We start from the raw sequence: 144,179 nt of genomic DNA on the forward strand, positions 1-144,179 counted from the left end.
GGGATGGCTCTGGACAGCAAGCGTCTTCTATCATTGTTGATCACTATGCATTTTTCTTCAAAATGCTGTGAACACAGGAAACTGTGCTTTGTCGGAAACCATTTATCACGTTTCATATTTATTACCCATTGTTTCGTGAGTTCTTTATCTTTCAGAGGGATCCTACAAGAGAAAAGCATAGATTGATTTATACAAACACTGACAACGAGGAAACAGACTCTGCTAACGACCAAAAATTGCATTCTTTACTAAAAAAAACTTACCTGAAATATGATATATCCTTTGAGCTGCCTCTACGGAACGTGCGGTTGATTGCTGCACATATAGGTGGCATAATTTATGCAGTTAATTTATCTGATTCAGTGCAATAAACCACGAAAAGAACACACTATAACCAGAAAAAACCGTAAAACACGGGCTGATATAATATGGCGTCGCTATTTTGCCTTGGCACTGCCTAGAGCGCTGTAGCAGACGTGTTAGCCACTCTATATTCCTCTTTCTAGCTCGTTGGGTCTTCGTCTTCTAACATGCTGTATGCTTGCATGAACGACCCGTTCAAATAAAATAATAATAATAATAATAATAATAATAATAATAATAATAATAATAATAATAATAATAATAATAATAATAATAATAATAATAATAATAATAATAATAATAATAATATTTAATACAGTTAATGGCCATATTATAATACAGTTATAGCCATAGTGGTCAATGTATAGTTCTATAGTTTATATAGCACTTAACTATTACAGATCTATGTCAGCGTGATTTGTCTGTTTTTGCATTTTATCACATGGTATTGTTGGGAGATCAGAAGAATGCACAAGCCCGGAGAGGCACGGGGCGAAGGGGTTTCCACCAGCAGAGCCAGTGACGCAATGGTTACCATAGCAACTCAGCTACTACACAGGCGACTTTTAACTTCTTCTACTGGCAGCTCTTCGCTCTTGTCTGTTGTAATCCAGCAAACTGCAAAGTGTGATTCAATGTTTTCGTGTAGCAGATAAGAGCAGATAAGAGCCGATCTGTCTGGGCAGAACAGGAAGTTCGTGCTTGTAGGCCACATTCCTCATTCTTGTATTCTTCTCATCTCTACACAGTATCTATCACATAGATCGCCACAGAGTTTACGCTGGCACAGTTCACTGGTACATGGTAGGTATCCCTCTTGCAGATTTTTTAGTGGAAATCATGGACCGCAAAGCGAGTCATGGTGTGCCTCAGTTCATAGTTAGCCGTTATCCATTCCCTGTTGATCATCGCGTCTGTGGAGAAGAAATCTAGCCATATATCTTCCCTTTAATAGGCTCTGATATGCTCCTGACGTGGGCAATGCTAATTCAAGCCTTAGATCTTCTATATAGAAGGGTTCTCTGGCAAGCAGGTAGACCAAGCGTGATGGGACAAACTTGGAGACTCCCAATGATTTTTTCATAAATCTAGCTTTTACCTTTCCAATTTCTTTGATGTCTTTCTTTTGCAGTTGTTCCCAGATTAGTGTCAGGCCGTAGGTTAATATCGGTGAGATCTCTCGCTTAAACACTTTCAACGCAGTTTCCAATGAAATTTTGTGTATATTCTGGATGTTATTCATGACAGATATGGCAGTTGCCACTTTTTCCTTGATGTGGTAGCTGAACGTGTTTCCGTTTGTCTGTACTGTTAATCCAAGATACTTAAACTGTGATACAACTGTTAGTGGTTCTCATCTGTGATATATTACCGGTATATCACTGGCTGCTGTCTTGCCACCTTTCCTGAAAGTCATTGTCACTGTTTTCTTCTCATTTAATTGCAATCCATTGTGTGTAACCCATGATGTAAGTTTATGGAATGCTTCTTGAATGTTTTTTATTTCACGAGACACCAGTACCATGTCGTCTGCGAATGCATATATTTTCTCATTTCCTGAAGCAATGGTCCTGTAAATATCCGCAGTCGCAATATTGAAGAGCAAGGGTCTAATTGGATCTCCTTTTAATACTCCAATCTTCTGCTCTAGTGGGTCTGACACGTCCACAATCAATCAATCAATCATACTGATCTGCATTTAGGGCAGTCGCCCAGGTGGCAGATTCCCTATCTGTTGTTCCCTAGCCTTTTCCGAAATGATTTCAAAGAAATTGGAAATTTATTGAACATCTCCCTTGGTAAGTTATTCTAAACCCTAACTCCCCTTCCTATAAATGAATATTTGCCCCAGTTTGTCCTCTTGAATTCCAACTTTATCTTCATATTGTGATCTTTCCTACTTTTATAGACGCCATTCAAACTTATTCGTCTACTAATGTCATTCCACGCCATCTCTCCGCTGACAGCTCGGAACATACCACTTAGTCGCGCAGCTTTTCTTCTTTCTCTCAATTCTTCTCAACCCAAACATTGCAACATTTTTGTAACGCTACTCTTTTGTCGGAAATCACCCAGAACAAATCGAGCTGCTTTTCTTTGGATTTTTCCAGTTCTTGAATCAGGTAATCCTGGTGAGGGTCCCATACACTGGAACCATACTCTAGTTGGGGTCTTACCAGAGACTTATATGCACTCTCCTTTACATCCTTGCTACAACCCCTAAACACCCTCATAACTATGTGCAGAGATCTGTACCCTTTATTTACAATCCCATTTATGTGATTACCCCAGTGAAGATCTTTCCTTATGTTAACACCTAGATACTTACAATGATCCCCAAAAGGAACTTTCACCCCATCAACGCAGTAATTAAAACTGAGAGGACTTTTCCTATTTGTGAAACTCACAACCTGACTTTTAGCCCCGTTTATCAACATACCATTGTCTGCTGTCCATCTCACAACATTTTCGAGGTCACGTTGCAGTTGCTCACAATCTTGTAACTTAATTATCACTCTATAGAGAATAACATCATCCGCAAAAAGCCTTACCTCCGATTCCACTCCTTTACTCATATCATTTATATATATATAAGAAAACATAAAGGTCCGATAACACTGCCCTGAGGAACTCCCCTCTCAACTGTTACAGGGTCAGACAAAGCTTCACCTACTCTAACTCTCTGAGATCTATTTTCTAGAAATATAGCAACCCATTCAGTCACTCTTTTGTCTAGTCCAATTGCACTCACTTTTGCCAGTAGTCTCCCATGATCCACCCTATCAAATGCTTTAGACATGTCAATCGCGATACAGTCCATTTGACCTCCAGAATCCAAGGTATCTGCTATATCTTGCTGGAATCCTACAAGATGAGCTTCAGTGGAATAACCTTTCCTAAAACCGAATTGCCTTCTATCGAATCATGTTATTAATTTCACAAACATGTCTAATATAATCAGAAAGAATGCCTTCCCAAAGCTTACATACAATGCATGTCAAACTTACTGGCCTGTAATTTTCAGCTTTATGTCTAACACCCTTTCCTTTATACACAGGGGCTACTATAGCAACTCTCCATTCATCTGGTATAGCTCCTTCGACCAAACAATAATCAAATAAGTACTTCAGATATGGTACTATATCCCAACCCACTGTCTTTCGTATATCCCCAGAAATATGATCAATTCCAGCCGCTTTTCTAGTTTTCAACTTTTGTATCTTATTGTAAATGTCATTGTTATCATATGTAAATTTTATTACTTCTTCGGCCTTAGTCTCTTCCTCTATCTCGACATTATCCTTGTAACCAACAATCTTTACATACTGCTGACTGAATACTTCTGCCTTTTGAAGATCCTCACATATACACTCACCTTGTACATTAATTATTCCTGGAATGTCCTTCTTGGAACCTGTTTCTGCCTTAAAATACCTATACATACCCTTCCATTTTTCACTAAAATTTGTATGACTGCCAATTATGCTTGCCATCATCTTATCCTTAGCTGCCTTCTTTGCTAGATTCAATTTTCTAGTAAGTTCCTTCAATTTCTCCTTACTTCCACAGCCATTTCTAACTCTATTTCTTTCCAGTCTGCACCTCCTTCTTAGTCTCTTTATTTCTCTATTATAATAAGCTGGGTCTTTACCATTCCTTACCTCCCTTAAAGGTACAAACCTGTTTTCGCATTCCTCAACAATTTCTTTAAAGCCATCCCAGAGTCTGTTTACATTTTTATTTACCGTTTTCCACCGATCATAGTTACTTTTTAGAAACTGCCTCATACCTGCTTTGTCAGCCATATGGTACTGCCTAACAGTCCTACTTTTAAGACCTTCCTTTCTATCACATTTATTTTTAACTACGACAGAAACAGCTTCATGATCACTAATACCATCTATTACTTCAGTTTCCCTATAGAGTTCATCTGGTTTTATCAGCACCACATCCAGGATAATTTCCCTCTGGTTGGTTCCATCACTTTCTGAATCAGCTGTCCTTCCCACATTAACTTATTTGCTATTTGTTGGTCATGCTTCCTGTCGTTCGCATTTCCTTCCCAATTCACATCTGGCAAATTCAGATCTCCCGCTACAATCACATTTCTTTCCATGTCGTTTCCCACATAGCTGACTATCCTATCAAATAATTCCGAATCCGCATCAGTGCTACCCTTTCCCGATCTGTACACTCCAAATATATCAAATTGCCTATTATCTTTAGAAATGAGCCTTACACCTAGAATTTCATGTGTCTCATCTTTAACTTTTTCGTAGCTTACAAATTCTTCTTTCACCAGAATGAAAACTCCCCCTCCCACCTTTCCTATTCTATCTCTACCATACACACTCCAGTGCCGTGAGAAAATTTCTGCATCCATTATATCATTTCTCAGCCATGATTCAACTCCTATTACAATATCTGGTAAATATATATCTATTAAATTACTTAATTCTATTCCTTTCTTTACAATACTTCTACAGTTCAACACTAACAATTTTATGTCATCCCTACTTGGTTTCCAGTTCCCTGTTCCCTTATCACCGCTCCCTAGGCCATCCCGTTTCCCTGAATGTACCTCCCTATTACCCTCCCAAACAAATTTCCTAACTTATACGTACCACTGCGGTTTAAATGAAGGCCATCCGAGCGCAGATCCCTATCTCCTACCCACCCATTAGGATCTAGAAATTTCACTCCCAGTTTCCCACATACCCACTCCATAGTCTCATTTAAATCCCCAATCACCCTCCCGTCAGTATCTGTCCTACACAGTATTCCACTAATAACAATCTCCGTTTTCTTAAACTTCACCCGTGCTGCATTTACCAGATCCCACACATCTCCAACTATGTTGGTACTTATATCAGCTTGCCTTACGTTGTTGGTACCAACGTGAAACACTACCACCTTCTCCTTCCCCTCCTCCCTCTCTTCTACTTTCCTCAACATCTGCCTCAACCTAATTCCTGGATAACTTTCTACCCTGGTTCCCTTTCCTTCACACACTTTCCCCACGTGTCTAACGATGGAATCCCCCATGACCAGAGCCTCAACCCTACCCACCTCATTTGATCCCCTGCCCTCCTGGTCAGCCCTATCTTTCCTGATAGCTGCAGAAGCTACTTCCTCCTCCCTTTTCTCCTTCCCATGACCTTGTTCCACCTGTCTTTTCCTATCCTCTACTCTACATTTCCCTTTCCTACCTTTTCCCTTCCTCCTACTTCCACGCATCTCAGCAACAGTTCCCTGTCCCTCATCTTCCCTCTGTTGTTCTACCTGGAGTGACTCGTACCGATTTCGCACAGACACCTGTCCTGAATTCTGATCCTGAATAGAGCCCTTGGCCTGCAATCTCCTTCCCCTTAGAACATTAGACCACCTGTCTTCTACAACTCCTCCCTTTCCTTCCCCTCCCTCTTGTACACCTACTGTAACCTGTACATTGTTTGAGGGAGTCCTATCTTCCTTCCTGTCTTCTGTGAGAATCCTAATTATCTCCCTCAAACTTTCCAACTCCTCCCTCATACCCCTCAATGCCTCACCACACCCACAATAAGTACACTCGCGCTCCTTAGCCATTCTTTACGGGGGGAAAATTTTAAATTAAAAAATAAAATAACTTATTTGCAAAAAAATAAATGAACGGAGGGATATATTATTTGGGATAGTACAGAACAATAAGCTAAATAATATACGACTACACTACAATACTACTTAGTCATGCTCTATTTTTTTGTCCTACAACCCCTAACAGGATAAAAACTGCTGTTAATTACTGAATATCGAAAGTAATACGCAAGAACTACACAATTCCCAACTGCAATTAAGCCTATCCTAATTTCAACAATATTTTAGTAAGAGTTTCTACGGATACCTCTACTACACCAGTACTACACAAATATTTTACAATAATAAAATAAGCACACTAAATTCTAGTAGGATATTACTCGTATACTACTGTACAGTACACTACAGTAATTTTTAAACTACTTTCAGACGTATCCTAATTACGATACCGGTACCGTACCGTATGTCACTACTAAGCACAACAGAAATGAAATTTGCAAGAACTACTGTACTCAAAGATTACCAACGAAGCTAAATGCTTAGACAAATTATTATTGGTATTACGGTCTAATAGATATACACGAAAGATAACACACGAATATAGCAGGCAAGATACGGCACTATCTAAATGTACTGTATCTATACTACAATGTTTCTACACTACACTGCGTTTGGTTAAATGCTTAAGTATAAAAAGGATTGCCGTACACGAAGAAATACACGAATATAACTGGCAAGATACTATCTAATATATTATACCTTATCTTCAGTACAATTCTACTGAAATGTGGTTATGTGATTATTACAGCTGGTGGATTACTATTATTTTCCCTACTCCACGGGACGGAGAAAAAAAAAAGTGTCCTTAATTAGGCCTACTGAAAAATACGAGGTTGTCTACAATCATTTCTCAAATATTTCTATCAAAACTACTACTACTACTACTCCAGGGACTTGAACTGCAATTACTGGGATATATGAACTTTATTATTATTAGCTGACCACTCATAAATACTGAAAGATCGAGGGAGCGAAATATAAATTTCGGATACTAACTACCTACTCAGAAGTAGAAATGAATGGAATACAAGGTCAGCTGATTTTTATTTATATTTATTTGACTACACACACCCTTTGTTCACGTCTGTAGCCAACAATGCAGGCAGGCCTTCGAGTAGTCAATAACAGTAATGTACATATTACCACGTATCTCGCCGATTACACTAGGGATGTCTTCCAAGGGATTTTCGGTTGCCATCAAGGTCAGTGTCCTGGCTTTGGTACCGTTGTGTGTTGGGGCGGGAGAATAACATCCACATTGTCATCTATCTGTATCATGTTGTTACTCAGAATATTCCTCAAAATTTTTGTGATGTGGTGTTTACCAGTAATTGCTTCTAGTTTCTCAATGATCATAGTCCTGTCATAGTCAAATAAAAGAGTCGTTCAAATGAACTAGTTAGTTCATGAACTAGTGGTGTTAAATTTGTTCAATGCTGCAGGTGCATGGTCATACTGCATTTGTCATCGGCCTTTGCATTGTAACCAACATTCTAAACGAAACACTTCAGCTCAGTCTTTATGCATACCCTATTAAATACTCTTGCGATGTACTTTAATGCGTGGAATTTTTGAAGTATTTACAGTCCATTTCCTAATGTTTCTTTGATTAGATCTACTCTGTCAACACCGCTAGCCCAACATATCCTGCAAGTGTAGTCATTGTTTCTTTTTGTACGTGTTGTCATACGGAATTATTTATCTCTCAATAACATTTCAAGAGGAATGACATTTGATGCAAAATTGTCAAGTGATTAATTTACGTTTGCTTATAAATGCTCAAGTGATTAGTTAATCTGTTATAAAGTATATTGCTGGAGTGAGTAATAGGTAAGGTAATGCATTTTTACCGTACTGTGGTAGTAGTGATTCGAAATTTAATTTATTACAATATGCATTGTCATGCGATGTAGATGGGAAATTAAGGTTATTTCGAAATTATTTTTTTCTTTACATATGTTGTTTTTCTGAATCTCGTGCATTTTAAAAAAAAGTATTTATATTTAATGACGTTTTTGAACTAATGCGTGTAGAAGTCTAAATTACATCTTTATCTCCTTGGTCACGTCATGCGTAAAAACATCAAACAACAGTGAACTTACAGGGTCTCCTTGTAATATCCCATTAGTTCGACTTACCCATTTTGACTTGCTGAAGTTGTCACATATTTGCACATAGTTTTTGGCCAGTATGTTACCGATAAGTCTCTTCAGCTACGTGCACCCAACGAGTCCCTTCAGTTTATATATAGCAACTTGACCTCTTTACCGTGTGGCAGGCCTTCGAGTAGTCAATAACAATAATGTACATATTACCACGTATTTCGCCGGTTACACTAGGGATGTCTTCCAAGGGATTTTCGGTTGCCATCAAAGTCAGTGTCCTGGCTTTGGTACCGTTGTGTGTTGGGGCGGGAGAATAACATCCCCCTCTTGTAAAATGCTACTAAAAGGGCCCCACAGGCTCCTAACGTGGGAGCGTCGGTTGCGACCAGAGAGCCCTTAGCTGAGTCCTGGCATTGCTTCCACTTATGTCCAGGCTCCTCATTTCATCTTTGCTACATAACCTCCCTTGGTCTAATCTTGTTCTTTTCCGACCCCGACGTTATTAGGTCTTCTGTCATCTTTTTATCAAATTCAGCATAAACTACTCTCTTCCAGTTCTTGAACAGTCCTCTCACCATAACAGTTTGCAATTGTGAACTGGGGCCTATAATTTCATCCTTAAGGGAGGGTTGTATTCAAAAGCATTTTTGACATGCATTTTGTCAAACTGGAGGACTGCAATTTTCTCGTCGTCTTTATATAAGACAACATATTCATATGTAAAATATCTTCCAGGATTCCACTTCCGTTTAATGTGTCAGTTTTGGAAAAGGTTAATGCAGATTTTGTCACATATAAATGGAAGGTTTCTTCCCTAGACACCCTAAAGTGGATGCCGCCGATATGTTTTCTTCAGTTCAGTACACGCATTTTTGCTGGTTTGTATATTTTGATTTTCAGTAAGAATTCCTTTCATACCATTCGCCAGTTTTGTGTGGATACTCTGAACAGTATGTTTTAAATTCCTATTTTAATTAACTCATTATGCAAATTACACATGGATATGCGGCTTTGCCTCCCCTGCGAACCATGTGACCATGCTGCAGTGGGAAGGCTTGCCTGTCTCAGTGAAGCAGATAGCCGAGCCGCAGGTGCAACCATATCGGATGGGTATCTGTTGAGAGACCAGACTAACGAATGGGTCATCGAAAGGGGGCTAGCAGCCTTTTGGAAGTTGCAATTACGACTGTCTAGATGATTGACTGATAAGGCCTTGTAATAGTACTCAACATGAATAAGCTGTGTTGATACTGCTACAAGGCCTGAAAGCTACAGGAAAATACAGCCTTAACTAACTCCCAAGGACATGCAGCTCTCTCTGTATGAATGATGTACTGATGATGGCTCCCTCCTGGGTAAAATATTCCAGAGGTAATATAGTCCCCCATTCGGATCTCCGGGTGGGACTACACAAGAGGAGGGGGGGGAATCGACAAGAAGATGGGATACTGACATTCTGCAAGTTGGAGCATGGAATGTTAGAAGTTTGAATCGTTGTGGTAGGTTAGAGAATCTGAAGAGGGAGATTAATAGACTAAAGTGATATGTAATTGGTATAAGTAAAGTATGTTGGCAGGAAGAGCAGGATTTTTGGTCAGGCGACTACAGAATTATCAACACAAAATTAAACAGGGCAAATACAGGAGATGGTTTAATATATATATATATAAAATAAGAGTTTTATCTGTACATTGATAAGAATTGATGAAGAATGGTATTTCTGTATTGGCCGTGGCCATAGTAACAAGGAAATGCACTTTTTAATTTTCCGTAATTTCTGTCTGTATGTAGGGTCAGTCAGGGTAAATATGAGACATTTTCTACAACTTTGTTCATAAATTATAAACTACAACAGTGACAGTTATACAAATAATCATAATAAGTTGTGACTGGTGTTACAAAAAAAACTGGAAACAACAGATTACTATATATTCATTAACTTTTCAAAAATAAATATAAATGTGTGTCTCATTTTTAACCTGCAAAAGGGGGAATTATGCGACAACCCAGAGGAAAATTGAGACAGTATTGTAGCAGACTGTAAAATCATATTGGATAGTTAATAGGGTAATTGTGAGACAGCTTGGGGTCAAAGGAAGACAGGAAAAAATCTGGGTGTAATAGTTTACAACACTTTCCTCAGTTTTATTATAGGAACAAAATGGCCATGTTTTGATACCACCGAATTTAGGCTTGAAATACATTTTTATACTTATTTCTGACAAAAATTACTTTGTATAGATTGTTGACATTATACCATCTAATTAAATGGTACTTGAGCTTTATGTCTGAATTTATGTTACATTTTAATTAGGCCTATACTGTAAACAGAATGGTGAAAAAATGAGACATATCACTTGGTTAAAATTGTAGTAGTTCTAGTTTTTTTTTTTCAAAAACATCAACTGTTCCTGGGAATGCAAATGTTATGCCTCTACCTTTCCCTGTTATTATTGGAACAGGCAATTTCCCTAGTAATGTTAACTTTTCCACAGCGGATACATCATTTTCATTAAGCCTGAACACAGTTTTATTATTTTCCACACAATTGAGAGACATAATTTGCATGTGTCCACCTTCCAGAACTTTCTGAACAGTGGCAACATATTTATATTGAAAAGAATGCCGCTTTCCAGAACTTTCAAAAAGTACAAGTACAAAGTCACCCGGATTTACTTCATCTGCCACGGTCATTTCCACAGCATCTTTGTCGAGCAGATCAACTTCATCAAGACTGTCACCGCTACCTTGCTAATCTTCATCTTCGCTTGTAGCTGAGTCAGAAGAATGAACTTCTGCTCTTTTCTTAAATGGAAGTTTAACTATTGGAACTGTTGCCTTTTGAATACCTGTACCCTTTCTATCCTTCTTATGAAGTGGTTTCTGCTTTTCCCTCACAAGCTGGGAATACTCTTCAGATGTTATCACCTTTGCTGTTGGGTCCACTCTTCTTCGCTTCAGCATTGGTTTTGTCAGTGTGTTTGATTTTTGAAAGTAGGATATTCTCAAAAGAATTTTCAGGAAGTGTATCAGGAAAAGAGTCCGTAGGAATGACAAACATAAGTATTTAGGTACAGAAACAAGTGTACCAAGTGTCTCATTTTTCCCCTAAAAGTGTCTCACTTTTACCCTAATGATGTCTCATATTTACCCCCTTTTTTTAAAATGAATTTTCTTCTCAAATCAAAAAATTAAAAATTGTGTTTTCAAGCTGAAAACGAAGATTCTCCCTTACACTACCAAATAAAACCAGAAACACTTTCCTGGATATTTGGGTTGAACCAGAGTAACAAAATACAAAGTTCAATGCATGAAAGTTTTTTGGTTAGAAAAAACACCACTCAGGAAAAACTTGTCTACTGCTAGATATATAGTTCGGACACTTTCCAATTATTTTACCATAATGGATATAAGACTAATATATAATATCATTCATGCAAAGTGTTGAGATTATTAATCAGAGCAGAAAAAACTGAGTGTCTCACTTTTTCCCTTTTTTTTTTTTTTTGTCTGTCTCATAATTACCCTGACTGACCCTACACGCATCGCAAGAAAACGGCTGAAGAGAATTTAATGAAAATCGGTATATAAAGTCGGGGAATAAGTCGTTACAATCTAGGCCATAAATAATTTTATTCACGCTGAGTGAAATGGTACCGTAGTTTAGGGGAAGGCCTAAAATTTATTTATCAAATATTTATGTTATTAGTGGTCCCATCGATAAACACTATCATTTATGTCTTATAAGTTTTTACCATACCTGCTATGATAAGAAATATTTATGAATTTGTATTTTTGTTGCTACGTCCATATTAGCGCCGAGCCACGAGGAAACAGAAATTAATAAAAATCGATATGTAAATTTGGGGAATAAGGAACTACAGTCTGTTATAAATAATTATATTTACCCTGGTTGAAATGGTAGTTTAGGGGAAGGTGCCTAAAAAATAATGTTTAATTGATCATATAAAAAAGTACTACATAACAAAAGTTATAGAGAATACAGTCTCTGATCATTTATGTCTTGTTCAGTTTTACCGTACCGACTATGATACGATTGGCGGTGATTTATTTATTTATTTATTTATTTATTTGTTTGTTTGTTTGTTTGTTTGTTTGTTTGTTATGAAGGAACAATCGCTTGAATAATAACACAAGAGGGAGTCATGAAAGAAAGGAGGAAACACTTTACATTAGATGCCCTAACATCACAGAGTCAGAAGAAGACTGTGAAGGTCTGCAATATAGAAAGCTCATAAAACTGATCAACATTAACATTACATTGACCATTGTTTGTTGTGATGTGCTTTGTGTCTTCTGCTGCCATTCATCTCCAATAGATAGGATTACTGCTGTGTACCAATTATAACAGCTTGCCTGAATATTGGTGGGAAGTAACTGGGGAGTTAGATCTCTCTCTTCTTTAGCATGCCATTCAACTTAAATTTTCTGATATACTGCTATGTAACACTGGTTCATCATAGTTCCAGCTATTAGATTCCTACTCTGAGGTACTGATTGGAATGAGCAGTGTGCACACTTAACGGAATAATGGCCGAGGAGTGTTCGCAGCTGACTGCGGCCTGGTCATTCCAGCTCTGGAACTTCGGACTGTTAGATCGGCAGCGTGGTACTGTTATAAGAAATAAATTGACAAGAGGTTTCAGCTTTTCTATACAATATGAAAATCCACAGCTTGTTTCCAGTCATTCGACCGGGTCAGGAATGGAATGAATGAAGCCCCCATCTACCGGCGAGGATTGGAATTGTGCCGGCCGCCAAAGCCTGTCACTCCCGTGGGACAATGATTAATGAATGACAAATGAAATGATATTGGAGAGTGTTGCTGGAATGAATGATGACAGGGAAAACTGGAGTACCCAGAGAAAAACCTGTCCCACCTCCACTTTGTGCAGCACAAACCTCACATGGAGTGTCCGGGATTTGAACGATGGAACCCAACAGTGAGAGGCCGGCGCGCTGCCGCCTGAGCCACAGAGGCTCTTTTCAATACAATATATCAAGTAAATAATATTACATTAGTCATGGGACTAGTTTCAGCCACTTAATGGCCATCTTCAGCCAAAATAAAAATTAAACAGATCATGTGATAACTAAAACATATGTATATAAGATAAAGACAATGTTGCAGGAATAATTATAACATTAAAATGCATATAACAACAAAAGATGGTTGTGATCTTTTTGTTATAATACAATGACATCACGGAACAAAAGTGAAATGTATAGCTTATAAGCATAGTACTGTTCGTTAAAAGTGAGGAAATGTGTGGTTTTTCATTTGGTCGAGTATTTCATACGATAGCATTGCTTTTAATCGCGACATTCCTACTGACGTCATTGTAATGATCTACGTTGACTTCAGTTGAGAAAACCACAGAGACAGTCTTTCTGAGAATTCCGTAGCGAAGCTTAGGTACATCAGCTAGTAATGAATAAGAAAATAGGGAAGCTGGTAAGCTACTACAACCAGCATAGTGAAAGGATTAGTGTATTGTTGTTGAGATACACAGCAAACCAATGCCCACCACAATAGCGCATGTCTATATGCCTAACAGTTCAGCAGATGACAAAGAAATCAAAAGAATATCTGAAGAGATAGAAGATTTAATACAATGTGTAAAAGGTGACAAGAATCTTATCGTGATGGGAGACTGGAATGCAGTGGCAGGCCAAGGAGAGAAGGTAATACAGAAGGAGAATTCAGATTGGGACAAAATAATGAAAGAGGAAGTCGGGTGGTTAAATCTTGCATGGATCATAATTTATTCCTTGCTAAAACTTTGTTCAAACACCACAAAAGATGGCTGTAAATGCAGGTGAGATCTGGAGACACTGGAAGGTGTCAAGTAGATTTCATTATGATTAGGAAGAGATTCAGAAACCAGGTGTAGGATTGCCAAACTTTCCCAGGAGCAGATGTGGACTCTGACCACAACTTGCTGGTCATGAAATGTCATCTTAAGTTGAAGAAATTGAAGAAAGGAAGGAATGCGAGATGGGATCTAGACAAGTTGAAAGAAAAGAGTGTGAGGGATTGTGTCATGGAACATGTTGCACAAGGACTAAATGAAAAGGCTGAAGGAAACACAATAGACAGTTGTAAGGAATGCAATCAGTAGGGCTGTTAACACATTGACTGCCAGACACTTAAGTGGCCATTCAACTCCCTAGGCCAGCCATTTTTCACTCCTGCAGGTAAATTATCGTCCCTAAAATGAAATGTCTACAACTTGGAAACTAGTGGTACTAAACGAATGAAACTTGAAAAATAGGCTACCTTTAATACACTTACCGGGCGAGTTGGCCGTGCGCGTAGAGGCGCGCGGCTGTGAGCTTGCATCCGGGAGATAGTAGGTTCGAATCCCACTATCGGCAGCCCTGAAGATGGTTTTCCGTGGTTTCCCATTTTCACACCAGGCAAATGCTGGGGCTGTACCTTAATTAAGGCCACGGCCGATTCCTTCCAACTCCTAGGCCTTTTCCATCCCATCATCGCCATAAGACCTATCTGTGTCGGTGCGACGTAAAGCCCCTAGCAAAAAAAAAAAAATTAATACACTTAAAGGCGTAGTATCTGGAGTAACTGTCTCTGGGATGTAGAACTACCTTGCAGCCTGAACTGTAGAATGTGGTTCCACTCGTGATTTTGTTCTTGGCACACGCTACACTGCCTGATACAGGACTTCTTTTCACTACCATGTAGTTTAACCAACTTGCGGCCCGACATTTTCCCATACAGTCTAGACGCAGTCTTTCCTTGGCGCCCTCTTGAGATAGTCATCACACTTTCCCGATGGTCCTGCTACAGGCGATGTAGTGACTTCTATTGTTCCAGATTCATTACTGTCTGTTGTTTTTCTCTTCTTCTGGTGCAGTTGAATCAAGAAGTTGTTCTATCACATTCTGAATAAAATCAATGAGTTTGGTTCTAGGATTCTGAAGTTTATGTAATGCATTTGCATTACAAATTGTGCACATTAAATACATGAAAACTTTTTTGGGCCATTTCTTTGATTTCCTAATGAACAGGTAGTAAGCCATGTGTTGGTCAGCATTATCCACCACATGCGTATGACATTATTATAATCAATTGTTTCTGGTTTCATCACCATCTTGCTGCTCGTGATTATGGTTTCTGACATGTGTTCTGTGTGAAGTGTTGAAATCATGTTCGCAACACGCTTGTCTTACCGTGACTGCACGAGGATGTCATTATGCCACTTGAACATTTCTCCTTGTTTTAGTGTTTTGGAAACTTCAACTAGTTCCTTTGGCAATCCACAGTTTTGCCTAACGGTGCCAATGACACTGAACTTCTTTTGTAACAATACCAGGGTTAGTTTGACACTGTTATAAATATTATAGATGTAGTATCCCTTCTCCTATGGTTCCAAAAGTGAAGTGACAGTGTTCTGTAGTGGTACAGACTTTCCATCATAAATTTGAAAGGAACAAATATATCCAGTTGCACTTTCACACAACAACCGAACTATTATACTGTACCTAGTTAGTTTGCCTCGATTGTATACCCAAATGACAAACTTCCACACCATGCCAACATTCCTTCATCAAAAGCTAATTTCCGCCTTGGGGTGTATACAGTCCTAAAGAGATTGAGAAAATGGTTCAAGAGTAACTTAACTTCATATAGCCTGTCAGGGCTATTGTCTTGTGTTGCATTATTATTATTATTATTGAAATGAAGGAATTTAGAAATCAGTTCAGATCTGTTCCTTCACATTGTATCATTGAAAATTGGGGTGGCAGTAATCTGTCGAGTTGACCAATACATAGATAATTGCGTTTTTTTACAATACCAGTGAGCATCCACAGTCTCCTAAAAACTTATTCATTTCATCAGGTACTACTGGTTTCCATTGTTGAAATTGAGCATGCTTTGTCATTGGCCTAGGAGTGTTGCTTTGTACACAAAGCATTGAAATAAAGTCATCTGTAATGAAAGCCTTGAAATACTCCATGCATGAAGATGTGTTTGAAAATAGGTATTTTATTCCATTATCTCCTGTAAATTGTATGTAGTTAGGCCTACCGTCAACATCTGATCAGTCATATTCTTGTATTGCAGCTGGTACATGTGTGAAGCACGTGGCTACTCCAATATCGTCACTGTTGTGCTTAACTACACTTAACACTTCTTCAACCCACTATTGCTTGCTAATTCATCTTATTCTGAATCACCATCGGCATAAATTTCACCTTAAAATATAATTTTCTGTCAAAACTTTCACACTGAAAGCTGCCATTGCAGCATACTGTGTGACAACTCAAATTCAAACATAAAATACTTGCAAAATTCTGAATATATTGCAATGACCGAGCTCGATAGTTGCAGTTGTTTAAGTACGGCCAGTATCCAATATTAGGGAGATAGTAGGTTCGAACCCCACTGTTGGCAGCCCTGAAGATGGTTTTCTGTGGTTTCCTCATTTTCACACCAGGTAAATGCTGGGGTTGTACCTTAATTAAGGCCATGGACACTTCCTTCCCACTCCTAGCCCTTTCCCATCCCATCGTCGCTGTGTCGGTGCGACGTATAAGCAACTTGTAATAATAATATATTGCAATGAACAAGACATGAATTGATTTGCCAAAGAATAAATAACAGCCTGTGAACAGTATTTGTTTATCTGTTGATGAAATAGTGAAATATTTCAACCCGTGCACCAACACGACCTACAGTAGGTCACGTTTGGTTCTCTGGAAGGATTTTGTGTACACGATGCGTTTGGCAGCCAGTGACTTAAAAAAAAGTTAGGAAAGGAAAGAACAGCTAAGAAACAATGCATATCTCAGGAGATACTGTACCTGATTGATGAATGATAAAAATACAAGAATGCAAAAAATGAGGAGGTCAGAAAAGAATACAGGTGATTAAAGAATGAGGTAAATAGAATGTGCAAGTCAGCTAAGGGAGAATAGCTAAAGGAGAAGTCCAAGGATGTTGAAGGATGTATGGTCCTTGGAAAGGTAGATACTGCATACAGGAAAATAATGTAAACCTTGGGAGAAAGGAAAACTGTGTGTTTGAATATTAAGAGCTCAGGTGGAAAACCACTTCTAGGGAAAGAAGACAAGGCAGAAAGATGGCAGAAACATATCCAACAGTTGTATCAAGGTAAAGAAGTAGATGATATGGATCTGGAACAAGAAGAGCCTGTTGATGTTGAAATGGGAGACCCCATTTTGAAATCAGAATTTGACAGAGCTTCTTCGAGAGACCTAAATAGGAAGAAGGAACTTGGAATAGATGACATTCCCTCTGAATTACTGACTGTCCTAGGAGAAACCAGCATGATGAGGTTATTCCATTTAGTTTGTTAGATGTATGATTCAGAAGAAATACAGAATGTTGTTATTCCTATTCCCAAGAAATCTGGTGCTGATACGTGTGAAAATTACTGCACTATTAGTTTAGTATCTGGCCTGCTAAATTTTAGCACGCATCATTTACAGAAGAATGGAAAGACAAGTTGAAACTTAGTTGGGAGAAGATCAATTTGGCTTCAGAAGAAATGTAGGAACACATGAAAAGAACAGGTGGTAAAGAAAATTCAAAGAGGAATTTGGAAAGCGAAGAAATCAAAACCTGGAGATTTGCTGATGATATTGTTGTTTTATCTGAGTCTGCAGAAGTTCTAGAAAAATTGCTGAATAGTGTGGACAGAATCTTGGGGAAGGAGTACAAGATGAAAAAAAATAAGTCCAAAACAAAAGTAGCCTAATGGAGTGCAGTCAGACGGTCAGGTGATGCAGGAAATATTAGATTAGTAAATGAAGTCTTAAAGGAAGTATACATATATTGTTACTAACAATGATAGAATTAAGGACATAAAATGCGGACTAGCACAAGCAAGGAAGGTCTTTCTTAAGAAAAGAAATTTGCTCACTTTGAACATACCAGGAACATTGATATATGGAAGTGAAACATGGACGATAACTAACTCAGAAAGAAAGAAAGAAAGGTGTTTCACAGTTTGAGCAGGCACTTCGCAGATAAGACATTGAAACCCATGACAAGCAGAAACTATGTCAGATCCAACCGCGTCCTCCACCCACCTTTAGATGTGACCTGAGTGGCTGCATGTTTCATGTGAAGATTGGCTTGATCCGTCATCAGCGACATCTCCACAGAGCCAACAGACTTTACGAAGAATTACAGGAGAAAAACGTATTCTCGGAAATAGGTAGCGGCCGACAAATTAAAAGAGGTTTTGTGCACCCATTTTTGCCGTAGAATTTCTGTCTCTCTCTTTGGTAGATTATACTCCACATGTCTGTTTCTACTACCAGAGCATGTTCTGAATAAGTAGTGTTCATTGTATATATCACAACACACCACCTGGAGAACATAACCGGGGTTAGCAAACTTACAAGCACCATGTTTTTGTAACTTTTTCAGCATTTCAAAGTTTGCATGCATTATGCATTTGCATGTATTCCTGTCATGAGCATTAACGTCTGGCTCCGTGGCTAAACGGTTAGCATACTTGCCTTTCGTCCCAGGGGTCCCAGGTTTGATTCCTGGCAGAGTCTGGAATTTTAACCGTAATTGGTTAATTCCGCTGGTACGGGGGCTGGGTGTATGTGTTGTGTTCATCATCATTTCATCCTCATCACGACGCGCAGGTCGCCTACAGGCATCAAATCAAAAGACCTGCATCTGGCGAGCCGAACTTGTCCTCGGACACTCCCGACACTAAAAGCCATACGCCATTTCATCAACATTAGCTTCAAGTATCCAGAATGGCTCGGCACGACAGAAACTGGGATAACTTAACTTGTATGGAACAGTAGTCCAGAATTTCTCGTGTAAGTTCTGAAGACTGCTGTTCAAGTATCGCTTCTGCTTTTTTCTTTTCTTTTTTGTTATGCATTCCTTTTTACCAGGACACATTCTTCTTGTGTTCTCGTTCCTTTCTAAGAAAGTAATTACATCCTTCATTTGTTCTGTAATGAATTTTTCTTTAGGTTTCTTAATTTCATAAAGCGGTTGATTAATGTTACTTTGAAACCTCTATTTGATAAGACATCCTTGAAGATGCAGAGAGCAATCTATATTTCTTTAAGATTTGTCCTCTCAGTGATCTATAATACAACTGTTTCTGTCTATGGCTGTTACCTAACGAAAGAAAACTCTCTTTCAATTGGGCAGATAGTACTTCTCCAAACAGAAGTTCCTCTCTTATGGCTGGTGATACTTATCATTTCCTATTAATGTAGAGACTTTGTTATGGGGCAAGTCCACTGGTCACTTGCTGTCACGGTTTTTTCAATCTCTTTTAACCTGTAAAGCCTTTTTCTGTACTTTTCAGTCTCAGCCCTAGAATGTTTGAATTGTACTTCAATTTTCCTCATTTTCTTGCACATCTTGCTTCTGTCTTTTCTAATTTGTTTGCAACCTACTGATTTTTTTGCCAGTACTAATGCATGGTGTGTCAGAAGACATATTATCATTGAATGAAGAAGAATTTAGAACAGAGTTATTGACTAAATAAGTTTCTAATATTTTCTTTAATTCTTGCAATAATTTTTAGAATTTTCTTTTCATTGTTTTCTCTTTTGTATATGTTCTCTTGCATTCATTTCAATACGGATTTCACATGCCCCATTTCTTTTTTCTTCAAATATTTTAACTACTCCTTCAACCTCTTCTCTTCCAACTTTTTTGAGTCCTCCTCCTTAATTCTGCATGCATCCTATCATATCCTCTCTTCCTTAATTTAGCGTCACTCTTGGGTAATATCCCCATATTAACTAAAGAACTGAAAAAAAGAAAGGATGAAAGAATGAGTGAAATGAAGAACAAACCTAACTTTGTCAACGTAGTGAACATTTAGGCCTTATGACAGCTATATTTTAATTTTCACCAGGAAAGAACACATAATTCATTCATTCGTTATTACCCCACTCATAATTCCCTCCTGGTGAGGGAATGATATTTTAAAACTTGTTAATACTACATACTGCAGTACATGTATTTCAAGGTTATGAAACATGTAGGTTAAACTGCTTCCTACAGGTGAGTTAACAGTATATAGTTCATATTTTTAGGTGTAATGATAAATTAATGACATTCAGGGAGGTAAAAACACAACTTACAAAATATTTGCTGTAATGTTCTTTCAGAAGTAAACAAACTTTTGCCTCCAGCAGTTCTCCTGTGTATCAAAATGGTTGCCACGAAATTATAGAAACACACTTGCACTTGAAGGTGCTACTTCCAGCTGGAAATTTTCCATATTAACAATCTATGTGAGGGAATGACGTCATATCAGAGGGATGAACTTTACGGCATTATAGAAAATTAATGTTCATTTAAAAAAATTACAAACTTGTTTTAACAATCCCTTAATGTCTACTTACCATATTCTGTAACTTAATGGTCCATATGTTTGTTTCAAGAACTTGTCATTAAGTAACGTTTCTTGCAAAGTAGCTTTACACACTAAATGAAAGTGCTCCTTTAGCAATGTATGGAACCATGATAAATTGGCGTGGCCTCTGGAAATTACTGTTACCAGTAAACAGCAGTTACTATCATGCTAGACACTGTTGATTAGTTATATCCATTGAACTGTAGGTAGTATTGGAATGACGGCTGTATGGGAACGAAGTGCGGTTTCCGGTGAGACTAGCTGTATGGCGGATGGTCTCTTGCAAACTTCGCATGATGTCAAATCAAATCAAAATCTCTTTATTTGCAAATGAGGTGTCTACCTCGGTGGCAAATGGTACACTAAAATACATTATTGTCAAGCACTAAATTTTAAATTAACAAGAGACGAAGAAAATTTTCCTAGAATACAATATTATACAATTTACGCTAATAATTTGTTCTATTAAACACACACATATCATCCTTAATAAATTTATATTGTTTACAAAATTCTACTTATAATATCTTACAAACATAGTCAACTCATATACAGTATGTGGAATTACTTCTAATAATAATATACAACTGGTATAAGATTAAAATTAACATTGAATTTATTTACATATTTATATTTTACCCATTTTGGAACCTAAGTAGCATAACGACCTGCTGCGTCTTAACCAGAGCCCCTTTTGCCACCACTTTTCAGAGTTCCTAAAGGGCCTTCACAGCTACCGTAGCGGTCCCAGGGCCCTCGAAGTCCCCACTGTACTTCACTCCTACAGGCAGTCCCCTACTTGGGCTGTCCAAACTCCATAGACCAGGGGATGGCATTAATTTATTCACACACATTTTTTATTTACAATATCCTGCACTGGTCGAATGCCCTCTAACATTTCATTTATTTTCTCTGTTGTTGTTTATTCTCTTCTTGAATATCTGTACAGATTTTGGAAAAGGATCAAACACTATCCCTGGTAAACTGTTCCACTCCTTCACGCCCTTCCCAATGAATGAAAATTTACCCCAATCGCTTCTGCTAAAATTCCTTCTAATTTTGTACTTGTGGTCAGTTCTACCAATATAATTATTTTCCAACTGAAGCCTCTCACGGATATCTCTCCATGCTGCTTCTCCTGTATAGGCTCTATATAATCCTATAAGTCTAGTTTTCTCCCTTCTCTTACTTAAAGTTTCCCAACCAAGTTCCTTTAACATTTCTGATACACTACTCTTTCTCCTGAAATCCCCTGTTACAAACCTTGCTGCTTTCCTCTGCACACCATCTAGTTCTTTTATTAGGTATTCTTGGTGAGGATCCCAAACACTGTTTGCATATTCCAATAATGGACGAACCATACTTAAGTAACTTTTTTCTTTTAATTCTTTGTTGCATCCTTTAAGTAGCCTCATTATGACATGTAACGATCTGTATGCTTTCCCAACAATGTCATCAACATGACCCTTCCAATGCAAATTACTTTCAAATCTCACACCTAAGTATTTGCACTTGCCATCTTTAGGGATAACTACCTCATCCAAAGTATATTCAAATTCAGTTTTAAAGCTCCTGTTTGTAAATGTTGTAACAGTTGATTTGCCTCCATTAATCTTCATATTATTTTCTTCAACCCACTGTTGGATACTCTCAAGGTCCCTTTGTAATTCTGAGCAATCCTCAATGTTATTTATTTCCCTATAAACAGTTATGTCATCTGCATACAGTCTTATTTTCGATGTTATATTGTTCCCTAAATCATTTGCGTATATTAAGAAAAGTAACGGACCGATTATACTACCCTGTGCAATTCCCTTCAAAACTTTCTCTTCCTGTGATATATTATTTCCTACTTTGACTTTCTGAACCCTTGAATTTAGAAATGTTCTTATCCAACGTATAACCCTTACATCCAATCCTATTCCCTCCAATTTCTTTAATAATATTACATGTTCCACTCTATCAAAGGCTTTGGAAAGATCTATGGCTATGCAATCTAACTGGCCTCCTGAATCCAACTGATCTGATATGTCCTGCTGAAATCCAACCAGTTGTGCCTCGCAAGAAAATTTCTTTCTAAATCCATACTGGCTCCTCATGAACCAATTTTTATCATCACATATCCCTCTGATATACTTTGCTATTAAACTCTCCAGTATTTTACAAACTATACTGGTCAGGCTGATTGGTCTGTAGTTCTCTGGTTTCCTTTTATCACCCTTTCCTTTATAAATTGGTATTATTATAGATTCCTTCCATTCCTTTGGTATTACACTATTATTTATGACATAGTCAAAGAGAAATTTTAAATAAGGCACTATATACCACCCCATTGGAGGTGGTGGTATACAATTTCTAATCACTAGATTGCGTGCCAAAAGCCTGGATTAAATTCCAAACCTCTCCGCAGTGCTCATATGGAGTGAGGGCATATGACGCTGTTGATGGTGATTCGTCCGTCGGATGGGGACGTTAAGCCTTGAGCAGACCCCTTGGTGCTATTCGACAGGAGTAGGCTATGTGCCGGCACCGGGTTTCACCCTCTCCATACTATCATATATCACGTCATTCATTTCATCTCTCATTAACTCCTCTGATGAGGTTGACGGCAGGAAGGGCATCCGGTCATAAAAAACCGCCACGACAAATTCATCTCACCTCATACCCGACCCCGTAGGGAAACGGGACAAGGGTTGGACAAACATTATATACCACCCCATTGTCTTTAATACCTCCCCAGTAATTTGATCACTTCCTGCTGCTTTTCCTTGCTGAAGCAGTTGGATTTCTCTGAAAATATCTTCATTTGTGAATGAGAAGCTTCTTGTTTCCCTATGTGTCTCTCCCTCTCTATCTTCTGTTATGGTTTCCAACTCCTGACAATCTTCTACTGAATCTCTGAATTTCCTACTGAAGAGGTTTGCTTTCTCAGTATTTGTTAAATAGTGTTCACCCCCTTCTCCCACCATTGTAGGAATTTGGATTCCTTTTCCTTTTTGATTCCTAATATATGAATACAGCTTTTTCCATTTCCCTTTGTGGTCATTACCCTCTTGAAGAATGCCATTCATATAATTCTCTTTTGCTTCCTTTTTCATTCTATTCAGTTCCCTCATTAGCTGTTTTCTAGTTTCTCTATTCTCCCTACCCTCTTTGATTTTCCTGTTTACTATTCTACATTTTCTTTTTAATTTTCTTATTTCCCTTGTATAATAAACAGGGTCTGAGGTCATTTTACCCTTCTTAACAGGTACAAATCTCTTCTCTCCTTCCCAAATGATTCCTTTAAATTTAGCCCAAAGTGTATCCACATTACTCCCTTCACTTATCCAACAACTGAATTGTGATTTAAGGTAAGTCCCAAATTCATCAACTTTAGTTTTTCTGTATAATTTCTTGTCTTATGTGACCCTCTTAAGCCTTTTTGGTACCAGTCCTACATCCATTATTACAGCCTTATGGTCACCTATTCCTTCAATTACCTCAGTTTTATCAACAATTTCCCATGCTTTAACCAAGAATACATCTAGTAAGTTATTGAGACGAGTCGGTTCTTGTACTACTTGTGTAAATCCTCCCTCCCAAATTAACTTATTTGCCAGTTTCTGTTCATGGGCTTCACTTGCAGCTCCATTCCATTCAACTTCAGGCAAGTTTAGATCTCCCCCAATTATTACCATATCATTATTATTGTTTTTATGAGTATAATATTTTCTCAAATATTTCCATGTCTCTTTCCTCTCTTCCAGGCCTGTATGTTCCTATAATTCCCACCTCCTTCATATTATGACAAACTAATTTTATCCCTAATATTTCATCCCTTTCATCGGTAAACCGTTCATGTGAACAATAAGTTTCCTTCACCAGAATAAACACCCCCCCCCCTCCCTTTTTATCTCCTCGGTCTCTACGATAGACTGTGTACCCTTCTGGAAATACTTCTCTATTACCCACCCCTTCTCTCAACCATGATTCTACTCCTATCACCACATCAGTCTCATAAGATTCCATCAATGTACCGAATTTTAATTGTTTATTTACTACACTCTGACAGTTTACCAAGAGCAATCTCGGACCTCCTTCCTCCCTAAAACTTGACTGTTGCAATTGGGTAACGTTTGACTCGTGAGTTGAGAACGTCCCTGGAACCCAGATCCTTGTACATAGATCTTGATTTAAGGGTCTGGGTTTTCTGGCAAGTTTCCCTGTATGTGCCAGTTTAGTGGTATGGGTTTTCTTAAGTACAGATTAGTTTGCAAATCTCTGTTGATAATTGTAGCAATTTTTCTACAGAGATTTGCTTTTCCATTACCATTCAGATGTAACCCATGCCTAGTGAACATTTGCCTGCCAAGACCTAAAGTATCTACTACATAGACATTTCTAAAACTCTTACATAATCTCTTGATTTTTATATTTACATCATGTACAGCTTTGTTCACACATGAGTCCTATAAAAGGTCATACCTGTGTGGCACGTTAACTACAATTACTTTTGAGTCAGGTAGTTTAGAAATCTTACCTCTGAGAGTCGTAATTAGTTCCTCACCTTCATTTGCAGCAATGTCATTTGTACCACTCACAATTACCACATAATTGTCCTTCTCTAACACAGGATCACAACTTGAAAGGGCGTCTTCAGTTTTGGCACCTGGTTTTATTAGTCCTAAAACCTCAGTTTCTGGATTCTGCAGCTCATCCTTGATGCCTTCTGCCATACCCCGCCCTTGACTGTCTGCGTAGAGATGAATCTTCGGCGATCTTGACTTTCGGTTGGTTTTCTTCTTCTGCAGGTTACCTCCACTGGATTTAAAATTATTTGGAAAACTTGGTTTGCCTTCTTCTGGAACTTGCTGAAGTAACTGAAATCTATTTTGGCACTGCAAAGAGTTTTTACCCGATTTTAAGTTGTACGTAGTTTCTCCCATATGTTTAACATTAGGCCTAAAATGGCTACGCGTCACTTCCGTCCACGGCGATCTTTCTTCTCCAATGTCTTCTTTATCTTCCAGTTTCTGTATTCTGTCCTTTAAGCTTTCATTTTCATGTTTCAGAGTGCATAAGTCTTCTTGTAGCACTCCTAAAATCTTAATTATAGTTTCGTATGTCTCTCTTTCTTGTTGTTCTGCCTCACTATCGGTTTGTTTACACTCGGGACACAGCCACTCACTTTCTTCAATATCAGTCCTATTTACAATATTTGCACAACGAAAATGGTACCATTCATCACACTTACGACACAGAATCCCATTTTTAACTACTCTTCTGCATTTGCCACATTTTTCACTGCATCTTACACCATTATCTACTACGGATATCACAGACTCACACACAGTAGTCGCCAGAACCTTCTGAGAGGGGTAGCCATGGTGATGGATATTGTTACCGTGTTTCTATGGATCACAGAGGTGAAAGAAGGTGCAGGCATGAATGGGTCTATCTACAACAATCAAAAGATTAATTAAAAGCTTTAAAATCAAGGTTATATTTCTTTTGGCTGGTTTTTTTTTTTTTTTCAAATGCCATATTTTAACAAAACATGTCGCTCAGCGACAGAACAAGATTTCAGGTACAGAACTAGCTCGTTAGCTTAGATACAAAGTAGGAGAAATAAGAAAATCAATAAAATTTGTCAGTTAATCATCTGAGCGTAAAGCTCCCAATTTTACCAATGTTGCTTGAGCACTATGTCTCCATCCACTCAATAGTCAAGGAGACAGGTCTCCCAATTTCATTTACAGAGTATACTAATACCTCTACAAAAATAGAAAGAGCATCTGTGCTCTATGAATTTATCTTAGGAGACTGTGCTGCGAACCTTATACCCTTATTGCCTTCTCAAAGCAACCTTCAACTTTTACATGTACAACCAGAGCATCTTTGTTCACTAAAATTTACATTTTCCAGGCCTCTCGAGGTGCAACCTATATTTTACAATTCAAACAGTATTCACTGTCTTAACCTCTTAACATAAATGATTGAATTTTACAGGAGTATCTAATAGCCATTCTATCAGGCCTTTGTGACAGGGAAAAAAAAAAAAAAACAGGTTACGGTTACTGGCCCAAAAATCAAAATGATGCAGAGGCAAAAATTGGCACTCCTTGAAATTTGCACAAAAAAATTAAAACCCTATTTGGACTTATGGCCCAACGTTACAGAGGCTGATCCTATGCTACAAAAGCTACAGACAGGAAACAGTTACAAAATCATAGTCGTCTCAAAGTCAAGTTGATAGGGAACTCACTGAGCTCGATAGCCGCAGTCACTTAAGTGCGGCCAGTATCCAATATTTGGGAGATAGTAGGTTCGAACCCTACTGTCGGCAGCCCTGAAGATGGTTTTCCGTGGTTTCCCATTTTCACACCAGGCAAATGCTGGGGCTGTGCCTTAATTAAGGCCACGGCGCTTCCTTCCCAGTCCTAGCCCTTTCCTGTCCCATCGTCGCCAAAAGACATATCTGTGTCGGTGCGACGTAAAGCCAATAGTAGATAGGGAACTCGAGAGGGTGTCACACTCTCTATTCCCTAATTTTAGCTAAGTGCTATTCGGCTTGTTTGAAATTTACATTAGAAGTAGAAATTTACATTTTAGAAGATAGGAAACTGAAGGTTACATTATTAACAATAGGAAACCTTCCCCTTGAGCTAGCTTTCAGAGACTATCACATAGTTAACTTCTTGCACTAGTTGTTGCAATCCTTATCTTGAAGATGGCATTCTTCAAGATGCTTCATTCAAATGAATGAGGCAGATGTACCTTGCGATACAGACCTCCCCCCCCCCCCCTTAAAGTCTCTCCTCACAATTAAACTTTGAAATTTGCGTATTAGAGAGAAAAATGTTACTTGTACAGATAGAAATTTTCTGTAAAAAGTTTATCTTTAAGAACTTACATTGAAAACAAGTCTTGAAGTCTTCTTGCAGCCATAGCAGTACAGGCTATACAGTTCAGGTTTTGACGGCAAGAGCAGCCGCTGCAGCCGATACCCTTGTGGGGTCGCCCGGACCCCCCAAGTACCCTCAGATACATCTCTCCCGCTACCTTGAGAGGGGTAGCCATGGTGATGGTTGCCACATACCAGATATAGAGATACTGCTCCAAGATGTGTAGGGGGTTGAGTTACCGCACCACAGCCCTCGCGGGATAGGAAGGTATTCCAGTACGCCGTTTGCAGGAGACTGGGCCAGAGCAGAGTGGGCCCTTACCCCACGCTGGCATCCCTCGCCATATGTTGAGATTGTGGAGATTGAGAGTTGTGTATTTTTATAAGCTGCGGGTTCAGATGAGGCGGGCTGCATTGAGGATGAGTGTGTGATTTGCAGACGTGGTTTTTGGAGGTGGGAGATAAGGTAATAGCAACCAGGTGATGGAACGTAAGCCTCATTAGAGGGGAAGGTTGATGCACAGGTGGAACAATAAGAGGTGAAATACATGATCTATCAGTGGGGCAGAAGGCCTCCATATTATATTTTACCTAATTAGTTTTTAGATTCAAGACTGTTTAAAAAAAGAAATAACTTTTTCTTATTGCCATGACTTAATGGCCTATACTGCAAAGCAAAAGATTATACCGGTTTAATCTGCAAAATGTGTACTCTGAATATTCTCTCAGTGGCTGGGTTGCTAACCAGAAGAGTGACAGGAGTTAAGAAGTCTAAAATAATACATGGCCCATGAAATCTGGGGGCAAGCTTGCCTGCAGGTACGAAATTCTTAACCATAATCTGGTCTCCAACCTTTAAATTGGTGGGCGTCCGTCCACAATCATATCTCTCTCTAACGTTTTCATGAGAAGCTTTAAAGTTACTTCTAGCCTTCTTGCACAGGTCTCTAATATTATCAGGATCTATTGTCTCTGATAATATGTCATTGAGTGACCAAAGATTAGACAGCAGCATGTTGGCAACAAATTTGAACATGAGAGAGGCAGGAGTGAACTTGTAGGACTCATGAACAACCGAATTTAAATCAAAAGATAACCAATGCAGAGAAGTATCCCACCTGGAATGATCTTCATGATGAAAAGCGATCAATGCAGATCGAAGATTATGATTGACCCACTCAGCCAGATATGGTTGAGGGTAATAAGCGAAGTTGTTACATGGGCTATGGACAGATCAAAACAGAAGTTTTGGAATAAGTTAGATGTGAAAGCCTTAATATTCTCCAGTCACCATATTACAGATCCTGTTCCTATTGATTATATGCTTGCAGTTAAGCTTTACACTTAGGCCTACCAGTAATAATGCTTGCTGAGTTGCTTCAGTCACATCTCCATCCCGCATGCACCGTATTGCAGACACCGATTATGTGGAAAATCTACATGGGTACAATATTAACCCTTTGACTACCAGCCTCATACGTGGTGTGTAAATTGGATGGGCATTTTTTTGTTTTGAAGGTAATGCTTCGGTCATTTTATTGATGTAAATTAATGCACCTTTATTTTATAAATTTTTATTTTATGAAGTGATAATTCAAATAAATATTTTCTTTCTTTGAAAAAAAGTATTTCATGATCAAAAATGTTCAAAAAAATTTTTACTATCAAAAACTTCATTATTTTATAGTTTCGTTTTTATGAGTTTCGACTTGGCAGTTAGCCGGAAGTCAGACGGTGGTGCCAAATTGCTACGAATACAAACAACTGATTTACTATACACAACACAATCAGAAGCGTAAATACTGGAATATTAAGTCCATAATCAGTTATTCTTTGTAGCAACATACATGATTCACATAAGATCAATAATACAAAACATATTTAGGATAAGGCTACAAGAAAAAAATACGTCAATGCTTGAACAGATAAAACGTGAGAAAATTAAATTAAATTTCTACTCACCATGTAGAAGATCTCGCATTGCTGTTAGATTCAGTTTCCCGTAACAAAGGAAATAATCCTACAAAGCAAATATACGACTCATTTCTGAGTCACTATCAGCATTGTCATCGTCTGTTGAGGTTTCGCTCTCGTTTGACCCTAAAGAGATAAGTCTTCAACATAATCATCTGTGAGACTTTCTTTCTCCCAAGCTTCAGTCATCTCGGATTTCGTGTGTCTCACAATGTTGCTCCAGTCCTCCGCACTTATACAGCCTATGGCTTCGAAAATAAGTCTTTCAACTTCCGAAACTGTGAAGAGTCAGTTATTCTCAGCTACATAATCCTCCACTTGGGTCCAAATCAGTTCTATGGTGTTAAAATGGCAATGGTATAGTGGAAGGTGAACTACTTTATGCCCGTTCCTTCTGGCTATCCACCACATAAACTGGGCACTGGGCCTTGTTTTATTTTAAGAGATGCATAAGATCCCCCTTCCCTATGTCATCGCGAACCGAAATATTGTGCTCCTTCAACCACTTAATAAACTCATTTTCTAGCCGCCATTGTTGGTGCTTTATCAAGAATGACACCCTAACATTACAAACAATTTCCCGAGCCTGACTCCTTAGTGGAGTACCGCGTCCGAAGGGCTTTCTTCTCTTGGGAGCTTCATCCTTAGATGTAGGCGTTGACATGACAGAATATCAAATTCACACACGGGCCTAAAATTAACCTACTATAACTACCGAATGAAATATTAAACTAAGCATGCCTGACTCTTACCTGGAGGCCCCGGGTTCGATTCCCGGCCAGGTCAGGGATTTTTATCTGGACCTGAGGGCTGGTTCGAGGTCCACTCAGCCTACATGATTAGAATTGAGAAGCTATCTGACGGTGAGATAGCGGCCCCGGTATAGGAAGCCAAGAATAACGGCCAAGAGGATTCGTCATGCTGACAACACGACACCTCGTAATCTGCAGGCCTCCGGGCTGAGCAGCGGTCACTTGGTAGGCCAAGGCCCTTCAAGGGATGTAGTGCCATGGTGTTTGGTTTTTTTTACTGTATAAAATAGATCACTTGTTACACACTATTCACTACAATATAACGCACTATACTATTAAAATACTAAACAATACATTTATAAACTCTACACTATGAAATATAAACGAACAACAACCTAGCACAAAGACCGCAAAAAGAACTAAGCACAATACAACACACAACTGATAGCACGTGGTTACAGTAAACAACAGATCGACAACACTGCTAACCGGAACTGGAGTCTAACGCGCTCTATCGGAGCGATCAGCTGCCTACGATTGGCTGTTGATTAATTCACTTACCCTCCGCCAAAAGGCAGCATTCAAACGTCAAGTCGAAACTCATAATAACTGAACTATAGACAGGTGGTGTTTCCTATACCACATATTAAGAAAAACAAGTTTATGATGTGTTCTAGCAAATGTGCTTAGGGAGGCAGAAAGGGTGTACACCCTTCTTACACTGTTAACAAATTTATCTGGTCTTTTTCCATCACCGCCTTGACTAGTACTAATCTTTCTGCCAGCCTCTGGAACAGACGGTCCCCATCGTGTTTCAGCCAGCCATATCGCTGTTGATGCCTTCAGAAAAGACTTGGATCAGTCCTTTTGTCTCCATCCTGACGTAGAAAAGTGATGTATTTTCCGTCGCCGCTTCCGCTTCTGGATGTCATCTAAAACATCCCCTCGTACATGCTGTAGGAAACTGGGTCCTAGCATACTACAGCCAGGGTAATTCCCACTGACTGTGAAACCAGTTCCCATTCAGTCGCAGAACAGCTTCTCTTATCTAATCCCGCAACTAGGTAAAATATTTCCCATTTAAATGCTGGACTGGAAATTACTGAATTTGATGTCCTCGTAAAATCTGTTTACACCGGCAAGCTACTAAACATTGAATGACTAACTGGAAACTGTTCTTCCCTCTGGAAATTGAAAAATAAATGCCATTCTCAAAGTTTAAAATCTTGAATAATTGAAATGTTAGACTGAGCGTCTTAAACCAAAGTTCAAGTCCCCACACAATCAAGAAACATAAGTTCTGGCCTGCACTTGCGTAAATAATACTTCTTTCAATGTTACCTGCACAGAATCTTGCCGAATAATAGGGTAGCTAGCCCACGCTCACATCGCTTTTATCAATTCATCCTCTAAGATGCCATTGTACCCTCGATCGGGGCCATCACTCGCATAGACCAATGCCTAGCCAAATTGACTGTGGCTCTGTCATTTCATTGGCTCAACACATCGCGTACCCGACGCTTACTTCAAACATATATTTGCAGCTCCTCTAGTCTCTTGCCAGGCCTCCAAAATGTTGTCCATTGGTCTGCCCGTTAGAATTCTATTGTTACCTTGTTCTGCTTTGTGTACGTCCTGTCGAAATTCCTCCTTCTAAACTTAGCTAGCGAGCAAACAAACCCAAGCTCTAAGCTCCCTGCAGAAATTGCGACATATACTGCCAAATGTAGATGTTTTCTGCCATCACTGAGACTTGATAAAAATGAAATATTCTCTGTACATTTGAATAAATGACTGATTGATTAAATGAGCACTTCAATAAGGGCTCAGTATGTCTATGGGAGCATGTAAAAGACATACAGTTAAAAACAATGACAGGGAATAAAAGTAACCTTGAATTGAAATTAAATAAAAACAGAGTTAATGGAGACTTGATCCTGAGCTCCTCCCAATACAGAACAAGCCCTTGACCACTGTACTACACATGACCTTACATGACAACTTCGGAAGATTCAAGTGTTAAAATCTCAAGATTTTAAGCCCATGTAGATACTGATTTTGAACCATATACTGTAGATTAATCTCACAAATTATTCTGGACAAAATTGATGCCCATAACACTACAGGCTCCCACTGTTAGCTTTGTTGGTAATATAATTTAATGTGGCTGTTACTAGCCAGGTGCAGCCCTTGCAAGGCAGACCCTCCGACATAGGTGGGAAGATAGTGTTGTGTGTGATGTATGTGCTGTATGAGTTGCATGGATGTTGGGGGCAGCACAAACAACTTATACCCAAGCCAAGGGAATTAACTACTTCAGACTAAATCTGCTACCTGGCTGGGAATTGAATCAGGGCCCTCGGAACCAAAGGCCACTACGCTGACCATTCTGCCAAGGAGCAGGGCAGACATGATGGTAATAGGTGATGCATTTACTGTAAATAAGATGATCAAAATGAGCTTCATATATTTGATGATAGATAGCATCTCAGTTAAAAGTGAGAAATTGCTGAAATCAGTCTAGCCAATGTGGTATATCAGTGTCTAGCTCAGGGTAGCTACCTAGCACTTACACGGAGGTGATAGTATACCAGCAACTTGCCCATGTAGATTACCTCCTGCGTAGCTGCCATCTAGTTTACCAGCAATTTGTTGAATCAGCTTTGAACCATACATGGTGATGTGTAGATCCAGTCTTTATCCTTTCCATCTGGTGAAGTTCCACAAATTATTAAGCTGGAAGTGTCTCATCCACTTCTGCCTTGCAGTTAAGTGGCTGCTATCCTTGCAGAAAGTATCTGAAACTTGTACAAAAGTTTTAGAATGCTGCTCCAAGTGTTTTTAATCACATCTGCTGTCCTTGCAATATTAGTCTTCACTTGGTGATCTCAACAGTAAATGTCGCTACACAGGTATCTATGTAAGAAAAGGCAGCACTTATCTCAGTAACCACAAAATTAATTCTGAGGCATTGCAACACAAAAGTACCGAGCGAGTTGGCCAAGCGGTTAGCGCCACAGAGCTGTAATCCTGCAGAAAACCCCAGAAAATGATTTCCCTTGGTTTCCCATTTTCACACCATGCATATGCTGGGGCTGTACCTTAATTAAGGCCATGACCGCTTCCTTCCTACTCCTAGCCCTTTTTTTATCCCATTGACGCCATAAGACCTACCTGTGTCGGTGTGATGTAAATCAACTTGAAAAAAGTAACACAAGAATGTGCTATTTATAATTTTATTATTGGGGCACTGCACTACAATAAATTGTAACACACAAAGTATTTGTAATGATCAATATTTCAAGGAAGCCAGACTGGGCGCACCGATATATAATTTCACTCCACAATTACACGTCACATAGAGTAATTGAAATGACACTATTAAATAATAAAACGATCGAGAACTGAATGCAGATTTCCTCTCTTCTGCATTTATAAAAATGGAAGATGAAGTGAGGCACCTAAATGGATTCAGTAACATGTTTAGGAGATATTTAGCATTTAAAATTGCAGATGTATAATTTTTGGAAGCAAGTTAATAGAATATAGTATTTTGGAACAAACGTCTAGCATATGTCGAGTTTTGGAGCAAAACATTGGATTTTGCTTAACAAGAATGATCTTACCCACATAATGTTGTTATGCATTTCTAATTTAAGAAACTTCATCGCCATAAAACCTATCTGTGTCGGTATGACGTAAAGCCACTAGCAAAAAAAAAAGAATTTAAGAAACACAAAATTTACAGTCTTAAACACATTTTGTAGAAAATTGGATGAAAAATAGTATGCAGTAACATAACAAAACACAAGGAGCAGTAAGTCACATGGATTAGGTTCTCAAGTCGTCGTCCTCTGGTGTTTGGGGTTTGCTAATGAGGTTGACTGCCATTTTTTTCTGGATCTATGACATTGTAATATCAAAGGTCTTCATTGTATTTCCACTCTTCCCTGAAAGTAAAACATCACCAGTTCATTAATCTTTGACCGTTACTCCAGCAGCAATCTGAATTTTCTTGAAAGTTACTGTTTTTCACTTTTTAGTTATCCCTTTGAAATCAATTAAGTTACTCCTATAATTCTACTTTCGGAGACGGAGGATTTTCCTCTTTTAAATACGAATCTCTTGCCGGACTGAATTCTGAAATGTCTCGTCCCTGGACAGTCAACACCTAACATGTGCACTGTACCAAACTGCACAAAAATTTGAGTGTAGTTGCTGGTTTTACAGTAGTGTCTCACACTTTAAACTCCTTTTCAGTTCTGTCGAAGACTCGGTCTGAGTATGAAGGAGTGGCATGAACAGGGAATATTATTTCCACTTCTTCAACTTGTACAGGGAAAATGTTATACAGCCAATAGAAGACTATTTTAATCATAATACTACTTTTATTTTGACGTCTGTTTCCGTCAGAAAACTGATTAACTTTTGTGACACTTGTAAGATCAAGATGATTAGGTCTGTGATATACACAGGAAGCTATCTCGTTAGATCCTTTTGGACGAGAAGATTCCAGCCGCTGCAGTATAAAAGTGTTTTCTATAGTTTGATGTTTGTGCGATGTTTTTACAGAGACTGTAAAATTGTACATGTACAATAGTCTGGAATATATGTGGGATTGGTCTAGTAATTTTGGTTGGGTTAAAACTTAGTATCAGTTCATTATTTTCTTGATTACTTGGAATGAAGTTAATTAGCATGAACACTGTTATGTACTATAATATCAGAAGTATGCAGGAAAATTGCCTGGAAATAATGCGATGTGAATGTTGAGTTTTGGACCACACCTGGGAAGTTACATGAACTTTCTTACAGAAAATGTCAGATTATGGGCATAACTTAATGAAGCAGATGTAAAGTTTTGGAATTTAAGTCAGACATTAATATTGTCTTTTACTGAGTGAGTTGGCCGCAAAGTTAGGTGTATGGAACTGTAAGCTTGTATTTGGGAGATAGTGGGTTCACCCCCTGTGGTTGGGGGACACAGACAAAGAATATACCCATGGTATCCCCTGCTTGTTGTAAGAGGCTACTAAAAGGGGCGATTTAGGTGCAGAAATGGATTGTGGCTTTGCTACCATGTGTTGTACCCCCTGCGAAAGGGAAAGGCTGAATACATCCATAGGTAATCCCTGCTTGTCATAAAGGGCAACTAAAAGGGGCATGTGGGCCTCAGTCCACTCTTTATTTTTTCTTGAGGGTTAGTTGTAGACTGAATCAAAATTTTGATGTGTGTGCTGCTCGGGGATGGGCCTCTTACATATGTGACTACGCTCGAAAGCCAGACGGTAATCCCAAGACTCCAGTCAGGTGGGAGGGTCATGTACTCAGCAGGTCCCTGCACAGCCGAATGCCAGGAGGACATATTATTATTAATTATTTTTCAATATTTTATCTATACTTATTACTCTGGATACGCTGTGGAATACATGCTGTTGCGGGTGATTTGAGGAAGGAAGTCCTAGTGCTCATTGCCTCAGCCCATGTTAGGCATCATCCAACATCGGACCCCAGGCAATACCTGCTATGTCCAGGACCTGCTATGACCAGGTGGGTATTACCTTGGCAGCCTAGTTTGGCTACAGAGATCCCTGATCAGAGTGGGTAGCGTTTGAGGAGGATGTTTCCAGGCATGGCTGGAAACAAACATGTACAGTCTGCCCAGTGTGGTCCCACACCCAAGTCTTTAACTTTTGATTCTGTGAGGGAAGCAACCCTTTGGGAATAAGTGCAGCATGAAGGTATGATATCCAGTTTCCCTAGGTTCCTGGTTGCAACCAGAACCAATGGGCAATATTTCAAGCTGGTGAAGTCTATTTTGTTTAGTAGACACAGAGAAGGTGTCTGCAGTGAACTGGAAGACCTTAAAAAAATGTGCAACGGTAGTTTGCTGTTAAAGATGTGCACTGCCATGCAAGCTGATTGGTTGCTCAAGTGCAACCAGATTAGCGAAATCCCCATCAAAATGGGAGAATACAAAACCTTGAACCCACAGCGATCTCATCTTGAACACTGATTATGAGTTGATGGAAGACATGAAGTACCATGGTGTGACATAAGTCCGGCGCATTACGTGCAAAGTCAGCGACGAAGACGTTGCCACAGGTATGTTCATTGTCTCCTTCAAATTATCATTGTTACCAGAAAAAGTCAAAGTAACAACCTGTCGATGTGATGTGAGGCCATACATCCCCCCCTCCCATGCAATGCTATCAGTGCCAAAGGTTCGGGCATATGGTATCTCATTTGAATCAGTCTGTGTGTAGTACACGTGGAAGAGGAGCTCATGGCACAGAAGAGTGCACACCTCCTTGCAGGTGGACTGCTCTGGCCTTCATTCTCCTCGAGAGAAGATGATCCAGAAGATCAAGACCCCCGATGGTCTTTCCTACCAGGAAGTGCACTTAAGTTCAATTCTGTGTATGCATCTGCCATGTCACTAGACTTCAGCATGATATCACAGAGTATACCAGGTTCGTTGTTTGCATCAGCAACACCTGTGAAGATCGCTACACCCAAAGCGGCTGTTGCTCCTGAGAGCAAAGGTGATATAGATGTTGATTCCCATCATCTGATGGTCAGGCAGGCGTCAATTTTTGGTAATGAGACAAAGTCTCTTACAGTGCATTGGTACTGCCGGTGGCTCCAAGTAGCCTACGCAGTGGCCTTCATGGTATGCACTAGCCATGCGTCTTGGTAGGTGTGCTAGGTACCAACTGATGAGCCCAACCTAGCACATGGGGGCAAAACGCTGGCGACCAGGAATGAGTTAGCTGGAAAATTTATAATGTCCAATAACGGACCATTTATATTGAGAGCAAAGACAGAAAGAGTTAAAAGCTCAAAGATGGGGACCACCCAGCCTTCGACCACAAAGAAGCCTGTGTCGGCTGGGAATCCTAAGCCAGCACAGCAGGGGAAAAAGACTAAGTTTTCTTCCCCCAAGAGATCGATGAATGCCACACCCAAGCCGATGGAGGTGGCATCGTCGACTGGAGATGGGAATCCACCTCCCAGTCCGTCTAAACAAGAAAAGAAGCCAGAGAAGAGGGGCGCCCTTACCAGGCACTCCTCCACTCCTCCTACAAAAGTGGAATCGTGCCCTCCATCTGGAGGGTATCAGCGCCAGCAGGTATGCCTTCTTCAAAACCAATGCGCTTCCCTCTTAGGAAGAAATCCTGTGCCAAAAAGCATCGAAGAAGGTCTTGGCATTAGCCACCTTGTCCGTTGATGAGGGGATGGAAGTCGGGAGCATTTATCTACATCTACGGATATAGATAAGCGTCTCGCCGCTTGTAACCTAAAAACTCACAAAATCAGTCAATACTGATCTGCATTTAGGGCAGTCGCTCAGATGGCAGATTCCCTATTTGTTGCTTTCCTAGCCTTTTCTGAAATGATTTCAAAGAAATTGGAAATTTATTGAACATCTCCCTTGGTAAGTTATTCCAATCCCTAACTCCCCTTCCTATAAATGAATATTTGCCCCAGTTTGTCCTCTTGAATTCCAACTTTATCTTCATATCGTGATCTTTCCTACTTTTATAAACGCCATTCAAACCTATTCGTCTACTAATGTCATTCCACGCCATCTCTCCGCTGACAGCTCGGAACATACCACTTATTACAAGTGATGAAAATCATTTTTCGTCCGTATTGAAAGTTTCATAAACTGTATATAGGATAATATCTTTTGTTTATTTTCACCTATTCAATACATTACAAGAAGTTGGCATGTTTTAAAGTATGTGCCAACTTCTTGTAATGTATTGAATAGGTGGAAATAAACAAAAGATATTATCCTATATACAGTTTACATACCACTTAGTCAAGCAGCTCTTCTTCTTTCTCTCAATTCTTCCCAACCCAAACATTGCAACATTTTTGTAACGCTACTCTTTTGTCGGAAATCACCCAGAACAAATCGAGCTGCTTTTCTTTGGATTTTTTCCAGTTCTTGAATCAGGTAATCCTGGTGAGGGTCCCATACACTGGAACCATACTCTAGTTGGGGTCTTACCAGAGACTTATATGCACTCTCCTTTATATCCTTACTACAACCCCTAAACACCCTCATAACCATGTGTAGAGATCGGTACGCTTTATTTACAATCCCATTTATGTGATTACCCCAGTGAAGATCTTTCCTTATATTAACACCTAGATACTTACAATGATCCCCAAAAGGAACTTTCACCCCATCAACGCAGTAATTAAAACTGAGAGGACTTTTCCTATTTGTGAAACTCACAACCTGACTTTTAGCCCCGTTTATCAACATACCATTGCCTGCTGTCCATCTCACAACATTTTCGAGGTCACGTTGCAGTTGCTCACAATCTTGTAACTTATTTATCACTCTATAGAGAATAACATCATCCGCAAAAAGCCTTACCTCCGATTCCACTCCTTTACTCATATCATTTATATATATATAAGAAAACATAAAGGTCCGATAACACTGCCCTGAGGAACTCCCCTCTCAACTATTACAGGGTCAGACAAAGCTTCACCTACTCTAACTCTCTGAGATCTATTTTCTAGAAATATAGCAACCCATTCAGTCACTCTTTTGTCTAGTCCAATTGCACTCATTTTTGCCAGTAGTCTCCCATGATCCACCCTATCAAATGCTTTAGACATGTCAATCGCGATACAGTCCATTTGACCTCCAGAATCCAAGATATCTGCTATATCTTGCTGGAATCCTACAAGTTGAGCTTCGGTGGAATAACCTTTCCTAAAACCGAATTGCCTTCTATCGAACCAGTTATTAATTTCACAAACATGTCTAATATAATCAGAAAGAATGCCTTCCCAAAGCTTACATACAATGCATGTCAAACTTACTGGCCTGTAATTTTCAGCTTTATGTCTATCACCCTTTCCTTTATACACAGGGGCTACTATAGCAACTCTCCATTCATCTGGTATAGCTCCTTTGACCAAACAATAATCAAGTAAGTACTTCAGATATGGTACTATATCCCAACCCATTGTCTTTAGTATATCCCCAGAAATCTGATCAATTCCAGCCGCTTTTCTAGTTTTCAACTTTTGTATCTTATTGTAAATGTCATTGTTATCATATGTAAATTTTATTACTTCTTTGGCCTTAGTCTCTTCCTCTATCTCGACATTATCCTTGTAACCAACAATCTTTACATACTGCTGACTGAATACTTCTGCCTTTTGAAGATCCTCACATACACACTCCCCTTGTTCATTAATTATTCCTGGAATGTCCTTCTTGGAACCTGTTTCTGCCTTAAAATACCTATACATACCCTTCCATTTTTCACTAAAATTTGTATGACTGCCAATTATGCTTGCCATCATCTTATCCTTAGCTGCCTTCTTTGCTAGATTCAATTTTCTAGTAAGTTCCTTCAATTTCTCCTTACTTCCACAGCCATTTCTAACTCTATTTCTTTCCAGTCTGCACCTCCTTCTTAGTCTCTTTATTTCTCTATTATAATAAGGTGGGTCTTTAACATTCCTTACCACCCTTAAAGGTACAAACCTGTTTTCGCATTCCTACACTATGGCACTGGTACAGTGGAATTATTGTAATGGTTTTGACGGGCACCTTACTAGTCAGTTCGCTGTGAGTATAGTCTGTATTCAAGAAACTAATCTCAGACCAGATCATATCGTCGTCGTTCAGGCAGAAGTCACTAAGTCAGAAATTAGCAGTTTTGAGTTAGGTGCAAAACCATACTAATGAAATGATGCTCTTTTGGCAGGTAGAACTCACTAAGTCATATTGAAAAGCGTTCCATTGCAAATTGCTCTCGCTATTTTCACCAAGTGCATTTTTCCAGTTTATTAGTCAGGCAGAAGTTTCTTAGTCCACTTAGTGACTTCTGCTTGGTGCAAGTTCTTCCTTTGATTATTGTTCAGTAGAATTCACATCGTATTATGCAGCTGTTATAAAAGTAACTCTGTCCATTGTTGGCCGTAATAATTACAGTATGGCTGCGTCATTATTGCAGTAATGTCTTTTCAGTTACTAGAAAGCTGCTATTTGTGTTAGAAGCTGATTGATAACCGTAAATTTGCAATAATGTTGAAGTGTAAAATATTTGATTTATCTTTAGAAAGCAGAAGTCACTTTACAGTACATTATGCTGAACACCAGGAATGTGAGGAAACCTCTCTGAATGCAGAATCTGAAGCTATTCTTATAGACATAAGTACAGTAGATCCATTCTTCGAGTGGTCATGGTCTACTACATTCTCGTTTACATTCATTAATAAATCCGATTCTGTAGAGGAATTAATTTATTATGTTAGCAATCTTTTAACCTTTTAGGCAGAGCTGGGTGCAACTGAGGAGAATGGACTTGGCTCAAAGGAAATAGAGGGCAATAAAAGCACCATCATAGCGGAATTGACTGGTGATGAAAATAGTGATGTCAGTTCGTGTGGAATTTTTTAGTTTTGAAAATTAAATCATAAAGATTTAACAGCTTTTCTAATTCTTCAATCTTCATTATCAGGATAGTGAATCTGATCCCTTTGGCTACGCTTGTATGGATGATAGTGACAAGGATCTTAATTGGCTACCTTCAGATGAAGATTGTAGACCAAATGTGTAGGTCTAGAAAGCCTACAACAACCCACATTTATATTCCAGCAGAGTCATGTATGCCTCCTGGCAACAGCAGTTCTGATAATGGGCATTTGACAGGTACTTCTATTATACAAGGTTTACTTACTGACCCTTAATTTAAAGTTTCAGAATGAATGTAATGTTATTGCAGTTTCATTTTTTTTTTCAGTTCTCAAAAAACCTAATGTAAAGAAAAGAAGCAGATGGAATAGAGTTGATCCATCTACATGGACTCGCAATATTGCTAAAATAATTGAGGAATACTGGACAGGCGTATGAATCAAAATATGGGAAATTAGAAGCTAGGAAACCTAAACCAATAAACTGTAAGTGCAAATACAAGTGTTGGGAATCACTTACAGAAGAAGATAGGGCCATAATCTGTTCAGAACATTGGGGATTAGATTATCTGAGGCAAAAATATTTTCTACTGAAACATAGCATATCTACTATACCTAAGTGTTGAAGATCCAGGAAAGGTTGTAAAGAAAGAACAAATGCAAAACAATTTTTTCTCATGAAAAATGGGATGCAGAAAAGTGTGTGTAGGTTATTCTTCTTAAATACTCTATGTATTAGCAATGGACCCCTAAATGTAGCCTATTAGAGCTACACTTCAGGTGATATGCGAGGAAAGCATCAACCTGCAAATAGACTTACTTCCGAGGAAATTGAAAAAAATAAAACAACACATTGAGAAATTTCCAGTAGTAGAATCTCATTACGTAAGGAAATCCTCTCAGAGGAAATATTTGGACAGGAATCTGTCAATTTCAAAAATGTATTCCCTCTATCAAGAGCAGTGTAAAGAGAAAAAATGAGTTGTACTAAGTTTGAGGCAGCACATGGAACGACGGAGAAGGAGGCATTACAAAGTTTATATCTAGAGCATAGGCGGTAAGAAAAAGAAGCCAATGAAAGTAAGGCAGCCGACAAAGCTAAAGCTTCAGAGGATCCAAATTTTGTTACCGCAACTTTTGATTTACAGAGTGTTTTGCAGATCCCAAGTAGCAACGTACTACATGTACTACAGTCGCAAGCTGTGTGCTTATATTTTGACTCCAAATAATGCTCATTGTTACATATGGCATGAGATTAATGGTAAACGTGGTAGTACAGAAATAGGAACTTTATATCAGTTCCTCACCAGTCTGCCTAAAACTGTGGTGGACAAAATAGGAACCAGAATGTAGTTGCTCTCTTGATGTTTGTTGTTCAGACAACAAATATTTCTGTAATAGAATAAAAATTTCTTGAATCCAGGCACTCCATGATGGAGTGTAATAGAATGCACAGTGCTATTAAACACCAGAAGAAATTTGTATCCATGTTTACAATGCACGACTGGTTAAGTATTTTCAGTTCTGCAAGGAGGAGGAAAAATACCAATCCTTACACTGTCAAGCAGTTTCAGTTTGTCGATTTCATCGACTAAACCTCACTGTCCAGTAGTATTATGTGTAACAAAACCAAGGACAGTGATGGAAATAAAGTAAACTGGTTAAAAGTAAAGTGCTTTAGATTTAAAAAGGATGCACCGGGTATTCTCAAATATCGATATGGTCATTCTGGAAGATACTCTGAGATAAACACTTTTGGCCAAAGTCGCCCTAAAAAGATGCCCACCCTTCTGAAGGCTTACAAAACTCCTTTCCCTATATCAGAACAAAAGTACAAGGATCTTATTAAGTCTCTGCAATAAAGGAGTTGTTCCAACAGAATTTCAAGCATAGTACCGCTCCTTACCCCATTCAGGTGCAGTGAGGGATCGAAATCCAGAACCAAGTGTGGACAATGAGAGTGAGTGTGAAGCTAATGATAATGAGTAAAACATGACACAACAGTGAGAAAGGTTTACTGATATACTGACACTAGCTGTAGTACCCGGCATTGCCCGGATAGTTTCTGAATGTTTCCCTTTAAGATTTCCATTACCAGTTAGTTATGTGTGAAGTGAATTTTTATAGAATTACTTTTTGACTTGCAGATTGATATGTTACAATCTATAATGTAGTTTAAGAATTATTTAGATGTGTTTGATTTCAAGTTTTAGATTATTTAATTTTCGAGTAAAACTTCGTCTTTATGGAAGCTCGAATCGACTGGGAAGTATTTGATCCTGTCAAAAATTAATAAGTGATAACTAGGGCCCGGATTTATATGCACTAAAAAACCTGAAAATATGCATGCAAATATGCACTAAAAAGTTGGAATATATGCACGGAAAATGAGGAAATATGCTCTTAAAAATATGCAATTTTATTCACTTACGTATTTACAGGTATCATTTATTGCAAAAAGAAGCATCACAATAGGTAACTAGTAGTCTTTCAATGTTTTCTGGAGACAAACTATGTCTGTTGTCCGTCAAAATGAGTTTATAGGCTGAAAATGATCGTTCTACATCAACTGACGTAATTGGACAGTACTTACACATGGGCACCAGCGTTTCGGAGCATACATCTGGCAAGGATACCCTAGTTCCACTCAAGTATTGACTTCTTCTTCTTTTCCTACCGCTTTTCCCACACCTGTGGGGTCGCGGGTGCGAACTGCGTCGCACATGTGGATTTGGCCTTCCTGACGCCAATCCTCTATGGAGGGATGTAAGCACTATTGCGTGTTTCTGTGGTGGTTGGTAGTGTAGTATGTTGTCTGAATATGATGAGGAGAGTGTTGGGACGGACATATACACCCAGTCCCCGAGCCAGAAGAATTAATCAGAAGCGATTAAAATCCCCGACCCGGCCGGAAATCGAACCCGGGACCCTCTGAACCGAAGGCCAGTACGCTGACCATTCAGCCAACGAGTCGGACCCACTCAAGTATTGACTAATTAACTTAATCTTCTTCAGTCCTGGGTTTGAATTCAACACCTTTTCTAACTTGCATTTAATCTTCTCTCCAATTTCGCCTGGAGCGAAATTCAACGAAGATGCAGCTTTTTCAATGAGATCAAGTGATTCATGGAGGGGAGTACCAGAAGATTCTAAGCTCTCAATGCCTTTTGGAAGTCTAGAAAAATGTGCATGAATGAAATTCACATCTTGATAAACATTAGCGGTTTCAAACACAACTTTTGCATCACGGACACACGCAATATGTTCATCTTCAAGTTTTGTAACCACTTTTTTTACTTCATTAAAATGTTCCTGATAAAATGATACTGCAGATAACCATGTCCCCCACCAAGTCAGGACAGGTTCAGGTGGCAAAGGAACTTCAGGTAGACAATCTTTGTAGAACTGGACACGAGCTGGTGCTTTCAGAAATAGTTTCTTCCCACATCCAATTAAATTGTTAACAGCTGGAAACTGTGCGCGTATTTCTTCTGCAATGCGGTGTAATCCGTGCGCTAAACAGGTTACGTGTATGAGTTTTGGATAAAATACTTGGAGGGCCTTTGCTGCTTTCAACATATACGAAGCTGCATCTGTGAGCAGTACAACAATTAGTCTCAATTTCAGATGGCCACAATAGTCGCAGAGAATCATTTACAAATCTTGCTATTGTGCTATGGTTGGTTTTCTCTAGTACTTTACAAGCAAGAAGATGTGGCTTACCGGGTTCGTCTGGATGTAATTTACCAACCACGAAATTTGCTATGTAGCGGCCACACGAATCCGTTGTCTCATCCACCGATATCCAGACACAGTTCCTTCCGATATCAGAATGGATCAATTCCAGGGTAGATTCATATAGCGGAGGTAGGTAATTTTTCCTAAGAGTTGATTCATCCGGTATTTTTTGATTTACACAATATTTCTCGAGAAATGATCGCAGAACTGGATTGTTTAATTTATTCCATGGAATGTTGCTGCATACGAAAGCCCTGCAAAGATCATTTGAAAATGTATTAAGACTACAGGACTTGGGCTTTACCTGTGTAAGAAGTAGTTGTTGTGGTGTGCTGTTCTTCTCCTCCTTTGTTTTAATATGTGCAGTTGTTTTTGAATGCTGTTCAAGCTGAAATTTATTTTCACATTTCACTTCCTTTGAGCAAACTTGACAGTACACGATGACACCATCTGTTGAATAGTCCCTATTACCTGACACCCACTGATTTAGTAAATCTCTTCTGCTGCTCTTTTCCTTAGGCATTTTTTAAAAACTAACACTTTTAGAAATGAGATGCAGGGCATTAAAATGGAACGTAACTAGTGAACTGAAGATACTTCTGTCCTGACCAAGTGCCCAGCCCCCTGAGATTATTATCTGCTGTGGTAGAGAAAGGAATTCAGGGAAGTCCAGCCTGCCTACCCACACCTAAGCTATCTGTTGCCATTGTCAGTTCTGAAAGTAAAGTGCCGTTACACAGACAGTCGAAAATATCAAGTAGCGAGGGATGCACATAAAATAGGCAACTAGCATGGGATGTACAAAACAGATTTATTTTAGTAGTTCTTGTAATTGTCCTTAAATTCAGACATTATATACCGGAATATGCTGTTACGTCTAGAATATGCACTAACCCTCAAAATATGTCAAAATATGCAATTGCATATGCGCATATGCATTTTAAAAAAATCCGGGCCCTAGTGATAACTATATGTATTTAGCCGTCGCACTATAGATATGTACGATGTACAGGATTTCAACTGTCAATGAGACTGTCCCCCTCTCGTCCCCCACCCGTAAGAGATAAAAAAATCTGGATTATCACCATTCATCTCAGTGACCCCGAAAACTGTAGATTCAACACTGTTTTCGATTATTTTTATATCTCACTCACCCTCACCCCAAAGGAGGCGGAACATGAACTTTAAAAAATTCGGAGTTTCACTATTCATTTCAGCGACCACGAAAACTATGGATTCGATACTATTCTAGATTATTTTTACACCCCCCCCCCCTGCTCCCTTCCATAAGGGTGCTAGAGGTGTCTTACCCCCCCCCCCCACGTGGTTTGTCTCCTGATACTAATTGATAAGTGTACCAAATTTGGTGAAATTGCTCCAGTGGTTAGGAGGAGATGTGTCATTTACACACCCATACACACACCCATGCACACACATACATCCATTTTTATATAGTAAGAAGCAGAAGAAGAAGGAAGAAAATATTTTATATATAGTTTTTCGATTATTTTTGTATCTCACCTCCTCCGCCCCCCACTTGGACCTGTAAAAAATTTGGAGTATTACTATTCATCTCGGAGACCCTGAAATGTATGGATTCGAAACTGTTTTTAATTATTTCTATATCTCACCCCCCATTTGCTCCCCACCTAAAAGGGGACTGAACTTTAAAAAATTCTGGAGTATTACTTTTCGACCCCAAAAACTATGAATTCAACACCATTCTCGATTATTTTTATAACTAACCCCCCTGACCCCCCTCTCTTAAAAGGGCGCTAGGGATGGCTTACCCGCACAGTGCTCGTCTCCCGATAGTAAGTAATATGTGTACCAAGTTTGGTTGAAATAGCTCCAGTGGTTTAGGAGGAGATGTGTCATTTACACACACACATACATCCATTTTTATATATAGTAAGATAAGATTTTTATACTGCATCCCTTTTCCATCCCCACCCAAAGGAGTCCTATGAGTGCCTTACACAACAGTATACTTTTTCCAGATAGCAAGTCTTATGTGTACCAATTTTGGTTGGCAGCTATGCCCAAACGTACATGCATAATCTCGCTGCTCTAGAATCCTGGAACTGACGTCATGGTTACGGCAGTTCATTTCTTTTATCCGATACCTAGAGCAGGGGTAATGTGGTGCCAATATCTCCGTAATGGTTGGTTTTACGGCCTTAAAACCTGGTTTTCGGGCCCGTAGTGCTTGCCGAGTTTTGTTCTTTGCACCAAGAGGATTAAATTTAGCTTTGTCTCGTCCTTATGACAAATTCGATATTTTGTCTATATTAGCCTATTATTTTTATATCTCCTCCCCCCTCGCCTGCCACCTCTAATTGTTTTGAAAATAAAATACAGCCCATGTTACTCCCTGGCAATGTAGCTTTCTATAGGTGAAGAAATTTTTAAAATCAGTTCAGTAGTTTTTGAGTCTATTCGTTACAAACAAATTTTTCCTCTTTATAATATTAGTATAGATGAGTGTTTTAAATTTTGTATATTGTCGCAATTTCATTCCCTGAATCATACTGTGTACTGTAGTTATTAGAAATAGTTCAGAGAAATAATAAATAATAATAATTTCATGCACCTACACATTTATTGTGAGCCAGTACTTGTTATTTTTGCCTTTATAACAACCTATGAAGAGGTTCCTTCCTTTCCCGGCAGAAGTCACCAATGAAGTCAAATAAATATTAAAGTTTGTTTATTCCATCTGTTCAATACATAAAAAAGATAATGAATTAAATAAAATTATAGGGACATGTTTCGCCCTTTAATTATGGGCATCTTCAGCCTTAATCTCAAACTGAAAGTTGATTAATCAGGTACCTGATTGTAATTAACTTACATATGATTGGGCAATTTCAACGTTAATAAAAAGAGACTTCAATCCAAACTTCCCTTACGACTCTACACAAGAGACTACAGCCATTCCTTCCTGTTAACATTTAACACAGCAACTTACCTTCAATCACTCTTCTTCTCTCATGCTTCTAGAAAACTACAGTTTTATCACTTCACATTTATTATAAACCCCACTTGATGTGATTATTATAGTGACATTCAATCTGTTTAAGTTCCAAAAGTATCCTCTAGTGCAGGGCCATCCAAACAGCGCTCCCCGAGCGCTAGCGCTCTGGCCGCGCTCCAAGCCAGTGCTCCGAGCGCTTTGAGGGAAGGTAGTTTCAGTAGTGGTGGGAGGAGCTTGGCTAGCTGAGCGAGCGGTCTGCCCGCCAGGCCAGAGAGAGCAGCCGATTTTTTAGTGTGCCACTGAGATTTTATGTGTTTAAAAAAACACAATTTGTAACGGCACTACAGTGCCAACCACAGGGATGATTACGGTGGTTTGACAGACGCCAGTCGCCAATCGAAGTTGGAAGGATTGAAAGAAAATTTCAAGCAGCACTGTTCTGTATTATTAGTTTAATTTTTAAATGCTTGTTTACAAACGGGAATGAATATATGATTGAATTATCTTAAGAACACAAAAGTTGTGACTTACCGTATTTTTGTCTGAAAGGAGATTGAGGAGAGTGAGGTTGGTGGACCCACTTTACGAACAAGCTACAAATGTTCGTCGCAAATTGCTAAAGCTGGGAAACCCTTCGCGGAAGGGAATGTAATCAAGGAGTGCCTAATGGACGCGGCGGCATGTATTTGTCCTATGGAGCTATTTGAGAAATTTCACAAAATATCTCTTTCTCCTCACACTGTGGCTTGCAGAATAGACAATATGGCCGTTGATATGGAACAACAATTAATGGAGAAGGCAGCAAATTTTGTATCCTTTTCCATCGCCCTCGATGAATCAACCGACATTGCGGACACAGCTCATCTCGTTATTTTCATTCGAGGGTGGATGACGATATTCGGCTCACCGAGGATTTCCTAGACTTGGTAGCTCTCAAAGACACCACTACCGGTTTCGATATTTTCAAAGCAGTGGGGGGTGTTTTTGAGTCAATGGGATTAAAATGGGAGCGGTTCACGAGTGTAACGACGGACTGAGCATCTGCATTACGTAGTCTACGAACGGGGTCCCTCAGCTGTGTAAAATTAAAGATGACTGAGAGCGGTACTACCCTAATGGCGGCGATCCAGTGCTTGATACACCAGGAGGCAATCTGTGAAAAAGTCGCCAAGCTTAAAGACGTAATCCGAAGAGTTGTGCGAGTGGTAAATTTTCTTCGATCCTATGGACTCACGCACCGTCAATTCAAAGAGTACCGGGCGAGTTGGCCGTGCAGTTAGGGGCGCGCAACTGTGAGCTGGCATTCGGGAGATAGTGGGTTCGAACCCCACTGTTGGCAGCCCTGAAGATGGTTTTCTGTGGTTTTCCATTTTCACACCGGGCAAATGCTGTGGCTGAACCTTAATTAGTACTTTAATTAAGGCCACGGCCGCTTCCTTCCCATTCCTGGGCCTTTCTTGTCTCACCGTCGCCATAAGACCTACCTGTGTCTGTGCGATGTAAAGCAAATAGCAAAAAAAAAAAAAAAAAAATAAATAAATAAATAAAAAAATCAAAGAGTTCTTGGATGACTTCGAAGTGGAGTATCCGGATTTCTCGTGCCATGCAGAAGTAAGACGGCTGAGCAAGACGAAGGTGCTTCATCGAGTTTTTTGCTTGCGGAATGCAATAGATACCTTTTATGACACAAAAGGGCGGTCCGAAATTCTTTTGCGTAATCCTAAGTGGGTGGTGGACTGGGTCTTTTTAAGTGACTTTACTGCCCATCTTGAACACTTCGCTTACCGAGCTCGATAGCTGCAATATCTTAAGTGCGACCAGTATCCAGTATTCGGGAGATAGTAGGTTCGAACCCCTCCGTTGGCAGCCCTGAAGATGGTTTTCCGTGGTTTCCTATTTTCACACCTTAATTAAGGCCACGGCCGCTTTCCTTCCCAGTCCTAGCCCTTTCCTGCCTGATCGTCGCCATAAGACATATCTGTGTCGGTGCGACGTAAAGCCAATAGCAGAAAGAAAAAACTTCGCTTCAGGGCGAAAAGCACAATATCTGCGATTTGGTGGAAGAAATTCAAGCGTTCAAAAGAAAATTGATTTTGTGGGAAAACCAGTTGCGTGCAAGGAACACAGGACATTTTCCATTGCTTGAAGCAGTGACATAAGGTATCGACTTTGATGAGTACTTGAAGTCAGTTCACCAATTACAAGAAGAGTTTGAAAAGAGATTTTCAGAATTATCAGAACCCCAAGCTGTGTTAGATGTAATTGTTCGAACATTATCTCTTAGTGCAAACAGTGCTCCACAGCTATTTCAATTTGAGTAGCTTGAACTGCAGTGCAATGTTCGTCTTAAAGACCGCTTTCTAATGTCACGAAGTTTGGAAGAATTTTATAGTGGCTTTCCGCAAGAAAGATACCCCCTTTTATATAAACATGCATGTAAAGTTCAGTCAATGTTCGGCTCAACGCACATTTGTGAGCGTTTCTTTTCGGTTCTTAAGCTTACCAAAAGTAAACATCGAGCAACGATGAGCGATAGGAACTCGCGTAATTGTTTAAGAATATTGGTATAATATTGGTAAAATTTTGTTGAATTTTCCTCTCAGATATGTTCAAATTTCAGTTTTGAATAAATCGCATTACTGCATTCTTTACTTAACACTTGATTTCGTTTCCTGCATATTCCATACATCGGAGTACCTTTCGATTTGTATATGCGGTATATTGGTTATGGCAAAGCAGCCTTATCAATATGATGTCAACAAACCCACAAAAGCCGACGGACGCACGACTATACGTACGTATTTAGTCAGCGCGGTCCGAACATAGTCCGTCTCAGGTCTCCTCGCTGCCACACTGTAGTGGTGGTAGGGGAAGGAGCGCTAGTCTGACTGCCCAGTGCTCCCCGAGCGCGGGTGCGATCTCGGAGCGCAATAGCTGGATGGCCCTTCTCTAGTGTATAAACTCACGACTACTTGTATTTTAAACTTCATTAAGGCCTGATTTCAAGAATTTCTTAACTACATTCAAGAAAGTGTATAATTACGAATATTTGTATTTTAGACTTTATTAAGGCCTGATATTAAGAATTTCGTAACTATTGTCAACCATTTCGCACATTTCCAACATTTCCTTCACATTCATATGTAAGTTAATTACAATCAGGTACCTGATTAATCAACTTTCAGTTTGAGATTAAGGCTGAAGATGTCCATAATTAAAGGGCGAAACATGTCCCTATAATTTTATTTAATTCATTATCTTTTATGTATTGAACAGGTGGAATAAATAAAATTTAAAATTTATTTGTTCATTGTACATTTCAATACGGACCTAAACATGAGAATTATAACATGTAATAGAAGTCACCAAGTCAAAAAATATTAGATTTCTTTTAAATTTGGTACTCCGAATTTGCAAAAATAGTGAAACTATGGAAGTAAGTCGAAGTAATAGTAGCAACAACACCAAAAAAGCATGTTAATATTAACTAATAATGCAAAACTGATTTTAGGAGTTGTTTGAAACTTTTTTTTTGGGCAGTTGCTTTACGTCACACCGACACAGATAGGTCTTATGGCGACGATGGGACAGGAAAGGGCTAGGAGTGGGAAGGAAGCGGCCGTGGCCTTGATTAAGGTACAGCCCCAGCATTCACCTGGTGTGAAAATGGGAAACCACGGAAAACCATTTTCAGGGCTGCCGACAGAGGGGTTCGAACCTACTATCTCCCGAATACTGGATACTGGCCGCACTTAAGCGACTGCAGCTATCGAGCTTGGTGTTTGAAACATTAAAACCGCTATAACTCAGAAGTAAGATTTCTGACTTAGTGAATTTAGCCTTAACGACAACGATATGGTATTGAGAAATTTTAGACTATACTCGACAGAATGAAAATATGCTAACCAGGCTTCCGATGGCATTGGTATTTTTGTTCCCTCGGATACCTACAGCGAAGAGGTTCCACTAAGAACCCAGCTGGAGGCAGTAGCAGTATGAGTTTTGTTCATAAACATTAAAACAAGAATAATAATTTACACCACTTTTCCTATACTTATCTTTCCTTATATTTAGGATATAAACATTGCAACATGTGGTGTAAGTTGGGACATGTTTTGCTTAACTGTCGTAAGCATCATCAGCCAAAATAAATCTTAGCCTAAAATTAGGTCAGGGCCCCGAACCAAGTGTCCTTAAAATATATGGTACCCTAAGATTCAACATTTACATTATTGAAAATCAGTTTGTTGCCTGTCCTAACAACAGTTTGTAATGTTTATTTCCCACCAGACCAACCTCTTAATATCAGTGATGTAATTGATCTTATAGATCAGCTCCCATCTTCTTTCCTCTTATTGGGTGATTTTAATGCCTATCACCCATTATGGAGCTTTGAAATGCCTTGCCCCAGAGGAAGGGAGTTGAAAGAGTTAATAGGATACCTGGATTTAAGCATTTTAAGTACAGGGGAACCAACACGTTTCAGCATAGGGCACGGTACGATAACATTAAAGCAGTGCTGGCCAGGGGGCTAACTCACCAGTGCAGCTTCAAAATGATATAATGCCTACACAAAGTTAGCTGGTCCTATCCACATAAGCGCCAATAAACATCAAAGCAAACAAACTTCAGAAAATAATAATCATCATCATCGACTAGTCAGTTCAGTAAGGGTTCGTATATATAGAAATAGGTAAAATAGAGCAGAGTTCTTATCTCAAGGGTGTAAGTTCATTGTAGTGAGTACACAACACAATGCATGAGCACATCTACGTAAATCAATCAGTAAACATTACCATCTATAACTTACAAACTAACAACAGGTGACTAACTTCTAAAATAATAACAAATCAAATTATTGATAGGATTGAGTTATTCAAAAATCAAATGAAAGTAATGAATGGGATTGAGAAACAAGAAGGCTGACTACAAAGCATCTAGTGTAGTCCGTCAAAACGTGATTCAACAATGCATATAATCAAAACAGAAGATGATATTCCGTGGTTTCCCATTTTCACACCAGGCAAATGCTGGGGCTGTACCTTAATTAAGGCCACGGCCACTTCCTTCCAACTCCTAGGTCTTTCCTATCCTATCCTGTCATCACCATAAGACCTATCTGTGTCGGTGCGACGTAAAGCCTCTAGCAAAAAAATAAATAAATAATCAAAGCAAACCTAACCAGCTGACCACGACTGAATGAATGGAGATAAAATTTAAAATGTCCAACTAACTATTATCTTGACTCCGTAATTTACCACATTTTCAGAAATGTATGCTCCAAGAATAAAGAAAACAGTTTTTACCACGTCAATGATAATAACCTAAGTTGCCAACGTAGAATTAATTATGACAGTATCAAGGAAAATATGTCTATCATGACCTTAACATGTATCTTGCCTGTAGTTCATTTCACATAGGCCTAGTAGCAATATCAAGCAATAAACCACACATCAAATTTCACTTACATGTATAACCTTCATAGCAACATCGTACAACTCAGTCCATTAAACAGCCACTTGCAATAAAATACACATAATTTCCTATGGCAACTCTTAACTTCAACACACCATTGTCCAGTACGTAGCATACACGTGGTAATATTCCATATGTTATATATGAGCCAAAATTGCACATGTGGTAACGTTGATATATTTTTTTAAATGCGATTTATTTAGGGCATCGACCCATGTGGATCTTTTGCCCCTACTGGCACCATATTGTATGAACCTGCATGTAATTGGAATGGTGATAGTGTGGAATGTTTTGTGTGAGGAAAGGAAAATTAAGCATGTCACAAACACCCAGTCCCCAGGCCAAGGATATTAATTATTACAATAAAAAACCCTGACCCAGCCGGAATTCGAACCCGGGGATGCCGGGTGACAGGCGGACGCGTTGCCCCCTACACAGCGGGGCTGGACAAATGTTAAGTTACTCAACCTGCTTTGGCTATAATATACTGGTTTGCTCTGACAACTTACATTTGCTTTCCATGTTTATATATTTTATTTACGTAGGTTTAGCAATCTATACTCATCACAAATGGTTTTTATAGGCTAGCAATATGTGCCTTACTCTTCTGAAATGACAACTGCCTACTACTCTGAAATGACAATTTATTCATTACCTATGGTATTTATGAAATGATAACTGTTTGCATATTCTTTATGGTAAAGTATGGCATAACATAGTCTGGTCTAGTACAACCTGATCTAATATAATCTGGTCTGATATAGCCTGGTTTAAAATAATCTTCTTTGACAGTACAATAAATTTACAAATTATTTGGTCTGGCAATTATTTATAACTTTTGTTTGTTGTGTTTGGCATAGCGATTATTTATTCTTATGACAAGGTGTTCAATAAGTTCTGTTTCTCTATATTACGATTTCTTCATAGAGAGTAACTTAATAATTTAACTACGTTAAAAAAAAGAACCAAATGTAATGGTATAATTTGAAAATTTCCACATCGATAAAGTAAACAAATCACAGGCAATGAGAATCTAGCTATGGCTGCTGAATTTCAGACGACCATTCGCGTACGATATACAAGAATAGCCATCATTCTCAAACATAAATGAGAAATAAATGAAACAATGGAGAATATAACAATAGGATCAGATCTCGATAATAACCCATACAGAACAACGCTGTTTGCACCTGTAATTCCAACATGATATATGTGCATCCAGAAATAATACAAGGATAGCATCCCAAATGAAGAATAACAGATCATGCAACATACACATATAAAAGAAATGTATATGGAAACATTGAAATATTAAAATTTCTGAAAATTCCTTTCTGATAGAAGATCCAAATCATAACTCTTTAATATGTTATAGATGATCACAATCTCAATTCAATATTATCAGACATAGAATTAATGATCTGCATGGTCTCCAATAAGAACAAAATGAGGATGGATTAAAACAATAATATCCCTCGATGACTTAAATGTAGATATAGTCAGCTAATCTCCCAAATGTAAACAACATGAACTATGGTGATCTCAAATACAATCTACTCTTCCCGTCATAATAACTTAGTCTCCTTTTCGAAGATCCTCACAACATATACAGTACATGGTTATTTACCAGCGTAATTATTGACTCTTACATGTCTTGAAGACTCGTGGCTATTTACTCACACTATTACTGTTACCATCAGTAACATCTCGAAGATTCCTGTCTATTCATATTATTATTACCGTCAATATCATCTCGAAGATTCCTACCTGCCTATATGCGTCGCTTATAACTTATCGAAGACTCGTGGCTATATATCTGCCTATCTAACCATGTTTAATAATTTAGAGGACTCGATTACAATAACATACTCATTTCATATATACGTCACAGTATCCTTCATAATAATATGTACGAGAGTAAAGTACCACATTTCAAAGATCACACTACCTCATCAATGTTAAAATATGCTTCTAGCGATTATGAAGACTTGATCTCAAATCACATAATACTGTCTTGATAACACACATTCCACCATAAAATTAGTCAACTGAGACCAAAAATCAAATAATTCAGATGAACTTAAATACACATAGCTGATATAATCCCATGGTATGACTGTGAATCTTCCAAAAATGAATATGGTGCTACATAGGGTTACTTCTGATGAAATTACATACTATCTCCACATTATTTGCCTCACTTTTAAATAAATGGCATCACTTGAATCACACTACTAAACACAGGATAAAGAAAGGAAAGGAATTTTCAATAAAATGAAAGGAAGGAGAAATAAAGTACTTACCTTTGCTAGAACACCGCTACCGCATGCTGTGATGGTTAATTAACCATAATCATAGAGTTACCAGTCGCCCATGTTTTTTAGTTAGATACGTTTACAGCTTCCATACTTGGCTTATTTAAAACATTCTCATTCACCTGTAACTGAAAATTGAATATTAAGTACATTGTTATAGAGAAAAGTACACCACACACAATTCTAAAAGAAACAGAGCAATACTTGCCTTAAAAATGATATTACAACTGTTACCAACAAACTTTTATAACTAGCTTAACCTAAACAAAGTATTTACAATCTGTATTTAACAACAGTCTAGACATGTGTGTGGCCACACCAACATCGACTGAGTATTTCTACACGGCACATATTCCATCGATTTGACATCAGTATCACTTAACACGTTTTATGTAGCATTCGTAATCAGCACACTACTAAAATCTGGATACACTATCGTCAGCAATTGCCGTATTCCTTCCTTGTAATTGTTTGTTTAGCAACATATGAGATTTCCAATAAACAGAATTGCATTTGCATCCAGTATCTTCGTAGTGCACCTTAACTGAATTAATTTCAGAAAATATTGTTTATAGTATAAATCACTCCATAAACATTTCTCGAACTCCATGAACATTCAAATACATGTGCAACCGACTCGTGGTGCATTATTGTCTTGCCACATCCATTGTTGAGCTTGTTCACACAGGCAATAAGAATAGTGGTTTTCTCACCAAGACAATCAGAATGATAGTGACAAAGATAAATGGTAACTGCTGCGACAGGAAAGCAGTCCTACAACGCAAATCATTGAATAACTGATGAACCATAAATGTCATTCAAAATTGTTCCAAATCCTGATATTATATGTGTCCAAATTATTAATGTTATAACTAATAACACATCCATTCTGCATGTATACCTCTTATGCTCCATGGTAAAATTAACAACTTGAGCAGTCATATCCTAGTTAATAAAGAATGATTGCCAAAATGTATTCTCACAATTCCATGGAGTAAATTAAGCCATCGCCTTTCATCCTTATGAAAGGCTACAGTATCTTTCGACGTATTGACATTAGTCTATGTGCAGCCGTGCGCTCGTTCCCCTGTTTTGGTGGGATGTATACGATGACCTCTGTGACAGTGACCATTTCTCCATTTTCCTTACTTCTTTGAAAGAGAAATTCATCGAAGCTCCTCCCTGATGAATTCTTAAACATGCTGATTGGCTGAAGTCCACATCACTAGCTCTCTTTAATAACTTATATCATACAAGTTATTCTTGCTGCTGCTTCTGAGACTCCTTGAAAAAAACTTGTTTCATGGTGGAACGAAGAAATTGGAGCAGCGACAAAAGAACGATGTTATAGATGTTGATTCCCATAGGGAATCTGAAATATTTGTCCTGAATGAGCAAATTTATAATACCAATATAAATGGTCCGTTATTGGACATTATAAATTTTCCAGCAACCAAGAATGAGCTAGCTGGAAAATTTATAATGTCCAATAACGGACCATTTATATTGGTATTATAAAAGAACGATGTTGCGCTGATAAACGCTATCGTAGGCAGGCGACTGTGGGCAACTTGGTAACTTTTAAAGGCGCAAGTTCTTATGCGACGGAGACTAACTTTCGACGCATTTCGGGAGTACAAGGACCATCCTTAGCACTGGAAATTTCCATTGCAGGCAATATCGTCACTGGTCCACCCTCAATTGCTGATCATCTTGCAAGTCATTTTGAGATGTTCCGGGAATTGTGATTTCCTGGCTCTGAAGCAGGAGGCAGAACGCCATCATCTGAGTTTTGCCACTCAGGCTTCGGAGGATTATAATATGCTCCTGGACCAGATAATGTCCGTAACCAGATGTTGAAACACCTCAGGGAGGATAGCTTCTTATATCTTCTTGGGGTGTTCAACTGAATCTGGATAGAGGATGAGTTTCCATCACAGTGGTGAGAGGGAATATTAGTTCCTCTCCTTAAGCATGACAAAGATCCTAAGTATGCAGGAAGTTACAGACCTGTTTGACTCACAAACTGTCTGAGTAAACTATTTGAGAGGATGGTGAATCGCTGACTTGTGTGGTGTTCAGAGAAAGGAGGACTTTGTCCGAGTACCAATGTGGTTTTCGAGCTGCCCACTCCACCACTGACCACTTGATACGCCTGGAGAGTTCTGTCCTGGATGCATTTCTCTGAAAACAGAATTTAGTGGCCGTTTTCTTATATTTAGAAAATGCCTATGACTCCACATGGCGACATGGCATCCTTTCAGTCCTGCATTAGTGGAATTTCCAAGATAACTTGCCGGTTGTTATTGCAAATTTTTTGTCCCTTCATCTATTCCATGTCCGAGTAGGGAGGGCATATTCGCAATATTATGTTCAGGAAAATGGGGTCCCACAGGAGTTGGTTCTCAATGTCACTCTGTTTGCAACTAACATGAACGGTATTGTCACTGCTGCTGGTTCAGCAGTAATACCGTCGCTATATGTAGACTATTTTGCTCTGCATTATAGTCCACAAAGTATGGCAGTTGCAGAGCGACAATTCAGCAAGCTATTAGGAGAGTGGAACAGTGGATCTTGGAACAGGGCGTTCTGTTTTCAACTTTAAAGGCCAACAAAGGTCTTCACTTCTGCTGGAAGCGCACTCTTCACCCACATCCTGAGGTTTAGTTGACATATACTGATTTCTTGGGCTCCTTTTCGATAGTTAATTATCGTAGAAACCATATGTGTGTCAGTTAAAATCCAAATGTGCAAAGAAACTGCATATTTTGAAGTTTTTTTAGCGTCACTACTTGGGAGGCAGACTCCACGGTGCTTGTATGATTTTATCCCGGTTAGACTACGGCAGTGCACTGTATGGATGAGCAAGCCGAAGCGTCCTTGTGAAATTGAATAGCTTCCACCACAGTGGAGTTAGGTTGGCAACGGGAGCATTCTGTACGAACCTCATTGCTAGCCTGCTCGCTGAATCTGGTGTGCCACCTTATAAATCTGAGGCGCCGACAAATATTATTGACCTATTCTGGAAATTTGCAACAGATGCCACTTCACCCAAGCTATCCGTGCATATTCCACAATGGAAAACATCAGATGTACGCTGCTTATCCACGAGCAACGCAGCCGGTTGGTAAACGTGTGAATAGCAGTCGCAGATTGTTTGATGTACCTTCATTTCCATGTCGACCGGGCGAGTTGGCCGTGCGGTTAGGGGCACACAGCTTTGAGCTTGCATCCAGGAGATAGTAGGTTTGAGCCCCACTGTCGGCAGCCCTTAAGATGGTTTTTTGTGGTTTCCCATTTTCACACCAGGCAAATGCTGGGGCTGTACCTTAATTAAGGCCACGGACGCTTCCTTCCCACTCCTAGGTCTTTCCTATCACATCGTCGCCATAACCTATCTGTGTTGGTGCGACGTAAGACAAATTTACATACAATAAATATAATTGTAGACCTTATTGGATATCAGATTATAAACATTAAAATAAGAACAATAATATACACCACCTTTCCAATACTTATCAGTCCTTATATTTAGGATACAAACATTATGACTAGTGTTATAAGTTGGGACATGTTTCGCCTAACTGTCGTAAGCATCCTCAGCCAAAATAAACCTTAGCACCTAAGTTTGGTCAGGGCCCCAAACCTAGTGACCTTAAAGTATGTGGTTCCCTAAGATCCGACGTTTACATTGCAAACAATCAATAGCCTTGAAACTAGTGTGAAAACTTCTAATGATGTTCGACATAGCTAAGAGTAAAAACACTACAATCGTATTGATGGAGGTTAGAACATAAAACACAAAATAGAGCTGATAGTGAAGTAAATAAAATCATACAAGATATCATATTTCTATCAGTCAGTCAATAAAAATGTTTATACATAAAAATGATGATTTTATGTTCGTTGGAATGAAAAAGGTAATTAGAATAGTCACTATTTAAATCTCATTCCATTGCATAGACTTAACAGGCGGGTGAAAAAATCACATACAGTAGTTGTCTAATGGAGTAGTAACACATCACACGATTGATCATGTCTGAAACTGCGTATATGTAGAGGCAAATATCCAGCTCCTTTAAACATGGATTAAAGCCGAAAACAGGTGCTCTCGAATTTCTACTGGGAGTTCAATAAAGTCATAGATGGAGAAAATAAGATGCAGTGAGCGTGAATTGAAGTCACTGCTCTTCCAACATAAGGTCACTAGGTTTGGGGCCCTAATCAAACTTCAGGCTAAGATTTATTTTGGCTGAAGATGCTTACAAAAGTTAAGTGAAACATGTCCCAACTTGAAACACCAGGTGTAATGTTTGTATCCTAAATATAAGGACTGATAAGTATTGAAAAGGTGGTGTACATTATTGTTCTTATGTAAAACAAATTCTTAAAAATAAAAATAAAAATCCATGTCTTGTCAGACGACCAAGTAAGGTATCTTTGTGATTAATACGACAACCAGAAACAAACCTGGATCTGAGAGAACACGGATACCTCGTATATCGGGAGGCTTTTCTTGTCCATTGTTGGCCAGTATCCATATCAGTAATTGTTTACATGGGTAGTTCAAGAGCAGAAGCAAAAGTAGGCTCTGTGTTCGTTGTCTGTAATAATAGGTTTCTTTTTCCTCTATCGGTAACCTGTAGTATGTACACAGCAAAGCTCTATGCTATCCTTGAAGCTCTGCGGTACGCGCTGTCCAATGAACGCTGGCACTTTCTGCTGTGTACCGACTCCTCGAGCTTGCTACTGGTGCAGCGGATAGAGGACCTGCTAGCCGGGTGTTGGGGTGCTAGCACCAGAATCGCGTTCTTGTGGCTCCCAAGCCACATGGGTGTAGTGGGAAATGAATTAGCTGCCAAGGAGGCGGTCACATTGCCCCGTTGCCTTACAAGCTTCCAGCCGGTGATATTCGTTCTCAGCTGAGACATAAGACTTGGGAGATGGAGTGGCAGGCCACCCCTCTTCCAAATAAGCTGGAACGTTAAAGGGAACTATAAAGGTATGGAAGACTTCCCTTCGGGTTTCGTAGTCAGCAGATCTCGGCATCCATTTTATGAGGGATAGTGGCCTTCTTTTTTTATTGTTATAAAAGTGTATTTTCTATTCATTTTTTATTGTTAACTACTTTTTACTCTATTGACTCTGTTTTAGTCTTTGTGTAATTTAATGTATTATTTTAACTTTTAATTTGAATGATAATATGATATTAATTCAAAGGCCTTATCCTCTTTCAATTTTATTTTATATTATTTTTAAGGAAATAAGGCATTGCAAACTAGATCCACTGATTATTTTAAATTCACATTCATTCTTCATTATTTTTTAAAATCTAGTCAGTGGATAAATGTTAAAATTTTAATTATCATTACATTTTGTTTGATGTCTTACCATTAGCGGCCATTGACCTATAAGTTAAGCCCCTTTAAACAAGCATCACCATCATTGTCAATAGCGGGTTCAAACTCCACTGTTGGCAGCCCTGAAGATGGTTTTCCTTGGTTTCCCAATTGCACACCAGGCAAATGCTGGGACTGTACCTTATTTAAGGCCACAGGCGCTTCCTTCCTATAAGGCCTATCTGTGTTGGAACAACGTAAATACAATTGTTTAAAAAAAGGACTTTTAACTACAAATATAATTTTTTTGAATATCGTACACCATTCACTTGATGTGTTTCTTCAAGAGAAACTAGAAATTGGCAGTTATTTTTTAATGTAATGTGTCGAATTTTGGAACTAAGCGCTTCAAGTATTCTTATACACGAGATAATGAGACAGCTCCTTCTCTGTCAGACACGTGGCAAACAGGTTTTATGCAAGTTAAAGCTGGCTGATATAAATAGAAAATTGAGAGTTCTCAGCTTGACTCATGCCACGTTATTGCTCACCTTATAAATCAGTCCAAAAGGATATAATACATATATCTCCATTATAGACTGTTATGCTTTCCAGTGTTTAGTCTAGAACCTCTATGAATGAACTAACAATCCTTTGTTTCCAATTAGCCTTATGGCCTCAGTTGTTCCACATCTCTTGCCTTTAAATCATTAAAAACTGAATCCAACCCTCACTGTCTTGGTTTCCCCCTATTTTTTGTATCCTTCATGGCTGAGTACAATATAGGAACATGTTTCAGAAGGCCTAAATGAAAAGGTTGAAGAAAAAACAATAGATGAAGAGTGGACAGACAGTTCTGAAGAACGAGATTAGTAGGACTGCTGAAGAAAGATAAGATCAAGTAAGAATCAGTGGATAACTCAGGAGATAATAGATCGGACAAACGGCAAATGCAGAAACCGTAGAGGGCAGAAAAGAATACAGGCGGTTAAAGAATGAAGTAAGTAGAAAGTGTAGGACAGCTACGAAAGAATGGCTGAAGGAGAAGTGCAAGGATGTTGATAGTTGTATGTTTGGAGGAAAGGTAGATGTTGCATACAGGAAAATCAAGGAAAACTAGGTTTATGAATATTAAGAGCTTAGGTGGGAAATCACTTCTAGGGAAAGAAGACAAGTCAAAAAGATGGCAGGCAAATATTCAACAATTGTACAAAGGGAAGGAAGTAGATGATAAGGTTCTGGAACAAGAAGAGTCTGTTGATAATGATGAAATGGGAGACCCAATTTTGAGGTCAGAATTAAACAGAACATTGACCTAAATAGGAACAAGGCACTTGGAATTGATGACATACCCTCAGAATTGCTGACTGCCTAAGGAGAAACTAGCATGGCGAGATTATTACATTTAGTGTGTAAGATGTATGATACAGGAGATTTTAGACAGAATGTTGTTATACGTATTTCCAAGAAAGCAGGTGCTGACAAATGTGAAAACTACTGCACCATTAGATCAGTATCTCATGCACGCAAAATTCTAACACACATTATTTACAGAATAGTGGAAAGACAAGTTAAAGTGGAGTTGGGAGAAGATCAGTTTGGCTTCAGTAGAAATGTAGAAACACTTGAAGCAATCCTGACTTTACATCTGATCTTGGAGGATCTAATTAAGGAGAACAAGCCCACGCACGTGGCATTTGTAGGTCTAGAAAAGGCATTTGATAATGTTGACCAAGCTATTTGGGATTCTGAAGATGATCAGGATCACATACCGAGAAAAAAGGATTACCTACAATCTGTACAAAAATCAGTCTGCAGTGACAAGAATAGAGGGCTATGAAAAAGAAGTAGCAATACAGAAAGGAGTGAGGCAGTGCTGCAGTTTGTCCCCTCTCCTTTTCAGAGTTTATATAGAACAGTGCCAAAGGAAGTCAAAGAGGGATTTGGAAAGGGAATCGTAATCCAAGGAGAGGAAATACAATCTCTTGATATTTGCTGAATGGTACGGACACTGTCTTGGAGAAGGAGTACAAGATGAAAATAAATAAATCCAAAACAAAATAAAAATGGACTTCAGTTGAACAAAGTCAGGTAACGCAGGAAATATTAGGTTAGGAAATGAAGTCTTAAGGGAAGTAGATGACTGAGCGAGTTGACTGTGCGATTAGGGTCATGTAGCTGTGAGCTTACATTCAGGAGATGGGGTTTGAACCCCACTGTCAGCAGCCCCGAAGATGGTTTTCTGTGCTTTCCCATTTTCACAGAAGGCAAATGCTGGGGCTGTCTGTACCTTATAGCCATAGCTGCTACCTTCCCAGTCCTAGCATTTTCCCATCCTTGCATCACCAAAAACCTACGATGTTTAACCACTAGCAAAAGAAAAGGAAGTAGATGAACATTGTTACTTAGATAGTAGAATAACTAACGATGGCAGACGTAAAGACAACACAAAATGCAGACTACCACAAGCAAGGAAGAAGCAAGGAAGGCCTTTCTTAAGAAAAGAAATTTCCTCACTTTGAGTATTGATATAGGAAATAGAAATTATTTTTGAATACTTTTATCTGGAGTATGACATTGTATGGAAGTGAATCGTCGACAATCACTAGCTCAAAATGAAATAGAATAAGTTTTGAAATGTGGTGTTACAGGAGAATGCTAAAGGAGATGGATAGATCAAATCATGAATGAAGAGATACTGAATCGAAGTGATGGCTGGAGAATGATTTGGCAAAATTTGATCAGAAAAATAGATTATAGGACACATCTTAAGACAGTCAAATAGTCATTTGGTTTTTGAGGGAAGTGTAGGCAGTAAGATGGCTGGGATAAGCCAAGGCATGAGTATGAGAAACAGATTAGAGTAGATTTAGGATGTAATAGTTACGTAGAAATGAAACCGTTAGCAGAGGGTAGCGTGGCATGAAAACTGCATTGAACCCGTCTATTATTACCACTGTTATTATTATTGTTATCATTGTATTTTAACTTGTTTTGAATGATTTTTATGTTTAATGAGCATTAGTGAATTAATGAATTACATTATTTAATGGAGTTTGCACCTTAGTGCTTTCTTGATATTGCACCCGCTCACACCTGAGTCCCAGACTAGCATTTATCTCAGGGGTCTTTGGTTCATCTTTTAAAAGTCAGAAATCATATGTATTGTATTTTCAAATCAGGTGCTCAAGAAAAACTACAGGGGTGAATGGGACATGCAAATTTATATAGGGTTAACGACTCGTCTACTATAATTCAAGGTAAAGACTCCACACTAGAACTGGGGAGAGGACATGATTGCTTACCATGAGCAAGACTACCATAGCTAGCCACAAGAAAAAGATAACGGAACTGTTCCTTTATGAAATGCATAAAGGAGCAATTTATGTAAGTTAGGAGAATAATGAAGATTATTAAATAAACAGTTTTACAGTGTTTACATTTTAATTTGGAGCACCCAGCGGCTCAAATATGTATTAATATTATGTAACTAGCATATGTCTAGATTATGTTAGCTGGGCGGTCTGTAAAAACATCAGGGCAGTGCGTCCATTCACAGGTCTTTGGGAGAACACTGCTTTGCCTGCAATTATAAAAGTGGTAATTTAATGACTTGATTTTAGGATTAGGCCTATTTAAAGTTTGACTGAACTTAGAGACCTACCAATGCCTGATAATTCATTGGCAGATAATTCCAGAGAGAATAGAACACTAATTTTCTGATACTAATGTGTGGGCTACTCTCCCTCCTGTTTGAATGTGTCTGTTGGTTTAGACTGTTTTACAGCCTCTGACTTATCTTCAGTGCTGCCACATTTTTTTTTTTTTTTTTTTTCATGATAAAGACTCACAGCAAAAGTGGGGGAAGAAAGAAAATTAGCATAAGTGAAAAAAAGCGTACTACGCCATGTGCTTACAAGAAGCATGGCTGGTCAAACCGGCCAATTGCTGCAAAGTTACAGATTTTTTAATTTGGCATTCTCTCTGCTTTGAAGCGAAAACAAGAAGCAGGCCCGCTCAAAGATAGAGTGGTCATCCTAGAAGAGCATCTGCTGCTGGGTTTTGGATCAAATTGTCAGTTTGTGTGCAATCTTCCAGGGACTCCCTGTCACCAGCTGTGAAGCATGGAGGAGGTAGCATTGTGATTTGGGATGGTTTCAGTGACAACATGTGGGAGACTCGAGAGTGGGAGGCATCTTGAAGGAACAGTACCATCACATTCTGTTGTGCAATGCAGTACCAAAGAAGGTTTGTTCTGCAACAGGACGATGATCTGAAACGCAAGTCAAACCTGTCCAAGAAGTATATATGAAACAAAGAATCGTCAGGAGTTCTACAAGTAATGACCTGACCCCCCTCCTCCCTTCAGTCACCCAATTCATCACTCGTGGAGTTGTCATACGATGAACTTGACTGTAAGGCAAAACAATCTTCTGTCAGCAATTGTAAAGATCTCTGGCAATGCCTTTTTGCAAGCATGGGGAACTTTAACCACAGAGATGTTTGAAAAACTAACCATAAGAATGTAATATATTCTTCAAGCAGTAATCAGAGCAAGAGTGTACACATAGATGAACACAGAGTGAACTCTAAAAGACATTGTTTCCAATCTTTTACCATTATTTGAAGCATAAATTGCTTTATAGCATGTCAGTTTGTGTATAATGGATATCTATCTATGTATTTTGATGTAAAATATATATCGTTTGAAATATCACTGTGATCTGCTGCCTAATAAATAACAACTGGAGTTTTTTAAGGTGAGTTTAAACTTTGATGTGAGTATATAATTAAAAGGAAAATATGCAATTGATCCACATGTGTCTTAAAATAAACTTTAAGAAAAATAGATAGTGTATAATTATTTAAATAATATGAGTAAAGAACAGGACTCGCAGATAAGGCCTTTTGTACTATAACAGGGTTTGGTTCCCAGTGACCTGGAAAGTCAGGGAAGTCTTTTAAAAATTGGCATGTGTCAGGGAAAGTCAGGGAAGTTGACCCTAATTTGTTATGTGTTAGGTAATTCATACTGATGACAAACTGCAACATGTGAATCCTTTGAAGCAAGGAAAAGTGATCAATTGATGAGGTAAGTTGAATTTTATTTTTAAAAATTAAAATTGTACACGTTTCGGGCTATGGCAACATTAAAACAAGATGAGTTTGTTGAAATGCTGAACAGTGTGTGGCAGCTCTAGCCTTACCAAGCCTGTACAAGTACATTTTCATCCCAACAAGGTATCTTCATATTGATGAGATAAATGTACTTGTGCTTTGATATAGTTTTTATGTACTATGAACATGCTTTTCTTTTGTTTCAGATTAGGCCTATGCATTAGATAAGATGGCAAGAAAAACAACTTTCAACTATCAATGGCTGGATTCAACCCTTAATCCAGAGTTTGTAGATTGGCTCAGTGATGTACAGACAATAAATTTGAAGCCTACTGTAATGTGTGCAGAAAGAAGTTTAAACTCAGCAATGTAGGGTGCCAAGCAATTCATTCACATAGAACTGGACCAAAACACACTCGGCTTCAGAATATTAAATCAAGACAGCCATCACTGCCATCATTTTTTGTCAAACTAGCGCTAGTTCAACAGAATTAAGAAGTGGAACTACTAGTTCAACAGAAACAAGAAGTGTAGACATTGGACATGGATCTCTTGATAATGCCATTGTCAAACTGTATGTTAGTTCAACAGAAACAGTAAAGACCAAGGCAGGGATAGAAAGTGGAAAGTTGGTACACTGTGCTACTTCTTATTTTAATCAAGATGAAGTAGCCAAAGCAGAAATTTTATGGGTGTTAAAAGTTGTTGCTAGTAAATACAAGAAGAGTTCATGTGCAGATATATGTGATACATTTAAACTTATGTTCCCAGATAGTGCAATTGCATCGAAATTCACCTTTGGTGAAAGTAATTATTACTACATGATTAATCATGGTATTGCACCACATTTTAGTGAGTTATTAACAAACCATTTGAAAACTTGTGAGGACTATGTATTTTCTTTTCTTGAGTCACTCAGCAAGGTAACACAACAAGGACAAATGGATCTCATTGTCAGATTTTTTTTTTTTTTATATATATATATATATCGACACTCATAAAGTGGTTTCTACATATTGGACCAGTGTTTTTCTGGGTCATGCTACTGCCCAAGATCTGCTACAGATATTTAATCATGGACTGCAACCTCTTCAAAGAAAAAGCTTGTTGCAGGTCTCAGTGGATGGGCCTATGTGAACTTGAGCTTTCTCAGGAAGCTTGAAGTGGAAATGGAGACAGAAAATCCTGATGGGAAAAAGTTATTGAACCTGGGGAGTGTGAGGTTTATATGTCATCTGTAGAGTTGTTAAAACAGGGTTTTTTTTTTTAATGTCGCACTGACACAGATTGGTCTTATGGCAACGATGGGATAGGAAAGGCCTAGGAGTGGGAAGGAAGCAGCCGTGGCTTTAATTAACGTACAGCCTGGTGTGAAAATGGGAAACCACAGAAAACCATCTTCAGGGCTGCCGACAGTATGGTTCGAATCCACTATCTCCCGAATGCAGGCTCACAGCTGTGCGACTCTAACCGCATGGCCGATTTGCCCGGTAAAACAGGTTTAATGACTGTAAATTGGGAGCTTAACTCATTCCTGCATAACATGTATTATTTATTCAAAGACTCACCAGCTTGCTGGGCCCAGTTCACTGCAGTGACTGGTAGTACAGTGTCCCCACTGAAGTATTGTACAGTACGATGGCTTGAAAATGTTCATTGTCTGGAACGAGCCTTAGAAGTATTTCACCATATCAAGGCATATGTTGCAAATGTTAAGTTACCAGAAAGTAAGTCGTGTAAAAATAATAAAGATCAAATCCAAGACCCTTTAATAAAATGCAAACTAGTATTCTTCAAAACAATTTCCTCGAATGTGAGCCTTTTCTCAGGTGATTTCAAAGTAACAAACTATTTGCTCCATTTTTGTACTCCCATCTGAATGAACTATCAAGAAGTTTGATGAATTGCGTTGTCAAGCATAGTAGAATGCAATTGCCATTGATATTAGGAGTGTGATTTTGCTTGATCTACAGGACCCGGCAAACTTAATTGAGGTAGGTAAAGTTGATATTGGATTTAGCACGAAAAAGGTACTTAAAGAACTAAAATTGTCAGAGAGAGAAATTCTTGGTTTTAAACATGAATGTCAGAAAATGTTAGTGGCAGTTGTGACAAAACTCTTGGATAAGATTCCATTAAAGTATAATATATCAGCAACCAAATCTTGGTCAGACCCGAATGGAATATGTCTTGGAAGTGTTGCATGAAGCTAACAGAATAACTGAAAATGTGGCCGAAAGGGCTAAAGCACAATACATTTCTCTGTGTTGTGAATCAAAGGAAGCTTTGGAAACTAAATCCAAAGAATATATCTCTATATCTGATTATAGTATGGGTTTAGACATTTTCTTTCCTGTCATTTTAGCAGAAAACAAACAGTATAGTGAAATTTGGCAAGTAATAAAGCTTTGTCTTGTACTGTCTCTTGGAAATGCTGCAGTGGAGAGCGGCATTTCCATAAATAAATCACTGTTGGTAGAAAACTTGCATGAGGAGTCGGTTATTGCACAAAGACAAGTGTATGATTCCATTTTGAACTATGGTGGTGTCAGATGCATACCAGTTAATTATAGAATGTTATTATCTGTGAGAGGTGCTGATAAGAAATAACAGGATTACTTGGAGAAGACACGCCTGAAGGTCAAAGTAGAGGACAGAAAAAAAAAAAACTGAGAAACGAAGAATGATAAAATAAGAAAGTTGGAGGAAGAAAAAAATGAATGCAGTCAAGAATGTGAAGCCAGAATTGAAGGTAAAATATGCGTACTTGAAACCAGAAAAAATTGTGTATAATTTTGTTGTGCTGCATTTTTTTTTACATTATTACCAACACTGTATGTTCATTAGTAATTTTAATAGTAATACTTTCATTATTCATCTATAAATAAAATGTATTAACATTTATTATTATCTGGCAGATCATTATTAAACTATATGTAATTTACTGTTCAAAATATTGTATTTCCTATTTGAGTAATAAATATTGTGTACAGGTGTGTGTGGAGGAAGCTGTTAAAAACTGTGTAAATGCCAAATGTTTGTTAGGGAAATTAGTTTGACTTTCTGGCTGGGAACCCTGTATAAGTAAGTTACTGGATTGTGAGTGACTGAAAAAAAGACCTGAACAATGTTGTGAGATTCACCAGTAGCACTCTAGGATAGGGGCACCATCATATAACACATTACATTTGGAGATGAAATATGTGAATGTTACCTTAAAATGCTTCTAGAGGAGAGGTGTGTTCATCACCAATGCTAGAATCCCACCATCCCACTCCCAGAAGAAATTTACTTTTATAACCAGGGACAGGGAAATCTTCGACCGTTACCTAGAACCCTCCACTGAGCACTGGTTACTGTTGGATGCAACTAACTTTGCCTTCCTAATGGATCCTAACAAAACTCTTATAACCTCGAATGCGTTGTGGACACCATAAATGTGAGCCAATGGCTGACAAACAGAGCCCCTCACTTCCTTCAATGGTTATTTTGTCTCTAGCCAGGACGTGTGGAAACCGGTGAAGGAACACTGGAGGTGGTAGCACTTAACGATGCTTCCTATTGGTACTCTCATGACTTAAGAATGCTCCTATCAGCACTCTCATGAACTAAGAACAAAAGAACATTACCCGGGGCCGAGCCTCCATTTGTACGCTATAGTGTCCTGTCTTAGGCTTGAACCAATTCACCTAGAGGAAAAGTCCTTGAAGTTTTGATTATTGTGTTGATGGAGTGAAAGTACCTCATAGGGATCAATGTAAGAACCTAGATGTTAACACAAAGAAAGAATTTCTTTAGGGTACCGGTACTCATATTAGTGAAAGTGTAAATAAAGGCTATAGGTCTCCCTGTATGGTTATGAAGGTATTGAGGGGTTGTAGTAAGAATGTGAGGAGAGGGTGTATAAGTCACAGGCAGAGCATGGTTCCAGTGTATGGAATCCTTGCTGGGATTACTTGATTTGAGGACTGGAAAAGATCACGAGGAAAGGAGCACAATTTATTCTGAGTGATTTCTGACAAAATAGTATTACTAAAATGTTGGTAATTTTGGACTAGGAAGATTTGGGAGCAAGGAGATGAGCTGCTCGACTGAGCGGTATGTTCCGAATGTCAACTTAGAGATGGCATGGAATTACCTTATTAGACGAATAAGCTTGAGTAGAGTTTTTAAAGGTAGGAAAGATTAGAATATGAAGATAAAGTTGGAATTCAAGAGGAAAAATAGGGTCAGATATTTGTGTATGGGAAGAGGAATTAGGGATTGGAATAATTTACCAAGAGAGAGATTTGATAAATTACCTAGTTCTTTGATATAATTTAAGATAAGACTAGGTAAAAACCTAATGGGGAAACTGTCACCTAGGTGACAGCCCTAATGAAATGCAGATCAGAGGAAGAAGCAGGTCAAGTTCATTATCCAGATCATTGTTGATGTGAATGCAAAACTGAATGTTGGAATGCAGTGTCTAATTGAATGCTGCCAACCAATCTTCAGATTGATGAATCGGGAAGAAGGATAATAATCGTGTAAGAATTATATCTGATAACCTTAGTTTCTAAGGTGTCCCTTCTAGTATATTAATTATTAGCTGATGTACCCGTGCTTTGCTACGGAATTCTACATTGTATACAGAATTGTAGGTTAGGTAGAGTACATGTTGTGAGCAAGACTGTATTAAATTGCATAGCTCTTAACATTACCCTGGAAACGCGATGGAGAAATCACCAAATGTCTTTTCTCATATGAAGACTGCGTTAGGGAATTTTCATTGTAATGGTAGGCCTGCTTGCCTACCATCAGTCACAATCAGGTTGAGGAGTTGCATTATAATGGCAGACACTCACTCTCCACCTGTCTGTTTACATACTCAGAAAGACTGTCTTAGTGGTATTCTGAACTGATATGAACATAGGTCATTACAATGACGTCAGTAGGAATGGCGCGAGTAAAAGGAATAGGATTTCACATGAAATACTCGATCAAATGAAAAACCACACATTTTCTCACGTTTAACGAACAGTACTATGCTGCCTATCTAACAATCCAAAGTTCCAGAGCTGGAATGACCAGGCCGCAGACAGCTGTGGTCCGTGAACACTCTGTCTTTTTTTCGGAGGGGGCGGGGGGGGGTCGAATAGTGGAAAGTCACAGGGTAAAAACTATGCCCTTTTACTAATCTGTTTCCTAGGAGTACCCGATGAGTCGGAAAATCTCAGTTCACTACACTGACGGCAGAAAAATCTATCTGACTTGGAGGCGATTTTTTCTTCAAGCCAGAGGAGAAACCCCCTCTTCACTGTTAATTTTGAACAAAATGAATGTAGAATTTAATAAAAGTGAAGCGGAAGAAGCTTTTTTTAAGAAACGGCTCGTTTTAGGGTTGAATGTTGAGTTATTTAGTGAATTGTGATGCTGTAATTTGGAATATGCTTAAATTGTAATTCTAGACCAGGTCATAATACTGCTGCTGCTAAGTGAGCCTGTGCCTTAAGAGTGCACATTGCTCATTCAAACAGCGCGTTATAGTAGGGATCGAATAGCTGGAATACTATGATGAACCAGTGAGTCACGTACCAGCAGTACGGTACCAGAAAAAGTATGAACCAGAGGAATGTCATGCTAAAGAAGAAAGTTTTCTAACTCCATAGCTATTTCCCACCAGTATTCAGTCAAGCTGTTATACTCGGTACGCATCAGTAATCCCATCGGAGTACAGCGGCAGCATAAGAGACAAAGAACATCGCCACAAACAATGGACAATGTAATGTTATTGTTGATCAATGTTATGCACTTTCAATATTGTAGGCCTTCACATTTAGTTTTCTTCCGACTCTGAAATAGCACCCTTATCATAGTCGGTACAGAAAAATTGAATAAAACATAAATGGTCAGAAATTTTATTCTCTATAACTTTTGTTATATAGTACTTTTCAATAGGGCCAATAACATAGGTATTTAAAAATTAAATTTTAGGCGCCTTCCCCCAAACTACAATTTCATACAAGGCGAATAAAATTGTTTATAACTTAGACTGTAGTTTCTTATTCCCTGACTCTATATACTTTCATTAAATTCTGTTAACCCATTTTATCGTGGCTCGGCGTTGATATGGACTTGGCACAAAAATACAAATTCATGAATATCTATGTTATCAAAGCCGGTATAGTAATAATGTAAGACATAAATGATCGGAAATGTAATTCTATATAAATTTAGTTATGTAGTATTTATCGATAGGACCACTAATAATATAAATATTTAAGAATTCAGTCTTAGGCCTTCCCCTAAACTACCATTTCATTCAGCATGGGTGAAATGATTTATAGCCTAGATTGAAGTGGTTCATCCTCAGACTTCACATACCGATTTTCATTCAATTCTCTTCAGCCGTTTTCTCGTGATGCGTGTACATACATACAGACAGAAATTACGGAAAAGTAAAAAGTGCATTTCCTTGTTACTATGGACATGACCGATACAGAAATGACATTCGTTTCAAATTCTGAGCAATGTACAGACAAAACTTATTTTACATATATATATATATATATATATATATATATATATATATATATATATATATATATATATATAGACTGGGGCTGACAATGGAAAGTAAGTGGCGGTGATTTTAAATACATTATACCATCTCATTTGTTCAGAGTTGAAAGTGGGAAGTGATTTCTCAGGTGGTGGACAGCTACAGGGTAATCACATATATGGGATTGTAAATAAAGGGTACCGATCTCTGCACATGGTTATGAGGGTGTTTAGGGGTTGTAGTAAGGATGTAAAGGAGAGTGCATATAAGTCTCTGGTAAGACCCCAACTAGAGTATGGTTCCAGTGTATGGGACCCTCACCAGGATTACCTGATTCAAGAACTGGAAAAAATCCAAAGAAAAGCAGCTCGATTTGTTCTGGGTGATTTCCGACAAAAGAGTAGCATTACAAAAATGTTGCAATGTTTGGGTTGGGAAGAATTGAGAGAAAGAAGAAGAGCTGCTCGACTAAGTGGTATGTTCCGAGCTGTCAGCGGAGAGATGGCGTGGAATGACGTTAGTAGACGAATAAGTTTGAATGGCGTCTATAAAAGTAGGAAAGATCACAATATGAAGATAAAATTGGAATTCAAGAGGACAAACTGGGGCAAATATTCATTTATAGGAAGGGGAGTTAGGGATTGGAATAACTTACCAAGGGAGATGTTCAATAAATTTCCAGTTTCTTTGAAATCATTTCGGAAAAGGCTAGGAAAGCAACAGATAGGGAATCTGCCACCTGGGCGACTGCCCTAAATGCAGATCAGTATTGATTGATACGATTTGAAGCCACCTCTCTCCTCCTAAGTCTACAGGTTATAGGTGCACTGGCTAGTAATCTGATACGCAGGATTATTGTGATCTGTGTGGTGTAAATTGCTTTGAAAAGTGTGGTGAGCCGTGTTGCCAACTTATATTTTCAAGATCCGCTAAATAATACAAAAAATCCGCTAAAATTTCGCCAAGAAATCCGATCTCAAATAATGAGCAATAATAATAGTAATAGTAATAAAAGTAAATGTCTGCACTTATCTGGTCTGTGAGTTTCACAGGGATTAACCCCCTGCGTGCGAGCCAGCGAGCTAAAAAGTGTAGGCGTTTTAGTGCCGAGTGCAAACTAGGTGAATCCCCTACCTCAAGGGCCACACACAGATAGTGATGGGTCGAACTAGCTCTTTTGAGGGAGCTAGCTCATTCGCTCCCGCTCCTAACTGAGAGTCGTTCAAAAGAGTCGACTCTTGGGAGCGGAAAGGTAGGAGCGAGCCAGGAAGTCAGAGGCCGCTCTCCGCTCCAGGTTCGTTCGTTCATTCGTTCATCCGGTTTAGGGCAGACGGCTCTTTATGACTTCCGGTCGCTCTTCATGACTTCCGGTCGCTCTGTATGACTTCCGGGAATGAACGATATAGCGCAAATAGTTTATATTTTCCACAACAGATGGCAGCACAACGTCTAGTTCAGAAAGCTTCTCTTGAAATAAAACAAATAAACAAATGCACTCCTGGCAACATTGGCAAATAATCTAACTATAAAGCTTTATATACAGTAACGAAGAAATGATTAACAAATATGCAGTATTAATGGATAACATCTAATATTACTTTGCCCATGTTCCTTTCTTCTTAAAATGATGCTTTTCAAGACTGAATGCACCGTGACGAGACGTATGTTCATGATATTGGCAATACTTACACGTTAATAAATAATTGTTTAAGAATGTAATGGGATGTAAGTTACTATAGTATACACTAAGCCATGAGTTTTTTATTCAGAAACGCCCAAAATAGCGTGATTTTACATCTTCTAGATTAATCATGACTCCCGTTTTTATTTGAAGGAGCGAGATGGTGCGAGATAGTTCACCTTTTACACAACAGATGGCAACACAATGTACAGTTTGGTACGCTACTCTTGGAATAAAACAAATGTACCTCGCTGCCAACATTCGCAATTAATCCAATGATAAAGTTTTATGCACAGTAACGGAGAAACGTGTCACAAATATACAGTGTTGATTGATAACATCTAATATAACTTTGCATAAGTTCCATTCTCCTTAAAATGATGTCTTTCAAGATTGAATGCACCGTACGGGACGTATGTTCGAGATATTGGCAATACTTCCGTTCGACCCCGGCAATCCAGATCAGCATAAGAAGAATATTCCTGTGCACGTAGTTTACATTTCACTCAAAAGATGTCATCAGAATATCCTCTTTCGACTGGAGCTGCAGAAAGTTTCTCACTTGACACTCCGCGTTGGGACAACAGATACTTTCATTCATTAATGCAGCGTAGGAAACATAACTGATTAAACGCGATCTTTAACGAAAATAATGGAAACTACTATCAACACAAATGTACATATAACCAAGTATACTGCAGTACGCATAGCATTTTGCATATTTTTCGTGTACAGTATGGTCACACTCTCTTCTATTTTTTTTTTTTTCAAGAACGATTAAACCGTATGAGTCGTATATATTCGATATATTGGCATTCCTTACACTATCTAAACTTACTTCTTCTTCCGCTTCGACCACTTTTCCCACACTTGTGGGTTCGCGGGTGCGAACTGTTCCGCAAATGTGGATTTGGCCCTGTTTTATAATAAGTAATAATGTTACTGGCTTTACGTCCCACCAACTACATTTACGGTTTTCGGAGACGCCGAGGTGCCAGAATTGAGCCCCGCAGGGGTTCTTTTACGTGACAGTAAATCTACCGACACAAGGCTGACGTATTTGAGCACCTTCAAATACCACCGGACTGAGCCAGGATCGAACCTGCCAAGTTGGTGTCAGTAGGCCAGCGCCTCAACCGTTTGAGTCACTCAGCCCGGCTGGCCCTGTTTTATGACCGGATGTCCTTCCTGACGCTAACCTTATGCGGGGGGATGTAATCAATATTGCGTGTTTCTATGGTGGTTGGTATTGTGGTGTGTTGTCTGAATATGAAGAGGAAAGTGTTGGGACAAACACAAACACCCAGTTCCCGAGCCAGAAGAATTACATTCCCGACTTGGCCGAGAATCGAATCCGGGACCCTCTGCAGCGAGGGTCTCAATGCTGACCATCCAGCTAAGGAGTCGGACTTCTTACACGTCAATAAATAATTATTTGAAAATGTACTGCGGTATACACGTTGGTATGAGTTATTTAGCCTATATTTTAAAGCCAAAACTAGTGTTATTTTCTATTTGCCTTAATTCGATTTAAAACTACGGTATATTATTTTATCTACTGTACCGTAAAACCGAAAGATTTTGGCAATATGTTAATTCATAACTCATTTAAGAAACAGATGAGGATTTGTCAGAGTATTTCTTAATTATTTCAGACAGAATAAAACTACGCCGTTTCCACTTGCCGAGTGGTATATTCAGTATTCTGGATAGCGACTGTTTGTTCGTGCTTAGTTGAGGTTAGTTAACTCGAACTTCGTGTCGTTTATTTGCTCCTAACCTACTGGATCTATACTAGGCCCTACATCCTTCATAGATTATGAGTGCATACAGGAAGTGAACAGGTAAGTATTGCTCAATAACATGTTGTTTATTTAATTTCATTGTTTCGTTACGTTGCAAGTTGCCAGAACTATGGCACAAAAACGTACCTAACAAACAGACCACAACCACTGCACTCAGAGCACTGACTGAATGCGGGAAGAGGCTAGACTGGGCAGCCTATAAAAAAGAAAGCGGCTTCAGTACGTCACGTGATTATCTGAGGCATGGCATTGGCTAGAAATGAACGAGAGTCGATGTGACGAGCTAGCTCTTTCTTGGAGTCGCTGCTGATAAAAGAGTCGGCTCGTGCTAGCTCTCAGGGAGCAAGGAGGGAGCTAGCTCATGCAAGAGTCGACTCGTAATTGAACGACTAGCTGTTGATAAAAGAGTCGGCTCGTGCTAGCTCTCAAGGAGCAAGGAGGGAGCTAGCTCTTACAAGAGTCGACTCTCATTGAGAGAGCTAGCTCTCTCCAATGAGTCGTTCAAAAGAGTCAGTTCGTTCATGAACGACCCATCACTACACACAGAACAGCCAGTTCATTAAACGGTCTTCCTTCATAGCATAAATATAAATGCTACTCTCTCACAGTTTCATTATCTGTCGTCATTCGTCAACTAAGAGAAAAGTACCCTTCCCCCCGCATTATAAATTTATGACACCATGATCTCATAACATCAAATCCAAATAATATGTTTTCCTCATGTGACTGCTAGCTCCTGACAAGAAATACGAAATAGTTTGGAGACAGGCCGGAGTACAATTTTTTTTAAACGTAAAATGGATAAAACACTAAATTCCGCTATAATAAATCTAGAATTCCGCCAAAAAAATCCGCTGTCCGCTAAATGATATATTTCTCCGCCGACAGTCTTCTAATTCCCGCCAAATTTAGCGGAAAATCCATTAAGTTGGCAACACTGGTGGTAAGCAAGGGGACATGAATTTTTTCTATTGACCTTTGTTCAAGGAATAGTTGATCATGATGTCCCAAGCCCATAAACAGCACTAACTTGTATGCATTTTAAATATGAAAGATTTTATCATCTAATATGCTTTGATTTTCAGCCATGGTTTGTATTCCCTGTTTCGTTATACCATTCTTCTTGTTCATCTGGTATCGGTATCTCCAGCCAATTGTTCTGAAGTTTTGGAATCCATGGCAGTCGGTACAAGCAGCACCAGTCACTGGGAAACAACCGCCACCAGAATCTAAGAAAGAAACTTCAGTTTCAGACTGTATCAATGAAACCTCAGTTCTGTCTTCGAAAGAAAAATCAGCCTAACATATGTATAAAAATATTTATTTATATAACTGTATATAAATACATTATATCAACATTCCTGTTATTTCAGCAGAGGAACACTCTTGACTTACAGTATATCATGGAACAATGAGTCTTCTATTTAGTTTATACCAACTGTTGAGGAAATAACAATGTTTGAGTATTTTAACTTTGCATATATCTATGTTTTATCATCAATGCACTAGCTGAAATATTTCCCATGTGTCCACTTTGGATGTTCAAATCATTGTTTCAGTATTAAAATATCATTCATAGGATTTCCACAGAACATATATTATCATAATGTTATTGTTGAACAAGCCTTTGTTTCTCACTTGGTACGTATACAGTAAAACAGAGATACTTTGCAGTAAACCTATTTTCTAAACTGCAAGAGTAATGAAAGAAAAAATATGAAAACCAAAGAAAAGCATAAATCTGTATTGAAAGTAATAGAAATCAGTATGTATCGTCTATGTAGACATACTGCGTCTAAAACTTAACATTTTTTCACGATTTCCTTGTTAGCTGAGACATTTTAATTTCACATTTGATCTTGTGTGTAAATGTTGCATTTTGTGCACTCTCATGGAATACTTACCTAACTTCCTGGATCACTCATCAAAGTACTGTTTTCATTTTCTGATATTTCTTTTGAAAGAATTAGCCATGATTTAACTGGAATGTTCTAGAATTTATGGATTTGGCTGAATGTTGTTTAATGAAGAGTTGATATTTATTACTCCTAAATTGTTTGTGTGAATGATTGATTCTGAAGTAATCAGTGATCCTAAAAATTGTTCATTGGATGAGGTTTCTAAATAGGAATGAATTTGAATCCTGAGGACATATAACATAAGCGTACTGTAAATTGCTGACGATCTTTAGGAAGAAAACATTCAACTTTATCAACTCATTCCTACTTAGAATCATTGACGTTTTTATTGATGGAAAGTAAAATAGTTGTTTGATATTTTCAAGTGGAGAATTTGCCTAAAAATGTTCATCCCCTTGCCATCATGAGTTCCCTTTTGTGTTTTGGGGAATGATTGTTGTCAAGGACAAATCATTTCACTGTCAGATATTTACTCCTCAAGAAATATTGGAAACACTAGTTTGTAATCTTTTGAATTATTAAAATCTAAGTATTACTGAAGAAATTAATCTTTGATTTATTTCATGTTATCCTGACCAACTTCCATGTAAGCTCTGCAATAGTACAGTATACCACTAATATAACTTTGAAAATCAAATTAACAGTAATAAGAAATTCAGGAATCTGTGGTTGGCAGGGCACTTTACAATAAAGGGTCAGCCTTGAGGAAATGCTCACAAGCATAAATCACATTAATTCAAAAGGTACATACATACATACATACATACATAATCCCACGAAGTTCCATCTATACGATGGGTCAGCGAATGAAGCCCCTCCACCAACTTCTGTCTGTGTACTTTTCTCCTTCAATATTGTCCCAGTCCCCTTCTCATTGCTGAATGTCGTTTTTCACCATGTCTGTATATCGCATTCTTGGCCGCCGTCTTGGTCTTGAATATTTTAACTGCAGATCTTACATTTTTCTGAGTATGCGATCAGGATCCATCCTTCACATGTGACCATACCATTCAAGTCTATGCAGAGTTATGTTATTCTGCCAACCTGAGCCACGTCCCTGATGTTCTCATTACGATAGATAGATAAAGAGTGGGTGAGCCCTGCCTTTGCATGGCTGCACACGTAGGACCGTGAAGACATTTTGTGTCCCTTAAACAGGTTTGCCTAGTCCAGCCCTAGTGCTCCTATAAAGGGTACCAGCGTCCGGATGTTGGCATTCCTGATGTCTTCTAGGCTCACAAAATGTGAGTCAAGATATCGATGTCTAGTGCTTGCAAGAGCCTCGCACTGACACAACACATGCGCGGAAGTCTCTTCCCCCTTACCGCATCTGCTACACATCGGATCCTGACTGATTTTCAATGATGTATAGGTATCTCTGTAAGGTATTGTGTCCTGTCAACAGTCCAACTACCATTCGCATTCTGGTCCTATTCAAATTTATCAGGACCTTTTTATAACTTTGGCTAGGCCCTTTGATAAGTTCACGTGCCTGCCCTGCTATGGTTAGCCTCTTCCAAATATCTAAGTGGGACTGGTTTGTCCACTGGGATATTACCAGTTTCACGCTTCGGAGTGACACTCCTAGGAAGGGCTCTGGTCCTATGAAAGGACCTTTAGAGCCCTGTTTCGCTAGTTTGTCAGCTTCTTCATTTCTACTGATACCTGTGTGCCCAGGGACCCATAATAGGGTAGCTGAGCTAAGTTCAAACAGCTGATCTAAAATCCTTTGGCATTCCCATACCATTTTTGATGTTCTAACTGCGCATAGTGCTTTTAACGCTGCCTGGCTATCACTGAAAATGGTGATGCATCTTCTGTGTCCAGGCATGTTCCATATACAGTGGTCTGCCAAATTATTATACTCAGATTGAAAATACATAGATTTGCTAACATTTTGTCAAAATAAATATATTTCCGGTAATATTTCATGCATTATCTTTATTTCATTTTTATTTCACATATTCTATTTACCATTTTCCACACAAAAACGGTTTCTTAACTACAATTGTCTTTGTAATGATCAAACGTTTAGTATTTTGTGAAGCCACCCGTAGCCACAATCAGTGCAGAGACCCTTCTTGGCATACTCGTAATGCATTTTCTTGCCTGTCCCTCCATACATGGGCTGTTCCAAACCTTATTAAGTCTTTCTAGGAGCATGTTCTTGCTTGAAATGACACCTTGTTTAGTAATTTCTTCTTTCAGTGCCTTCCAAATATTTTCTGTCGGATTCATGTCAGGCAAGTGGACTGGCCAGCCCAATACATTAATTTTTTGATTCTGTAGGAATGCTGTTACCGATTTAGCCTTGTGGCATGGTGCTGATTCATGCATGGAGGTAAAATCATTTTTCGGGAACGATTCTGAGACTTGAGGCAAAAGTTCGTTCCTTAGCACCAGCTCGTACTGATCCTTCCCCACTGTGCCTTGAACAATATACTGAGGGCCATTACCCTTGCTGCTAATCACAATCATCTCGTTATGGAGAGAGGATGTTTCACCCGTTCTACAACACATTCTTCATTGAATTTTTCGTGGGTGCGGCGACGAACAAACTCGATTTTATCATCAAGGATCAGTATCGAAGATTCATCTGAGAAGCAAACCTACAAAATACAATGCCAGTGTAAGAAAGTATTAATCTATACTATCTTATATCATGAGAACACAAGAAATTGCACGTACAATTTTACAAACCTCATTCCAATCTTCCTCTGACCAATTTTTGTGATCCTTAGCCCACTGAAGCCTTGTTGGTTTCATAGCAATTGTCAAGTTTGGTTTCTTTAAAGGGCGGTGGCACTTCAGATCCATCTCTTTGAAACGCGGCTCGAAAGTTCTTTGCGATAAAGCAATCCCAGCATTCCGAAGTTTATTAGTTAACACTTTAGCAGGTGTAAGGCAAATTTTGTTGCCTAATTTTGAATTATTCTGTCAATTCTGGGCGAAGTTATCCTTTTCTGCCCCACCGACCTCTGCTACATGAGTCAAGAGGTGTGCTTGTTTTCATTTTTTTGGCGATATCTCTCACCGATGACTGTGAAACCCTCACGATTGATGCAATCTGCCGTTGGTTATACTGACAGTGGGACAATATTGTAGAAATTGTGGCTTTCTTACGAAGGGTTATGTTACAACGCTTCCCCGTCTCAATTTGTAGGTAAGAATCCCTAAACGGGGAATAACAACGGATTTAATGCAGTTTACCACTCGGCTTCTTATTACTAAGTACTCCGCATTCCTTACTGTAAAAGTAACTTGTAATTACAAACATTAAAAGAGAACAGATAGACCACAATAACTATAGGACATCAACGAACAATAGCAATACAAAACTTGAACGCCAATAGTGCTGAAGTTCCAGGCTGACCAACAGTGACACGACGACACTATTTCAGGACTTGCCAACCTCTTGATATTTGTAGCAGTCTCCAAAGAATAAATAACTCATGAATGGACACGCTGTAGAACTAACAAAGGAAAATATTACAGCTCTTCTCTTCAGAAAGGCAAATACTTGTCCTGAGTATAATAATTTGGCAGACCACTGAATATACAACACAGGCCAGTATTGCATATACTTCGGCCTGGAAAACAGTAGCATATTTACCCATGGGAAGGGAGAGCCTTGTCTTAGGTCCCCAGACCCCGATGCCTGTGCCCGTCTCTGTCCACAAGCCATCTGTGTACCATGTATAGCCCCCAGACCTAAGATGGGCCCCAGCGTCCGCGGCCTACTCCTCCCTTGTGGGTATAACTACTGTGAACTTATAATTCAGATTAAAACTAGGCTTCGTCAGGGCCCCGATCATCATTGTCATAGGGCAGGTCTGGTGAAGCCTTGTAAGAATAGAAGCATGACCTCTATTCGGATTCTTGAAGGACCATCCTCCGAGTGACCAGAGGCGGTAAGCACTCATTCCTGCTATTTCCTTAACATATAAATGTAAGGGGGGAAGACCTAGGATGGCCTCCATTGCACACAATGGTGTGGTATCCAGTGCCCCTGTTATTCCTAGACACGCAAGTCTTTGGACACTTGGTGGTCACAGTTTTACTCTCCGAACCTGGCCACCAGACTAAAGATGCATAGGTGATCTTGGGCCGTACAATAGAAATATAGAGCCACTGGATCACCTTAGGTCCTAGGCCCCAAGTCTTTCCGACGGCCCTGCGACAGGCCCACATAATCTTGCGAGCCTTATCCACCTTATAGTCTATATGTTTCTTCCAACTCAGTCTTGCCTCAAGGATTACCCCAAGGTACTTAACTGAGGTTGTCTTCAACTAATTTTTTCCCAAATAGGAAAGACTGACAGTTCGTCTAGCCTCCTTCTGGTAAATACCACGAGCTCCGTCTTGTCGGGATTAACCTACAATTCCGTGTTGTGGCACCATCTTTCCACCCTGCGTAGGGAGCTCTGTACGAGCTCTGAAACCATACTGGGAAAATTTCCCACCGCCATCAGGCTAATGTCATCTGCATAGCCTTGGGCGTAAATTCCTCCAACATTTAACCTGGTAAGTAGTTCATCCACTACCAGACACCATAATGTTGGTGATAAATTTCCTCCCGTGGACACCCTCTGTCTATATTAGCTCTCAACATAACTGCGTTGAGGGTAAACAGAACTTGACGGCCCTGCAGTGAGGCCATAATCCATTTTATGAGCATCCCGCTCACTCCTCTCTAGACTAAGTTCTATGGAGCCCAAAGATGTGTAGTTAAAGGCCCCTTCTATATCTAGGAATACCACCATAGCAAGTTGTTGCTGATCTAAGGCGCTCTCCAGCCTAGAAATTAGCTGGTGTAGTGCCGTCTCAACCGACTTCCCTGGTTGGTATGCATGTTGATGAGGATGCAGAGGACAGTCTCTTAATACTTTCTTCCTGATATGTTTATCCACCAGTCTTTCCAAAGTCTTAAGAAGAAAAGACGTTAGACTAATGGGTCTACAATCCTTAGGTTCCGGGTTTAGGTATATACACTACCTTCGCCTGACGCCACAAGGAGTACACGTATCCCATAGTGAGACAGGCTCTAAAAGTTCTGACCGCCGGGCTGAGTGGCTCAGACGGTTAGGTACCCCAACTTGGCAGGTTCGATCCTGGCTCAGTCCGGTGGTATTTGAAGGTGCTCAAATACGACAGCCCCGTGTCTGTTGATTTACTGGCACGTAAAAGAACTCCTGCGGGACAAAATTCCGGCCCCTCGGCGTCTCCGAAGACAGTAAAAGTAGTTAGTGGGACGTAAAGCAAATAACATTATTAACAATTCTGACCAGGTATGGTATAAGAACCGCGCCCGCTTCCTGGAGAAGTGCTAGGAAGATCCCATCCATTCCTGAGCTTTTATAAGAGGCAAAAGATTCTAATGCCCACTTCACCCTTTTTAGGGTAACAATCTCTGCGGCTTCCTTCCAGCCACTTCTATCGGATCTGAAGGATCCGCTCGTCACTATTTGTGACTACTGAACCTGGAAAGTGGGCATCAGGCAATAAGCTCAGGGTCTCCCCCTATGTGGATGTATATCCACCCGAAGGTGACTCCAATGGGCCCAGCCTTGCCCTTCCATCCAAGGTTAGAATTTTATGAAGCCTTGCCGCTTCATGTTGACTCTCGATGGAGTCATAAAACTGTCTCCAAGATTTCTTAGAAGCCTTTTTGACTTCTGACTTGTACTTTCTTTGTGATTATAAGAATCTAGACTTTCTTGATCCTGAAGTTCCCTGTATTTATTCCAGAGCCTTCGTGTGTTTCTCCTCAGGTGTTCAAGAAAACTGTTCCTCTTGAAGCTTCCTGTTACTCTTGTTGCCTTAACGACTGGGCATTTTAATTCATAAGAGGTAACTAGTGTGTGTGAGAAAGCTCACACTGAACTCCAGCTCCTCTTTGTTCTTAATTATATTTGAGGGTCCTCCTTCCAGTCCCCTTCGCCCCTGCTGGTCTCAGTGTTGTCTGTGGTGGGGTTGGTCCTCTGCTTGTCGCGTTTGCCCTCCACCAGGGTGAAGGTAGCAACATGCGCCCCGCAGAAGATCTTCTTCCCCACCACTTTTTCCACATCTCTGGAGTCCATGCTGACCACAAGTCGGCCACCTCTCTTCTCCTCCTTGCGGTCGTAGACTCTCCAGCTGTTGGGATTTAAGCCATGGTTCTGGCATGCCATTCTTCCCAAAAGGACGTTGTTGTCCTGGTATCCAGACTATTACTCTCTTATAGGAAAGGAGTTTATCCATGCCCACAATTGTGAACCTGGCTCCTTCCCACGGTTGCATGTCTGTAACAAGACTAGAAAGCCATGCTACAGTCTCGTCGTTCTCTGCGATAATGATGGCCGCACCTCTCGACAGATAGCTTTTTTTTGCTACGGGCTTTACGTCGCACCGACTCAGATAGGTCTTATGGCGACGATGGGATAGGAAAGGCCTAGAAATGGGAAGGAAGCGGACGTGGCCTTAATTAAGGTACAGCCCCAGCATTCGCCTGGTGTGAAAATGGGAAACCACGGAAAACCATCTTCAGGGCTGCCGACAGTGGGATTCGAACCCACGATCTCCCGGATGCAAGCTCACAGCCGCGCGCCTCTACGCGCACGGCCAACTCGCCCGGTTCGACAGATAGCAGTCCAGGAATTGAGGCTTAATGGGTCCCTGCTCTGGAAGCTCATCTATCAGATTGGTGATAGCCTCCTCCACAGACTCCACCTGTTTCTCAGTTAGCTGCTGGTCAGGATATTCTACAGGCACTATGGCCATCCTGATCCCAGCTTTATCTATACTGGCATACTCCACCTTGGGTTTTTTGTGGGCCTGCCGATCTTCTGGGGTTGCCCCCGACAGAAGTCGTTTCCCCACTGTCGTCTTGGTGGGTGGAGTCCTCTGTGCCCTAGAAGCAGAGCCCATTTCAGGGTCCCGCCTCTTGTGCCCATTGGATCCCCCCCCCCACAGTCGTCGCTGTCGTGGCAGTTGAAGGCCTCTCAGCTCCAGGAGTTAAACCCTCTTTGGCCTGCTCCCAGGCCTTTAAAGCCTTCTTATACCTTATCTTCTCAGCGCCGGAGCGCTGCTTCTTCTTCTTCTGGACTAGAAGATTGCCCACCTCAAGAGTAGGCTCTCTTACTGTCGAGGTCGTACTATCCGAGGGTATCTCCGAAGAGTCCCCATCGGTTATTGTTGAACTGGTGTTTCTCTCGGAGGCCCCAGAGGAGCTCTACAGTTCTTGGGTGGCTACGGTACTCATGTAGATCCAACGAGTAGCTAGGGGGATATAATGTCCGCCCAGGCAGAGCCCCGCATACCGGGGTAGGGCTACTTACTTTGAGAGGGCGCCAAGTATCTCGAAGGCTCCGTTCAAGATACATCTCCCATGTGCCATGCACCCCATCGGCACGGGTCGCATTACACCTTAGGGTTGGGTGGTGCTTTAGCTTCCTCCTCCTTGTATACCGAATGATTACCCAATAGGGCTTCATTCGGCATCGCAAGAAAGGAGGTACTAGTCCCCCTCACCACGCAGAGGATCTTCAATTGAAGAGGGTAACCGAGGTTATCCCCCTAGAATTGTAGAAGCACACACGAGGGGGTCTCATTACGAATTTTATCTCATCTTGTTTTGCCAACCATCGCTCGGACGAATCTCACTTCAGCTGCCTGAATCCTTGCTTAATCCTTTTTCCTCATGGTCCAGGTCTCACTCCAGTATGTCAAAATTGGCATCTAATAAGTCAGATAAATTGCTCGCTTACATTTCAATGATACTTTTGGGTTCCATATTAGGTCTCGGACAACTCTATAGAATGTTCCTCCAGCTTGAATCCTGCTGGTAAGGTCCTCTTCAATGGACCCTGTTGCTGTTATCATGCTTCCTAGATATTTGAATTTGTTGGACATCTTGAGTTGTTTACCCTCTATTTCAATGTAACCTTCAGGTTGACCATTTCTCTGCATAACCAACACTTCACTTTTTTCCTGGCTAAATCTTAGGCTGTACCCTTTAGCTGTTACTGTCCATGCATTGATCTGATCCTGAAGTTCCTCCTTGGTATCTCACCATATACAGATGTCATCAGCAAATACCATGACTTTCATTTTGTTGTCGCCAACGTTTTGGCATACTTGTTGTTGAATCTCATTCACGAAAGTAATGAAGAGAAGAGGTGACAGAACTCCACTTTGTCTTAGGCCCGTAGTTATTCTAAAGGGTTCCGTCATTCCTAACGGTGTTTCGACACGACTTCATATACATTCTCAATTCGTTTTATTATGTCATTATTGATTCCACTGTTTCTCAGCACTTCCCAGACTTTGTCCCTGCTTACAGTATCAAAGGCCTTTTTGATATCCAGGAAGGCCAGCCAAAGGATCTTATTATGTTCATAATACGTCTCCATTAGCTGACGCAGTCCAAATATTAGATCAACTGTTGATCTGCCTTTCCGGAATCTGTATTGTTCCTCTGATAACTTTAATTTTATCGATGGTCTTATTTTCCTTTCAAAATCCTTCCATACAGCTTTCCCACTTGGGAAGTTAATGTAATTCTTCTGTAATTGGAACATTTCTTCCTGTCACGTTTCTTAAAGAGTAGAATGATAGTATCTTTTTCCAATCTGCTGGTATCTGCCCATCCGTCCATATTTTGTGAAAAAGTGTATACATCCACTGCTTTCCTGCATCACCCATAGACCTGATCATTTCACCACACACTTCATCAATGCCTGGAGATTTTTCTGTTTGGATGTATTTCTATGCATATTCTATATAATTCCATGTCAGATCTGTTACAGTGCCTTCCATTTTTAACTAATCTATCTAATGGAATGTTTGTGATATTCACATTTATCAGCTTATCAAAATAATTCTTCCATTCTTCTTTGATCTCTCTCTCATCTGTAATGAGCCTAATGAGATACCCACTATCTCTAGTCAGATAATTAGTCTGTTCTTTGTCCCTCCTCCTATTCTTCATTCCATACAATATATTTCTGTTGCCATCTACATCTTCATTTAGTTTATCACTCCATTCATTCAACTATTTTTCTCTTTCTGCTCTGACAACCTGCTTAGATTCTTTTTTGCCACCTTATAGAGGTTTTTGTCCTTATCTGTTTGACTTTTGAAATAATTTCTGAAGGCATTGTTCTTTTTAAGGACTGTGTCTCTTGTTTCATCCTTCCACCATGGTGTCTCTTTTCCATTTCCTTTTACCGTTGGTTCTTCCACACATCTCCTCTGCTGTCTTGACCAAGCATTCCTTGAAATTTTTCCTTTCTTCTTCCCCTGTTCCAGTGTGTTTTTGATATTCACTGCTGGATTTTTTCTTGATATTCTCTGGCCTTTTCTTTATCCTTCAATTTCCATACATTTAATTTCTTGTCCTGGATGGTTCTTATTTCCTTTAACTTTTTAAACCTGAAACAACTAACAAGGAGCCTATGATCACTGTCAAGAGACACACTTGGGATCACTTTCACATCCAGCAACATTTCTTGTATATGTTTATCTACCATAATGTAATCAATGATGGACTCCTGTTGTCCATTCCATTCATATCTGGTGATTTAGTGACTTTTCTGTTTGATAGCAGGTATTACCAATAAGTATGTTATTTCTCAGACAGAAATCTAGGAGCCTGTTTCCCTCAGTGTTCCTTGGTCCCCATCCATGTGTGCCCATGATGCTCTCATAACCTTGCCTGCCAGACCCTACTTGGGCATTCATGTCACCAATAACAATGGCTCCTTCACCTCTAACTTTCTCTTCCAAGGATTCTTCAAATAGGTCTTTCTCTGAACTATCACAACCTACTTGCAGGGCATAGCACTTAATGATACAAATGTTCTGGGTAGAGTATAATTTTAGATTGACTTGGATAATCCTGTCAGATTTGAATTTTATGTCTATTACATGCTGTTTCATTGAATGGTCCTTTATAACACTCACTCCATTCTTAGCTGAACTTTCTCCCGACCAATATAGATGGTAATCTTCCCTGAGTTCTTTTGACCCTTGTCCCTTCCACTTGGTTTCACTCAGTCCTAGTACATTAATATTCCTCATTTTCATCAAATCAACACCCTCTTATATTTTCCCTGCACCGGGCGAGTTGGCCGTGCGCGTAGAGGCGCGTGGCTGTGAGCTTGCATCCGGGAGATAGTAGGTTCGAATCCCACTATCGGCAGCCCTGAAGATGGTTTTCCGTGGTTTCCCATTTTCACACCAGGCAAATGCTGGGGCTGTACCTTAGTTAAGGCCACGGCCGCTTCCTTCAAACTCCTAGGCCTTTCCTATCCCATCGTCGCCATAAGACCTATCTGTGTCGGTGCGACGTCCGTGACCTTGGTTTGTCCGCAAGCTATTTTTAGTTGTCCTATGTTCTGCATGTTGGCCACGTCACTTCAAGATGCCTCCGAGACCGCTGTTATCAGAGGGTGAACTTGCAATGATTTTGAGTGCTATTTGTTTCTTTCAATGTGACGGGGGAAAAGTAGGGGACAAGAGGTTCCCTGTGTACCGGAACGTGGAAGATTGTCTTGGATTATCGCTGTCGTCAGTGAAGAGAGTATGAGCCACTTCAAATGAGAATGGTGGAAATACGTCATCCAGGCGAAGAAAGAAGCAGTGTGGGAGACCGGGGCGTCCGAAAATCCATCTCGATTATTTTATTTTGGGCACAACATGAAGAAATATGTAGGATTTTTATATGAATAAGATATTTCCCACAATTAAAAGTCTCCGCATGAAACTGTTAGAAAATATGGCGGATTTTCCTGATATGTCAATTTCTACGCTTTTGAAAGTAGTTCAAAGCTTCGGATTCAGATTAAAAAAACTAAACAGGAAACCAGTGCTAATGAAATCCGTGACAGTTGCTGTATCCCGACACACCTACCTTAGATGAATTAGAGACTTAAGAGCACAGGGCTACAGGATCTCCTTTACAAACGAGACCTGGTGCGGACAGAACCGTACTATGAAATGTGGGTGGCAAGAAAACGTGGTTGAAGCTTTAGAAAACAACTTTGACAACTAAAATATGTACAGAGGGTACATTCAGAAAATTTATGGATGGCATGGAGGGTTCAAAACACCGTCTGGAGCTGGGAAACGCATCATAATTTTACACATCGGAAGTGAAAAAAGATTTCTTGACGGTGCAGAACTTTGTTTTATTGGCAAGAAAGGAAGTGGTGTTTGCCACAATGAGATGCACTTGACTCATTATGTAGAATGGTTCAGAAAAGTCCTGAGTTTATTGCCTCAAACTTCGGCTGTCGTTATAGATCAAGTTCCATATCATACGATGGTCGATCCTTCATCTAAAAACCTGAACATGTCATGGCTGAAACCTGAAATTATATCTTAGATAACATCAAAGAATATTTCACTACTACTTGGAGTTGACGATTATAACAAATTAACTAAATCAGAGCTGATTGTCCTTGCCAGGCCTTATTTTTCAAACACTGGTAAAGAAGCTGAAACAGGACAAATTGGGGCAAATATTCGTTTATAGGAAGGGGAGTTAGGGATTGGAATAACTTACCAAGGGAGATGTTCAATAAATTTCCAGTTTCTTCGCAATCATTTAAGAAAAGGCTAGGAAAACAACAGATAGGGAATCTACCACCTGGGCGACTGCCCTAAATGCATATCAGTAGTGACTGATTGATTGAATGAGTTGATTGAACTGACTACCGAGCTCGATAGCTTCAGTCGCTTAAGTGAGGCCAGTATCCAGTAATCGTGAGATAGTGGGTTCGAGCCCCAATGTCGGCAGCCCTGAAGATGGTTTTCCGTTTTCACACCAGGCAAATGCTGGGACTGTACCTTAATTAAAGCCACGACCGCTTCCTTCCAATTCCTAGGCCTTTCCAATCCCATCGTCGCCATAAGACATATCTGTGTCGGTGCGACGTAAAGCAAATAGCAAAACAACTGACTTAACGACTTCGACCAGATGAACTTGTTTGGTTACCAGTGGCCTATTGCGAGCTTAATCCAATCGAGCTCAGTTGGGCTTACGTAAAAGGGAAACTAGCGAAAACAAATATGGTTAACACAATAGAAATTGGTAGAGGTGTGGAAGCAATTAACGCTTTATGCCGAGAAGCCTTACGTACCGTGACCCCTGAACTCTGGAAACAATGTATTAAACACGCTAGGAAAATTGAAGACCACTACTGGGAAAAAGATGGACTGTCTGAAAATGTCCCTTATTTCGAGCCAGTCATAATCAACATAAATGACAGCAGCACCAATTCATCGAAACACAGTGATTTTTCAGACGAAGAAAATTGTTAGAATTAAATATTGTAAATATATGTAAATAATAATGCAAATAACTCTTGTAAAAAATGTACAGTGTGATATTTCTAAATTAGGAAGTCAGCCATTTTTAAACCTGCCATTGAAAGTTCAAAGCCGTTATGAGAAAAGGTGATGGGAAGTGGAATTTATAAGAGGAAATTAAATGTTGAAAGTAAATGAAAAGTTGTGTTCGTTGCGCGCGTGATGACTACTGAAAGCGGCAACACTGCGCCCGATTTCACCACCCAGCCTGCTGTTAATCGCACGGTCCGGCGTACACAAAACCTCCTTTCAATATTACTCTTCATAAATTCGGTACCACACTGTACGGTTACAGTTGTAGTTTCTGATAACCATGACTAAGTGTTTCAAAACAAGACCAAGTTTTCTGCTACACGTTTATCCTGGGCTGAGAAAGAGTTGCTTTAGAAAAGAACTTTCTTCGGGGTGGTTGAAGAAATCGTAACTTGAGTATTACACTACAAATACATGTGGTTATAACATAAACATTTCATTACCATCATACAAGTAGTTTTCCTTGTATATATTCCTAAGTGAGCGCTTCGTAGAGAAGAAGCAAAAAACCCGGGCAATATTTATTACAACCACAAATAAAAAATATTTAATGAACGTCGAAAACAATGTGTCTTATATACGCTAATGTAGAATTAAAGAATGAAAATATCGGCATAACCCGCATTGCAATAGGCCTATTGGTTTGTTTGTAATTAAAGCGTAAACTCGGGTGTCCATAATAAAAAATCCGACAGTAGATGTAGTAGGGAGTGAGCTGGCTCGATGAATATACTGTGTGATGACGGATTGTACATTCTTGATAAGTCGTTGCTACAACAACTGTTGGACTTGTCTTGAGAACGCAGAAAATTTAGCACCAGAACGTAATTTGTGGCCACATTTTAGTCATGGAGTTTCCTTCGAGCAAACTTAAAAAAATAGACATTAATTTACAGACGGATGATCGAGGGAAGAATGCAAGTTCATTTTGATAGAGCGTTTGAACGCATTCGTGAGTTTATGAAGGAGGTAAATGGATCCCTACCGGGCGAGTTGGCCGTGCGCGTAGAGGCCCGCGGCTGTGAGCTTGCATCCGGGAGATAGTAAGTAGTATAATTGGACAGTTCTGGCGCCACCGCCACCTCCGGCTCCCAGTGGCCGCCTCCTCCTCAGCCAGTGGCCTCCTCCTCCTCCTCAGCCAGTGGCCTCCCAGTGGCCACCTCCTCAGCCAGTGGCCTCCCAGTGGCCTCCTCCACCTCAGCCAGAGGCCTCTTCCAGTGCTGCCAACTTAACCTAACTAGCGCGAGATAAACAAAGCCACTTGCTTTTTGACAGACAACAACGCACCGCTAACCTCAGTACTGCCATCTTGACGGGCCTAAACCTCAGTAGTGCCAACTTAACCTCACAAGCGCGAGGTAAACAAAGCCACGTGCTTTTTGACAGCCACGTGCTTTTTGACAGATTTGTAAACAAAGCCACGTGCTTTTTGACAGCTGTCATCGACAACAACGCATCGCAAACCTCAGTACTACCATCTTGACGGGCCTAAACCCCAGTAGTGCCAACTTAACCTAACTAGCATGAGGTAAACAAAGCCACGTGTTTTTTGACAGCCACGTGCTTTTTGACAGACAACAACGCATCGCTAACCTCAGTACTGCCATCTTGACAGGCCTAAACCTTAGTAGTGCCAACTTAACCTCACTAGCGCGAGGTAAACAAAGCCACGTGTTTTTTGACAGCCACGTGGTTTTGACAGATTTGTAAACAAAGCCACGTGCTTTTTGACAGACAACAACGCATCGCAAACCTCAGTACTGCCATCTTGACGGGAATAAACCTTAGTGGTACCAACTTAACCTCACTAGCTCGAGATAAACAAAGCCACGTGCTTTTTGACAGCCACGTGCTTTTTGACAGCTGTCATCCGCCATCTTTAAACTACAGAGCGCTGTGCTGCCCTCTTGCGTCACCTGTCATCGGCAGTGCTGCCATCTTGGCGGGCCTAAACCTTAGTGCTACCAACTTAACCTCACTAGCTCGAGATAAACAAATCCACGTGCTTTTTGACAGCCACGTGCTTTTTTGACAGCTGTCATCCGCCATCTTTAAACTACAGAGCACCGTGCTGCCCTCTTTAGCTACTTACCTTTGAAATGTGGTGGCGGATAATTTGAAAAATGCTTTTTGACAGCAGCCATCTTGCATCGCAAACCTCAGTGCTGCCCTCTTTAGCTAGATACCTGTGGTAGCAGACAATTCCACGTGACAGCAGCCATCTTTAATCAAGAGAGCACCGTGCTGCCCTCTATGTGGTGGCGGCAAATTCCACGTGCTCTTGTTTGGAAACAAACTCACGTGCTTTTTTGACAGCTACCATCCACCATCTTTAATCAACAGAGCACAGTGCTGTACTCTTTAGCTAGATACCTTTGAAATGTGGTGGCGGCAATTTGAAAAATTCTATGTGCTCTTGTTGGGAAACAAAGCCACGTGCTTTTTTGACAGCTGTCATCCGCCATCTTTAATCAATAGAGCACTGTGCTGCGGGCAATTTCATCACCTATCACCCGCCATCTTTAATCTACAGAACACCGTGCTGCCCTCTTTATGGCTACTACCTTAAGCATGTAGTAGCGGGCAATTTGAAAAGTTATGTTAGCTATCATCCGCCATCTTTAATCAAGAGAGCACCGTGCTGCCATCTTTAGCTAGATACCTTTGAAATGTGGTGGCGGCAAATTGAAAAATTCCACATGCTCTTGTTTGGAAACAAACTCACGTGCTTTTTGACAGCTACCATCCGCCATCTTTAATCAACAGAGCATAGTGCTGCCCTCTTTAGTTTGAAATGTGGTGGCGGCAAATTCCACATGCTCTTGTTTGGTAAACATAGCCACGTGCTTTTTTGACAGCTATCATCCGCCATCTTTAATCCAGAGAGCACCGTGCTGCCCTCTTTATCGCAGTAGATGTAAATACGTCACCTGTCATACGCAGTGCTGCTATCTTTAGCTAGATACCTTTGAAATGTGGTGGTGGATAATTTAAAAAGAAAAATTCTACAGCAGTCCTCTCTCGACGCTAATTGCATAAGATGGCGGCTATACATGACTCCTTAAGGGTGCTTACGCAAGATGGCTGCTATACACAGGTTCTTATGAGACGCCCTTGGGATGCTTGCGCAAGATGGTGGTTATACAAGGCTCCTTATGAGACACCCTAGTGATGCTTGCGCAAGATGGCGGTTGCTCTTATGAGGCGGCTTAAGGGTCCTTGCACAAGATGGCTAGAGACGCCCTAAGGATGCTTGCGCAAGATGGCGGACACAAGATGGCGGCTATACACGTCTCCTTATGAGACGCCTTAAGGGTGCTTGCGCAAGATGGCTGCTGCTCTTAGCTTAGAGGCTAACGTGTCGTGCTAGTTCGATTCATTAAATTTAGGGCTTAAATGCGAAATGTTAAATATCTCGAAAGCAGTGCACCGTAGAGCAAAACGGACAAAATTTTTCTGCCTAATACCTAGGTTCGCAGTATGAGGAACAAGAAAATCATAGTCTAATGATGGGATCAACGGTTCGGTTCCTACTTAGGCCCTTTGGCATTTGCTCTGTTTTAGCTTGTATTGAAGCGAGTCTTCGTAACATGATCAGGTTTAGCTATGGTAGAGAGTATAACGTGCCGTGCAGGTTCGATTCATTAAATTTGGAGGCTTAAATGCAAAATGTTAAATATCTCGAAAACGATGCATCGTAGAGAAAAACGGACAAAATTTTTCCGCCTAATACGTAGGTTCGTAGTATCAGGAACAAGAAAAAACATAGTCTAATGATGAGATCAACGGTTCGATTCCTACTTAAGCCCTTTGCCATTCGCAGCTATCTATTTCCACAAGATGGTGGCTGCTCTTATGAGAAACAAGATGCCTTGAGACGTCCTAGGGATGCTTACGCAAGATGGCAGACACAAAATGGTGACTATACATAGCTCCTTATGAGACGGCCTAGGGGTGCTCGCACAAGATGGCGGCTACTCTTATGAAGAAAGCTAGCTTAGAGGCTACTGCGCAAGATAACAGCTGCTGTTATGCATGTGGTGGAGGGCAATTTGAAATTCTATGTGCTTAATCAACAGAGCACCCTGCTGCCCTCTTTAGCTGAAATGTGGTGGTGGATAATTTGAAAAATTCTTTTGACAGCTATCATCTTTAAAAACAATGGCGACTATACATAGGCTGTTAAGGCCTTATCATTCTCCTCCTCCTCCTCCTACTCCTCCTCCTCCTTCTCTACCTCCTCCTCCGCCTCTTATGTCAAGGCATAGCTTTATATCGAACAAGTTTAAACCTGCATCGCGAAGGCAAGCGTGTGCAGCGATAACATTATTGTGCATGTTTAGACTTTCGAAACATAAGAAGAGTAGAATCAAACGCTGTACTCGATACGACATGTGATCAGAACATTGATTGATGCGTTCAGAAAACAAAATAAGTGATCAAGACTAGAATCGAACAATGTACTCAATACATCATGTGTTTAGAATATGTCATCGCTTGTTCTAAGAAGATCAGATTGAAACATAACAAGACTAGAATAGAACACTGTAATCGATGTTGTTAACTTCAACATGTGATCAGAACATTGATTGATGTGTTCAGAACACAAAATAAGTGATCATGACTAGAATCGAACACTGTACTCGATACAACATGTGATCAGAACATTGATCGATGTGTTCAGAACACGAAATAAGTGATCAAGACTAGAATCGAACACTGTACTCAATACAACATGTGTTTAGAACATGTTAGGGGGTACCCTCGTTCTAAGAAGATCAGAATGAAACATAACAAGACTAGAATCGAACACTGTAATCGATGTTGTTAACCTCAACATATGATCAGAACATTGTTTGATGTGTTCAGAGCAAAAGTACAATTTTGATGATTTGCGCGGCTAACTCGCTCGGTAAACGATATAGCCAAAGTATAACTTCAAATTATTTACCTTCCATCATTCGTCTTGTGTGTAAAAATCAGTCGAACAAGTTATCGCATAAACATGGCTGAAAAAAAAATCGTGATAGGGTATGGAACCCAGGGGTTACATCTTATCAGAAGGGCAAAAAGGATGAAAGGACTCTTCCTCCTCCTTACCGCACATTCCTTGGCTAAAGGGCTAATGGGCTAAAGGGCTAATGGGCTAAAGGGCTAAAGGGCTAAAGGGCTAAAGGTGCAACAACCTCATCGATCGCTATCAGCAAGAACGCTTGTACTTTGTAGAAAATTAATCTTTATTGGTAAATGGTTTTATGTTCAGAACAAGGAATGGAACCTAGGGGTTACGTCTTACCTAATAAAATCCCCGAGGTGCGATGAGTTACGTTTTTCGAACTAGTGTTTGGAACACTGAACTTTTCAAGATGGCAAGAGTGAGGTTAGCAATGTTCTGTTGTTGGATTTTAAATTCCGCGCTACAACATGCATAAGGTGGCAGCCCTTGAGGTTTACTCCCGTAAAGATGGCAAGAGTGAGGTTAGCAATGTTCCGTTGTTGGATTATTAAAATTCCCCGCTATAACATGCAAAAGGTGGCAGCCCTTGAGGTTTACTCCCGTAAAGATGGCAAGAGTGAGGTTAGCAATGTTCCGTTGTTGGATTTTTAAAATTCCCCGCTATAACATGCAAAAGGTGGCAGCCTTGAGGTTTACCGCCGTAAAGATGGCAGCAGTGAGGTTAGCGACGCTCCATTGTCCTTCAAAGTGAGGTTAGGGTTCGTCAAGAAGACAGCTGTCAAAAAAGCACGTGGCTATGTTTACCAAACAAGAGCACGTGGTCGTGACGTCACGGTCACGTAATCAATCCTTAGCTCGACGTCGCTAAGAGCAGCATTAGGATTAGCTATGCTTAAAAGTCTTGGGAACAGAGCAGCAGTATGAATTGCTATGTTTCAAAGCGTGTACACATCACCTATCGATTTTACATACATCGACCATCGAACTAAACTTCATGCGCTAGATCGTGCTGCTATCTTAGCATGACTTTAAAGTACAATGAATAGCCATGTTTCAAAGCGTGTACACATTACCTATCGATTTTGCACGCATCGACTCTCGTACTAAACTTCTCCCGCTAGATTGTGCTGCTATCTTAGCATGACTAAGATGCATGAACTGAAAGTACGAAGAATAACCATGTTTTAAAGCGTGTACACATTACCTATCGACTTTGCATGTATCGACTCTCGTACTAAACTTCTGCAGGTAGATTGTGCTGCTATCTTAGCATAACTTATACGCATGAACTTAAAGTACAGAGAATAGCTATGTCTCAAAGCGTGTACACATCACCTACCGATTTTGCATGCATCGAATCTCGTACTGAACTTCGTCCGCTAGATTGTGCTGGTATCTTAGCATAACTTATACACATGAACTTAAAAGTACAAAGAATAGCCATGTTTCAAAGAGTGTACACATCAACTATCGAATTTGCATGTATTGACTCTCGTACTAAACTCCTTCCGCTAGATCGTGCTGCTATCTTAGCATAACCAATACGCATGACCTTAAAGTAAAAAAGAATAGCCATGTTTCAAAGTGTGTACACATTACCTATCGACTTTGCATGCAACAAATATTGTACTAAACTTCTTCCGCTAGGTTGTGCTGCTATCTTAGCATAACCTGTACGCATGTACTTAAAGTACAAAGAATAGCCATGTTTCAAAGCGTGTACACATTACTTATTGATTTTGCATGCATCAAATCTCGTACTAAATTTATTCCGCTAGATTTTGCTGCTATCTTAGCATAACCTATACCAATGAACTTAAAGTACAATGATTAGTCATGTTTCAAAGCGTGTACACATCAACTATCGAATTTGCATGTATCGACTCTCGTACTAAACTTCTGCAGGTAGATTGTGCTGCTATCTTAGCATAACTAAGACGCATGAACTTAAAGTACAAAGAATAGCTATGTCTCAAAGCATGTACACATTACCTATCGATTTTACAAGCATCGACTCTCGTACTAAACTTCTTCCGCTAGATTGTGCTGGTATCTTAGCATAACCTATACGCATGGCCTTAAGGTACAAAGAATAGCCATGTTTCAAAGCATGTACACATTACCTATGGATTTTGCATGCATTGACTCTCGTACTAATCTCCTCCCGCTAGATTGTGCTGCTATCCTAGCATAACCTATACGCATGACCTTAAAGTAAAAAGAATAGCCATGTTTCAAAGTGTGTACACATCACCTATCGATTTGCATGCAACAAATATCGTACTAAACTTCTTCCGCTAGATTGTGCTGCTATCTTAGCATAACTAAGATGCATGAACTGAAAGTACGAAGAATAACCATGTTTTAAAGCGTGTACTCATTACTTATCGATTTTACATACATCGACTCTCGTACTAAACTTCTTGCGCTAGATTGTGCCGCTATCTTAGCATAACCTGTACGCATGAACTTAAAGTAAAAAGAATAGCCTTGTTTCGAAGCGTTTACACATTACCTAATGATTTTGCACGAAACGACTATCATACTAAACATCTCCCACTAGATTGTGCTAAAATCATGTAAGTGTGCTGCTATCTTAGCATAACCTATCGATTTTACATGCATCTACTATCGTACTAGACTTCTTCCGCTAGAGCATGTAGCAATCGCTTTTGAGTATCCCTAACCCATGTGCATGAACTTAAAGCATAAAATGAGCTATGTTCTAAAGCGTGTACACATCACCTATCGATAATGTATGTATCGAATATCGTACTAAACTTCTCCTGCTAGAGCGTACGAGTATCGCTTGTGCGTGCACGAACTTAAAGCATAAAGAATAGCAATGTATAAAAATCTATTTTAGGACTGGCAACAGTGTGGTTCGAACCTACTCTCTTCTGGATGTACAACTAAGGGTGTGAGCGAATTCGCTTGTTATATATATTGTACCGGGAACGCCGCTACGAGAAAAGTCCGAAGTATGTTTGTTGAACTTCGCGCGAGGAGGAAGGTAGGCAGCCCGCCGAACGCAGTGACGTACCCAGCGAGTGACGTGGCCGCCGTAAGCCAGCTATGCGCAACCATATATGGTAATGTTCCAGCTCACCCTCAAAAGTACATTTTGAGCTACTTTATCGTTATTTTGACACTGCCATCTTAAAAACCTTTACAATGGACGTTATCTGTCAAGATTTCAAGAAAATCAACCGAGTATTATAGAAGTTATAAGGGTAGATAGTACCCGAGTTCTAGACACTTCCATGCGAACGTGTATAAAAGGAGGACCGTCCGACCTACGAATTCAGTGTCTGTCCCTGCGCCGTCTCTGTGACACGGGTGACAGGAGAAGTATTGTGTGTGTCGAACTTCTGGTTGACAGTCTGCGAAATCCAAGTATTGGAACTTCGGTTTTTTCTGTAAGTGTTGTATCGGGACTTTATCATATTCTCGAAGTGCCTGAATGGGACTTTGTTATTTTTCGTGTGTCGTGATTGGACTTTGATATTTTCTTAATGTGGCATATACTAACTTTGTTATTTTTTCGGAAGCGTTTCATTGGAACTTTGTTATTTTCGCCAAGTGTCGCGATAGGACTATTATTTTCTTAAGGTGACATATAGGAACATTGTCATCGGAACTTTATTTTCTTCGAGTGTCATGTTGGGACTTTAATATTTCGACACGTTGGAACTTTATTTTCTTCGAGTGTCATGCTGGGACTTTAATATTTTGACATATCGGAATTTTGTTATTTCTACACATTGGAACTTTGTTATTTTTTGAAGTGCCACATAGGGACTTACTTATTCGACGACGATTGAAAGGACTTTGAATTTTCACGAGTGTTGTGTACCGCATTGAACTTACGTTTCGAACTTATTCGAACTTGTATTTTTTGAATCAATTTCTGGAACATTGAAATTTTCCGAGCGTGTAGGATGAACTTGTGCCCTACCAACATAAACTTTCGTGTGAACGATATGACTTGTTTTCTCAAGTGCCTCATTGAATTTATGCTTTGTAAAGACTATGAAACTTAGGTTTAATTGTGAAATATGCAATACTTTCCAAGTGCTGCACAGGGACTTATGTTTTGATTCTTAAAGACTGTGACAATTCAGAATACGCATATCGCGTTCCCAGAAAGCCTAGAACTTTCCAGTATTTTGAGTGATCCATAATTTATGAAGTCAGGCTTTTTCTTTCAAATATTATTTTCTTTAAGGCCATTCACTTCGCCTATTGACGGAACAGGACAGTTTCCGAGTGCTACTTATTCACTTCATTGCCAATATGTTTTAAATCTTCAGAACTATGCATTTAGGACTGCAGTGACAGTAATCCTCTAGAACATTCTGACTTACAGTGAGCTTGCATTATGAACTTGCATTTCTACCAGTACTTATTCTTCGAGTGATTATTCCAGAACGTTTTGATTTAATATCTAGAGAGCAGTAACTACTGTATAATTAAAAGGTCATATCTGTTCAGACAGTGCCATGAATGTGTGGAGTGCCGTGCAGGAAATTCAAGTGTAAATTACGTCTCGAATCGAACCCAGGAACGTGTGCCAATCTTCGAGACATTCCAGAACGTCGGGACATTCCAGAACGTCGAGACTTCCAGAACGTCGAAACATTTCCAGAACCTCGAGACAATCCAGAACTCCTCATCCGAGCAGGTGTGGTCCCTGCCCAGTCGATGTCCAGCACCATCCCAGGACTTGGAGGTACCAACCAGCCACGACACTTCCACGCTGCTGTACGAAGGTGATATGAACTTGCTTTTGATGATCAATAAACTCAATTTATCAAAAGAATCTAAAAAATTGATAACTATACCTCCCTCTGTACCAGCTCCAATGATAAAGCCACTCCCTAGGTTAAGAATCATGCTCGTTAATTTAATATCAAGCGCGTTAAAGATATGAACACATTTTTACGGGTACAATATATATATAATGCAGGTGTGAGTTGATATTATTTAATATTACCAGACACGAGTTTGTGTGTAAAAATATTATTTAGTACACATTTTTTCAAATAGATTATCAGACAGTTAGTTCAATACGTCGTGAATATTAAGCTGGATTTTAGCTGCGAACAGCTTTCTTCTAAACCCTTTTAATGTCTACCACTTTCGTGGGCACTGCTGGTTAGGACCGAGACTTAACCGCGGCTCTATCCCCTCAGGCTACGAAGAACGAAATGTTGGCGGCGGCATTGAACTGAAATTAACATGGAACGCAGGTTAATAGCAAATGAACCCGAGCAGGTTTTTGGAGACTAGTTTTTTAATTACATATCCCTGTTAGAATATATATATATAGTGCGATTGAAAGTACGACAAAGTTTGATCGTACAAAACTGCACACAGCGCACAATGTCCGACCTCCGCAGAGCTTTCTTCGAGAAACTCGTGGCGTTGCAGGTGTTTTTGAGACTGAAAGAGGAGTGTGAACTGCGGAATATCAGCGAAGTTGAGGGTGCGTTTGAAGGCGTTGTTGTAAATAAAATAAGGGCATTTTCTAACGAAGAGTACCACCTTTTCGTCAGTATATACACTTATATATTACTTCAGAGCGCGATATCCGTCACTTCCCACTATTCGTTCTGAAAAATTTCAATTACTTATCGTGCAGCGCTATTCTTATTAAACTCGGAGAGTGCATTGAAGCATTTGAAGGAGAAGACGACTTAATTGGTGAGTTCTAATCTTATTGTTATTTCAAGAAAACACCTCTTGTAGGATCGGGAAAGATAAGCGTATTTCATTCTACATTAAATTTTCCTTTCGATGTAGTGGAAGAAGGAGAAGAAGCAGAAAAAGGGGGAGGGGAATTTAATTTATTCCCACCCTTATAGGTGAGTGTATATATCTTGCGTTTACTTTTATGGTTTTCTTTTTCTCTTCTTAGGAAGGCAAACTGATCTAGGAGAAATTTTTTACGTCGCACCAACACAGATGCGTAATGGAGTTGGAAGAAAGCGGGCGTAGCCATATGTATATCTTTCTTTCTTGTCTTTTATTTTCTTTCCTAGGAAAGTAAGAAGGAAGGGAGCCTAATTTTAGGAGAAGAAAATACAAGGTTATCTTTAGTCAATTCGTATAATATTATTTATTACGATGCATGTTACATAAATGTTTTGAATGAATTATGTATAGTTGAGGCGTAAATATTTCCTTGCTTGAGGTTATGTGCTCCTAAATAAACGCCACTGTTTCTTGAGACAGGGAAGTGTGCACCAATAGAGAGGTCACTATAAGAAGGTAAATCTAGTAGACAGTAGAGTAGAAGTTGAAAAGTAATAAATATTATACTTGCGTCCTTACCGCTGATTTTTAGAATACATATTCCTTCGGAATCCGAGAATTATGAGTGGCGTCGAAACCCAACCAGGACACAAACACTTTGTTGACTCTTTCTGCGTAAAATATCAATGAGGTATATTCTAGGATGTTTTGTCTTCTTCAGTTGTTGTTCGTAGAACGCTCCATATATTGGTTTATTTTGATAGTTGTGAAGAAAGTTAGTTCCCGGTAATGTTTATTTTACTTTCCTTACAGTAAATAATTCATTACTCAAATTAGGAGTATAGCCCTTTGTAAAATATCGCTTAATTTTACTTATACGTACCTACTACGTCACCTACTTTATATTTTGGTGGGTAAGAAGACTTCTTTTTCTTCATTTCTCGTAATTTTACACAGTTGAAAGTTGTTGAGGATCATTTGTAACTTCTATAAGTTTCATACCAATCATACGATGTTTTCGATTATTATATTCGTCTAATAGTTTTGGTAGCATACGAAGCCAGTGGTAAGAACCATATGCAGAGAATTTCTGCCACATCCACTGCTTCAGAATTAGATTGAAGCGTTCAACTACGCTTGCCTTCAAGCTGCTCCCTGTCGAATAGTGTTTAATTTATTCTTTTTGTAATCCACCGTTGAAAAATCGTATTATAAAATTATCTTCGTCTGTCAGTTTGAAGATGTTTCAGATAGCGTTTACATTTTGAATAAATACGTTCAAGATTTTCTACTACTTCTTTTCCTGTTTTTGTTTTAAGTGGAACTGCCCGTGCATACTCGGAATAAACATCAATTACAGTCAACATGTATTTATGTCCACTATTAACTTTCGAAAACAGAGACATATCAACAAGATCAGCCTGGTGAAGGTCATATTTCCCCTGCTAATTACACTCCGTCTTTCAAAATTCTTTCGCAGTAGAGCGTGGAGTTCTTTCGCCATTTCTTCTCTGATTTTGTTCATAAAGTATGAATCAAATAATTCGTTCTATGTCGTCTATTCCTTTCTTAAATCCAAGTCAGTCTATAGCTAGTTGTTGCCCGTTGCTTCTTCTGTCTTCACACTCAGTTTCGTAGATTACTGATATATCCTTAGAGAATCTAACCAATTTAAATCCATTTGCGAATAGAAGTTCGTCCCACCACGCAGTGTTCATTTATTCAATAAAACCCGATTTTCGAAGTTCTTCGATTGACACGATTTCGTTTCCGTGTGACGAATGACCTGCACTTGTAGATGCTATTAACTTTTGAGTCTCTCCACTAGGTTGTTTGGATCATTCCGATTAAATAATTCTATCGTATTACTTTGTTCATTTATCCACTTAGCTACTTTTGTTCCTCCTCCTGTACGTTTCTATTTGGGTACATTTAAAAATTTTGGTGTGTTCCTTCCTTTTCTCACTCTTGCATCTTCTACTAATGGCTTGATAATTTTTTGAATTTTGAGCGACGTCGTCCCCCTCATTTGCTTGCCTGCGTCATAATGTTTCCTGTGCACGTTAGTGTAATTTAATATATGACTGTAAGTTGACAGATCATCATCATCATACAAGTTTGCGTCTGGATGTTTCTGAAATAGTACTTCAAGGAGACCTTCGGTTAAAGGATAGTTATAATTGTGAAAGTGTTATCGTGAAACATAACTTAGCTGCGGTTAAAGGATAGTTATAATTGTGAAAGTGTTATCGTGAAACATAACTTTTTACTCCCTAACTAGTGTTCTCCATGAACTACTCGTATTCCAAATATTCTATCAAATGTGTGTCTTAATGCTGGGTTAAGATAATTTTGCAGGAGAGATGTTTCCTTTCTTTCCAGAGCTGCTTCTTCAGATTCTTCATCACATATAACAATGTATTTCGGCTGCGACCAACAACGATAACAAAAATCAGTGAACTGGTCGTAACTTATATCGGTGTTCACATGATAATCATAAATATGACGAAGGTTTCTTTCATCTTGTTTAAATATAATAAGAAAATTAGCGTTGTCTCTAATAAGATGTTTAGGTATGCCGGAATAGGTTTGACATAAGTGAAAAACATCTAGGATATAGTGTCGACCTCTACTAAAGTAGTCTTTCATGTGCTGCTGTCTGTCGCTTGCTACATCCTCAAAAATAAAAACAGAATTTCTTACAGCTTTTTCTGGCGGTATTACTATCTCATGATCAGAGTAAAGCCCGCTTTTTATTCCTTTGATAGACTGTAAAAGCTTCTAAATTTTAATATATTTCTTTTGCGACAAAGATTTTGAGTAAACATACACATTCTCAAATCGTAACCCGTTTGGTTACAATAACAAATTAATCATAATATTAGTCTTACCTGCATTCGATGAACCGCATATAATATCAGGTATTGTGTCCGGAAGCAGTTTACTATGTTTATTTTTCCTTCGTATAGAACGTTTTGTTACGTTCAGATTCGTTAATATAAAGATAATGATTGTTTTATTGCCTTTACCATCACTCTCCTTTGATAATAATTTTCAACAATCGAGTACACAGGAGCAACACGTAGAGTGTTTTAGATTACGAAGGTATTAGATTACTAAATAAACACGAACTTTTTAACATTCTGTTTCACTTATCTAGTTCCAATATGGTTTATGCATTACACTACACCCAGTATTAAGAAGTTCTGGAACAGCAGTTGAGTTATAGAGATCTAATGGTATGTTGCCAACTTAACACCCCACTCATATACCGACACGAAGGGGACCATTCTGTGTCCTGTTAAAGAATTATAATTTTTCCCACGAAAACAATTCGATTCTGCAAAAACTACATCTAAATGCGTCTAGATATCCAGTTTAGCTTTAGCTAAACTTACTAGGTCTATGCACGGTACATGCCATCTAGCGAAAGTCCTTATCTGATCTACCTCAGATTTTAAAGTTAAGGGAAGAGGAATGTACGCCATGATGAAGTAAAATGAGGAGAGCAGAAAGTATCTCTCATATTTGTACATCTTACCTTCCTTCTAAAAAATATCTGAACTCAAATACTTCTTAGTATGCAACAGTTGCACATCGTGTGAAATGTAATTCGTCTATAATAACACACTTGCCAGCAGGAGCTCTCATTTGAGTATGCTGCGCCGAAGACGCAACATTGTTGCAGCTACATGTAAACGAATAGGGAAAGTAGGAATAATAGGCAATGTTCTTAATAAAACAATAGATAATTTGCTAGTAGAATTGTACATACCAGGGTATGAATTTTGCAGACCTGGAACAAAGTTAGAAAAATGACGTAGGCGTAGTGATCAAGGAATAAACCTATTAGATAAGGCATGTAAAGAACACGGTATCGTTTATGCTACATACAAAGTTCAAAACGGAAGAAAAGATACAGACGAAATCTTAACCTCTATGGCTTGGTCTCGTGTAAACTCTCAGGACGCATCATTGGGAGAAAGAGCAGCTGCACTTGCGTTACGGGTATTAGGAAAGCGAAAACGAAAGTAGGTGGAGGTAGACGAAGAAAATCAAAACATCGAAGTGAACGTTTAAAGCCGAAAGAAAGACAGCATGCTTTAAATGGGAGAGGTGGTTTTCTTCCACTTCTTCCGATATTTGCAGATTTGCCGGGCTTGGGCTGTCTATCAAGCGGAGCTGCAGGCGTAGCATCGGCTGTAAACAAGGCGAAAGCCGCACAGGAAGAATTAAAAGAAATGAAGCGACACAATCGAATGCTAGAGGCAATGCGAAAGAAGGAAGGGGCATATAATTAAATCCTCCAGCATACAAAGGATAATGGAAGACTTGCCGAATAGAGCTTTAACTAACAGATATATATCGTTACGCATTTCGTCTGAACATTCCTTACTTCAGATCCGTGTTTATGCGAGATACGTTACCGAAAAGTTCTCATAAAAATGAGAGTTGTATTTTGAATTTCGATCCGATAAGTAAATCTGGTTCACACTGGGTTGCGTTCAGTAAGCGATAAACATATGTGTACCACTTCAATAGTTTTGGTAATTTATTTCCCCCTAAAGAGGTATCAGAATATTTAAAAAAAACTGTAATATTCGGTATAATTTTCATTCTTATCAAACTTTTAATTCATCAGTTTGTGGATATCTGTGTTTGCTATTTTTATACTGTATAAATATAGCACGCGCTTAGGATTTGTTTTCAGTGTTCACGATGCCTTACCCGAGGGTAACGCTCGAAGATTGATGTAGTATTAGAAACCCCAATTCAGTTAAATAGAGCTTCTTTTTATGAAATAGGACTTGCCACACTATTTACATCTAATAGTATTCGAAATGTTACTAACTAAAATAATAAATTTGCTATATAATTGAATAAAGATATTTTGAGTGTAGCAGAAGGTATTTATGAATTCGAAGATCTCGTTGCAAAATAGAAATTTTGCTATTAAAATGTGAAACTATTTCTTCAAAAGTACACTCCAAAACTTAGTTTTTTATCTAAACTATTAACGACAAACCTACTATGCGTTCTTCACTTGACATTGATTTTAATGTACTGAACAGTGTTGGTACTAGCTTAGGATATCTGTTAAATGTATAAGAGAAATATGCTAACCATGAATCTCTGCTGAATGAAATATATAACGTGAGCGTTAATAGCACAAATAACCACAATGGTATTAAAATAAAGGTAGACAAATCAACTGTAATCGCTTTACTTGAAGGTAGTTACACTTTTCAGAAATAGGAGCTCTAGTTCAAGAAGCAATAATTAACAACTTCCCTATTCTCGAGGAGGTGAATGACCATCTAGAGGGAGATATTAAACTTATTACTATTACTTATCAAAAGACCTATCTTCGCTGTAAAATATCTTCAAACCTAGATGTAAACTTTGACGTTTCTGACTCAATTTCACAGAAGACAGGAAGGAAGATAGGACTCCCTCAAACAATGTACAGGTTACAGTAGGTGTATAAGAGCGAGAGGAAGGAAAGGGGGAGTTGTAGAAGATAGGTGGTCTAATGTTCTAAGGGGAAGGAGAATGTAGGCTAAGGGCTCTATTCAGGATCAGAATTCAGGACAGGTGTCTATGCGAAATCGGTACGAGTCACTCCAGGTAGAACAACAGAGGGAAGATGAGGGACAGGGAACTGTTGGTGAGATGTGTGGAGGTAGGAGGAAGGGAAAAGGTAGGAAAGGGAAATGTAGAGTAGAGGATAGGAAAAGACAGGTGGAACAGGGTCATGGGAAGGAGAAAAGGGAGGAGGAAGTAGCTTCTGCAGCTATCAGGAAAGACAGGGCTGACCAGGAGGGGAGGGGATCAAATGAGGTGGGTAGGGTTGAGGATCTGGTCATGGGGGATTCCATCGTTAGACACGTGGGGAAAGTGTGTGGAGGAAAGTGAACCAGGGTAGAATGTTATCCAGGAATTAGGTTGAGGCAGATGTTGAGGAAAGTAGAAGAGAGGGAGGAGGGGAAGGAGAAGGTGGTAGTGTTTCACGTTGGTACCAACAACGTAAGGCAAGCTGATTTAAGTACCAACTAAGTTGGAGATGTGTGGAATCTGGTAAATGCAGCACGGGTGAAGTTTAAGAAAGCGGAGATTGTTATTAGTGGAATACTGTGTAGGAGGGATACTGACGGGAGGGTGATTGGGGATTTAAATGAGACTATGGAGTGGGTATGTGGGAAACTGGGAGTGAAATTTCTAGATCCTAATGAATGGGTAGGAGATAGGGATCTGCGCTCGGATGGCCTTCATTTAAACCGCAGTGGTACGTATAAGTTAGGAAATTTGTTTGGAAGGGTAATAGTGAGGTACATTCAGGAAAACGGGATGGCCTAGGGAGCGGTGATAAGGGAACAGGGAACTGGAAATCAAGTAGGGATGACATAAAATTGTTAGTGTTGAACTGTAGAAGTATTGTAAAGAAAGGAATAGAATTAAGTAATTTAATAGATATATATTTACCAGATATTGTAATAGGAGTTGAATCATGGCTGAGAAATGATATAATGGATGCAGAAATTTTCTCACGGCACTGGAGTGTGTATCGTAGAGATAGGATGGGAAAGGTGGGAGGGGGAGTTTTCATTCTGGTGAAAGAAGAATTTGTAAGCTACGAAAAAGTTAAAGATGAGACACATGAAATTCTAGGTGTAAGGCTCATTTCTAAAGATAATAGGCAATTTGATATATTTGGAGTGTACAGATCGGGAAAGGGTAGCACTGATGCGGATTCGGAATTATTTGATAGGATAGCCAGCTATGTGGGAAACGACATGGAAAGAAATGTGATTGTAGCGGGAGATCTGAATTTGCCAGATGTGAATTTTGAAGGAAATGCGAACGACAGGAAGCATGACCAACAAATGGCAAATAAGTTAATGTGGGAAGGACAGCTGATTCAGAAAGTGATGGAACCAACCAGAGGGAAAAATATCCTGGATGTGGTGCTGATAAAACAAGATGAACTCTATAGGGAAACTGAAGTAATAGATGGTATTAGTGATCATGAAGCTGTGGTAGTTAAAAATAAATGCGATAGAAAGGTAGGTCTTAAAAGTAGGACTATTAGGCATACCATATGGCTGATAAAGCAGGCATGAGGCAGTTTCTAGAAAGTAACTGTGATCGGTGGAAAACGGTAAATATGTAAACAGACTCTGGTATGGGTTTAAGGAAATTGTTGAGGAATGCGAAAGCAGGTTTGTACCTTTAAGGGTGGTAAGGAATGGTAAAGACCCACCTTATTATAATAGAGAAATAAAGATACTAAGGAGGTGCAGACTGGAAAGAAATAGAGTTAGAAATGGCTGTGGAAGTAAGGAGAAATTGAAGGAACTTACTAGAAAATTGAATCTAGCAAGGAAGTCAGCTAAGGATAACATGATGGCAAGCATAATTTGTGGCCACACTAATTTTAGTGAAAAATGGAAGAGTATGTATAGGTATTTTAAGGCAGAAACAGGTTCCAAGAAGGACATTCCAGGAATAATTAATGAACAAGGGGAGTGTGTATGCGAGGATCTTCAAAAGGCAGAAGTATTCAGTCAGCAGTATGTAAAGATTGTTGGTTACAAGGATAATGTCGAGATAGAGGAGGAGACTAAGGCCAAAGAAGTAATAAGTTTTACATATGATAACAATGACATTTGCAGTAAGATACAAAAGTTGAAAACTAGAAAAGCGGCTGGAATTGATCAGATTTCTGGGGATATACTAAAGACAATGGGTTGGGATATAGTACCATATCAGAAGTACTTATTTGATTATTGTTTGGTCGGAGGAGCTATACCAGATGAATGGAGAGTTGCTATAGTAGCCCCTGTGTATAAAGGAAAGGGTGATAGACAAAAAGCTGAAAATTACAGGCCAGTAAGTTTGACATGCATTGTATGTAAGCTTTGGGAAGGCATTCTTTCTGATTATATTAGACATGTTTTTGAAATTAATAACTGGTTCGATAGAAGGCAGTTCGGTTTTAGGAAAGGTTATTCCACTGATGCTCAACTTGTAGGATTCCAGCAAGATATAGCAGATATCTTGGCTTCTGGAGGTCAAATGAACTGTATCTTGATTGACCTGTCTAAAGCATTTGATAGGGTGGATTATGGGAGACTACTGGCAAAAATGAGTGCAATTGGACTAGACAAAAAGTGACCGAATGGGTTGCTATATTTCTAGAAAATAGATCTCAGAGAATTAGAGTATTTGGAGCTTTATCTGACCCTGTAATAATTAAGATGGGAATTCCTCAAGGCAGTATTATCGGACTTTTACGTTTTCTTATATATACAGGGTGAAGCGTAATTCGCGCACTCGGGCGTCGCAGCGCGACTCCTCACATGCCAGGAAAAAAAATGTCTCTTACAAAATTTCGTCTTGCGAGTATATCCGGCAGAAAAACGACGTTGAAAAGCAGCAATCTGGCAACACTGTAACCACATGTAGGGTAACTACCTCTGTCAGCAGAAGTTAGTCGTACTGTACAGTTGGTGCAGTGGATAGAGTTTTGGGTTAGCATGCAGGAGGTCGAGTGGTCGATCCTGGGTTCCAGGCGTATGCTTTTATTTTGTAAATGTAGTCCAGGTGGTATGGTATCTGGCGTCTTAATCGTCAACAGCGATTGCAGTGGGTCCTCTAGAAACCATTTGCACTTACATACTACGATTCTAGAAATGGTCGAACAATCGTTTTCATTGGTCAGCTTTGAAAGGCGCCCTTTCCACGTAGTGGGCGTAAATTTAATATGGACAGTATTAGTGCTAATGTGCTACATCTGCGCGATCATATTACATGTAGTATGGTGGCGTCTCCGAAAACCTTAAAAAGTAGTTCGTGGGACGTGAAACAAATAACATTATTATTATACATGTAGTATGTAAATGACAAGTAGATGTTGCGTTATTGTACTGCGCTATCATCTTTAGCATATCGAAAGTGATATTGTTTGTGTAGTTATTCTGTCGTATGACTGGTCATTTGTTTCAGCTGTCTATTTCTTATTAGTATAACCAGGTATTTGTTGTTTCAGCGTTACAAAATGTTGTAAATGTAGGATACATGTGACCTCAGAAACGGTGTCTTACTGTATTATAGTAGGTAATGTCAGATGGAAATTAGCAAATAAAAATGCGCCTCAACCCAGGATCGAACTTCGACCTCCTGCATGCCAACCAAAAACTCTACTCACTGCACCAACTGTAGAACACGACGAAAACGTGCTGACAGCGGTAGTTACCCTACATATGGTTACAGTGTTGCCAGATTGCTATTCTTCAATGTCCGTTTTCTACCGGATATACTCACAAGACAAAAATTTGTAAGAGACATTTTTTATTGCTGGCATGTGAGGAGTCGCGCTGCGACGCCCGAGTGCGCGAATTACGCTTCACCCTGTATACATGATATATGTAAAGGAGTGATAAATGAGTTACAAGATTGTGAGTAACTGCAACGTGACTTCGGAAATGTTGTGAGATGGACAGCAGGCAATGGTATGTTGATAAACGGGGTTAAAAGTCAGGTTGTGAGTTTCACTAATAGGAAAAGTCCTCTCAGTTTTAATTACTGCGTTGATGGGGTGAAAGTTCCTTTTGGGGATCATTGTAGGTATCTGGGGGTTAATATACGGAAAGATCTTCATTTTGGTAATCACATAAATGGGACTGTAAATAAAGGGAACAGTTCTCTGCACATGTTTATGAGGGTGTTTAGGGGTTGTAGTAAGGATGTAAAGGAGAGGGCATATAAGTCTCTGGTAAGACCCCAACTAGAGTATGGTTCCAGTGTATGCGACCCTCACCAGGATTACCTGATTCAAGAACTGGAAAAAATCCAAAGAAAAGCAGCTCGATTTGTTCTGGGTGATTTCCGACAAAAGAGTAGCGTTACAAAAATGTTGCAAAGTTTGGGTTGGGAAGAATTGAGAGAAAGACGAAGAGCTGCTCGACTAAGTGGTACGTTCAGAGCTGTCAGCGGAGAGATGGCGTGGAATGACATTAGTAGACGAATAAGTTTGAGTGGCGTTTATAAAAGTAGGAAGGATCACAATATGAAGATAAAGTTGGAATTCAAGAGGACAAACTGGGGCAAATATTCATTTATCGGAAGGGGAATTAGGGATTGGAATAACTTACCAAGAGAGACGTTCAATGGATTTCCAATTTCTTTGAAATCATTTAGGAAAAGGCTGGGAAAGCAACAGATAGGGAATCTGCCTCCTGGGCGACTGTCCTAAATGCAGATCAGTATTCATTCATTCATTCATTCATTCATTCATTCAGATTTGTTAGGATTTTCACGTCAAAAATATGAAGCTAATAAATTACATATTTCAGGGGAGATTATTAAAATTAAGAAGGTAAACTCGATTCGCGTACGTTCTAATCTCGTGTTAGGTTCAGGTTCCTATCTCAACGGTAAACAAACACATTCGTTATACAATTTTAAACCGCTAGTTCTAGCAGGCTATCCTATTGTAGTTCAAACATCAACTATAAGCTTCTTACCGATAAACGTTAGTGTTATTCAACATATATCTATCGTACTCGAAGATCAGTTCGAAAACCCAATCGACTAGCAAAATGAGGATGTAACAGTAGAGTTAATTATACGTCTAGTGAAAATACAATAATCGTATATAACATAAAGCGTTCATTTCTGTGCCATCATTCGAGTAAGGAACAGTTGAACAACATCATGGCAGTAATTTATAAGAATCGGTCAATAAAGCGAGGATTAAAAGAGAAAGCAGACCGAATAGTATAATTTATACTCAAGTTAAAAAAGATCTCATCGTGTACGCTGCAAGCAAATATAACTGCAAATAATAAAGCTATTTTGCAGTCGCTAGGCTCCCGACTACTGTAAATTCTTTCTCTTTTCCTTCTTTTTCAGAAACTACTTTATTCTCTTTTCGTGTATAATCAAGGTTACACCAGGAATAAATATGTTTAACGTAACAGACAAAGTTGTGAATTTCGTGTTCCTGTACCTTCTGAAGCCGATGTTCACATAGAAGGTGGTATTGTTAAATCAAGCACAGAGGATGTACCTTCAACTTCAGCCGTCCCCGATCAAAACTATGCAGCAAATCTCTCCGATGAGATTCGTATTAAATTAAATGCGAAGGAGATTGAAAAATGCTACCGACTACCATAAGATAAATTATATAAATTAAATTTCTCCTTACGAAACTACTTTAGTCTCTTTTCGTGTATTTGACAACAGAGTAGCCAGGCAGGAAGTAAGGATTTATCATCCATATGCGGGTACGAAATATATAAACGATGAAATTAAAGTTCCCGTACACAACCAAGAACATGTCGTTTTACTCTCTGAAGCCGATGTTCACACAGAAGGTGATATAGTTATATCAAGCACAGGGAATGCACCTTCAACTACAGCCTTCCCCGATCAAAACTTTGCAGCAAATCTTTTCGATGAAATTCGTATTGAATTAAATGGGAAGGAAAGTGAAAGAACTCGGCATGTAGGTACGACTGGTGCTATAAAACTTTCGCCTCTTATTCTAAAAATGAAATGCTAGCACTTCAAAATGCTGGTTATTTTCCCTCAATTACTACACACCAAACGAGGCGAATAGTGCTCACGCAACTACAAAGCTGTTCCATACAATCACCCCACTGTGTGCTCTTTGCGATTTCTTTGAGGACTACAGGAAACCATTTATAAACTGCAAACTTGAATTTATCTTTTTTCGTTCTAGAGATGACAGTTGTGCACTGTTTTCGGCCAAGGCGGAAGATACATCTAAGGTTAAAGTACGCAAAATTAATATAAAGCTACCAACGCTAATACTACCCGACGAGGAAGAAGTTAAACGCATAAAGTTCAGACAAAAAATCCTTCTATTCCTGTAGCATTTCGATCGTGGAGTTATCATGAGATGTCCACTATTCTATATTCTATGAAAATGAATTGGACGGTTGTGACTACGTCACAAATAGAAAAACTGAGGGTTCTCATGTTTTCTTTCGATACCGATAGATAGAAAATTACTGCTGCTACTTCTCAGTTCGATCACGGTATAATTCAATCCGTTGTCGTATTCTTAAATTCAAACTTTTATCTATATGAAAAAGCTGTGGCTAATTTTAACAATGGCGATAGCAGTGAATTGTATGATATGTTCATCAAGTTTCGTAATGACGTATTATCAGCTTGACGATAATCGTTCTGAACCGAATATATCACGAAGTGATCTTCAATCGCATTGTTCTGTTGTTATAATTAATTACATGGAACAGCTAGAACCGATAAAATCTTCATCTGTATATGTTCACATTGAAATTGAAACAAACGAACCTATTTCAGCCAACACTACTCTACATTGCATCATTATTCATGATCGCTTAATAAATTATAAACCTCTAAGGATGAATTATTTTTCTTCCAAAAGTCTTGTATATGTAAACGAGATAGATAGGATTATTTGCTTCGGTTCTTCGATATCGGACACACCATGAGTGCAAAACCTAGAGGAGTGATTGTTGACATTCAGAAATTACCTACTGGAGGTTGCGAGATAGCTTGTTATAATATAGGTTCGTCTACAAATGTTTTATCTACAGCAATATTAGGTATGGGTGTACCTAATTTAGATTTCACGCTTACGTCGTTCTTCAATCTTCTCAGTGTTCAACAATACCAATATCTGGTTGTGTGCAACTGTGGTTAAGAATTACGTCTAATGGTACTGCGAGAGTATCCTCGTTCATGCATAATTGACTTTAACATTATAGAAGGTGTGCCCGATTTAAAGACAATGCGTAACGGGTGTTTCCCTGTTATTATTTATGTATTTATTTAGCGTATGATGCTTCATTTGACAATCGATTGAAATGTATTTTACATATAAGTGTTATTAGAAAAATATAAACATATTTAAATACATGGATATAGAGTATTTACTGACTAACTAGGAGGTAATCACAAACACACACAACTGCAGGTTCTGAGATTTCATCACAAGCTGATGTCAAGTCCTTCCAGCCAAGTGAGTGCCGAAGGGGTTACTTGACGCAGCTCCTCCATAGGCCCAGTGAATGCTCGGAGAGGACATTCTTTCACGATGTGGCTGGGGGTTTGTCTGTTGACTGTCCGCGTCATTTACAACATGTTGCAATTCATTCAGGCAGTTGTGCTATGTTCAACGTTTACGCAGCTCATAGTTGGTTAAAATAATCAGATGGTGTGTTCAGTAATAAACAAATTCAAGTAAGAAGCTGTGAGCAGATTCAATAAATATGAGTGGGTTTTCTTCCCTGAAAACATTAACTATTTACGAAAATCAGTTAAGTACGCTCTGGCAGTATCTACCAGATCACCTTAAAGGGAGGCAAACTTACACCAACCCTAACAGGATTCGTGAGCCAACAACAACTACTATTAACGTCCGAGCTTGATATCAGCTACAAATTCAACAGTTATTAAGGCGAAGAAAATAAATAATGGTTTCCTTTTTCTTGCTTGCTTTTTCTGTTTTATTCTATCAACTAAGTATCTTTTGTCTCCTCTGAAGGTCTCCTCGTGGTGCAAGAAGTGCGAATATTATACATAAAATTATTTCCAAGAACATCCTGTATTTATTTCTGTAGTTTTATAGTTAAAATAAAGTGTAATTTAAAAAGAAATATATATTTTTAAATTCTCCTACTACTTTAGTCAGAGTAAAAGGAATAAAAGAGAGGTGGCGCAGGAACTAATAGGGTAGGATATTTGAAAAAACTAACAACTTTTGATCATCTAGTTTGGCTTTTATTATTCAAAAAAGATTAATAAAAGTAAGGTTTACAATGCACTTTCATAAAGAAAGTAAAAATACAGTACAATAATTTAAATCATAAAAAAATTACAGTGCACATTAAAATAGAGAGTATAAATACAAAACAATACTTTGAATAAAGCAAAAACAAAAAGTAAGTTTTATGTTTATCTAGTTTGTAATTCTATAAGATTACAATTCTCTCTAAAATGAAAAGAATGATAAATTGAATAGAGCAGAAACAAAAATAAGTTTTTATGTTTATCTAGTTTGCAATTTTATGAGATTGCAATTCTCTTAACGAGCTTCTCCTGCTATTACTTGATAAATTAGAGATAGTGACGATGCACATTTTTTTACTATCAACTACAGAGTAAATTACATTCTTTTTACATACGGAAGGGTAAACCGCCGAGGACGAGGAGGAAGTGCTTATAAAAAAACGGATACACTAAAGGGAGCCTAGTATGCAAGATAGCTCCCCCGAGGCAAAATGTCTGCTGCACATTGGTTATAATTTGTTGATTTAACACTTTCTCCTTTATTTCGCCTATACTTTCTCTGCAAGACTGTAATGTCCAAATGGCAATGTATTAATTTTGTTGTCCATGATATACCGTCTGTCATCATTTCATGAGAGTGCTAGTTTATGTTGACGAACCTTGAACACGAAATGAGATGTAGAAGTGATGCACACTTGAGGCTGTTGGTATCAAAAGACCAATCTCCACTTTTTGTTGGAAATGTGTTACTGATACCGTTGTATTGTATTAATAGCTGTCTATAAAACTATGTTGTTTGTCTTTTTCAAAAAGAACAAAATCCCGTCGTTTCAGAGCACGAAAGTAGAGTGTGACTTTCAAACAGAACAATCTCCGCCATCTGTTGGTATCAACAGGGACAATCTCCATAACTACCAATCAGCTCTTTTTGCTCACGCCATGTGAGTGCTGCCATATTGGTTCGATTGAGTTATAAAATGAAACCGTCTTGCTTATGCATGCCTGTTTTTCGGTTTAAGAGTTATACTGGAGGTATTTTCGGTGTTTTGAAAGTATATGAACGTGCACGAACATGTAACTGTAGCTTTCTTCATTGTGTTCTCTAATGGACATGCTACCGCAAAACGTGACACCTGTGTCACCCACAAAAGCGAGGAAATAGACTCACGATCACAGGAAATGAAAATCAGTTGTTGCAAAAAGGTGGCAATAACATTCAGTCAGTAAATTTTTTTACTAGGTAGAAATTCAATTGGGAAATGGACTTACATACACTTGAATAGTCAATATCCATATGAACTGATCATAACCCCAGGCCACTTTATTATAACAGCTATCCTTATTTACAAACTTCTCTTCCTTCTTTTTACTGACTATCTGAAGTTTAATATTAATTTTTCCATTTTATTGTACTCTATACTGAATGTATTGGTAATAAGATTGTTTGCAAATCTAAACTGATGTGTTTCGTGCTGGTGGTCTTCCGTTTTTCAGTCTAGGTAATATTATTCATCACTTTTGTAACTCTGCAATAAATGTACAGTGCATTATAGTGACATTCTTGACCTTTCAATCTAGTGTAAAGAAAAATACTGTAGGTATCACAATTATGTAAGTTATTAGCAAAAAGAGCAATCTCTTTACATGTTGGTATCAAAAACGAGCAATACCCACGAAAATCTGAAAGTTAGTATCAAAAGGGACAATCTCCGAAATACAATTTAAAATACCTAATTAACCATTAATTATATGGTAGATTTTCATTGATTGTTCGCTCACAGCCTGTCCGTTGTGTATATAAGATAAAGTTACCCAGATAGAGTGAATAGAAATGCATTAGATTTGATACCAATAGTCTCACTTGTAGTTTGCAATATGGCATCACTTCAAGAATTCAACATTTTTTTTAGATGTCATTACCAAGTGTGGCATAATAAACAATTTCAAAGAAATTAAGTCTAACCCCTTCTGCTATAAACAAACCAATGGTGATAAACCCTCTGTTGGTGGAAGCTGTGGGAGTCTGCAGCTATCATGGCTGGTGAGAATTTTTGCAAGTTCTGCCATATAAAGCTTTCATTGCATCCTAGTTAATATAACAACTTGAGCTTTTCAATCGGCCAAAGCATAATAAACTTGCAAATTAGTTTCACACGGATCAGTTTAAATAGGAAGAAACCCTCAACAGTAAATCACAAATTATAAAACTCATTTAGATTAGCAGTACTCACATGGCACTGAACTGCTGAGAGAGAAATAAAAATGACAAATTCCTGGAAGAGAAATCATTACTAAAGCCATATACACAGGAATATTTTGATAAAGTAAGGAGGGGATTTAATTTTTGTAATTTATTTAATTTATGATGATTACACAAAATAGATAAAACTACAGCACTACGCTTTAAGATCCAAGTTCTGCAGCCATCTGTTAGTGTCAGAGGTGAGGCTGAACAGGTCATTAGAGCTTCCAGGGCAAGAACTTGGAAGGCAGCTCTGCATGAGTTATTTGATAGTCTGCTCCTCCAGACCACAGTCAAATACTGCTGAGCTAATCCAGCTCCACTTGTGTCGGAAGCAGTTGCAGCAGCTGTATTCAAATGTGAGCCTATTTAAAGCTGTCCTGGGAGGTTAAAACGATTTGGTCAGTGAGAAAAATGCCATGATAAACTCGAGGTATATAAAGCTCCTGGAAAACATTCATGTTCAAGCAGCAATGGTAGAGTGGATGAAGACCTCATCATCAATAAAATCCCAGTTGGCAAAGCAGTTCGCCAAGGCGATACAATGTCTCCAAAGCTGTTTACCCTTGCCTTGGAAGATGTATTCAAAACTCTTCATTGGGATAATAAAGGAATATAAATAATATAATATATAATATATATATATAATATAATATAATATATAATATATACAATATCATTATATAATATTTGAACCACCTGCGTTTTGCCGATGACATTGTGCTCATAAGTGAAAATCTAGAAGAACTAGAAAACATGATCCAAGAATTAAAAATTGTCTCTGCTATGATTGGTTTGGAAATGAACATCGGTAAAACGTATATACTAATCCCAGATAGTCAACCACTTAAAATGCTAAACCAATATATAGAAGCTATTGATGAGTATATCTATCTAACTTGGACACAAGATAAAACTTGGAAAGAAAACCAATTTGGATAAATTCCTCGCAGAAGAGATATGAGTTGCGTAGCGTTCCGAAAACTAAGATTCTCAGATTTGTTGATGTGTATGTTTGATGTTTATACAAAAAAACCCGTTTGTCACACTTCGTCCTCTCGTGCTAACCACAATACGAGGTTACAGCTAACTCATCCCCAAAAGCTGCCAGTTACTACTTGCGGTCTAGAAAGGGGGACACTAAGGCAAGTGCTCGCAAGCTACAGTGATCACGAGCCATGGAGCAATAGATGCTAGGGATCAGCCTTAGTGATAAGATCCATTCAGAGGACATCAGGAGAAGAACGAATGTAACACATATCGTGGAGAGTAGCAAGACTAAAGTGGCAATGGGTAGGATATATAGCTCGATAAGACTAAAATAGGTGGACCTCTAGGATTGTTCACTGGAGACCACGGGAACACAAGAGAGGCATTGGAAGACCCGAGAAGAGATGCCACGATGTCAAAGCTGTTGGCTGGAACACGCTGGTTCCAAGTGGCTCAAGACCGAAGACGACGGAAGCATATCGAAGAGGCCTGTATCCATCAGTGATTTTAATTCAACTAGAAAAGAAGTAAATAATCTGATTAAAATTTCTCTGCCACTGTCTGAGTGTAAAATACAAGGAACGCCTAAAAAGTAGAAATATCAATGTTATTATTGCACACTTCGTCTGCAGTCTTTGATACCAGTGGTCTTAGCACAACAAATTTTGACAAATGGTCTTGGTACACCACTATAAATTTGAAGTCTTCATCAAGTTGCGACTGGAAGTCAATCAAATCCAATTGACATCGTGCATACATATCCATGAACAACAAAGGCTTTACAACCAGTCCTTTCTTCTTACGTTTCAATTTTTGAACACAAGGTTCGCACGAGCTTAAAAATAGTAAAATGTCCTTTGTAGTAACATTTTGAATTTTTCATTTCAATTGCTGAAACATACGATCTCGTCCTCCATGTCCAATGTGCATGTGCGCTTCATTAAGAACACCAACAATTCTTCATCAAAAACACAATACCTTATTCTGTCTTGGCCTCTGACAGGGTCTATTAGTCTTTTAATACCATTTACTTCAATAATGGCATATCGTCTTAAAAACCTGATATCGTTACTTTCTTTTTTAGTTAAAGACTTTAGATTTTACACTTTTTGAATGTAGCTATCATATTTCAATTTCGTCAATGCAAATACAGTAGAGATAACACGCGACACTCAGCGAGATATCGAGGGACAGCTATTAGAGCTCTCTCTACCGGATTGACCTGAGAACTAATGATTCTGTCATAAGAGCACGTGTATTTATGTGTGAAGTTATTGGTGTTATTTATGTGTTTTCAGTGAGTTGACATAATTAAATAGTAGCGTGTGTCATTCTTTGATATCTCCTCTCAGCTTGAGGGGAAAGGTATGTGCTGTGTTTGGCTGCAGTAACTAAGAAGTAGAGAAGAATGGGTGGTGTTTCTTTCGTTTCCCTCGTGACAAGAAGATGTAAGTAATATTGTGTTTGCATATATGTTCTTCCAGTGACAAAGATAATTTTATAGTACTTCATAATATTCTGACCTGCTCGACACATATTTTAACTGACTTAAAACATAATATTTATTTATTTATTTATTTATTTATTTATTTATTTATTTATTTATTTATTTATTTATTTATTTATTTATTTATTTATTTATTTATTTATTTGTGTCTTTATTAAGTGGCGAAGTTAGGGCCCTTGGCCCTCTCTTAAACTTAATTACATACAATTTTTTTATTTTTACAGTATTAATCTAAAGTATCATTGTAATCAATTACTGTTATTGAGATATGTATGTCAGATAAGGAATTACAATAATACAATTAATTAAGGTTTATTGTATAGTCCAGCAGTTAACCTTCAATACCGATGTGTTGTTGTAGGTGTAATCTGTGGGTTTGATTTAATTCGGGAAAATACATATGCGTATGAGTGTGGCTGGTTGTGTTCCAAGTTACCCTATTTGAAATGCCATAATGCGTTGTCAAGCACTGAAGAAAATATGAGTGATTTAAGAAATGTGCATATTTTGTTAAAACAATATGATGATGCAAATTTGCTTTACCCTAACGTAATAGCAATATGGCAAGTGTTACTTATAGGGAAAGTTTGAATGTTTTTGAGGCTAAATTTATAGATTTTCTTTCTGTTAGTAGGCTTTAAGTTAAAAGAAAAATTGTCCAGCTCTTAAATGTAAATTCATCGAATCATGTGTGTAAGGAACGTGCCGATATTTTTGTTGACAAGTGTTTTAATGTGATGATACAATGCTTTTAAATGAGAAAAAAGAAAAAACTAGCCGTAAACGTTCAGGCAGAAATTCTAAAGCTAATTTCAGTCTTTAAATAATAACCTGTTAAATAATTCTTCATTAATTTATCCAGAATTGCTTTAGCAACTTTGTGGTTAATATCTTAGAAACACTTTATTTCTAGAAGTAATTTATCCATTTCCGTACATACATTTCCATTGATATTTGAATTTAGCGCGAATTTTCAGGTCAAGCCACTGGGAGCGCCAGTTGCGAATTGTCTCCCATTTTAACACGGCTAAATCTGGAATTGTGGCGTATTGTCTCTACGGTATTTGGTCAATGTCAATGAATTTACCTTGGAAGTCGAACGTTCCTGCTTCAGTTCTTCACGAAACAGTTCTGCGGTGGGGTCTGACATAATTATTACAAACTTAAACTAATTATATCAAGATAAATGAGAATCTTTTGTCACAATTGCACAACAATAATGAGCCCAGTAATGACGACTGGCGACTGCCTATTGTGTGCTGGGGTAATCAAAACAAAGAAAAGTTCCAATAATAGGAGTACGAGTCCAAACAATTGGAATGTTTTAATCATCATAAGAAAGGTTTGGAGCGCGATTACGTTTTCGGAGCTGTATCTGCGAATCAAGTTATACCAAACCAAAGCAGGAAAAATAGATCTGTTTGTTTTCAATCAAGTGTTACTGATACCTTCATTAAGCTAACATCACTATAGCCAGTTGATTACATATTCGAAATAATTACTTGTGCTGAGTTAGTTTGATATTCAACTCGTTTACGGAACAGTTGGAGGATCTGCACATGCAGAGAGGGAGCTATATAGACAACGAATTCCAAATGCCCTATTTCTAACAGCCGAACGTCCGTCGCTGTGCACCAAAGGCTCCGGGATATTGGCTCGCTTCTTCCTCGGATCGAGGGCCGTGGATCTCATCGTGATCCTGCGGAGGTTCGGAAGAAATTCTACGACTTGTCAAAGAGAGCTCAAGGATCTTGGCAAGGCAGGTAGATACATTTAAATGGACTGTTCACCGTACATTGCGTGAACAAATATTGTACCCATACTACCACCACGGAGGTAAATATCTCCAGCAATCGGATTACCTACCAGGAGCTGAATTCTGCACCTGGTTCTTGCAACAACTTGAACGTAATGCAGACATTCCACACCCGACGTGTTGGTTACAGATGAGGTATACTTCATCGGAGAGGATTTCATTAATTTTCACAATGCCCATACATGGACAGAAGAAAACCCTCATGCCATTTACCAAGATCATTTGCAGCTCAGGTTTTCTATAAATCTTGGAGTCGGGAATCTGGGAGATCAGCTTCTTGGACCATTGGCGCTGCCCGCACACCTAACTGGCTCCAGTTACCTCCATTTTCTGCAGTCTTCTCTGTCAGAGCTTCTGGTCGGCGATCCACTATAGGTACGTCAGTGGATGTAGTATATGCACGACGGGGCAATTCCTCATGTCAGTATGGACGTTCGTCAATTTCTAGATCGCCTTTTCCCGAATCGGTGGGTTGGTTGATATGGTTCTGTCAATTGGCCATCGTCTCCCGATTTAAACCCACTCGACGTTTATTTCTGGGGCACCTCACAATCTTCGTACAACAAGTAGAAATTGTTGAAGAAGTATCTCTACGATAACGAGTCTGGGATGCATGGAAGCTTGTCATCGATTTAACGGAAGTCATTTCGAGCAATTCCTATGGAGGAATAGAACGGTAACTTTGGACGCTGTAGTACATGTTCAACCGCCTCTGTAGTGTAGTGGTTAGTGTGATTATCTGCCGCCCCCGGAAGCCCGGGTTCATTTCTCGGCTCTGCCACGAAATTTGAAAAGTGGTACGAGTGCTGGAACGGGGTCCACTCAGTCTCGGGAGGTCAAGTTAGTAGAGGAAGTTCGATTCCCACTTCAGCCATTCTCGGAGTGGTTTTCCGTGGTTTCCCACTTTTCTCCACGCAAATGCCAGAATGGTACCTAACATAAGGCCACGGCCGCTTCTTTCTCACTCCTAGCACTTTCCTATACGTCGTCGCCATGAAACCTGTCTGTGTCGGTACGACGTAAAATATTTGTAAGTACATGTTTCAGTAATTTCGGAGACATATCCGAAATTATAAGATTAATAATAATTCGGACTTGTTGACAGTTCACTATTTTCTTTAGTGTTTTCTGACGGATTATGAGCTACGAAGTTTGAGTGTGGCGATTAACTTTTCTTTTCATAATAGTTAGTAGTGATAGTCTATTCTCCGGAGCACCTTTTGAACAGACTAAAGCGGAAGTAACGTCATTACCTCGTCACACTCGCCGTGGTTGCCAAATGAACCGGCGCGCGATTCAAAGTTGTACTTCAGCACTATAACACAGCACAGCTCACGGATTGTACCTCGAGTGCATTTAAAAGTAATTACTTCAATAACGTATACGTGTTAGAATCCAATACAATGTTTTAACGGCTTACGTCTTTAAACGATTAATTTACTGAAATACGTCTTAAATGTGAAAACCTATAACCTGGTTTCCAGTCATTGACCGGGTCAGGGATGGAATGAATGAAGCCCCATCTTGCGGCGAGGATAAGAATTGAGCCGGCTGCCGAAACCTGCCGCACTCTACTGGGGCAATAATTAATGACTGACAGCTGAAATGAAATGATACTGGAATGAAAGATGACAGGGAAACCGGAGTACCCGGAGAAAAACCTGTCCCGCCTCCGCTTTGTCAGGCACAAATATCACATGGAGTGGCGCAGAACCCAGCGGTTGAGAGGTCGACGCGTTGCCGCCTGATCCACGGAGGCTTTCACAGTTTTAATGTACTTACTACAATTTGACGCTTGAGCATTGGGAACGAATTCTTTTGACATACATAGTAAGCATTACATCCATTTAATTATTATTAATATTATAATTATTAATATTATTATAATTATTATTATTGTCAATATATAACATTTTATTATTCTTATTCACTATTATTATCTAAATATATGGCCTGATCCCTGATTGAAATGAGCTGCCGGAGAGGTCTATCACGCTACTCAGGGCGAGTGATGAATAAGCGAGTGATGATTATGTAGGCTACTCGTACTGGAATTAACTTGAAACTGACAGGGGAAGCTGGTGATCCAGGCGAAAACCTGTCCTACCTCCGCTTTGTCCAACACAATTTCAATAAATTAATTATTACAAATATATTTTTATAAAAATTTTACATATTATTGTTATTATTATCATGCAGGATGTTTCAGCGTCAGCGTTTCTTTTGCTGCAATAATTAATCTGTATCGCTATCGAGTGGCTGCTCACACAAGTCGGAATCAGAGTCGGGGTCAGAAAAACCTACAAACGTACAAGAGACTGCAAAAATTATGAATTAACGCACATACACTGTTGTAGTAAAAGCGAAGCACACTAAAAAAATTCGCTCACTGCTGTTTTAAAACAGACTATGCCTGAAACTGCACCCACGTGTTCAAGATATCCACTGAACGAGTAAGTAAGTAAGTATGTCAGCTCCGCATTGACGGAACAATTGCCAAAACTCGCGCTGCGCCCCTTGCCCCTCACCGTCCGTGTGACAACATCGTAGGCGCTGCTCCCGTTGCCCGCGCCATCCCCTGGTCTATATACTCACTCCCGCTTTAATCTGCCCGAAAGGTGGTCCGGAGAATAACACAGTTATAATAATAATAATGATGATGGTTAAGTCCCAATGGAGACGCGCGGTGTCGGAGTTTTGCCCGCAGGTATTCTTTAACGTGCCTGTATATCTACCGATCAGAAGCAGGCGTATTTTAGCACCTTTAAATACCACTGGACTGATCCAGGATCGAGCCTGCTAAGTTCATGAAACCAGTGCTTGATCCATCTGAGCCACTCAGCCTGGCAACTTTTATTTTGATACGTTTAATAAGCACTGGAAAAGCAGCAGTAAGTTATAATGCTTTATTTTACCATTACACATCTTCTTTTCATTTGGAAGCACGAAATGAAGGTGCGATTAATTTATTTACTTTTATAACATGCCCCTTATTGGTATGAAGCAAAACATTCGATGTGCTTTGACAATTCAATTCCGATACTACTCATTTGGACATCCTATCCCATGCATTCTTTCGTTGACATTCTCGGAGTGCATATCCATACCTTACACTCGAATAATTTTAATACCGCACAATCGTATAGACCCCGCACCATTACAGATTGTCAGGCCATTTCCACACTCACTAGAGCATGGGGATGATGACCACAAGCAGGATGGGTGGAGTATATTTTTATTTTATTTTAAATGCTATTTGTACGTGTCGTCGACCCATGTGGATCTTTTGCACCTAGTGACACCATATTGTATGAACCTGCGTGTAAGTGGAATGGTGGTAGTGTGGAATGTTGTGTCTGAGGAAAGGAAAATTAAAGACGTCAAAAACACCTAGCCCCCAGACCAGGGATATTAATCATTACAATTAAAAACCCTGACCGGTTCGGGAATCGAACCCGGGTCTGCCTGGTGACAGGCGGGCGCGTTGTCCTCTCACACCGCGGGGCCGGTCATGCGTGGAGTATAACTAGGGAGCCGCGAACACACGATGCCCAAGGTCAGTGAGGGCTGAATTGCGCGCAAATCGCATAATAAAATGTGTGTGGTTTAGCAGGAAAAATGTTTTCATTGTGGTATTTGGAGATATCTAGCAGACTAATTGGACATCTTCAATGTTTTGTGTTTGAGCTATGCTGCGCATTATTAAATAAATGAAATAAAGTCCGGGGTGTTTCTGCATACGGCGGGTAGTTCTTCCAAAAATCCATGATAACGAAATCACACTCTGAGAGAACATTCAAAGTAAGCAGTTCGACAAAAGCACTAGACGTGTCACGTGGCGGTTCGGTTGTCTGCTGTACTTAGCGACGGCGCTGTGGTTAGACGAGTTCTCGGCCCCTCCATGAAACGGGACTAGTGGTATTAGCTGCCTGCCCGACCTTCACCTGAATAACAGCTGTCAGAGAGGAGAATTATCGTCCGTACTTGTCGTACGCGAGTTACGTAGTAGTAGTAGTAGTAGTAGTAGTAGCAGTAGTAGTATTTGAATAATGCCAGTGTATGAAAACCACGAATACCATGATAAGCTGTTAGTTTATTGTGAGGCAGAACAGAATACGGGTCGCGCTCCACGAATCTATCGGGAAAGATTTCCCAACAGACGGGTTCTGAATCCAGCAACGATACTTGCTGTAGTGCAGCGTGTTCGCGATACAGGTTGTGTTTTATCACGCTATGAAAGCGAGGGCCTGTACGGCCAAGTGTAATCTTAGACGTGGAAGAAGACATCCTGACAATGGTAAACGATGATCACAGGCGCCGTACGCGTGCCGTTTGTGTACCAATTTGGACCATACGTAGGACACTGCACGAAGAGCGAATGCATCCTGACCACATTCAACGGGTGCAGTGTCTTTCACCAGCTGATTACCAATTTATTTACAAGTTAATGTACGTCGCACCGACACAGATAGGTCTTATGGCGACGATGGGACAGGGAAGGGCTAGGAGTGGGAAGGAAGCGGCCGTGGCTTTAATTAAGGTACAGCCCCAGCATTTGCCTGGTGTGAAAATGGGAAACCACGGAAAACCATCTTCAGGGCTGCCAATAGTGGGGTTCGAACCTACTATCTCCCGAATACTGGATACTGGCCGCACTTAAGCGACTGCAGCTATCGAGCTCGGTCCGATATTGTTTCGTGTGACGTACATTCCATCTTGTTTCCTCCTAAACAACGCATATTTTACAATTTTTTCCATGTCTTTCAGCTCTTAGTGACCTGATAACAATAATAATCATAATTATGATAATGTTACTTGCTTTACCCCCCACTGACTACTTTTACGATTTTCGGGGACGCTGAGGTGCAGGAATTTACTCCCTCGGGAGTTCTTTTTTAATGCCAGTAAATCTACTGACACGTGGCTGACGTATTCGAGCACCTTCAAATACCACCGGACTGGGCCAGGTTCGAACCTGCAAAGTTGGAGTCAAGAGGCCTGCACATCAACCGTCTGAGACACTCAGCCCGACAGGAAGCAAGAAATGTAGGTACGTTTAATTTATTTAGTTGTATAACATGTCTATTATTCGTTTGAAACAAAACGTTCGATGTGTTTCGATACGGTAATTCAATTCCGATACTACTCATTTAGACATCTCATGCATCCTCTCGTCAACACATTCACATCAACACGATTTCGCCTTACCAGCGACGACTGTAGGTGGCATTTACGGGAGCTATCTCCATGGCCTCGCTCTCAACGGCCCCCAAGAGCGGCGCTACCATCTGTTGAATTCTGAGTGGACCCAGAGGTTGATGGTGCAGGCTGGGAAGCCTGAGAGGTAGTAGCACGCCAAATAGGCCGAACCTCGGTCTCTTTGCTGATTTCCGACCGGTTCGGAACAAAATAATTTGCTTCCGTGGACTCAGAATTCGGGAGAGAGGAAAGTACCAGGTATTGGTCCTTAAAACAGGCCTTCCCGTGATTTTCGTCCGTTTAATCTTAAGGATCTTCTTATAGACACCTTCTTTTACTGCTGGGTGCCACGGAGGGTACTGAGCTGCTAGCTTAGCCGGGACTTGACCAGTTCGCCACATAAGAGCCAGCGTTTCACTGTTAAAATCAGCGGTAGGGTACGCTTGAAAAACGTTCATGTTTGATTTCGTATATACCTCTGAAGAGGTGCTCGAAGCGCCCGAGGATAGATTCCCGTCTCCCAGAGGCGGAGTGCCCCAGCCATCGTAATCAATTACCAGTTCTTAAAACAGATATCATACAGACGCAGAACACCATCCCACTCAGCACACAGCATATACCAGCTCTGATGTACCGTAATAAAGATTACGAAATCCCACGTCACCTACTCTCACACCACTGAACGATGTAAATTCATAACACAAACAACAGAAGTTCGGTGATGTCTGCACCAGAAGCATCAATATGTGAATTCCCGCGGAACAGTATGCTACTTTACCATATAACATGAAGACGGAAATAACCCTCTCTCCCCTCGCCCATCCCCTGTTTCGCCTCCCCACTCCACGGACATTCCAGGAATAATTATTGAACAAGGGGAGTGTGCATGTGAGGATAATCAAAAGGCAGAAGTATTCAGTCAGCAGTATGTAAAGATTGTTGGTTACAAGGATGATGTTGAGATAGAGGAGGGGACTAAGGCCAAAGAAGTAATAAAATTTACATATGATAACAATGACATCTACAATAAGGTACAAAAGTTGAAAATTAGAAAAGCGGCTGGAATTGATCAGATTTCTGTGGATATACTAAAGACAATGGGTTGGGATATATTACCATATCTCAACTACTTATTTGATTATTGTTTGGTCGGAGGAGCTATACCAGATGAATGGAGATTTGCTATAGTAGCCCCTGTATATAAAGGAAAGGGTGATAGACATAAAGCTGAAAATTACAGGCCAGTAAGTTTGACATACATTGTATGTAAGCTTTGGGAAGGTATTCTTATTATATCAGACATGTTTGTGAAATTAATAACTGGTTCGATAGAAGGCAGTTCGGTTTTAGGAAAGGTTATTCCACTGAAGCTCAACTTGTAGGATTCCAGCAAGATATAGTAGATATCTTGGATTCAGGAGGTCAAATGGACTGTATCGCGATTGACCTGTCTAAAGCATTTGATAGGGTGGATCATGGGAGACTACTGGCAAAAATGAGTGCAATTGGACTAGACAAAAGAGTGACTGAATGGATTGCTATATTTCTAGAAAACAGATCTCAGAGAGTTAGAGTAGGTGAAGCTTCATCTGACACTGTAATAATTAAGAGGGGAATTCCACAAGGCAGTGTTATCGGACCTTTATGTTTTCTTATATATATAAATGATATGGGTAAAGGAGTGGAATCGGAGGTAAGGCTTTATGCGGATGATGTATTTCTCTATAGAGTAATAAATAAGTTACAAGATTGTGAGCAACTGCAACGTGACCTCGAAAATGTTGTGAGATGGACAGCAGGCAATGGTATGTTGATAAACGGGGTTAAAAGTCAGGTTGTGAGTTTAACAAATAGGAAAAGTCCTCTCAGTTTTAATTACTGCGTTGATGGGGTGTAAGTTCCTTTTGGGGATCATTGTAAGTATCTAGGTGTTAATATAAGGAAAGATCTTCATTGGGGTAATCACATAAATGGGATTGTAAATAAAGGGTACAGATCTCTGCACATGGTTATGAGGGTGTTCAGGGTTTGTAGTAAGGATGTAAAGGAGAGGGCATATAAGTCTCTGGTAAGACCCCAACTAGTGTATGGTTCCAGTGTATGGGATCCTCACCAGGATTAACTGATTCAAGAACTGGAAAAAATCCAAAGGAAAGCAGCTCGATTTGTTCTGGGTGATTTCCGACAACAGAGTAGCGTTACAAAAATGTTGCAGAGTTTGGGTTTGGAATAATTGAGGGAAAGAAGACGAGCTGCTCGACTAAGTGGTATGTTCCGAGCTGTCAGCGGCGAAATGGCGTGGAATGACATTAGTAGACGAATAAGTTTGAGTGGCGTTTATAAAAGTATGAAAGATCACAATATGAAGATAAAGTTGGAATTCAAGAGGACAAACTTGGGCAAATATTCATTTATAGGAAGGGGAGTTGGGAATTGGAATAACTTACCAAGGGCGATGTTCAATAAATTTCCAATTTCTTTGAAATCATTTAGGAGAAGGCAACGAAAACAACATAGGGAATCTGCCACCTGGGCGACTGCCCTAAATGCAGATCAGTATTGATTGATTGATTGATTGGAACGTTGTGCGGCGCCCACGAGGCTTTCCGCTGGCCTCTGTACATGACCGCAGTCCGGAAACAGTCTTTGTAAACAACGGACAACGTTTCGGCAGATTAGATAAGTACAGAAGTATTTCATTAATTTAATACAGTGACGGTTGAATACTAATACAATCATTATTTGTTAATACTTGCTCATATTTTCACCAAACTCTCAAATTGACAATTTTACGCTACGTAAACAATACTGTATATATTTTTTCGCATTAACGATAAACGCCACAAAAATATTTTGAAGCGATTTTGCGACATCTTTACGAATAATATTGTACCCGATGCATTTACTGGACGTATTAAAAATGGCGCCAACGGAAGGTAGAGGCCAGCCAAGGCAAAGAAATGTATAATCGGATATCGATATTGACGTATGCTAGGAGGCCATGACTAACTTAAACCTACCACTACGAAGGCGGTGTACAATGGTGTAGAATCGATAGAATTGTTTTTAAAAAAATAAGAAGGATCAAACAGATTATTGTAAAAACTGACTTAAAAAATTGACGTGGTGAGAACAAGACGTTCCGAACATCGCTCTCAGAAATAAGCGAGATTGGCAATATTTAGCGTGAAGTATTAAGCCGAGAGGACGGAAATATTGAGCGAATCGAATAGATAAACGTCGAAATACTGTAAAGAAGGAATAAAATCCTGAAGCTTTGAAAAATACGTCCAGATACTTAGACGCAAAGTCGTTTGAAAATCAGAACTTGATTGAGACGTGAGAGCTCGAGATTGAGCCGCATTTAGTGAAAATAGTCGCAAGGACAAACTAAATAAAGAAACGATCACCATAAAATATATATATTCTACGCAGAACCATGACGAATTTATATTTTCCAGAATCATCGCATATTGTCTACTGTGTTGCTGAACAGATGATGGCTTGCTAAATCGGCATAGACCAACCTGGAGGGAGATGTCATCCTGGCTGTTAAAACCACCTGACCCGTGTGGAGGAGGTCACATTACCTGAAATACCAGTGGTGGAGATCCTGCCCAGTTCCCGATCCAAGGACTACGACCACACCAAAGAGCAACTAAGGCCCGAGATATTGAATGACGAGCTAAGTAATAGTATTAAGTAGTATAATTTCTTATGTAGAGTATTACCAGTATATACACTGACTGACAGAGCAAATGCAACACCAAGAAGGAGTGGTCAGAACTTTATGCCAATTGCAGGGTAGACTGACGTCACTGAGGTATGCTCATGATGTGAAATGCGCCGCTGTGCTGCGCACGTAGCGAACGATAAATGGGACACGGCGTTGGCGAATGGCCCACTTCGTACCGTGATTTCTCAGCCGACAGTCATTGTAGAACGTGTTGTCGTGTGCCACAGGACACGTGTATAGCTAAGAATGCCAGGCCGCCGCCAACGGAGGCATTTCCAGCAGACAGACGACTTTACGAGGGGTATGGTGATCGGGCTGAGAAGGGCAGGTTGGTCGCTTCGTCAAATCGCAGCCGATACCCATAGGGATGTGTCCACGGTGCAGCGCCTGTGGCGAAGATGGTTGGCGCAGGGACATGTGGCACGTGCGAGGGGTCCAGGCGCAGCCCGAGTGACGTCAGCACGCGAGGATCGGCGCATCCGCCGCCAAGCGGTAGCAGCCCCGCACGCCACGTCAACCGCCATTCTTCAGCATGTGCAAGACACCCTGGCTGTTCCAATATCGACCAGAACAATTTCCCGTCGATTGGTTGAAGGAGGCTTGCACTCCCGGCGTCCGCTCAGGAGACTACCATTGACTCCACAGCATAGACGTGCACGCCTGGCATGGTGCCGGGCTAGAGCGACTTGGATGAGGGAATGGCGGAACGTCGTGTTCTCCGATGAGTCACGCTTCTGTTCTGTCAGTGATAGTCACCGCAGATGAGTGTGGCGTCGGCGTGGAGAAAGGTCAAATCCGGCAGTAACTGTGGAGCGCCCTACCGCTAGACAACGCGGCATCATGGTTTGGGGCGCTATTGCGTATGATTCCACGTCACCTCTAGTGCGTATTCAAGGCACGTTAAATGCCCACCGCTACGTGCAGCATGTGCTCTGGCCGGTGGCACTCCCGTACCTTCAGGGGCTGCCCAATGCTCTGTTTCAGCAGGAAAATGCCCGCCCACACACTGCTCGCATCTCCCAACGGGCTCTACGAGGTGTACAGATGCTTCCGTGGCCAGCGTACTCTCCGGATCTCTCACCAATCGAACACGTGTGGGATCTCATTGGACGCCGTTTGCAAACTCTGCCCCAGCCTCGTACGGACGACCAACTGTGGCAAATGGTTGACAGAAAATGGAGAACCATCCCTCAGGACACCATCCGCACTCTTATTGACCCTGTACCTCGACGTGTTTCTGCGTGCATCGCCGCTCGCGGTGGTCCTACATCCTACTGAGTCGATGCCGTGCGCATTGTGTAACCTGCATATCGGTTTGAAATAAACATCAATTATTCGTCCGTGCCGTCTCTGTTTTTTCCCCAACATTCATCCCTTTCGAACCACTCCTTCTTGGTGTTGCATTTGCTCTGTCAGTCAGTGTACAATAGATCTGAATAGCCTAAGCGTGAGATAATTAAGTGTGCTGTGAATATAAGAAAGTGCAGTGTAAATATTTAAGACGATATCTTGTTACGGAATGGTAACGTGTTTACTACATTATTTTATCCAAGGTTGAAGGAATACGATTTAAAAATGCGACATAGTGTAACAGCTGTTTTCAAAGAATCCCGGTTAGTTAGAAAGATCCATAAGTGATGTAGTACTAGTCAAACCCAGTTACGTCACAGAGGGACGCATGTTGAATTGGCTAAGTTAAGTTACCATACTCTTTGCTGTGTGATTTTATTGAAAGGATAGATACTGAATTTGGGGTTATATATGGAATTGTATGATAAAATGCGTTTTGAGGAACGAATTCTGCGCTATTGATGAGATACGTATCGTTGTGTAATTAATATTGGAGGTTAAACGCGGTAATTGTGGACGTTAAATGAATTAAATATGGATTGAATTGAAGGTTAATAGTGAGATAATGGAAGTATGTAGTATTTTAAATGATATATTGCGCAGATTAACAGGAAGTAAAACATATATGATATATTTTATGTGCGATGTTGGAGCACATGTAATGCGATTACAGAATATAAGTATGCCCCAGGGAGGAACCATAGCAAGGTATGGACAATAAAATTACGCATATTTTAATGAAGTGTGGAAGTGGTTTGACATTAATAATAACCGGTGATGGGTAAATGAATACATGATTATATCGTATTCTGAATGAATGGTTATTGCATGGAAGATCAAGCTTGTATGCAAGTAGTATGATAATGTAGTGTTGAAATATCTTTGCGTAGGCATTAGCACACCTATATATGAAAAATGCTTACTGGCTATATGTATATCGAGCTGGAGTACGATACATAAGAAATTATTTAGCTAGAGTAGGGAAGTTTTTTGACATTTATGTAGGATATCATCAATGTTTTTTAATCTAAAATATTATTAGAGCGAATACTTAGTTAGGAGCCATAATTTAAATGGCAATCGGACCGAGAAACTTAGTGCGTCATTCAATATTTCATTTTCTTCACTATGATCTGCACCAACGAACTCAGATAATTTTCAATGTAACTTAAGTCACTGATATTTGTGTTCAGAACACTTTATTCGAATTCAGATCATTTCCGCGGTAACTTGAACAGTGTTATGGTTGTATTTTTTGATGAAGGTATATAATTAACACCGTGAGTGATGGAATAATTTATTGATATACCGAATTCTGACCATGATCTGGAGACTGTGATGTAATATACTTAAGTGACCAGATGTAAATTTTAATGGGAAGATAATTCATTTCAGGAATACATAACCTAGAATATTAAGATGTAAACTTAGTTTAGGAATTAGGCAGCGCTGACCTTAAATATTTGATTCAATAATTAAAATATTTATTTATTAGATTGATAATTGAAAGCTTATGAGCCATATTTGACATTGACCATTTCTTTTGCGAACCTTGACAATTTAATAAATGTGTTTCTTGATTAGTTTTTTATATAATGAAGTGAGTTTTCATTTATACTAGTAATCAATAGTTGTACTTAGTGAGTAAGGTTCTCGTTGTGTGGATATATTTTTTTTAAGAGGTTGACTGAAGTTTACGTTCACAAAACTACTACTGAGCATTCAAATACGTAATTCTGAGCCGCGTATGATACCGTTATTTCTCTTCGAACACACGTTAAACCAAACATAGAAAAATTAACCATTTTTCTGGAGGCATGAATACCCTGAGATATATATGTATATATATAAAACTGACTAGTTGGGAATTACTGTGGTTACCCTGACCCGTAGGGTGCAATATGTTTCTGGTTAAGAAAATATGGATGTTATGTTCGCGAATTAAAAGCGAATTAAAGCGATAAGGCCATTTTAAAGCGAAATTCAATCATTTGGCGATAAGCGCGATATTACAGCGAAAGTAAATAACGAACTTGACATTTTGTTCCAAGATTATGTATGAAAAGAAACGGAAGAGCGAAGGAAGATTCATCAACAGGAAAGAAATATGCTATCATTTATGTTCTGGAAAATCTCTTTATGACATGGCATCAAAGAAAAGGGGTTGGCTCCAGGCTTCTTACCAAACAAAATATTTGGAATGTTGTTCCTGTGGTGGCTGGTAATCCCACACCAGCCTGACTCCTCACGGCATTGTGCAATCCTGTAATCCCTAATGAAATCTACAAGCAGCACAATTGACTGGTGTATTTCGGCTTCGTGGTCAGGTAAAATTTAGAAAGTGATCACAGACAGTAGCGAAGATGTGTCGCTCGACAAGTGTTTCGGTGCACAGCAGTTTACGTGTGAAGGTTTATACGTTTTGGAAAGCAATATTTTAATGTGTAAATTACGTAATGTTCGTATCCAGTGGGAGAAAATGATACTGTCTCAAAACATTGTTTTAAAAATAAGGAACATTCAGAAAGTAAATTTAGCACTCCAACAGTGAAACGACAGGCAACAATAGAACTCTCATTAGATATGCAAAAGAAAGCTAGTGTGAAAAAATAGAATTTATTCACGAAACAACAGCGATGCTACTCAAAGCCAACATTCCGCTGGAGAAGGCAGACGACCTTGCAGCCCGGAAATGACTTCAAAAGTATGTACCAGGTATGTACAGTCTATCAATTAAACTTCCACAATCAACGATCAGTGATAGTAATGAAACCTTTAATGATTAATTTTAGAATGTCATTAAAGCGAAATTCAAGCGATACGGCAATATCTATTTCGCGAAGTAACGCGAAAATGAGTATCCTTCTCACGAAATTGTTCAAAAATTAATGCGAAAAAATCATGCCCCTATAGTATATATACAGTTCACATGTTTTAAGTGATTTGATAGAATCTGATGATGTTTTTGTATAACGAAACCATATAACATGAAGAAGGAAATAACCTTCTCTCCCCTATCGCCCTATCCAATTGATAGAGGGAGATATCCTCAACGCTCCCCTCGCTCATCCCCTGTTTCCCCACCCCTCTCTGCGGAACGTTGTGGGGCGCCCACGAGGTTTTCTGCTGGCCTCTGTACATGACCACAGTCCGGAAACAGTGTTTGTAAATGACGGACAGACTGAAAACTTTTAAGTTGCATTTAACAGAGTCGAAACCAGATAATATGGCTTCTTTCCTTATCAAATTTACTGGCATGTAAAAGAACTCCTGCAGGACAAAATTCTGGCTCCTCGGCGTCTCCGAAACCCGTAAAAGTAGGCAGTGGGACGTATAGCCAACATCATTATTATTCGAGTGCATCAGGGACCGCTGCATGCAGGTCCACAAGTTTTACTTTCTTGTGTACGAAAATTGTACTGGATAACCTCTGGGCAAAATTCGGCACGTACATCATCCCGCAAGCGCATTACGTTTCAAAGCCAAAGCGAAAGGCTTTATTCTATTAACGGAACATTTCTGCCCCTGGTATTTTACATCGCGGGTGTTGTTTGTACAGGTCCATTCCTCATAAAGGATAAGAATCGTGGAATCAAAATTCTAAAATGGTATGTTGCTTTGTTAATATGTTTTGCGACAAGGTTCACTTGAGTTTATCTCAGATTTAACTTCATATTCTTTTATTTCAGCATTCCGTAAAATTGCTTCCCATTGGGGAATGCTTGCTACATAGTCAAACAATGGAACCAACTTTGTTGGTACAAATTCAGAGCTAAAGGAACCAAGTAAATTCTTTTGTAATCAAACTTGTTTGAGCAAGCAGTTTTCGAAAGAGCATTTGAAGCCATGTGTGCAAAAACGGCCTCACCCTCATTTTCTTGGAAATGAGAAGGTTTTGCGTTTGTCACAAGATGTTAGTACTGCTTTTGCAATATCTATTTTCGATTGGGTAAAAGTACACATCAGTATGTATTTTATCGTCAAAATTCAAGAGCACAGCAGTGAAAATGATACTGTATTAACACAAGAATAAAGTAATCAATTTTGCGATTGAGGATTTGTACATGACGGAGAACAGCTTATTATAAAGTCAACACATAATTTACAAACGTTAATACGGGGATATTATTTGCAAGGCTCATAATCTTATGTAATCGTAGGTAGAGCAAACGTAATAATGGACTGACAATCAGGAAATTCTGGGTTAAATTCCCGGCTTTGCTACCAAATTTTGTTTGGCTCAAGGGGTTTGTTATGTGTTACATCATCCTGATGATGTCGAATAGCGAACAAAATGTAAGAGAGACACATACATGTATACACATAGGAGTTTGCCCAGAAATTATATTTCAGAAGGGGATTTTCCCTTCAGGTGGTTTATTTTAATAGAACATGATTTACTGTAAACAAAAATTGTTAATAAGTACGGAGTTCAAATTAAAATAATATAATGAAACACCTGAGCTTTATTGACGTTTGCCACAGTCAATCACAGTTTTGTAATTTCTGAGGGGATACATGGCCCCCACTTTCTGCATACATCTGTGTATACATACCCTGCAGTGTGCAGTAAGGACCTAGTCATAATCAGTAATATTATTACCCAACGAGTTAACCATGCGGTTAGGGACGCGCAGCTGTGAGCTCGCATCCGGGAGAAATTGGGTTCGAACCCCACTGTCGGCAGCCCTGAAAATTTTCACAGCAGCCAAATGCTGGGGCTGTACCTTGAATAAGGCCACAACCGCTTCTTTCCCATTCCTAGTCCTTTCCTATCCCATCATCGCCATAAGACCTATCTGTATCGGTGCGACGTAAAGGAAATTGTAAATTTTTAAATAAAAAACGCTTTCATCTGCATCAACAATGCTGCTATTATCACGCACAAGCTCAAGTTTCTTATAATGATGATAGTAAACAGGTGGCACATAATTTAGTAGTCTCTAAATTCAGCAGGAGATATTGGCCTGGTACCTTGTTACAACACAACAGTATAACAACCAACTCTACCTTGGTGTCTCCAAAACTTCCCAATCGGTAGTAGTTGGCAACACTGGACCTTACAAGAAAACTACGCAAATGAAATACTTACCACGATGTCCAAAGAAGAAAAGGCATGAAAAACGGACACTCGGTGCCAGAGGCTATGTGAATCAGAACCCAAGAGAATATACTAACTATAAAGGAAAGACAGATTAAAAATTTAAACCAACTTTAATGAATCTGGATTTCAATTCTCAAAGGACAGTAATAACTTTCGAACTTACAATTCGATGATTAAAAGAACAGAAGAAAATTATCATCACACTAAAATAAAAGATAAAATAACTTGGGTCGACCCTTGAAAATATAAGAAATAAACCTTGGGATCACAATCCTTGGAATCCAAATTAATCAATCAATTTAAGTAGTACAGCAGTAGTGGAATAATTAACGGTAAGTTGAGGCTTGTTTCTCGACACGTCTAGTACAATTCAATGAAATAACCGAAGTGGCAAATAAATGTTACCAAGCTTTAGGCGAAAATGAACCTAATCGTCATTAAATTAAATCATAGGAAAGGAAGACGTATTTCAATTTTAGAATTAGTAAACTGGAGTACAATACGAGTGCACACACCAGATCAAAGATACAATCGACAGCCATCAGCTGTTTTTTTTCAACACACGGAAACCATCTTTGTTTACAACAGTTCTCATAAAAACGAATCACGTGTCGCGATTAAAACATGGCTTCAAAACATTATCAGATAGACATCGACCAAACAACTCCAACTTACCGATTTTCATCTGTGATCCACCGAAATAACGCTTAACTATATGTTACAAGAAGTTTTGAAATGAAAATTTACCAACACATAAGAAATCTGGGTCCCGATTTTAACAAAATTACATCTTACTAACGCCAGAGTAAAGGCTACCGCGTGACAAAGAAATTCCTCTTGATAACCGTAGTTTAAAACATACTCGCAATTCGAATCTTTTAACTTGTTCAGTCCAAACCAAAAGTCTTGAACATTGTGGAGATACCTCGGTGGGAAAGGGTATTCATGCAGATTTCATCATGCAGGGTACTTACAATATCTCGGAAGCAAATACAAGTTGATAAACAAACCACAAATCCAACTAGAATTTGTGACCGCTTGGCCACAAATTTAACCAGGGTCGAAAATCAACTACATCTCGCCCGTCTTCATCTTATTGATCGGGTTTCTTTTAAAAAAATAAGTATCCGCGACCGAGTTCCAACAGTTTGGCTTCGCGATGTCCAACAACAACTGGAAAAAACAAAACAACTACGCACATATTGTCGAACTCGATCGATAATTGGCAGAGGAGCGCTGAACTTCACGCTGTGCTCACAGATGGCAGTAAGATGCAGTTCAGATGGAACGCTCAGTCTGATAGCCGACTTTTCTACTAGTAAGAACCCGCTTCTTACGAATCGTGTACAATTCCATCAGACTTTGAACAACCTTTAAATAATTTCCAAGTCCATGCATACTCGAACTGCGTGATATATATGCATACGCCATAACCTTCATATTTATTGGGGACCACCATGTTCCTAAGTGATGGTCCACCAGAAGTTTTCTCGGTTAGATTCACATTGTCATAGTCATTCCCAATGGAATACTTAATTAAGTGGAAGGGCTTTTCAACAGTAACCATATAGTATCCTCACTTTCTTCATCATCACTCTCTTGCTCCTCACTCTTACCACCGCCATGTTCTTGTTTACAAACCTACTCGCGCGTGGCAACATTGGAGAGGTATATTCCTATTTATAAGATTGACTATGATGGAATGCTGACTTTTCAAGCAATATTTAGGTTTTACAATAATCCTAGACTTCTAAAGTAACTAACATCTACCAATAACCTAAATGTTCATCCACAAGAATGACCTTCATCATGGTTACAGATGACATATTTACACAAAGGTTGGCTGCACGCATTTGGTTACATCACTTGTACGTTAAATTGTTTTAGCGCTCCATCGTTCAACCTTGTGTCCTAATCCTATTGAAGCTTCTGCTTCAGCTATACCCCCCCCCCCCGCGCGAGCATTTTTCCCCTCAAAATTTTTAGGACATATTTTCTTGATAATATTTTCGCATTTTTAGTGTGCTGCAGAATTTCCATTATATCCTTTGAGTAAAAATTGGATACCCCTTGCATCTAACAAGCATGCTTCGTGGATTCCAAACATCTATAAATGCCTCTGCTAACGTGAAGTCCAAGGGTATTAACCATTCCTTCCAATTACATGCTACCTTGGCCTGACTCCGGCCTTCGTTTTAACTGGAAATCCGCCCCATTTTGGTGGCATTTGGTAAGCAGGCTTTCAATCCACGAAGTTTCACTTACGCTGAATAATGGTAAAGGCATTATTAATTTTGGAAGAAATATATACTTTGCTAGCACAAATATCAGCCACCCTTATTTCCCGATCGTTAACGCCAATGTCTTTCGACCCTTTTCTCTTCACTCACGACACCAGCTCACTTTCTATTTAGAAAATCATTGACATCTGTTCTAAATCCAATGTCGTCCACCTACCTAAGTTAAATCTGTCCAGATTTGAACGAGTCCAACCGATACAGCAACATTTTTGGGCACGCTGGTCCAAAGGGTATATCACAGAAGTAGACGAGAAAGCTCTTCTGATTAAACAGCAATATCAGATGATCGAAAACTGCATAAAGACAATAACGGAACTCAAGAATGAAAACTCTCTTCTCAAAAATCAGTTAGCTGATGCAGCAATGCTGATCGATGATCTTGAACAATATGGGAGAAGGAACACTGTGGAAATTCATGGGATCCCGGAAGTTGCGAATGAAAACATAGTTGACACTGTTAAAACGGTGGGTTGCAGTCTGGATCTGGATATCCACGATCAAATGATCGACACCTGGCATCGGCTGAAGAAGTCTCAAACCAGAAAAATGCTGGAATAGTAGAAAAATTTGTTAGACGTATTGATAAGGACACTTTTATGGAACGGCGTAATGTAAAGAGGAATTTGAACACGGCAGACATTGGATTCACATTCAGAGACCTTATTTACGTAAACCATAATTTAACAGTACTCAGAAGGAAGTTGTTCTCCGAAGCTAGAAAAATCAAGAAAGAAAACAATTATGCCTATGTGTGGTTTGACAGGTCAGGTGCATTTAAGTTGAAAGAGCAAGTGGATGATAGATATGTTTATACGGTAAAATCAGCTGAAGACCTGGCCACTTTGTCATAAAATGTACGATGTCTATCAAATTTACTTTTAAATTATTCTTCAGTATGTCTAGTAGCAAAAATATTTCAATACACTATCAAAGTGTGCGAGGTCTAAACACAAAAAAAAATTTTTTTATAACAACATATTATCAGCCGAATATGACATTGTCATCCTCACAGAAACCTAGTTGAAGGAGAGTGTATACGATGGTGAGCTTCTTGATAACAGATATAATGAGTACAGATGGGATCGAAAGTTGGCTAGAGCAGGTGGTGGAGTTTTAATTGCCGTGAAGGATTATTTAACCGTTAATAGAATTGAATTCATAAGAGTATAGAATATATATTGTCATAAAATTGTACATAGGGGGCTTTACTTACTATATCAGTACAGTTTATTTTCCGCCTAATTCTAAACTGGAAACATACTTGTCTTTTTACGAACTATTTGATGAATGTCCAGATATTAAATTTAATAGGATAATAATAGCTGGAGATTTTAACCTACCAGCAATAAGTGATAATCAATATGACCTTACGCAGGGAGGTCCCTGTTACCGGGCTCAAGCAAACTTTCTCTCCTATCACGACCTTAAATCAATGAACTTGTTAAGAACCATAACGGAAGGACACTTGACTTAATATTGACCAATATAACTAACGTTAACTTTACAAAAATGATTTTCCGTTGGTTAGTGAAGATTTTCTTCATCCTTCCCTCTTTGTACATTTTGAAACTCGTCATAAAACGTATAAAATTGATATACCCTGAAAGAATTATGCACAATTTCTCAAAAGCAAACTTTCATAGTCTTTACAAAATGCTTGAAAGAAAAAACTGGGATCATCTAAAAAACATTAAAAACCCTAATGAAGCTTTAAAATACTTCTATAATGTTTTTGACAATATATTGGACAAAACCGTTCCAAAAATGAAAATAAAAACCGGGAAGACGTATCCACCTTGGTTTACGAAGGAAATCATTGAAACCGTAAAATTAAAGGAACATTATCGGAAACGTATGAAGAATTCGGAATACAATAAGATCATGTTTAAAGAGACGAGAAAGCTTTCGAAATCATTGATATAAAATGCATACAAAACGTTCAAAAGTAGTTCCGAAGAACTTATAAATATACATCCATCATTTTGGAATTTTAAAAATAAACGGAAAAATACATCAATCCCCGGGGTTATGACTTTTAATGGTGAACCTTTGCGAAGCGCTAAGCAAATAGCTGATGGCTTTGCCACATTTTTTAGCAAGGTATGTGTAAGTAATGGTTACAAGGGTAATTATGAGGTGGAATCTCCCATGAAAACAAACTCTTCACTCCCAGTGTCACATGCGTGAAAAGAAATATATTCAGGCTATAAAGAAACTTAAATCTACTAAGTCAACTGGGCCAGATGGGATCCCTCTTTAATAGTAAAGGGTTGTTCAGATATATTAATGGAACCATTATGTTACATATTTAATATTATAATAGATACAGGTGTGATCCCAGAAATGTGGAAAACGTCAAAGGCATGCCTGATATATAAAGCCGAAGATCATTCAGATGTACAAAATTACAGACCCATGTCCATAACATGTGCCTTCGTAAAAGTTTTCGAAACAATTATTTCCTTCTTACTCCTAGCCCTTTCCTGTCCCATCGTCGCCGTAAGACCTATCTGTGTCGGTGCGACGTAAAGCAAGTTGTAATAATATCCATGTCAAACATGCTACCACTCCAGAGTTTGTGCTGGGTATTTGGTGTTGAAGCGTGGTATTAACGGAAAGAACCACATAGGCAGGATTCAAGGATGTGGTCTGGAAAACTCCAGAGGTTGTGTTAGTTACGAATATGTGTCATGCAATCATAACCATTTCTGTGCCGTTGTCAATTATTATGGGGATCAGTCATTTTTGTCACTGCCAGTTACGGCTCGGATCCACTAGCGGCCGGGCTTTGGATCGCAGGTTTGTCCAATTGTCCAGCTGCCCGTGGTCCCTGGTGCCAAGACTCCGTTTGGAGAAGGAGATTAAGTGCCACGCCTTACGTGGTGTAAGGGGTTATCTTTCTTCGCCTGGCGATGTCCCTCTCGTGCGGTGCTGCTGGAACACACTTGTCACTGCAGATGTGCAATTATGCTAAGGTTAATTAGGTACGATATATTTACATATGTACAGGCGTTCGATAGAGTGCAGGCTTGCTTGTCTGCTATCGTGTCCAGGATTCTACCTAAGTAAGAAGTAAAATAACACAAATAGCTATCTAAATTAGTACTACTGTCTTCGCTACGGGCTGGTTTTCCGCTCCCGTGTCTCTGTCGGGGGGAGGTGGATTGATTCGTCCTTGGCCGTCTGGCTGCTCTGCCATCGTCTTCTTGTTTTGTGTTTCTTATCAATCTTTCCTCGCTTCGGTCCCTGGGGATGAAGACAACTGTAATCATAGGAACATATTTACACCGATACATGGTGTCTGCAGTGTAGTGTGTACTTATATAAAGTATAGGTTTCAGCTTAGGGAGGGGGCCGGCTATCGGCCTCCCGCCTCCTAACCCTATGGCTGAACAGAATGTGTTTCGGTGTGGAGTACTTGGTGTAAAGATCAAAGTCATAGGGTAATATCCCACATACTAGTGGGTTGATCTTGTTACCCCATGACTTGGTGTACATTCGAAGTGTTTGTTTACGAATATTATGTCTTATCGTGCGCGCGTTCGCTATTTTGTTAGAGGTGCCGTAGGGGTCTCTCGGTAGTTTAGCCGCATCTAGAATGCATTTGTGTTGTATGTTTCCCAGCTTATCCAGGTTCGTCATTGCAGCCAACCCCCACACAAGGGCTACATACATGATTATTGGCCTGATTAAGGCCTTATACATGTTTATGGCTACCTTTGCGTTTATACTGGACTTTTAGTTCAGTATTGGATACAGCTGGCCGAGCGTGCGGCGGTCTATGGCTGTTGCGTTTGCGTATTAACTCTTTTATGTGTGTTGGGATTTCGAAATTATGGCTTTAATGGATGGATTTAATGTGGTGTAGCATGGTACGTTTCCTATCTAGGACTACTCCTAGGTATTTGGCTTCGTCATGCCATGCTATATCCTGATTAAACAGCGTTAGCGGTTTAATGTTGCCTGTACTGTGTGTGCGTCTGTGCTTTCGTGTGAACAGCACTGCTTTGCATTTGTCGACATTGACCGTGATGCGCCATTTCGTTAGCCAGGGCTCGAGAGTTTGTAGTGCTACTTGTAATCTCTTCTAGCTGCACGCTAGCTGCGGGTGTTGAACTGTGATAGCAGTGTCGTCAGCGTAGAGGTGTGTGGTAGTAAGTTCCACCGTCGGCATGTCATTTGTATATACGAAGAAGAGGATTGGCCAATAAGGGATCCTTTGGATACGCCCACTCCAATCCTTCGTGTGATTGACAGCATGTTGTGAACGTCAACTTGGAACTCTTGGCCCTCCAGATAAGATTTTATTAGTCGTATACAGCCTGGATGGAATCCGAGGTCTATTCGTTTTGCTAGTAGGCCTTCGTGCCAGACTTTGTCGAATGCTTTCTGGATATCAAGGATAACCGAACCGGTGTCCCTTCGTTTATTGAAACCAATGGTGGCTTGTTCTACGAATCGCGTGATTAATTGTGTGGCAGAGTGCCCATTCCTGAAGCCAAATTGGTCGTTGCGAATTATTCCTTTTTCTTTGATATGCCCCATTAATTTTTCAGTAGTATTTTCTCGAATACTTTACTGAGGTCGTCCAGAAAGCTGATGGGTCTGTAATTGTTTTGGTCTGACTTGTCTTTGCCTGGTTTAGCAAAAACGAGCATCTTAGCCCTCTTCCAGGATAGTACTAGATCCTGAACATTGCATTGAAGATGCTGGTGAGTAGGATAAGGGATTTATGGGTTAGTTTCTTAATTGTAATATTTTGGATCTCGTCCGGGCTAAGCGCCTTTTGGGGCTTAAGATGATCTATAATCCACTTGATTTCGTGTATATTGGTCTTCTTAACCTCCGGCTTAGGTGCGTTTTCGAGGAACTCTGCTACCTTAGTCTCAGTTTGCCTGGTGAAGGCGGGGTCAGATGGTGTTTCGTTCGGGGTGAATGCCACCTCAAGCGAGTCCGCTATGACTTCCGCATTGTCGCGGTTCTCCTATACCGGGCCATTAGGTCCCTCAATAGTAGGGATGATATGTGGCTTTCGTGTGAAGTGTCTTGCTAACTTTCACACAGGCCTTGTGTTTAAATCGAATAGACGTAGTCTATTGTTCCATTCGCGTGACCTGCATTCTCGTAATTGTGTTTGTATTTCTATGTTGAGTTTGTTTTTCATTTCTCGGTCGTAGTTTAGATGGTATCGTGCCCAGTTACGTCTATGGCTGTTGCTTCTACGTATCAGCTCCCCTATGTGTGCTGGGATTTCGAAATGAAGGTAGTCCCTGTGTTTGTGTACTGGTATGCTCACTGTTGCGGCTGGCTGAATTACTTCTACTAGGGTTTCAACTGCTTCGTCTATTTGGTTTGGGCTTTCTAATAGTTTGCCCTCTTTTCCCTGTAGAAGTCTATCTAGCTTGTGTTCCAATTGACCCCACTTAGCGGCCTTGCAGTGAAGCCTTCGCTTGGGGTTGTGTTCGTATTTCTCTGGCTTATCATCTAATTTAAATAGCACAGGTTGGTGCCTCGACTCTAGGTCGTTTATTG

The 144,179-nt window shown here is 39.4% G+C and overlaps 1 long non-coding RNA gene across 1 annotated transcript; it reads left to right on the forward strand.

The window, feature by feature from the left end:
• The first annotated feature begins 7,535 nt into the window (after positions 1 to 7,535).
• On the forward strand, positions 7,536 to 78,043 carry LOC136881751 (uncharacterized). The gene is made up of 2 exons (XR_010861038.2): positions 7,536 to 7,827; positions 76,666 to 78,043. It is a non-coding gene; the product is annotated as an uncharacterized lncRNA (long non-coding RNA).
• Positions 78,044 to 144,179: the final 66,136 nt, after the last annotated feature.

This window comes from Anabrus simplex, chromosome 1 (assembly GCF_040414725.1).
Source record: "Anabrus simplex isolate iqAnaSimp1 chromosome 1, ASM4041472v1, whole genome shotgun sequence".
NCBI lineage: Eukaryota > Metazoa > Arthropoda > Insecta > Orthoptera > Tettigoniidae > Anabrus > Anabrus simplex.